The sequence below is a fragment of the Pelophylax lessonae genome (assembly GCF_965119305.1).
Source record: "Pelophylax lessonae genome assembly, chromosome: 2".
Lineage (NCBI taxonomy): Eukaryota > Metazoa > Chordata > Amphibia > Anura > Ranidae > Pelophylax > Pelophylax lessonae.
The window spans coordinates 631,406,056-631,550,234 of NC_138769.1; the positions used below are offsets into that span (position 1 = coordinate 631,406,056).

The 144,179-nt window shown below is 41.3% G+C and overlaps 1 protein-coding gene across 1 annotated transcript; it reads right to left on the bottom strand.

Moving 5' to 3' along the window:
• Nucleotides 1-16,297: 16,297 nt before the first annotated feature.
• Nucleotides 16,298-103,310, bottom strand: FLT1 (fms related receptor tyrosine kinase 1). Its single transcript, XM_082247824.1, has 13 exons — nt 102,949-103,310; nt 64,112-64,205; nt 62,154-62,374; nt 55,988-56,112; nt 49,812-49,977; nt 49,589-49,725; nt 48,042-48,216; nt 47,437-47,554; nt 37,962-38,131; nt 37,707-37,857; nt 28,964-29,081; nt 21,030-21,138; nt 16,298-17,270 (listed from the first exon to the last, which is right to left on the bottom strand). Exons 1-13 carry the CDS (start codon nt 103,007-103,009, stop codon nt 16,873-16,875), a joined length of 2,043 nt encoding a protein of 680 aa, XP_082103950.1. The 5' UTR covers nt 103,010-103,310; the 3' UTR covers nt 16,298-16,872.
• Nucleotides 103,311-144,179: the final 40,869 nt, after the last annotated feature.

Consider the following 144,179-nt stretch of genomic DNA (forward strand, 5'->3'; position numbering starts at 1 on the left):
AATGGACGGCTGCTTGCCTTTCTGGCGCATCCCATTCCCGACCCTGTTACTATTCCCATGGTGTTAGACGGTCTTGGGCACTCGTGCTCTTCTACGGAGGAGATACTTCAGGCATTTTTATCGTACTACTCTGACCTTTATACGTCTCGTGCCCACTATACTCCCCCTGAACTGTATGAATATGTGGACTCAATATCATTTCGCACTTTGACGCGGACACAAAGTGCTTCTTGGATGCACCCATCTCGGCTGAGGAGATTGTGCTTTACGATTAAGTAATTTCCTAAGCACAAGACTCCTGGCCCTGACGGTTTCCCAGTTGAGTGGTATCTCCACCATGGGGAATTGTTAGTCCAGCGCCTACTGGCATTGTACAAGGCCATTTATGACGCGGGTCGTCTACCTGATTCGCTGCGTGAAGCCCTTATTGTCCTGCTCTCAAAGCCGAATAAGGACTTGCAACTTTGTGACTCATACCGTCCGATCTCTTTAATTAACGTGGAACTCAAAATTCTTTCCAAAATTCTTGCTTTGCGGCTCAACAAGGTAGTCACTTCTTTAGTGGGGGTTGATCAGACGGGCTTTATTCCGGGCCGTTCGGCGTATACTAACATTCGTCGTTTATTTACCAATCTGCAAGTTCCCTCCTCTTCTCCCCTACCCAGGGTCGTGCTCTCGCTGGATACGCAAAAAGCGTTCGACTCGGTGGAATGGCCGTACTTGTTCTATGTGCTCGAAAAGTTCGGCTTTGGTCGGGTTTTCCTCACCTGGGTGCGGATCCTCTATGACCGACCCTTGGCGCCCGTCCGGGTGAACGGTGCGGTATCACAACCTCTACACATACACCGGGGTACGCGGCAAGGTTGTCCACTATCCCCGCTCCTTTTCGCGCTTGCTATTGAACCCTTGGCGCAGCTCCTTCGTGACTCCACGGAAATTCAGGGTATGCGTATCGGGTCCCTCGAGGAACGTGTCTCGCTCTATGCCGATGACATGTTGCTCTATTTATCAGATCCGTATTCCACGCTGATGAAGGTCCTGGGTCTTATTCAAGACTTTGGGGTCTTCTCTGGCTTCAAGGTCAACTGGTCCAAGTCTAGCTTGTTCCCGGTTGACCAGGACCTCCCCTTTTTTTTTGCCCCCGGGATGTCCCTTGCGCCTTACCATGTCCTTCCGCTATCTGGGCGTTGTGGTACAGCAGCCTCTTTCCATGTATGTTCATAATAATCTTCTCCCCTGCCTGGCTCTGTTTAAGTCTAAAATGGAGCATTGGAAGCATCTGCCGCTGACTCTGGCGGGGAGGGTGAATCTGTTCAAAATGGTCATGTTCCCCAAGTTTTTATATATCCTGGCTAATTGCCCTCTCTTTATTTCAAACTGCTTCTTTGGGGAGGTGGATTCCCTCATCTCTGCATTTCTCTGGTATCCTAAGACTCCAAGGCTTTCGCTTAGTACCCTTCAACAACCGGTTTCCTTGGGCGGCCTGGCTCTGCCGAACCTGCGCCTTTATTACTATGCAGCCCAATTGGTGTATGTCCATGGGTGGCTCTTCCCTCAGAGGGGTAACGCAGCTACGGCTACTGAGGCAGCGGTGGTTTCCTCTTTTGAGACCTTGACAAATCTTATTTATCGCCGTTCCGTTGTCCCCTTTGAGGGTACTGCCCTTTTGGAATCCTCTCTTAAAATTTATGCTAGATGTGATGCTCTGCTGCTGGACTCTGGAGAGGGGTACTCACCTAATCAGCCCCTTTGGTTCAATCCTAGTCTCCCCCACTTCGTGCAATTGGCGGATGCTACGGCTTGGGCGGGAAGGGGACTTAAATATGCTCACCAGTTGTTTTCCAACGGGGTCTTTAAAACTTTCCGGCAGTTTCAGCTGGACTTTCAGACACCTGGCTCTTGGTACTACCGCTACTTACAATTGCGACACGCGGCAGCGGCCCAGTTCGGTGCGGCCCCGGTGTCCTTGGCTAACTCTCCATTGGAAAAAGAATTATTGGGCGACGTTCATACCAAATTGACTAGTTCCTATTATAGTGCTTTGATTTGTACTGTACCGTCCAGACTGGATGCCATCAGAGCCGGGTGGGTGAGAGACATTCCGGACTTGTCGGATGATGACTGGGAAGAGCTTTTACATACCTATTTTGTGACAGCTATTTCCGTGAGAGACAGATTAATACAGCTGAGAATCTTTCATAGCACCTACTATACTCCCCGAAGATTGTTTCTCATGAAACACAGACCTACAGCAGTATGCCATAAATGCAGTAAAATGATGGGTGATTTGCTTCACATGTTGTAGGGATGCGATAAAATCAGACCTTTTTGGTCTCAAGTTACAGGTTTTCTTGCTGCTCATTTTGATCTCCCCAATGTCTGTAACCCCAAATGGTGCATTTTAGGAATCTTCGAGGAGGTGGGTTTGCGCTCTAATCAAAAACAATTTCTCAGATTGTTACTATTCTATGCCAGGAAGACGGTGGTGATGCAGTGGACCAGCACGTCCAGCGTTTCCCTGAATCTTTGGAAGAATATGGTCAACCAGGTTCTTCCCTTATACAAATTAACGTATGAGGCCAGGGGTTGCCCGGCTAAGTTTACTAAAATATGGGGAGAAATGTGTGGGCTGGAGGAGCGTGTGAGCATGGTGGACCTGTTCCTGGAGCTGTGCGCCGTCTAAAAGACCTGTGAGGTATGGTGCCTATTTTTCTCTTATTGCTTGGACCCCTGTGTCAGTGCTATTGTATGATGAGTATATCCTTATATATTTGTCTTGCTTACTTGAATCCCCTTGATTTTTTATCTCTACCCCCCCCCCCCCCCCTTCCCATTTCTGTTCTCCCTGTTACAATGTTTTATGAGATTTCTGTGACACACACCTCGCTTGTATCGCTTGTTTTGCGCCCATGTTGGGTGCAGTGATTGCATTTATATCCCCTTTGCAGAGGGTGTCATGTTCTCTTTTTGTATAACTGATGTGTTAATAAAGTCGCAGTTTTAAAAAAAAAAAATAACTCATGCTATCCTGACCCACAGTGATGGAAGTTTTAGAGGGGTTGGTCAACATGGAGGTGTGTTACATAGGTGGTGGTCCTGCCCAAAGTTAACTGCATTTTGGTACAAAACATCTGGCCTTCTCCAAACAGTGTCAGCTAATAGCAATTAGCTATATATCTGTTCCTGGCTGCAAAACAAGAGATAGCCAAAGCTTGGAAGGAGCCCACAGTCCATTTTCAAGAAGTCAAATATCAGATGAACACGATGCTTGATAATGAGAAACTATTCAATATTCTGAATGATTCACAATGTAAATTTCATAAAATACTGTATGTGGACTGTGGCTTGCTTTTGTCTTTCCATCTTCCCATTCCCTTCCCTAACCCCCCACTTTGTTATAGACCTACAGGCCTATGTAATGTTTAGACCACTGACCTATGATTTTCAGCTCATGAGAGGCCCTAAAATAAGGCATTATCTTAGGCCCTGTAAGATTACTACCATATAAATCTGCCTCTTACTGCCTGTTATCCGTATCATATGTCTTCGCCTCTGCATGGGCATAATTGCTGTTAATCTCCTCTAAAACTAATAAAAATTACTGAAACAGAAAATCTGTACTACTGTATTCAGTTCAGCTTGTATTGATGCTAGAACCCATTGGATTGAATGTACTGTTAAAGTGACACTAAACTCTGTTTAAAAGAAAAAATATATTCAATATATTTTCTTAACTTCTAAGTACCTTCTATTGCTATCAGTCTCATGCAAATCTACAAATTCATTTGTTTTTGCTGATTTGATCTGACTTCCTGCTAGGGGAGGTTATGTTTATTCTCCATGGTCCCATTGTATGTAGGAACATAGCCACCTCCTCTTGCTCACTCCATAAAAGGATGTAGACATTATGGACTATGGGATTTGTATTGTGCATACAGTAGTGCACATGGCTGCAACAGCACTGCTCATTCCAAACAAATGAAAGTGAGGGGGAAAGGAGAGATTCTGAATTTTACACAGGATATTACAAGGAGACAAAAAAAAAAAACACATTAAAAACAATTTTTTGAAAAATAGATTACAGGGTCATTGAGTCATGGATGTGTATGGATTATTGTTGAAAAATAAAGATATTGGGGTTGATTTACTAAAATTGGAGAGTGCAAAGTCTGGTGCAACTCTGCATAGAAACCAATCATTTTCCAGTTTTTTTTTTTTTGGTCAAAGTATAATTGAACAAGCTGAAGTTAGAAGCTGATTGGTTACCATGCACAGCTGCACCATATTTTGCACTCTCCAGTTTTGGTAAATCAACCCCATTGTTAAGTGTCACTTTAACCACTTTAAGACGCAGAGAAAAGACTTGCATATCTTCCTTAACCACCCTAAACTGAGTAGAATACATCTTTATTTCCATTGACATGTAAATACCTTCTGTTTTAATGCTGATCTCCAGTAATCCATAAAAAAATGAGCAGTGTGTGTTTTCTGGATAACAAAAGTTGAAGCTGAAGGTTTGAAGAGTTGCAAAACAGTGACATTTCAGTACATGGGCCACCAGAAAGGTAAGTACAGATCCTGTTCTTTAGCAAGGGTGTTTTGCATTGTACATGAGGACGTCATTGCTGGAGTGGAAGAGAAAGTAGGAGATTGCCAGTTGCCGGTGGAGTGAGGAATAAGGTAAGTATTCCTCTACTTTAAACCTCCCTGAAATTTAACAAGCTTTTAAACCTTGCTAATGAAGGAGGTAGGGGAGTAATCATGTACTGCTAATATTTTATGGGAGACTTGAGTTTAGCTTTAAAGTGGAAATGTACTTCAAAGTTGAGGATTTCTTAGTTCCCAGCAAACAATTACTTAAATGGTTGTACTATATAACTTCCTCAATATTGTTTTTATTATTTATTTTAGTGTAATTCTAATACATTGTTTGTTAGGCCAGTAGGAAATGAAAAAGAGGTGATCTAGCATTTTACAACCAATATCGACAAAGATACTGTTCATTGTCACTTGACAGCTTCTACTTTATTGATTCTTCCCCAACATATTTATCCTGCATAGAACTTGAATCCAGAGGAAATGCTATTGTTTACTTGTAACACTGACAAAGGCAATTCCCACGTGAAACCCCAGGCCAGACGTGGGACCTTGGTCTAAAAAATTAGAGGAGGAAACAGCTTTGCAGGTTCCCAACCAGAATTTGTTGTCATATTGTTGAAACTCTGTACAAATATAAATGTGTTATATTGTTACTATTTCTGTCGTCTTATTTTTTTTAAACCACCTATTGGTATCGGTCAATGGCATTGTAACCGCCTGACCCCCTCCATCACAACAAACCCATTGTATAATGAATAATAGATTATATATTCTGAAGTACAACAGGAAACCAGTCTATAACTTTTAATAATAATCATCCAAATTTAATCATTTTTTAAAAGAAAAAAAAAAGATTACAAAACCAATAAACATATCAAATCAATGGACTCGTGAAAAAATAGGAACGTTCTATGAACTGTTAATACAATTTTCAACATTAATTAAAATGCCGTCTTAAAGTATGAAAATATATACAAAATATATGTTGGACTGCAAGATAAAGACCCTGAAAAAGGTAAGTTAGACATATAACAATGTTAATGTATATATCTTAAGACCATTATTAATGTATAAATAAGTATTTTTCAAAACCTGACTTTAAATAAGTTATATATTGTCTTATGAGTTTATATAAAATGAATATTAACAGCCGTATTAATTTAATGGAACATTTCCTTCCAGTTCACAGTGTAAGCGTCACGGGTCATTAATGTTGCTGTATAAATCAAATTTGAATTTACTTTTGGCCATAATATGTTCTATACTATATAGTATACGGTACTATAAGTGCAATACACTTTTTTGCAAAGAGTTTTTAATTTACCTCTGAAAAATAAATGTTTAAAGCGTAATAGTACAAAACCTAAAAAAAAAAAAAAAAAACACATTTTAAAGCAGAATTCCACCCAAAACTATTAATATATATTTTGGAGAATGATGAAGAGGTAGAGTGTCTTTAGATATTTTGCTCTATTTGCACCCCATATGCATGCCACCATTTCTAAATGACTGCCTGTTTTTTTTGCACTAAATAAAATAGAGGCTGTCCATTTTACAAGATGAATATTAGTAAATAAAGTGAATCATAGTTCACCTTGAATTCTCAATCATGTGCAAAGAAAAAAATGCAGGGTATGTGCTAGCATATCGAAGGGTATTCAACATGAACAGAGCTTTACTTTATTTACTAACATTCACTTTGCTAAGTGAACAGCCTCTTCTTTTTATATCAACCCCTCTGCCATGCTGATTCTCTTGGCTTTAATACTTTGAATACCTGACTGGGAGAAGGTGTTAATTAGGAGTACTGACTGGGTTAGTGACTTAGAATGTTTTGAATCCTGAGATAACTAAAGAACTAACATTTTAGGAAACAGGTCTATAATAACAACCACCACATTGATCTGATGGCAGGTGTCTTTGAAAGCATCTGTAAAGCCTTAGCATTAAAAGGGCAATAATAATTTTGTCACCTTTCCTAGATATGCTACATTAGATCATTACTAAAAAAAATGCCCAAAAACACTGTTTAGTTGGGGTCATGTGACTTCTATCACCTTTCTTCTTCCTCAATAAGCTCAAAGCGATAGGAGCAGAGACTAAAAATGACACTTCGACTGGCCATACATGTTCATAGATTTACCTTAAACTATGTAGGGCAAGGGCCTGCATAATTGGATACTGAAAGTTATTTAGATACATTACATAGGCTGCCTGTAATAGTGTACAGGGCTCTGTACATTGGTGTGGCATACTGTAGACTGATCCAGGGAGTGTGTAGGACTACATGAGATCAGAAAACCAGGAAGCACCCTGCCTTTTTTTGTTGTCCTGCCTGTACAGGAATAGCAGGCTTCTGGCAGGATCAACAGCTATTTTAGCATTACTGTTGAATGTAATAGGTAAACAAAGGGCTTGCAGGGATAACTGTTATTAATATAAGGAACTATTAAAATATTGTTCAATTCATGGGTTTACAAACACTTTACGTTTCCTAACGATGCCTTCATTTCAAAAACTGTGGGGGGGATGGGGGGGATGGGCGGGATGGGGGGGATTTACTTAAGCTGGTGCACATGAAATCCAGTACAGTTCTGCATAGTAACCAATAAGCATCTCGGTTTTATTTTCAAAGCTTAACTGAACAAGCTGAAGTTAGAGGCTGATTGGATACTAGATTCCGTGTGCTCCAGTTTTAATAAATGTACCCCTGCTATCTTTCCTCAGAGGATTTGGGACATACTATTTTAAGTCTATAGAGCAGACACCTTTTCTGGATTATCCACAGCAGTTAGGAAGGAAGTTCACAAGAGGAACTTCACAAAATTAAGTAAAATTTACAAAGTCCCTGTCCATTTTGCCATTTAGTGCAAAGAAAATTATTAGTTTTGGGTTGAATTTTTCATTGTTTACATAGACCTATGTAAATTAAAATAATAAAAAAAATCACAGTTTTTAATTAGTGAAATTGCCGTTGTGAACAGATTCATTTCACAATTCTTATTTTGATATTCATCAATCCATTTCCAAAACATTTACACCACCATTTCAAAGTATTCTTTTTATCAATTAGAAGTTTAAATTACATAGGCATTATAACAGTGAAGGCGATTTATCAAACCTAGTGCACAGGAAAAAGAAAACTTTGAACAATAAAAGGATACACATTAAACTTTCATATTTATAAAAAAAAAAAATAAACAGTTTATTAATACATACAAACATCAAATGGGTAGCTTTGCGCAACATCAAATTTTCACTTCCAGGAAACCAGAAGTGTTGCCCATAGTGACCATGACCAATTAGATTCCAGTTTCAGTAGTACAATTAGAAAGGAAGGGAATGATCCTATTGGATTCTTATAGCAACTTTCCTGTTGTTCCTCTGCACTAGTTTTAATAAGTAACCTTTGCTGTCCAACATTCTATAGCACCCATCATAAAGTCACCATGGCGAAATCCTTCACATTTAGCTAATTATTATGGCAAAATAACACAGTATGTATGACAAGACACTTCAAATCCTAACGACACATTCAACTAGCTTAATCCTTCCACAATTCTATAATAGTGTGTAATCACATAAGATTCCCTTAAGTTTTACAAGAGTAATTCAAATAAATCAGGTTTGCTTTAACAATTTATTTTTGGACACAGCAAACTATTGGTACAACTTTCCAGTACCTGCACTTTGGTATGAAAGTTTGGATTGGATGAGTGCAATTGTTTGGATATCAGTGACAGTGCCTGTGTGTGCAACAGATTGGTGCACAATGACCACTGAATGATCTACTTTTAGAGGGTAGTTTGCTCGATGTAAAGCCTAGTACACATGATGAGATTATCGGACTAATGTTTGGATGCTAGTCTCCAAATAGAAAATGAATAGGTTACTAAAGTACGAAAATTCTCGTACGACGGAATAAAAATTTTGAACTGATGTAATGTATTTGCATTGTATTTTCGAATGAAAACTGTACTGTTTAAACAAAAATCCTATGATCTGATATCGTACGAGAAAAAGTTTCATGTTTGTCCCTTCAGAAAATTTCAGACGACAGCTATGTATTAATGATCAGATAATCGTACGATTGTTTCAAAAGCAGTATTTTTTGTACGATATTCTGAACGTGTGTACGGGGCTTAAGGCTCAGGGTCTAAACATGCCTATCAGCAAAGTCCGATTGTTCATGGTAAAAATGAATCCAGAAGTATTTTGATAATACTTCTGTGTGTTTGTCCAACGATTATAGTGGGCAAATGTTAAGCTCCAGTATATGTGTTTGACCTGCAACTTAAAACTGTACAACTGTTAGTCTGGTTCTTAAACAATTTCCCAGTGCATGGGTACTGTACAGAAAACTTTTTTCATACCATACAAAGAAAATACATACGTGCTACAATTCATACTTTCAGCCTTGCTACATTTTTTCCCTAAAATCTGGATGACAAACTAGTTTATTTTAATAAACTGGGAAAACATTAAGTCATTCCCCATGTCTGCAGTTTGCTGTAGAATTCCACCTTGTGTGTCTATGCTGTTTCTGTTTTCTCTCAATCCCTTTCTTCCTGTCCCCTTTCCACAAATATTCTATTTAAGGACTTGTTTATTTTGGATTACTGCCTTAACTAAATCAATCTAAAAACAAAGCTGTATATGGGATATTTATAGATTCCCAAATGATTTAGGCTGAAGAAGCCTAAATGTTGCAGTGCTGCATCATTTTGACAGTCAACTGCTTAGTTTTCTATCTCAGAAACAGTATTGAGCAGTAGTCTCCAAACTTTGGCTCGGGGGCAAGATGCAGCCCTTTTCTTGCTTTTAATCCGCCCTTGGGGCAATATTACCCTCCCACTGTCAGCAACAGTGGGGCATAGTTCCTGTCACTGACACTGACAATGGGGCACTAGTCCTCTCACTGACACCAACTATGGAGCACCATTCCTCCCACTGATGCCAATGATGGGGCACTATTCCTCCACTTATACCAATACCAGGGCACTATTTCTCCTACTGACACCAATGATGGGGCACTAATCCTCCCACTGATACCAATGATGGGGCACTATTCCTCCAACTAATACCAATGATGGGGCACTATTCCTTCCCCTAATATCAACCATGGGGCACTATTCCTCCCACTGATACCAATAATGGGGCACTATTCCGCCAACTGATACCAATGATGGGGCACTATTCCTCCACTTATACCAATACCAGAGCATTATTTCTCCCACTGACACCAATGATGGGGCACTAATTCTCCCACTGATACCAATGATGGGGCACTATTCCTCCAACTGATACCAATGATGGGGCACTATTCCTCCACTGATACCAATACTGGGGCTCTATTTCTCCCACTGACACCAATGATGAGGCACTAATCCTCCCACTGACACCAAGGATGGGGTGCTATTTCTCCTACTGACACCAACAATGGGGCACAATTTTTCCCATTGACACCAATGATGGGGTACTATTCCTCCCACTGACACCTACAATGAGGCACTATTACTTCCACTGACACCAACGATTGGGCATTTTTCCTCCCACTGACACCAATGATGGGGCAACATTTCTCCCACTGATACCAATTAAGGGGCACTATTCCTCCCACTGACACCAATGATGGGGTGCTATTTCTCCTACTGACACCAACAATGGGGCACAATTTTTCCCATTGATACCAATGATGGGGCACTATTCCTCCCACTGACACCAACAGTGGGGCACTATTACTCCCACTGACACCAATTATGGGGCATTATTCCTCCAACTGGCACCAATGATGGGGCAACATTTCTCCAATTGATGGGAAACTATTACTCCCCCTAATACCAATCATGGGGCATTGTTTAATCCCACTGATGCCAGGACATTTTCTTCTCCCATTGGCCACAGTCCAGCCCCCCCCCCCCCCCAAGTTTGAAGGACAGTATACTGCCTCTTTGTTTAGATAGTTTGGAGACCCCTGATATAGAGGAAAAATCAGAAAGGGGTATGGCTGTGGAGGTAATTATAAATGTACATTTTCTTTCATCTAATGGTTAATTTAGAGTTATGAAATCATCTGTTGTGTTTCGCTACTGATTGGCAGAGCGGTGTGAACATTCCAGGTCTTTAAATTGGCAGCTTTAGGAATGTAGATGCTTTGGTACTCTGATTGGCTATAGTATGCTTGGGTTATAATTGATTTTACTGATATAATCAGTGGTCTATTTTTGCAGTGATTGTAAACATTTTGGATAAGACCCGTCAATATTGTTGTGTGTGGAATGGCTTTTTAGATGGCCAACCATTCTAATATTTTGATTGTCTGACTACCAAAATATCTTAGTGACTTACTACTGCCCGGCAACTGTATTAGCTCTGTAAACATTCTCACATCTATGCTATTGCTAACTATTGTTGAGTTGAACATTTAGAACAATGTCAACCAGAATCTTCACCACATGCTCTAGTCATTTAATTGTCTCTAGCCATGTGTTACTGCTCGTGTTGGTATGAGAATCACGGTGTTCATTTCTATAATTAGATTCTCCATGCTGGACAACCAGCCTTGCTGGGTCATTTGAATATGCAGGTCTCAAAGGTAATAATTCCACTGAAATATGTGTAAATGGCTGTTTGAAAGAAACAAGCCCAAGGCCAATAATCTATGTTAATCAGCACTACTAGTATTGACTGACATCCCTAGCTATTTGTACTAGTTACCTCCACAGCCTACATATACAAATAAAAATGGTGAAGAGCAATGCGCTTCAAGTACAGTAATTGTGGCCATACATAACTGGATTTTTGCAAATTTTGCAGATTAACTTGATCAATGCCTGAGTATTAATGAGTGAACATAGCATTCCTTGTGGAGATTTTCTAATTCGTTGCAAAATCATTGCAAATGTTTACTGGTAGATGTTTAGTGGTAGAGGGAAAGAGTTCTTTCTCTGCTTATAAGTAGCATCTGATCATTGGCCAAGTTGAACAAAAACTCATGGTAAATCCTTGCAGTGCGTAAATCCCAATAAGCACAAGCAGATCCCTCGCTGCCCAATATTTTCAGTGAGGGATCAGCTTATGTTTATGTAGCCTTACCTATTGGAACCACAGCAATCATTTCTTATCACTGTTTTAAGATGCTTAGGGTGAAATCTGAGAGTTACTGCACTTTGCACATGATAGTTGCCTTTTCACATCATTTGTTTGAAGTGAGCTTCCTCTGAAAATATTAGTTTCCTGACTATGTCTGGCTTTAACTGTTGGGTTACATATTTGGAACAAACATGCATTAAAAGAATGTTTGAAAAGTGTCGGAATTTCTAATCCCTATATTGGTTTCAGGGCAGAGACACAAGAAAAATTAAAGCAAAAGCATCAGCATGACAGCCTGCAAATTAAGATTCTCAAAGGAGAGGTCAGCGGGTGGCGGCCGCCATACCCTTCTCATGAGAGAGTCACTTAAAAAAAAAAAACTTGACACAGAGGAAATACAGAAAATATCTACAGAGGCAGTAACCAGCAATTACACTAATGTGAATAAATGAGGCAGGAATGCCTCTAAATCCCTCTTCATAGACAGTAAACAGCACGCATAGTTTTAAGCATATACATCAGTGCATTCCTTACAATTATTTATTCTTTAATTAATCTTTATATTAACATATTACAACAAAAACTATGTACAGTTTGTTCAACACATACAAAATTATAGGTTATTATTTTATTAAATATCTGTTGTCTTTTTTACAGTACAATAATTATAATCACACAGAGTCTAAACAAACTCTGCACAGAACCAGTTTATGTACATTATAGACAAACTTACCTATCAAGGTATAGCTATAGACAAAAATCGAACTTTCTCAAACTTGCAGTCTGCATGTGTATGGGAAGAGCATGGTTACTGATATCTGGCTACTTTGATAAGGGTAAGGCAGGTGTTTATAAAACGCAAGAAAAAAAAAAATCTGCGTTGCCCTTTGCAAACAGTGCCATTCAACCTGTCAGGGCATTTTAGAAAATGGTGATAAAATGTACTTTGTAGCTAAGGACATCTTCTCATATTTCCCTCTGTTTGTGTTTTAATGATGAGCCTATTTCAGCTTTGGATATAGCTGTACAATGTCATAGCCATTGTTTCAAGGCTAGTTTTATCTGATAATTAGTGGCAAATTGAAAACTGTAAAGAACTGCAATAAGTCAGTAAAATGAAATACCTTTTCAGCTGTTTTCTATTAGCAAAAACAATTATCTATTGCCTACTTTTCATTTTAAAGCTAAGCCTACCCCAATGGTTTTTCAGGTTAGAGAGGATGGCAGCACATTATCTGACCCTCAAGCTTTGTATATGTCACAAGAATTTCAGATGTGGAAAGTCTCCCCCTGAGTTTCTCCTTCTAAAAGCCCACAAAAGGACACTATGTGGGAAAAATAGTATTGCCACAAACTCCTATGTGTTTTTAGTTATACTTATTTTAGAGGAACAATAGGAGGAACATATCTGCCTTGTTTGGCCTAGGTGGAGCACCAGAGGTCAAATGATAAAAAAGATTGGTAGGTAACAGATTCTGCCAGTGTACAACCAAAAAATTAAATTCCAGGTAGGGGTGGGCTTAACCTTTATGTGTACCTGTAGACAACACAAAACTGAGGCAGTCATATTGTGTTTATTTTAACCATCAAGAGGTTTTCCATTTTCAGACCCGATTATGAGGGACACCATCTGCACTTACAATAAATGGGCTAAAAGAAGCCTATTTTTTGCCCCCTACCTAACTAGCTCTATTTATGATTCAAGTCTACCTGTCAGTGGAAAGGTGTCTGTTTGAAAAACATTTTCAAAGTATTTTTAGGACTTTTGTCTGAAATGTACAAGATAAATTACAATTTTATATACACAGTGATATGGTAATAAGCCCAGGTAAGATTTAAAAGCATGACCACTGTATTACCATCATTACTTACCACAGAGGTGCCCAACCTTTTGAAGAGCAAGAGCCACTTAAGTGACTTGGTAAGCGGTCACAGGCCATAGTGCGCAGATCGAGCAGATGACAGGTGTGTGTCCACTGGGCATATGCAGAGCGTACACAGCCCGCTCTGCTCTATGGGCCCTCCAATCTTATCTGCCCAGATGGAAGAGGATAGATTCCCTGCTGTTTTTTTTTTTAGCAGATCGGATTGGAGGTAGACAGGTGTAAAGGGACACAAGTCTGTTTACATCTGCCATTCCATAGAGACAAATGGACAGGTGAACCCGTTCCGACCGATCATGTGAAAGGGGCCTAAGGCTGCTGTCACAATGATGTGCTGTGGTTTATCCGCACTGCATGTGCAGTGCAGTGAACCTGTGGCTCTTCTGCGGACTAGCTGAACTTTGCCATAGCCTTCTATTATATCCTGTGGTGCACTTTAAGAAAGCTTACCAAACACACAGGTAGTAACAGAAGTCTATGGCTCAGTGAAGGCAACCCGCAGGTGTACTGCACCTGTGGATCAGTTTGAAAGCAGCCCAGAGTAACCACAGCAGAGAACAAATATTCCCGTTGCTATCTGATTTTATTTAAAAACTGACCTCTGTCTTCACTTCTGGAATCCTGCAGGTATTACCGGCTGCTCCTGTCCCAGGCGGAGTGCATTTTGAATCACTCCTGTGACATGAGGCGGCACTATGCCGGAAACATTGGCTCTGCTTTCCACTGTACCACATGCTTCCTCAACTTGCAACACTGATGCTCTAGAAAAGTGATCTGGGCCTGCTGAAACACAAACACACAGCAGGGGGTCGTGGGCCACATCAGAGGGCTCTGCAGCCACATGTGGCCCATGGGCTAGAGGTTGGGCACCCCTGCTTTACCATAAGACTATCTGGTCATGAAAAGATAAAAATTAAATCTACAATAAGATTATCTAGCTAGTGTACAGTATATTTCAGCAAATAAGTAGAGAACGTATAGGGGACAGCTTGTGTAATGGGGAGATTTAACACACATAAGGAAGACAGCTGTGTTGTAACCAGAGTTGACCCAAGTAAACAAACACCTCTGACAGTGATGATGCAGATAAGGAGGAAGATAATAGAAAGTATATTTGTTCTAGTCATAGAATCACATCTATAAATAGTTATCTGAACCTGGAAAACCCCTTAAATACGGATACAACCCACTAAATCATTGCCTCCCCTGTGTCCAGACAGCAGGTACAACTCTGAAATGAACCTAATCTATCTTTTTAAAAGATAAACTGAAAAACCTTCCAGATGATGTGCGTATACACAATTATTACAAAAAAAAAAGTTTTAAACACTTGCAATATAAATATATAGGGTGAATAAGGCTTAAATAAAATGGAACTGTTACAGAAGATGACTGATATGGTAGCCACATAGTATTTCAGTTAATACATGAACTAGTTGATAGGTCCCCTGGAAAAAGGCAGGAGACAGAAAATAAAGTTAAGTGAATACATCATGAAATAATCATGGAAGACATATATTCCTGATTTCTTCTTAAGAAAATCTACAGCACCTGAAAACATTACTGAACACCTAAAAGCAACACAATTTATTAGCCAGCCTGATGAAAATCCTTAACATGAAAAAATATGTAAAATCCCTTGACCCTTGGTGCCAAGAAATATGTGTTGCTAATGCTTTTAAGAAGGTTCCCTTGCACACACAATTAAAGAACTCTGATAAATAGATATCCTGTCCCAAACCACTAATAGATATAACAAAAATCAATGTTTTATAGACTTGATAGTGCAACTACTTTCATGATACCTCAAGAGAACTTTAATATTTTAGAATTTAAAGTAATACCCACTGGAGTTGATTTACTAAAACTGGAGAGTACAAAATCTGGGGCAGCTGTGCATGAAAAACCAATCAGCTTCCAGGTCTGTTTTGTCAATGCTTAATTGAACAAGCTGAAGTTAGAATCTGATTGACTATCGTGCTCATCTGCACCAGATTTTGCACTCTCCAGTTTTAGTAAATTAACCCCAGTGTTGCTAGAATTTTCTTTAAGCCATTTATCACAAACAAAATGCTGCTTCTGCTAAGGGAGGATGCAAATATATCTTATTTACTTTACTCTTTTTTTCCAATGGGTTTTCTGAGAACCTAATTGAAAATTCTTTTCTGGTGCAATTTCATAAACATTTAAATGCATCTTCCATTTCTTAATTAATTCTCTGGCACATTTTTACCTGACACACTCACTTGCATGATATATATTTTTGCACTGACATATATGTATATATATATAGCAGCTCAGTCAATAAGGTGCATTATAGCTACCAAGCAAAATAGTGAATGGTTATTTTCTGGACACCAAAATGATTTCTTTTAAAGAATTATATCTCCTGAAAATTAAAGTGAACCTGTGCCTAGATCATGCTCATTAAAGTATTTAAATATTCTGAATAAGCAGCAAAATCACTCTCATCCATCTCAAGCTCTCATCTATCTCTGTATCCATAAGCATTCTGTGAAAATTAGTTTTCAAAGTTCACAACACTGGAACATCAGTTTTTTCTATGAAAGTAGATTTTGGCAGCCTGCCTGCCCTCTAATGAAAACACACACCAAATGTTAGAAAAACACCTAAACAGAATTCTAGTGTTTTTGTTGTGATCTTTGAGCATCTATAAGAAGGAATGGCTTCACTTTACAAGCAGCTGAGGGGTTGTTTTAAAGTGATGTTACTTCTTGTAATGAATATACAAATAATTTAATGTCCATACCCTGGGCATAGGTGCACTTTAAGCTGCATTTGCTTCATTCTTTTTACACTTTTGCACAACTTTGATCTTTAATGAATTACATACTATGTCTTACAAGTCTCCAAAGTTTTTAAATGACTTAACCTTTCATTCGTCCTTTCTTATTATAGATTGTGTATGTCTGCAGCATTGACCATTTATCTGTCCAGTGGACCTGGTTCCCTTAAATCTAGTTGCACAGAACACAACTAGATTAAAAGAATGGCATGCTCCTTAGTAATTTACTTAGATACAATATATTGAGATACAGACCAAAAATATTCAGAGAATCCTGGGTACACTTATAGCTTGAAGAATTTGAGGGGTAGTCTTTGGAGACATTATCCTCTGACTTTGGACTGGTGTATCTCAGGAAGATTGATCGCTTCCTATACAATAGAGTTGGTAGGAGAATGTAGCTGAGCAAGACATCTCAAATCCTTTCTGGAAGCATATTCAGTACCTTCATTTTTAAAATCACAATCTTTCATGAAGATGATTAGAGTCATCTTAGTGAGCTCTTCGACTTTCTGTTGCATAATGTTTTCTTCTTTGTTTTGAGGTCCGTGAAAAATGTGTTTTTCTAGCCAAATGATCTCCTGTGATAATAATCTCTTTGCTTTGTGAAACGATGTCTCCACTGTACGTGTTTGTGGCTCTACACTCATACACCCCTGAGTCAGCCTGGGTGGCATTATGGACAGTCGCTTTTAGAATGGTTGAGTATTCTGTTGTAGTAGCACTTCTTTGTTTGCTGATGCTGTGATTAATTGTACGATTCCCAAGTTGCCTGCGCAGAATCCAGGTTATGTTGGTGTACAAGTATTTGTTAACCGAGCAAGTTAATGTCATGTTTTCGCCTTCTTTTGGTACCTTGTCCAAGGTTATGTTAAATCCATTTAATACATCTGGAGAAATCATAAACAATTAAATATAGGTAAAAAAATAGGCTAAGGTCATATTTAACACAGATTGTTTAATGCAAGTTAGTAACTTCCTATTGATGCTGGCCTTCAGTCCTGACTGTCATTGACAGGCCCACTTCCCAATGATCACGTGATCACTATGTCACCTGTGACAGAGTGATGGCATGCAGGCTGGTGGCTCCATTGACAAATTAAGCCTTTAGAAATCAAATAAACACTGCCTCCTTCAGACTGCCAAGGCATCTACTAGTGTACATGTCTGACACAATTAATTAAAAAAATAAATCTGAATAAAACAAAATGGAATTTGACAACTTATAATAATAAGCGCAGAGCTTTTGCCAAAATAGTGTTTTAAATGAATTCACCTTCAGTGTCAGATACAATGACAGCTTTAAAACAGTAATAATAAATTAATGAAAATGATTTTAAAACACACAATGAAAATAGTTTTTTTTAGGTTTACCAAACTTTTTATGTCTTAAAAAATATAACAATTATTTAGGTATGCCAATTAGTCAAAGAATCATTATCGAGTCGGCTTAGAATTAGGTTTATGTTAATGTATGGACAATTCAATGAAGTTAGCCTCCTTTAATGATAAACAAAATGTACAAGAATTATCATCTGAAATACTTTCCTTAATTTTCTCTTTGACAATCATGAATAAAAAATTCTAAGAAAAAGACATAATGGGGTTGATTTATTAAAGGTAAATAGACTGCGCACTTTGCAAAGTGCAGTTGTACTCTTCAAGAGCAGTTGCACCAGAGCTTAGTAAATGACCAAAAGCTCTGCTGACGTCCATCATCCAATCATGAGCAAGCAAAAATGCATTTTTTTTTAAATTTTCCTTGCATATGATTGGGTACTTTTTGCAAGATGAAGCTTTACCTCATTTACTAAGCTCTGGAGCAACTGCACTTGAAGAGTGCAAACCACACTTTGCAAAGTGCACAGTTTATTTGCATTTAGTAAATCAACCCCAATGTATGTGACATACTATGATTTAAAATAGTAAAAGAAAAAAGGAAAAGCCTAGCTAATATGACCTTTTTCATCCAGAGGTCACTATAATACAGAACAAAAGGTTATTTTAGGTGGGATGTCATGCTTTATAACATTTCCTTGATGTCATAAGCAAGTCACACTTTGTTCTGAACAGTTGCTGAAACCGAGGAGTAACATTATTGAACTGGAGAGCATTAAAAAAAAAACCTCTGGCTTATTACACCTAAACCCAGAGATCAATGTGATGCTTTGCTGCACGGCTGCAATAATGTAAAATGGTTGTATTTACTTAAGTGATTTGAGACTTCCTGTGGAAATAGCTCCCAGGTTTCCTGATGGAAGATGCTGTTTATCTTTGCCAAGCACCACCAGGAATCTCAAAATAAAACGCTGTTTAGTGACATTGGGAAGCCAAGGAGATAAGCTTGTGCTGTTCCTGTTTCACCCTAGGTAATTGCAAACACACCCTCAGTCATGCTGTGTGCCAGCAAATGCATAAGAATGGACAGCTTACAGGTTTTTCAGTCTCATGGACTGAACTGTCATCCTATCTGAAATGTTTCTGACGGTGAACAATTCAGGCATGTTTGGAATACCTATCCCATTGTGAAAGTCAACTTCTACTACAGTTAGACAGCAACTATAAACAGGCAGTTGCATGGCCACCTACAAGGCTACGTCCTGGAGAACACACGGGGGTAAAGCAAGGCAGTCAAAACATCAATATCCAGCGGAAAGCAGCAATTTTGACTCAAAGGAGAGACCTTCAACTAGTAATGCTCACTAGAAAAACATGACAATGTAAGAGACGTGGCCCTTGCTTTATTCTATCACTTTTATTTCTTAAAGAAAAAAATAGAAAAGATTAGTACTGGAGTTGGGCAGAAACTGAAAATAGCCCAAGCAACATTTCATCTACTATAGGCATACCTCTCAAATTTCTGAGATGAAAAAGAGGGATTTTTTTTAGGTAGTGTGTGTTGGCAGAGGTTTATGAAGAATGAATGCACAAAATTGTATCCACAAATGCTTCTGTTGCTACTAGTTTTCCTTTATATTGGCTTCTCAGAACAGCAAATTCTCATATTTGGAGGTTGATGAAAAGTTTTGGTACCACTTTTATTAGGTAAATAGTGAATTTAGATATAGAAGTCTATTTATCAGACCAAAAAAGAGGAACAACTGAGGAATGATAAACAGTATATAAAAAAAAACATTTTTTAACCACTTTGCTCCCGTGCTGTAGCCGTCTTTTGGCTATAGCACAGGCGCAAAGTAGTTAAAAAAATGTCAAAGTAAGCCCACGCTATAGCCATCTTTTGGCTATAGCACAGACTTACTTTGTCAATCATATGATGTTCTCCTGTGATCACGCTGCCTGTGCACCTTCTGGGGCACGCACACAGCATGCTCTGTGATTGCTGAGTCCTTCAGACTCAGCTTATCACAGATCGGAGTAAAGGGCCAATAGCAGCGGCCCTTTACCACGCGGTCAGCTGTGTCTAATGAGAGCTGATCACAGATGTAAACACAAGCTGGTTATTGGCTTTTCTTTCCTCATGCTGACAGCATGAGGAGAGGAGAAGAGAGCCAATAACCAGCTTGTGTTAGAGGGACATATACACTGATAATCAGGGCACTGATTATTAGTGCAGTCCCAATAGTGCCCACCAGTGCTGCCAATCAGTGCCCATCAGTGCTGCCAATCAGTGCCTCCTCATCAGTGTCATCAATAAGTGCCACCTATCAGTGCCACCTATCAGTACAAATCAGTGCCGCTTATCAGTGCTACCTATCAGTGCCCTTCAGTGCCGCCTATCTGAGCCCATCAGTGCCCCCTATCAGTGCCCATCAGTACTGCCAATCAATGCAGCCTCATCAGTGCCTCCTCATCAGTACCCACCAGTGCTGCCTCATTAGTGCCCATCAGTGCCACCTCATCAGTGCCCATCAGTGTAGCCTTATCAGCGCACATCAGTGAAGACGAAAAATTACCTGTTTGCAAAATTTGATAATAAACTTATAAAAATGGCCTTGGTCCTATTTTCCATCCGTCTGGTGGATCAGATAGAATCGGATTCTGATTTCCCCATAGAGGAGAGCGGGACTGTGTCCATCTCCACTCCACTCCACACAGTTTTTTAGGCGGATTGAATCCTCCAGTCTCCTCTATGGAGCAGCAGATGTCGGGGGACACATGTTCACCGACATCTGCTGCCATCTGATCCGATCCTGCCACAAAAACCAGATGGATGGTGGTCCTATTTTCCATCCGTTTGGTGGATTAGATAGAATCGGATTTTGATTTCCCCATAGAGGAGAGCGGGACTATGTCTGTCTCCACACTGCACAGTGGGTGGACGTGGACCTGTCATCTGCCTGCTCAGTGGGGATCAGCTGAGCGATTGCCCGCTGAGCAAGCGGAATCCATAACACAGAGGCTCCTGTATGAAAGGCCCCTACTGTGTATACATATCGACGTCTGCTTTAACCCACTAACAACTTTTGTGTATTTTTGCTTTAACTTGCATACAAAATGTCATCTACAGTACGTATAGCTAAAGAAGGAAGAAGGACAGTGGAGTTAACATTTTTTTAAAAACATGGAAAGTAAAACAAAGGTTTTATTAAATATATTTAACATGGTTTTAAATCATTAATGAGAGTTGCGTGATTTTGTTTTTAATCAGATATTTATCTGGATCAGCACATCTGTTCTTAGACCCTTACCTGAAACCAAAAAACTTATATCTCTTCTCTCTGTTCCTATTTTATTGGATGCAATGCAGCTGTAAACACCAGATGTTGTAGCATCGTCTATAATCAGAATGCCTGCAGTCTGGAAAAATAAAAAAAAAGATACAATTGAGTGTTTTAGATATAAATAATAAGGCTCATGCACAGAACTGTTCCTTTTTGAAAATTTTTTAAGACATAAAGGTCATATTTATAAAAGCTGGAAATGTCATATTCACCAATTATTCACTGCACATGTATGTTTCTGGTGCATGTGTTTTCAATTAGAGTAATTGATCTATTTTTAGTGAATGTTTAGTGAATGTCACTTTCACTACTTTATAAGCAAGTACTTAAAAACAATACCCTATGTGTATAAGGAGGTTTTTTTTAGTTTACCTTTATAGGCCTTTTTTCAACCTGAATAACTATGTAGCTATAAATGCTGTTCTAAGGATTTCTTTGCTGAATGTTAACAGTACTATATGCAACATATATGAACAACATTCATTCCTAAGGCCCTGTTCACACCTGAGAGTTTTTCAGCTTGTAACACGCTCATCTCTGAAGTCTCAAATGCCCAACAAGAAAAATCCCATTTATTTCAATGGTCCCTGTTCACATATGAGCGTTTTGTCGCCTAAAGTAAAACGCCCGAGGCTCAAAAAAGTGCATGAGCTACCTTTTCGGCAGATTACAAGCATCTTTGTTAGATGTCAATGGCTGCCTCCAAACACCTGCAAAAAATACCTGAAAAAAAAAAAAAGGCCTGCAAAACGCCCAAACAAACGCCAGAGAACAATACGCTCAGGTGTGAATGGAGCCTAAGAGAAAACAGTTAAAAAACATTTGATCAGGAAAGCAATTACATTAGCAAAATTTGATGTTGGATGTTGCCCCGACAGGAACAACTTTATATATAAAACTCATGTGCAAATGCTAACTTATACAGAATGAATGAAGTTTTTAGTGTAATTTTCTTTTATAAATTAAAAAAAAAAAAAAGAAAAAATAAATTGAAGGAATGTTTTATACCAACAGTGACCATGTTTTAATAACAGCTAGAGTTATTATAGATACAAATGTACATTTGAATGGATATGTGTTCTATTCTTAAAATATTAAAATTATGCTTCAGTCATTTACACTAAGCGTTTGATTTACTAAAACTGGAGCGAGGAAAATCTGGTGCATGGTAGCCAATCAGCTTGTGCAATTAAGCTTTGACAAATAAACCACTTGCCGACCACCCTACAGCAGTTTTACTACAGGGGGGCTGTGCTGTGCAGGATCACGTTTATATACATGATCCTGCATTTCCAAGTATCCGGCACAAGCCAGAGGCTCGCTCCTGCTTTGATTCTACACAGCAGGAGCTGATCAGTGGGTCCTGTGGACCCGATGTCTGCCAGCACCGGCTAATCATTCAGGACACAGGCAGAACTGCCGTTCTGTCAGTAAGGAAGGCAATGATCCTGGTTTCCTGCAAAGCAGGGACACGGATCTATGCCTTCCCCCAGTACAAGCACATCCCCCACTACAGTAAAACACTAGCTAGGCACACTGTTAACCTTTTGATCGCCCCTGATGTTAACCCCTTCCTAGCCAGTTTCATTAGTTCAGTAATAGTGCATTTCCTTTAGCAATGATCACTGTATTAGTGTCACTGGTCCCCAAAAAAGTGTCAAAGGTGTCAGTTAGTGTCCAATTTGTCCACTGCAGTATCGCAGTCCCGCTAAAGGGTCACTGTTTGCCGCCATTACTAGTATAAAACAAACAAATAAATAAAAATTCCATAAATATATGCCATAGTTTGTAGACACTATAACTTTTGCGCAAACCAATCAATATACGCTTATTGGTGTTTTTTTTTTTTCCAAAAATATGTAACAGAATACATATTGGCCTAAACTGATGAATACATTTGATTTCTTCATTTTTTTTTATCAAATATGTTTTATAGCAGAAAGTAAAAAATATTGTTTTTTTTTTCAAAATTGTCAGCTGCTTTTTGTTTATAGCGCAAACAATAAAAAAACCGCAGAGGTGATCAAATACCACCAAAATAAAGCTCTATTTGTTGGAGAAAAAAAAGGGCAAAAAATGTATTTGGGTACAGTGTCGCATGACCCCGCAATTATCAATAAAAGTAACATACTGCCGTATAGCAATAAATGACCTGGTCAGGAAGCGGGGTAAATCTTCCGGAGCTGAAGTGGATAACCGGGAAGCTGATTGGTTTCTATGCAGAGCTGCACCAGATTTTGCACACTCCAGTTTTAGTAAATCAACCCCATTGCATTACAGCGACCACTGAAGCAGAAAGCTTTCACAGCAGCTCCGGCTTACACATAGAATTCCTGGAGGCTTTAGAATGTCCAAAAGCAGTTGGTGTGCCTATTTTATTTGTGGAGGTGCTTCATCATCACCATTCCGATTACTTAATAATTACTGGCAGTGCCCTGACAGCTGAAAGAGATGGGGGCAGAGAGTCTGTACAACAGAGTATGCTGCCAGCTATTCGTTAGCACTGTTATCATTTTTAAAGACAACGCGTGTTTTTTTTATATAAATTATATATTTGTATTTCACCCCCCCGAGTTGTGACTTCTGATCCCATTGATGGAAATCTGGAAGCTACCACCTTCAGCACTGTACACATGGAGGATGCTGATGATGGCTGATGATGGCCATGGCTTCGGAAATTGTGCATAGTAGTCAGAACTAGATGCAGTATAGGCTTCCACTACAAGAACTGACACTATTACTCATCAAACACAATTACCTGACTGTAAAATATACATTACAGCACAACCTTATAATGCAGAGGGACCAAGCATGCAACTATTCAAACATTCAAAAGGTTTGCTGTCCATTGTAGACAGAGGCTTGTGATAATCTAGAAATGGCACACATTACAACACATAATAGTGCACTCGCTTGTTTTTAAGGGCACTTTCACACTGGTTCGCTTCAAAACTGCCAGGAAAAGGCCTATGTGTTAATGGAGCACTTTTGAGGGGCTTTTGGTGGGATTGGTGAGGACATGTGACTCAAAAAACTGCACCAAAAATGCTTAGTGGGGGCGTTTTTGAGGTGTTTTAAGGCAGGCTCCCATTCATTTCAATGAAGAACGTTTTTGGTGCACATTTTTTATAGCTCCTCAAACATGCTCCAAAGATGCTGTAAAGAGGATTTTTTTTTACTGCAACAAAAGCAACCAGGCCCAGTGTGAAAACATTGATTGATTTTAAAGGGAAGCATTTTTCTTGAGATTTTCAGGTGCTTTTTATGACACAGAAGTGCTTGAAAAACACTTTAGTGTGAAAGGGCCCTTCCAAAGTCGGAGAATAAACAACATAAATCTGATTATTTAGTATGTTTTATACATGAGACATATTTAGTTCTATTAAAGGGTCACAGCAATCTGGTACAATGTATGTAAACGTTAGTAAAAGACCTAAAGGGGTTGATTTACTAAAGGCAAATAGACTCTGCAAGTGCAGCTGCTCCAGAGCTCCGTAAATGAGCAGAAGCTCTGCTGACTTCCATCATCCAATCATGTGCAAGCAATAATGCGTTTTCTCTTTTTTTTTTTCTTGCACGTGATTGGGTATTCATTGCAGAGTGCATAGTCTATATGGCTTTAGTAAATAAACCCCATAGTACCTAAACGTGGACATAAAAGATTCAGTTTGGGGATTCCAAGCATTTAACATTATCTGACTGTTCTTATGTGTGCAAAAGGAAAAGAAGCAGCAGAGATAGTTCATTAGTAAGTCGTCCACATAGCTACAAAGTACAGTGGGTCTATGTTCAGTTTTTGTCCATTCATAGGTTACTATTACACTGTAACCTACAGGACCCCATAGATTCCACAGATGTGGAAGAGAAGAAGGGAAATACATATGTCCATTACAGACAATACACTTCTTGTCACGTATTCACCATGCTATAATTAGCTGGGGTGAGAAGAGTGAGAAGATTAATCCTGATCTGCGACGTGAGAATAAAAATGTTTTGGATATGGGAAGTGAGTCATTAAAGAAAAGTGGAAGTTGATATTTTATTAGTGTGTATCAACACTTGACTCAATGATAGCACTCCATTTCTCAATGTGCCTTTGCAAAGTGCTTGGCGGAAATCTTGCTAGAACACTATAGCTGTCATAAACTGATTGACTTAGTCATAATAGGACATGCTTCCTGCACTCCACCTTAAGCCAGTTCAAGGCTTTTTTTGATACTTACACGGTAAACACTAAAAAGGTCATGTATTCAAAATACACAGCCATATATAAAGTAGTTACGTCCAACATCCACATCAATAACACTTTAGACCACAGAATTTTACTGTTAATTAATAACTAATGTGAATGTTTGAAGTGTTCACATAAGAACCTTCTTTAGTTTAGACTAAAGGCCAATTAAAGTGGATCTGTCACTTTGAAGGAGACCTAACGTCACAAAAACAAGGGTACATAATGCAGACAAGAAATGTTTCTCACTGAATTTCCATTTTGCATGAAAAATTCTCATTCGGGGGGTCTACAAAACCAACTTTTCAGCATATTAACACAATGGGGTTGAGTAGATGTTCACTTGGCTTAGTGAATAAGGGCAACCTGTGTTCATTTGAGTCATCGGCTAGGCAGAATTCTGTATTTGATTGGATATTTAAAGCACAGTTTTACTTTGTTAAATTCTTTAAGTGGACATTCTCTACTCCCTTCGTAATTCAAAGTCAGTATGTCACCACTATCAATAAAATGTAACCTTAATTTCAAAGACTACGGTAACCTATACAATTTGGACTGACAATTCATGACCTATGCCAATAGTTGTGTTACATACAGCCTTAATCAGTTATACTGTAGTTATCCCAGTGTTAAAGTCAGATTTGTGAGGGGCAGTGTTGCCAACCCCCCGGAGGGAAATTTACTGGCAGAATGTCCAAAATTTACGGACGGCACAAATTTTTTACTGGCACTGCAAAAATGTACATAAACAGGCTGTTTTCAGTGCTAAACCGTGCAAATATCAATACTTAAACTATAAACATGTAGATAGTGCTATTAGCAATGTGTTTAGGTTAAACAAAAGTCAAAAACCATATTTCTCCATTTACATGAAGATCAGATTATTATAACCCAGCCAGCACAGCGTTCCCCCATATATCAGAGTGTGCAGGATTTCCCTTACAGTGTAACTCTGACATAAAGAGGAATGCTGCAGATCTTGATTTAAGGGGGAACTCTGATTTAAGAGGGGGCTCTGGTGACCAGAAACCGCCTTATATCAGAGTCCACTGCATTCCCCTTTACATCAGAGTTCCCTTTTACATCAGAGTCCGCAGAGTTCCCCCTTTGCACTGTAAGGGGAGAATCCTGCAGACTCTGATGTAGAGAGGAATATCAGGAACTCTGATGGGGGGGGGGGACTCTGGTGACCAGAGACCACCTTCCACAGATTAATTACACTAAGGTAAGGGGGGGATTCCCTGCTATAAGGGGGAAACCTTTATATCAGTTCCCCCTTACATTATTGTATTCACCCAGCCCTTGCATCAGTGACCCCCCCTTAGCCTGGCCTGGCAGTGCTGTCACTTACCTGAGGGTGGTCAGAGGCTGCGGAAATGATACGGGAGGTGGTCAGATGCTGTGGACATCATACAGGAGGTGGTTAGAGGCTGCGAACATGATACCGGAGGAGGTCAGAGACTGCGAACGTTCTACAGGAGATGGTCAGAGGCTGCGCGGACATGGTACAGGAGGTATTTAGAGGCTGCAGACACCCCCCATTCCCCCCCCAACAGTAGTGTCCTAATATGCTCCACTTCACCCTCCACATCAGTGTCCACCTCTGCCACCTTTTACATCACCCTCCCACAGCAGAGTCCTCCTCTGCCCACCTTCATATACCCTCTACAGCACTGTCCTTCTGTGCCCCCTTCAGCCCCCATAGTACTGTCCTTCTGTGTCCCCTTCAGCCCCCATAGTACTGTCCTGTGTCCCCTTCAGCCCCCACAGTACTGTCCTTCTGTGCCCCCTTCAGACCAAATAGTACTGTCCTTCTGTGCCCCCTTCAGCCCCCATAGTACTGTCCTTCTGTGCCCCCTTCAGCCCCCATAGTACTGTCCTTCTGTGCCCTCTTCAGACCAAATAGTACTGTCCTTCTGTGTCCCCTTCAGACCCCATAGTACTGTCCTTCTGTGCCCCCTTCAGCCCCCATAGTACTGTCCTTCTGTGTCCCCTTCAGCCCCCATAGTACTGTCCTTCTGTGTCCCCTTCAGCCCCCATAGTACTGTCCTTCTGTGTCCCCTTCAGACCCCATAGTACTGTCCTTCTGTGCCCCCTTCAGACCCCATAGTACTGTCCTTCTGTGTCCCCTTCAGACCCCATAGTACTGTCCTTCTGTGCCCCCTTCAGACCCCATAGTACTGTCCTTCTGTGTCCCCTTCAGACCCCATAGTACTGTCCTTCTGTGCCCCCTTCAGACCCCATAGTACTGTCCTTCTGTGTCCCCTTCAGAATCAGCCCCCACAGCACTGTCATTCCCTGTCCCCTTCAGCCCCCATAGGCACTGTCATTCCCTGTCCCCTTCAGCCCCCACAGGCACTGTCATTCCCTGTCCCCTTCAGCCCCCACAGGCACTGTCATTCCCTGTCCCCTTTAGTCCTCACAGGCACTGTAATTCCCTGTCCCCTTTAGTCCCCACAGGCACTTTCATTCCCTGTCCCCTTTAGTCCCCACAGGCACTGTCATTCCCAATTTCCCTGTCCCCTTTAGTCCCCACAGGCACTGTCATTCCCAATTTCCCTGTCCCCTTTAGTCCCCATAGGCACTGTCATTCCCTGTCCCCTTTAGTCCCCACAGGCACTGTCATTCCCTGTCCCCTTTAGTCCCCACAGGCACTGTCATTACCAATTTCCCTGTCCCCTTTAGTCCCCACAGGCACTGTCATTCCCAATTTCCCTGTCCCCTTTAGTCCCCATAGGCACTGTCATTCCCTGTCCCCTTTAGTCCCCACAGGCACTGTCCTTCTCTGGCTCTGCCGGGTCTGCCCCCTTCTCACAAGTTCCATGAGTGTCCTCGGCTCCTGAGTCCTGACTGTGTGCTCCTCTTCTAGCCACAGCTACTCTCACCGTGGATCCGATAGGCTCAGGCTGCTGGGGGAGGTAGCGGCCGCGGCGGCAGTGGCGGGAACATTCTGGGCGGGCCATGGGCAGGGCACAGGCAGAGGCGGTCAGGCGGGGGAGGAGGAGATGATGACGAGACTCACTGACTGTTAGAGTGTCCGGCGATGGGACCGAGGCGCACGCCGCGCATGCGCAGTCAGATTGTCTCGCCGAAGCCATTGTTTTAACGGGCACTTTTCTCCTGCTACGGGCATTTACGGGCAGGAGAAAAGTGCCCCGAATTTACGGACTGTCCGTGAAAAAACGGACGGTTGGCAACACTGGTGAGGGGTATTATTAATTAATTTATTTATTCATTTTGCAAAGGCACTACAGGTGTGTGAGCTTGTAGCAATCAGCACCAAGGCTTCAAATAGACCTGTACTATGGGACAAACATTTTCATAGGTGGAAATATGCTTTATCGTACTACAATCCCAATGCAGCAGGATTACGTTACCTACTGTATGTAAGTGGGTTAGCAGATGAATCAGAACAAGTTAATTTATTCCCCTATACTGAGAGCTACAACCTCCCTGATTCTCCTGAAATGTTGTGTTCAGCAGCATACATGTCTAATTTTTTCGGTGTACATGATGTACTTCTTTAGAATAGATTGATCTAACCACATATAACTTAAAGACTGGTTGTTTAGACAGTTTTTGTCTGGAAACAAGACATGGAATTAGGCCTTCTTCCCAGTGGACTCTCTTTGCACGTTGACTTACAAATCACTAAAATGTAAAATGTTACCTTGTTTCTTCCTTGAATTGTATAGGTCCGCTCTATGATACTGAAGACCTTGTTGTCCGTACTCCTGTTATATTTCCCTACGATTACAGGGACAGCATTTTCAGTTTGGAAATCACACCTGTACAAGGGAAAAGAATACAAATATTTTCATTACACTGAAACAATTTTGTAACAGCATAAGAGTTATACATTATTCATTGTGTCATTTATTATCTAATACATTTCTAAAATTTATAACAGGACTTCATTATATTTCCTATATTTTTATATATTGCAAGGTAACATAGCATTGTCAGCTCCTTGTTTTCAACATTTTTAGCTGGGTTTGCAAACTGTAGCTTTTTGTAATATTCTTCTTGGCCTTATTTACCAAAATTTGAATGAATAAGACCCACCTATTGTCTCTTAATATTAGTATTTCAATCAGCACCAGAATACAAATGAAGAAGGAAGGAACACATTCTGATTGGTGACAATGAAGTACCATGATACATAACAAAATCTGCTGCTCATAATACAACTGAATAATCAAGGTATGATAACACTGAAAATATTACACTTAGTCTCTGTTCACATTAGGTCGCTCCGACTTAGGGGGCGACCTGTGAAGTCGCGTGCAGCGCGACTTCGGCGCGACTTGTACGGACTTCACATAATGGAAGTCAATGCAAGTCGCCTCCAGGTCGCCCCGAAGTAGTACAGGACAATTTTTATAAGTTGGAGCGACTTGTGTCACTCCTATTAGAACCGGTCCTGTACTACACTATGGGAGAGACGGTGCACGACTTGTCAGGCTGACCAAGTCGCCTGACAAGTCGTACCAGTGTGAATGGACACTAAGCATACTGAATAGTAAACAGTAAACTTTATTAAGTGTAAAGAAATTATATACAGCTCAGAGTAGTGCTGGTGGTAGCCTAGAAGCATTAGTATACATTGGCATTGGGCAACCTAGTCTTTTCCAGGAGTAATATGTAATAAAAGAGGAGGAACACTGGGGTTGATTTACTAAAACTGGAGAGTGCAAAATCTGGTGCAGCTCTGCATAGAAACCAATCAGCTTCCAGGTTTTGTTGCCAAAACTTAATTGAACAAGCTGAAATTAGAAGCTGATTGGCTACAATGCACAGCGGCACCAGATTTTGTTTGCACCAGTTTTAATAAATACCCCCAATAGTCCGCCATAGTCTCTTTTGCTCCTAAATACACAGGGAAGTAATGGACTTGGTGGAACCTATATGTACTGTAAATTCCCCTAATAATGCCATAGGGAATCAGATGGACACACACTGTGACCATGAAGGGCCGAAAAGAGTCTGGTTTTATGTATGAATGGAACGGGATGTCCTTTCCAGCACTGACATCACATCATTAGTCAGCATCTAAACAAAGTCTATTTAAGAACATGTCAGAGAGTGTCAGACACTGTTAATGAGCTTCCAACAATTATCATTTTTATATCAGATTTCATGTTACAACTCAGGCTTTTTTGTCATATATCTGATTATTTGTACATTATTGTGTTTATTCATATAATCTAGAGAATAAAATGAATATTTACAGAAGAACATTAAAAAAGTAAATTGTATGTTCTTCAGTTTATATACGACAAATATTTATATAGCACTGACAATTTATGTAGTACTTTACATATAAATTGTACATTCACCCCAGTCCTTGCCCTCAAGGAGCCTACATTCTCGAGTTCCTAACTCACACTTATGCACATACTAGAGTCAATCAACCTACTAGCATGTCTTTAGAGTGTGGGGAAATACTGGAGTAGCTGAAGGAAACCCACGCAGGCACAGAGAAAACATGCAAACTTCAAGCAGGTAGTGCCAGTGTTTGAATTCATACTGACAACCCTAGTGCTGCTTAACCACTATGCTGCTAAGCTGTGGTCACTAGGAATACCCAAATTCTTGGGGAATTAAACAAAATAAAAACAGGATTTGAACTTGCACATAACTAGGTGATTGTAGTAAAGGCAGTTTTACCTTATCCACTGACTGAATGAACATACAATTTGATAAGTAAATGTTCTCTGTTCCTTTAGTATATCAATCCCATTATCAGCTCTTAATTTTACGAGTAACACTAAAAGAGAATGCATGGCTGTAATGCCTGTATCTTCTATATGCACCTGGTGCCTTCTACTGTATGATGGGCTCACATTGGAGCAGCAATGGCGGCACCTGAACAAACTAAAACTGCAATTGCTGTGTCCAACAGTTCTTAAACCACTGCTGGTGTGCTCATGACTTTATGAGGTCATAAATAATCAAACTTAACCACATCGTCCTGCAGGAGTAATGTGAATAAAAGTGTGGAAGGCCAGTCAAGAGGTATATATGTATATATATATATATATATATATATATATATATATATATATATATATATATATATAAAAATACACCTACTGCATACACATTTACATACATATATACACACACACACATATATACATACACACACACACACGTATATATGTATATATATATATATATATATATATATATATATATATATATATATACACACATACATACACAATCCTATATATACAATCCTATACCCACAGTTGATCCAGAGGAAGGCAAAAAAAACCCCAAAAAACCCAATACTGAATTGAACATGTGGAAACATATGAACCCCTAAAGTTCTTTCACAGCTATGTGCATGCAGGAATGTGTAATTAAACCTAAGATTAAAAATATAATTATTTGCTGCTTACTAGACCTTAGATGTGGTAGCCTCATTGGTTTTCTTTTTTCCCTGGATTATTTTACTTATTTTCACCTGGTAATCCTGCCAGTAACACATTTCCTGCACTAGAGTGACAATGTTCACTCACTGTGCTGAGGAGCATCCTTGTCATCCTAGGATGGGAAAGACTACAGAACATCTCTCACTTTCCTTATGACCATAACATAATGGGGAAAGTTTTCTGTAGTTCAAAGTGGTGATCTGGGTCGGGCAAGTAAGACTTCTTTGGAATATAGTGGAGGTGCTGTGTAATCAGCCCACTACAGGAAGTTAAAAGCTTACTCATTTCTGGCAGGATCAACAGATATTCTTTATGCTTATCAATCAAATATAACAAAACACTTCTATTGGTATATTTAACAAACCCTAAAGGAACAAATTAATAAAATGTATTGTTTAGGTCTATATACAATTTATGGCATATCGGGGTTGATTTACTAAAGAAAAATAGACTTTGCTCTTTGATCCAGAGCTTAGTAAATTAGCAGATGCTCTATTGGCTTCCATCATCCAAACGCGTTCAAGCAAAAATGCTGTTTTTTTTTTCCTTACGTGTGATTGGGTACTCTTTGAAAAGTGAAGCTTTACCTCATTTGCTAAACTCTGGAGCAACTGCACATGCATAAAGTTCACATTTTTTTATATTTTTTTTACATATTTGCCTTTAGTAAATCAACCCGACTATCACCAAAGAAGTGTGTTTCAAGCTCAAGATTATAGAGTTTCCATGGCATTGATAGACTAAAAATGCACAAAACCCATAATGCATTATGGATTATTTAGAAAAAAGGATGATTAATTCAGTTCTTTGTGCAAACTGCAGCTTAAACTACTGAGCAGGGACAAAAAAATACAATTTTTTTCAATAGGCAGTATGGAGATAACATCTCAATCTGGGAAATATAAACTACAAAAAGAAAAAAAAATATTTGTAAAACATTTGATTTTTTAGTCCTAACCATATTAGAGAAAGAATATATATGTATAAAACAACTTCACATTCCCATTAAAATCACTACACTAGTTACTGCAAATCCCCATTGCACTTCACCCTGGCTTATTGCACTGAGCAGTCTAAGTTCCTGGATTCTATCCCCGTGGAAAGTTCTTTCTGGGTTAAGAGCACTTTGAAGGAGCAGGGGGGAGTAACACGTCTTGGGATTATTTATTCTTGACTTTCCTGCAGTCTGTCCTTGACCATACTTTGGTGTTTTTCTTTCTGTTTGCTATGAATAAGGAGGAATAGACTTTAACAGAAGTCATCATTTCTATTTTAATATTATAAACCAAAAAGGAGGTAAGGGGGAGGAAGAAAGCCATAAATCTGGCAGCGCACAGTAGCAGGAAGCTGAGAACCCCTGCAATTATGTTTTCAAAGATCTTAAAGCAATTCCACACTTCCACCAGGAATTCCATTGTTAACCATTTCTGGCCAAGAACATCTTTAATGCCCCTTCAATTATATCTCCTATCCAGAATATTTCAATATGAATACTTATTTAACTGATTGCACTTCACTGTATACTTCACACTATACACCACTAGCTGCAAAAAAAGGGTTATCATTTATTTGCTGAGGGTGACCTGAATCACAAAGTCTTCTACCCTGGAAACAGAAATTCCATGAACAAAGATAAAATGAGGAGTAGTATAATGTCAGCCTAAAAATCTAATTTCCCATATTCCAGAATTGAGGAGGAAATAAGAGCCAGCACAGACAAACACAAAGTCCTTTGACTAGTCTGTTTAAATTAGGTATTTATTGATTTGGCCACAGCAACCAGAAATTGACCTTAAACTTCAAAGTGGCCTATTTGAGCCCTGGTGTCTTTTCAAGTCTTATTGATCCAGATCAGTTGCTTGAGCATCTATTGATAGACCACTGGTATGATGGGATTGGGGTAAATGACCCTTTTTTCCCTTTATTAAAGTGTTTCTGTCTAATATGAAGCTCTCAGCATTTGGCCACTGCAAATGGCTGGGCTACTGATTAAACAATTTAAAGAAAGACACCTGGGGATCAACTGAAGCCTCTTTGTACATTCGGTGAAAACAGAGTTGATGGGGCAGTCAAAGTGATGTTTTTCAGGTTTGATGGAAGGCTCAAAAGACAGGAGCCTATGGGATACAAAATGCTCTGTAGCAACATCTCTAAGGAAAGTTAATTTTTCTTATATCTTAGTGGGTTTCTGATACCTGCCATCAGAGAAATATATGGACTGCCAGTGTTGACCCACTTTTGAATAATGAAACAGTCAGTAATGTCCAAATACCTAATCTGCTGTATATACCTGTTCTGAGTCAGTGACTCATAACCTACTGAACCAAGAATTATGTAGCTCTCATTTTAAAATGGACAGATATCTTTTAGTGCGTTGAACAATTTATGCACAGAAGATCCACTATATAATCACTTGAAACTGTATACTTCCAAGTTATTGCTTAAATGCATCATATCATCTCCATAGCGTATGGAGCCACATTTTCCAGCTCCTTCATGCTTGAAGGGGTTAATCGCAGGAGATGGGGGGTATAGCTGGACCCTTAAGAATACATAAAGCTTTTAAGGAAGTAAATTGTGCCATGTTTGAAGATGCAAAGATAACAGCAGTGCTGGGAACAGTCTTGTATAGGGGAGGAAGCCAAACAAGAAGAGGAAAGCAGCGTACGCTCCTGATTTCGCACAGGAAACTCGGAACACCTCCTGCCAAAGGGAGATAAGACGGCTCCCATGGCCTATTCTGGACCAGGCCACTGTTATCAACCTTTTGCTGCTAGACTGTCCTCGATCTCCTCTCTCCTCTCACTCCCTGTGTTCTTAGCCATTTTTAAAAAGCTTCTGCTGCCATTGCTGAACAGCGTGCCAAACACAATAGAGTGGTATAATTATAACTGCTGAATGAAACAAAGTTTCCGGGGCAAGCGTGTACCTCATGTCACTCATATACAGTACCCATGGGCGGTTATAAATGAGCCTTCTGATGGAACAGTGGTGAATAGTAAACAGTGGCACAGTACTGAACACACTCCGATCATTTCCTTTAATAGAACTGCCTCAGTGACAAGCCAAAGATATTTTCACTTAAAGAGAACATGTCATGAATACTAATAATTTCTATTATTTCAATCATAGCCAATGCACACATGTGCTAAGATATTCTATTTTGTAATAGTTTTATTGAGTCCCAGAATCACTGGTATTGTAATATTGCTGTAAAACAAACGTGTGAGGGCAGAAAAATGGAAGCTGCAATACCTGTCTTATTTGTAAAAGTTGCATGTGACAGGTGGCCTTTCTGATAATTTATTTACTATTTGGAAAGCCTTTAAAAAAGGGAATGTCAAGATTGCATTGTTTGCTTCAATCACCAATCAAGACAAATCTCTTTTTTTTTTTTTATTCACTTTGCACATGATTGGATATTCCATGTGATTATAGTTTAGCCTTATTCACTAAGCTAAGTGAATGTTCACATTGTAAAGCAAACATTTTCTGTCCCTATAGTAAATGACTTCAGTGACTTGGAACACACATGCAGGATGCCAATTCAGACTACTCCTTCCTTTGCAGAGGTTCCAATAAGATTTTAGTTTACTAAAGTCTGGATCACATAAACATATATTAAAGCTAGCTAAAAAAGGGTTACTGCGTTGCACAAATTGCCATTTTAAATAAGCCAGCTAGTACAATGCAAACTCAAAGCAACCAGCCACTTTGATGCAGTCAGATCAGTTTAGAGACTACTAGGGAATTACACTGGCTGTAGTTCACTTTCCTCTGCAAGTCACCATTATTTCTTTACAATAAAATATATATGCATGGTAAAATAACAGGGTCTTTTAAACCCCCCTCCGCTTGGTCACTTGGAAAGCGCAGTTTACTAAAACTGGAGAGTGCAAAATCTGGTGCAGCTGTGCATGGTAGCCAATTGGTAGCCAACCCCATACAGTCTCTGTAAATAGAAAAATAATCTGCCCAGTCAATACAGAACAGTAATTGCTTTATGCAATGGTGCGGATTTACTAAAGAAGTAGAGGCTGCTCACTTATCAAAATTCATAATTAATTAATTAATTAATTTTAAGGAGAATTTAAAAAGCATTATTTAGTTTGAAAATGATTGGATGAGCACAGCTTCATTTAATTTACTAAGCATAGGGAATACTGACTTTGCAAAGTGAACATTCACTTTTTTTACCAAGTGAACATGCTCTATTCCTTTAGTAAATAAACCCCCGTGTTTTTACTCCTCTGTTCCACATTACAAATGCAGCACATAATGACAACTTTAGAGTAGTGGTAAGCCAATCCAGCAAGCAGTCCGAGAAGGCTATGGCAGAAAACCATGGTCAAGTATCCATGCCATTTCCTGTTGTTTTCGCCTTTTACTTTTCGCTTATTTGTTTTTTTTTTTAAATCTGCAAACTATCTGAAGAATTACCAATTGAGTAATTGCCAGAGTTTTTGGCAAATGATTTTCTTATTCACATATTACACATTGAAACCAGATGGTATAGTATGTAAGAGGGATTTTATATTTCGGGGGGCCAGTTCCTGCTTGGATTTAAGGGCTTAGTATTCAATTATAAAGCTTTCTTGCATGGTACAGAATAACAAATCTTAAGCAGTTCATTGCATGAGCTGTTTTAAACTTGGGACCTCAGAAAGTTGTTCAAAATGGACTACAGGCAAAACAGATAGAACATTGTCACTCAGGATTGAGCTATTTATTTTCTTCACTAGAAGTACAACTTTAATGAAAACAATATATCGGCTGGAATTGCTTTATGAAAATGTTAATTGCCTGTCTGTTATGTGAACCCCTTGGTTTTAATACCCACAGTCTCTGACCCAGAAATTCTGCATTCATATACATGCAAATGCACATGCATTACCATGCACTATGATGACGTTAGCGTGCTTTGCATTAGGATAGCCTTTAAAATTGATGGGCTGCTAATACACCAAAACATCCCAAAATTCTGATGTGCCGTAAGCTTTTTCACACAAACAACAATGGTGTGCTGCTGTGTGTTGCAACGGGCTGCAACACATGTGCATTGCCTTAGTGCGCTGAGGTAACATTTAAAATTAATTCAACACAGCAATGCATGTCACATGCATTTCTGTGCCTTTCAGAAACATGCATTTCTGCAACACACTGATGTAAATGGGCTCAGTAAATAAAAGTCTTTTATTGTGTGTTTTATGGTAGTGATTGACTAGACATTGTATGTATTCTGGTGGAGGGGATTGAGAGAGATATGAGAGGTATGTGTTCCACCTATTGAAGGTCAATTTCACCTACATATGCAATTTTAGTTTTGGATGGACACCTATGGTTTGAGCTACCTGCTGATTTCGTATAAATCTCAGACACTCTAAAATTTAAGTAAAACCCTTTTATGACTGAATTTAAAGAAAGCCTATACAAAACTAACAAGTGTTGCCAGCAGCAGGTGCTGCACCTTGACCAACAAGACCCCTGGGCATAAATTCAGGGAATCAGGTGATCAGCATGGTAGCATACTTAGAAGGAGGTAAGCAATTACAGTCTACATATTTTTTTTTAGCACAGAATAGTCCAATTGAAGTCTCGAAAATGTATATCTCTTTATAGTCCCGGACACCATGTGTCATAATTTGTAACAGATTTTTACCGGTAAATACCTTAAAATACTTAGAGAAACAGTCACACCCCTCAGTAAAAGCTTCCTCACACAAACTTCTTTTGCAGACAAGGGGAGGAGGGCGTGTCTGACCACTTCTGTTACATTACATAGTCACCGGGTATAATTCTGGTGGATATTTGAATTTACAACTGCTGCAACAGGAAAGTGGAGATGGGGCTAGGAAAATGGAGACTGTTAGTGCAAAGACTTCATATATATTTTGTGACTTCAATTGGCGTTTAAATCTCAAATATGTACATTACTCATATAAGTGTTGCACCCATAATACTAACCTTGACCTAGAATAGTTTCTTGGACACGGATGCCAGGTCCAAGTTATGGTAGGTGGTGGAACACCATACACTGTGCATTTCAGTGTTTGCCTGCTGCCTAGGAAACGTGGATCTGGTTCTTGAATTGATGCTGATTTTTCATAAATGCGAGGCTTCACTGTAAAAAAAAAAAACAATATAAGTATAAAATAAGTGGCTCTCTCTATAATACATGTGCACATATTGAGAGATGAGAAAAAAATGAAAAGGTATATAATTTACCATTCACTTTGAGGGTCATGGTTAAGTTTTTGATCAGGTTCCATCGCTTTTGTCGCAGGACCACCGTGTAATCCCCTGCATCTTCTTCTGCTACATTTTTAATGGTTAGGCTATTGCCTTGGATAATGTACCGTGCACATTTATCTGCCGCTAATAAATTGTTCTTCCTCCTGTGATGTAGAAAAAAATAGTAGGTACATATTTACATGCAGCCAATGGAATATCCTAACCAACAACACTGGGCCCACAAAGACTGCAAGACAATGTAACTGGGCGAGCTTCTATCTATGAGTTATGAGAAATTAAAACCCAGGATTAACCATCCTTCCAGATTCCTTCTGCAAAATACATATTAAGCCCTGATAAAAAAAGGATATGTGCATAGCCCTTGAAACAGATTGTAAGTCAACTGTTGATAAACCCTTTTATTGTGGCAAACAAAGATTATATTTGGACCGATCCTTAAGATTTGGCCCTCTCATCCTATCACTCAGTATATGTTGGCTTTCCTAGGGATCCTCTTGGGGCTTCATTTGTCAGGAGAGTTCTACCACTCTATAACAATCATCTAACCCATTCAGAACCACCAGCAAACTTGGGAGTCCAGCATTCCACCATCTTAAGTCTGTGTCCAGAAATCAGGCAGTTGCTGGGTGTTGTAGTTCCTGGTTCCATCTGCTCTTCGGTACTCTGAATAATTTACTATTTATAATAGGGATCACCCATGAAAGCTATTACATTCTGCTCACTCACTGACATAACCCTATCTTTCAGTACATAAAAATAGCTTCAGTTATTTTTAGAACATGGAATTCAGAACATTTGTGGAAAATAAATCTCTTTTTTTTTCACAAATTCCCTTCCTAACCCTTATTAATATGACCTCTACATTCATTTCATGGGAAACAACTTGTAGCTATAAATACAGGAATTAAAGTTTACAAGTCTATTTTTTTTTTTGGACTCTTGTATATAAGATACAACATATTATATTCCTTGGAGAGCTCAAGAAAAATGATGTATTATTTACTAGTAACATTTTAAAAGTAAATGTTTTGAAAAAATATTCTTCATTATTTTCTTTTAAAAACCTAAAAGAATCACTGCGCTCAGTGTATAGATATATAAACAATACAGCAGCACACAAATTATCTGAATACTGGACCATAAATACATAAATTAAAAATAGATGCGCTATTTCTTTACATAATAAAATAAATCCTTACAGCTACCTCCTAAACTCAAAATGGCAATGAATGAGACATTAAACTATGTAAGTGAATTATAACATATAAATTATATCCATAGGTTAAAACAATGCATATAGTGCAAACAATTATTAGCTCATGTCCAACTTTAGGACATGAATAAAATCTTGCAATAAAAAGAACATCAAGTTTTGTGAAAGAAGTAATGTGCCCACAACAAAACAAAGTGCCAATGGCAGGCGTGATGACGTCACAAACCACGCTCCGCCCAAGGCATTTCATCCTCACACAGACTTTGTCAGGGGAAGGAGCCTTCTTCCCCTGACAATGTCTGTGTAAAAATAAAACGATTTGGTCGTTTCTTACGGATAGTTTTGATCTCATAAGAAACAGATTGAATGCATCTGGTTATTACACAGCTTTAATATCCTCAGGTTCCCTGGTGATCCTGTGCTCCACATTTGTGTCACACATCAGAGCTATGAAAAAAAATGCAACTCATATTGGAAATGAAAGAATGACAAGTACAGAGAACAGCATCATTGCGAGTCCCCTGGCAGGCATGATGACATCACAAACCAAGCCCCGGACAACAAGTTTCATTCCTGCACAAACATCAGGAGGCTCCTTTCCCTGACGATGTCCATGTAGGGACAAATATGATATTTGTTTTAATTTGCTACTATAGGTTGGATTTCGCAGCTAATCATCAGCAACTGCCATACTCCTAATTGACAAATAGTGCTTCATTACCCATTAAAGCTGGCCAAAGATGGATCAAAATCCAGCCATTTCAGCAGGGACCAGCTGAATTTCAACCCATCTATGGCCGTTCCTGTGCAAGAAGAGTCAATTTAATGATTGAACGAGACTCCTGGTATAATTTTATTCAATCAGGGCTTGCAGCCAATCAGCTGCAGCACTGATTAGTGTATTCTGACAGCTGAAGTGTTCCGCTGTCAGAATACAATAGCGGAAAATCTGCTCAGTTTCTTTTTTTATATTAAAAAACTGATCCATGACCAGCTTAAGGGGACTCTCTCTGAACATTAGAATGACTTTGGTGGGACTTAACTAGGAAATTAGATACATCACCTTCCTAGTATCAAAGTAAAGCCAGCTTTTAGCACACAAGTATAAGGCCTTGTGTACACTGGATGTTTTTCAGCTGCTACTAGGGGCAAAAAAAAGCTTGAAGAAAAGAAAAAAGCTTGAGGCGTGTAAATGTGTGTAAATGCATCTAAACGCACATTAACACTAGCCACGTTTAATGCTTAAGCATCATTTAATTTCAATGGCCGGAATCATTATTCTGACCAATTAAATAAAGTAACGCCCAAACGCTTGACATGGCTAAACATGTCTAAACACACTAAACGAGTTTACAAGCATCAAGTTTTTATTCTGCAAGGAAGAAAGGCATCTAGGGTGGTAGAGATATGTCCAGTGTGCATTCGGCTTAAATAGCCAATTATGAGGCATTGCACATGTAAGACATGTTACTGACAAAGTTGATTATCTTATTGTCCTACCCTACTAGATCATATTTGTCAGAATGATGGAGATAAGTTGCATTAGTTATCTACTGTAGTCAACAAGCTGAAAAGCCTTGATAATAAGCCACAGTGGCCCTTGGATTTCAATTATGTAAAGGACAGGAAAAACACAATTAATTGTTTAGAACAAATAACATCATGTGAACTGGAATAGCTTCTCAGCTACAGAACCTTATGGGAAATTGAGTTCATGACCTTAGGGCCAAATTAACAATTAATTGTCTTCCCTTACTATTTCAGGAACCAAGGGTATGGAGGCTATTCCCACTTACTATATTTGTTTTCCTAATTAGATTTCTCACGCAAACCTTTGTTTCAGGTATAAAACATTAGGCCATTAATGACGGTGATAAAGATCCGATTAGCTTCACAGATAGCATTGTTTATCAAACAAGTTTTGCGTCTTCTTTTTATAATTTTAGAATATTGAGGCTCAATGCCAAAAATTGACTACAATGGGTGAGCCACACAGAGAATTGGTGCACCGTTTAAAAGACAAAAGAATGGCACAATATCAAAATATATCCTAATCTGCAAATTATTGACTGAATATCAGTTTGATCTTCAAGAGAAAAAACAGCCATATTTAAAGCAGTAGTAAAGTCCACTTTGTGATTTTCACCTACAGGTAAGCCTAGAACAAGGCTTACCTGTAGGTAAATGTAATATCTTCTAAATATGCACCATTTAGGAGATATTCACCATGGATGTAGCTGGTGACGTCACCGGTGCATGCGCCCTGAAGGTCTAGCATATCGTGCCACACCTTCAGAGTACCGTGCTGTAACTGAGGGCTCCGATGCGCATCCACAGGCGTGACGTCATCGCGGCTCCTGCCCCTCACACAGCTGGAGTCCGCAAACCCAGAAGGAAGACCAGGGGAAGATAGATGCCCTTTCACTGTAACAGCACGCCGCTGGAGGGATAAGTTTTAAGGTAGGTATTGCATACTAGCACATTATGTTATTATTTTGCAGGGGAAAGTTTTTTATTTTATTTTATTGCAGTGGTTTACTAAGGGACTTTGAAGAGACTATGTCATTTTTCCTATTCAGCTAATCTTGGGTGCTTCTCCATTCCACCAACAGTTGGTAAGCCAATGCTGTGGAAGCTCCGTATTAGATGATGTCACAGTTTACACAGCATAAATCTTATGCTCTCCCATTTTCAGAAGCACCAAGTATTTACTGAAGGCTCTGGTAAAGCAATGAAGAAGTGGGAAGCATGGTGAAGATGAATTCGGGCAATGGGTGGGAGTTTATTCTTTCACGGAAGCCTGCTACTTTGACACTTCACAATTCTCTTTAAAGGAAAACTCTACTTAACTGAAAGCACAATAGGGGGCAAACATGGTAAATTAATTGATTTCCAATAATACTGTTCTTTAGTACAACAGCATGCAGTCTTCCTGTAATAGTGATGCCTGCAGGGTGGTATGGTACAGGAAGTGGTACATATAGCACATAACTCAAATTAAGAGCCTAGATTTTACTAGTAAGATACCATCATTACTAAGGAGATGAAGTCTTATATTGGGGTAAAGAATAAAGAAGTCACACGTTGAGAAAAAGTGGAGTTCTACTGCAGCCCAGAGCACTAATGCAAGCCTTCTGTCAAATAATTGAAGCTAAAGAAGCAATCTACTGGAAAATGTTTTTTTTTTTTTTTTTTTATCTTGAGAGCGCAAAATCCGGTGCAGCTCTGCATAGAAACCAATCAGTTTCCAGGATTTTTGTGCAAGCCTAATTGGAAAAGCTGAAGGTAAAAGTTGATCGACTACCATGCACCGCAGCACCAGATTTAGCGCCTTACCGTTTTAGTAAATTAACCCCTCTTTGTGGTACATTGAAGTACCATTCATTTAGAGTGGCATCTCAGCTCACAGCACAGTAGGTGCCAATGGACCCACAGATCAGAGCACTACAATGCATATACCATTTAGAGTACTGGCCAAGTGCTTGTTTCATTGCATTCTAAATGTATGGACTTCTTTAGTCATTAACACATTAACATGCAAAAATAGTACTTATTGATGAGCATGCGGTACAGCATTGCAAATTATTGCCACAGTATAAAGGGGTCTTAACATGTACTTCTGTCACTGAAGGACTCTGATGATTAACTATCCATTCTTTTGTCACCGCGTTTGTCCATCTGTCATGGCAGTTAGGAGGGGTTCCCGTTTAGATTCTATAAAGTAAACATGTTTAATGAAAAAAATATCAGGACTACCATTGCAGCTAGTTGCCTGACTGTTATGCTAACACTCTGGCTGCAAACCTTTCCCTACCGCAGGCCTATGAGTGTGTAGATCAGGAAAGTAGGATAGAGTCACGTGTTCTTATCATTACATTTGTCCTGGGTTAGTGACACAAGGTTTGGGAGCCAGAGGATCAGCATGACAAGAATAGAAACTGCAGAGTTTAGAGCAAACAATGGCAGCCTCTATGTTTCACTCAGAAAAAGTTTACTCTATATTATCTTCTAGAGATCAGAAAGAGTGGGGACATCCATGAACATCCCTGTGCAAGAAGACTAGTGTGTACAAACAAAGGCAGCAATTTCTGAAAGATAAAAGCCAGTAAATAACTCCACCCATCTAACTTTTCAAAGCTCTAAATCTTACCCAAAAGTGGAAAAATATAATACACATTTGAAAATTCTTTTTAACTAATTTGCACAATAAATTGAGTAATTGCACACTGGCTTTAATTCTTGGATGTGATTCTTTTATTACTTTTTATCATTTAAACTTTACATTTAAATGTATCCAACTTAAACGGGTAAAATGATGGGAAGAACTGTTACATAAAATAAAATATGTAAGAGGATAGATCCTAATAATTTGAAGAAACCTCAGGAGAATAAGAAGAGTAACCTCCAACCCTTAAGAGGGTTGTAAAGACAGAAGTTTTTTTTTTATCTTAATGCATTCTATTTTTTAAGATAAAATGCCTTCTGTGTGCAGCACCTACCTGAGCCCATCTCTATCCAGCGATGTCCATGAGTGCCTCAGCCATCTCGTACTCTCTCTCCTGATTTGCTGAGACACAGCAGGGCCATTGGCTCATGCTGCTGTCAATCAGGAGAGGGAGGGGCCAGGGCCAAACAGCAGTTTCGTCTTTGAATGAATACACTGAGCTGCAGCTTGGCTCGGGCGTCCCTATAGCAAGCTGTTAGCTGTGGGGGCACTCGACAGGAGGGAGGGCCCAGAATCACAAAAGAAGGACACAAGAAGAGGAGGATCAGTGCTGCTCTGTTCAAAACCAACTGCACAGAGGAGGTAAGTATAACATGTTTGTTATTTTAATAGAAAAAAAGCGAGACTTTACAATCATTTTAAGAGAAATGACAACATTGTCATATATCCTATCCTCCCCCTACAAATCAAACTGTGCAGGTGCTGAAAAATTATCCTATAACCATACCATACAGCAAATATCCTATATAAAACACAGATCGGCGCCCTTCCAAAAACAGTGCGCACTATAAATTTAAGTATAAAACAGTTATATAAACTGCTAATAGATATGGGAGCAGTCCTTCAATTTAAACCAGGAGGTAAATTCCAAGTATCCTTTAAATATCTCCCGTTGCATATGAGACAAAACCCTACCAAAACAAAATGTTGGAAATGCGTTGGTGTAAATTACTATAGGAATAGAGGCTGTTCAGTTTGTAAATGTTATGTTTACTGAGCTTAGTAAATCAGACAAAGCCATGCTCAATTTAATAAACCAAAAATGTGTTAATAAACCTCATTGGGTTTTCAAAATTAATTCCAGTTCACCTTACTTACTATCATTCATTTACTAAGTGAACAGCCAATACTCCTTTAGTTAATCAATGCAGTATAGAGGTGTCGCTCTCAGACTAATTTATTAAGCTTCCTTTATTTATCATCCAATATAATGCCTACTTAGTAGACAGTGTGATTTCCTGTGTGTAAGCCCTAAATTATAATGATGGTATGAGACTCAGATTCTGAAAATCTGAAAAGTGTGTCTTGTTTGTGAACCGAATAGCACTGTCTTTGCATAGTGACTGCAGAAAGATTGCATCAGCAGGTTGTAGGGCAATAGAGAGAAAATATGCACTGTAAATAGAGTCTGACCATATGTGTGAAAGGACGTGACTCATTATTCATTGAAAGAAAAGCCTGACATGATGTCCATTCATAAACTACACTCACTAGATGTAATAGCGAAGCATTAGCGACAGTTCACTGCAAATTTCTTGTATAAAGTTAATACCTATTTACTGCAGCATCTGCTAATCTCTGCAGAGCGCTTATTAAAAAGATCATTTTGCCCAAGACTTATATTTAAACACTTCTGCACACTTACAGTAAATCTCTGAAATAGTGAGCTATTGTTTTTTTGTTTTGGCAAGCAATGGATCACTGTTGCTGCAGAAGTGCATGGGGGGCTTAACATATATTGTGACTGGCCTTAGATGCACAGCAGTGCTGGGACAAGGTCATCTAGAGCCCAGGGCGAATATACCAAATTGCGCCACCATAGATGTATGAGCATAATTTATCAGCAAAAATCCCCCCCCCCAAAAAAAAATTGAGTGCTAATCTGCATGCCTTCGCCCTGAGCATAAATTCCCCTTCCTCCCAGTACAAATCTGCCCCCTGCTGAAATCCGCTTCCCAGCACAAATCCTTGCCCCCCTCCCCCAACCCACCAGCCCAAATGATCTCATTCCCAATATGCCCCCAGCACAAATCCACCTCCCAAAATGAATTCCCCCCACCCAGTACAAAATCCTCTACTCCCCAAATTTCACAAATCCTCTTCCCCCCCACTCCAAATTCCCCCTCCCAGGACAATTGAAAATATCCCTTCATAGCACAAATGCCCCCAATCATTCCTCTATCAAAATCCCCCCCCCCCCGCAAAAAAAATAAAATTGGCTCCCAGCTTAAATCCTATCCCCCCTACCACAGTATCTTTTCTAGCACAATCCCCTCAAAATTCCCCCTCCAAGCTCAAATCTTCTTCCCCCTCCCAACAAAAATCCCTTCAAATCAACACTCTTAGTACACCTCCCCAAATTTCCTCTCCTAGAACAATTCTTATCCCCTGCCTCCCTCAAAAACCCTCTCCCAACACAAATCCCCTCCCCCAACCTTGTGGTGCCCCCCCCCCCTACATGATACCACAGTGTCTACCACTTGTCCCGGCCCTGCTGCAAAATACTGCAAAATCAGGGGAAGGGATAAGGTCACATACTCCCCATACCTCAGTCAGGTTAGTTGTGTTGCAGCGGATTGAAAAGCATGGGAAAAGCTCAGTCTCACTTTAATTAAAAGGCCAAACAAAGTCATTTTTACTTAAAACACAACATTAAAGCTGTTTTAAACCCCAAAACAAACATTTATTATTTTGCAGCTTACTAGTTATTGGAAGTGATGGCTGCATTGGTTTTCTTTTTTTAGACTTTCTTTACTTTATTTTTATCTGGTGATAGGGCCATAAGTCATAGGGCCACTGTAAGGGTGCTTATAATGGTCAGCTTCAATTTATTTATGTAAAACCTTTATCCTAAAAAGGGACAAAACCTGTTTTGCTGTAACTGCTTACAAAGGTGTTAGCTTGAGTTGGGTTTCAATGTGTTAGTGTATCCAAATCTATTAGTACATTTAACACTCCCCTCCCACCAGACTGACAATGCTACTGTCCAAAGTTGTCTCTGTGCTTCTTCATCCAAAATGAAGGCACTCTAATACAGGAGATGTGATACTGGCCAGACCACCATGTGAACATAAAGAGGAAAAAGCCTAAAAAAAAAAGAAAACAAAAGCAGTTCCCTACATCTAATGATTCGTAAGCTGCAATATATTACATTTTTGGTTTTCAGTTTAATACTGCCTTAAAAAAGTAATAAAAAAGGAATCCCATGCAACAATTAATGCTTTTCAGTTTACAAATGTGTGCAACTAAACCCCTGTTTTTAACGCATACCGTTAGACAGGTTAATTTGGCTGGTTGCTGGCTGGTTGGTAAGTAGTGACTGCAAATCCCTTCGTTTTTGATTTTCAGATTACACAGTAGCTGCAATAAAGTCTGAAAATTCACTCAACTTCCCTTAATCCTAAACTAGCCATATACCAGTAGAATTCAGTTTGAACTTTCATATGGAAACGCACAAAAATCATTCATCAGAGTGTTATGTAGTATCATTGCTAACACAACAAATTTCATATGAAAACCCTGAAAATGTAGCTTGAGTGCCATGCCAATGATTGAATTCTATGTTTGATTTCAGGATGCACAACCTGTATAATTTACCCCAAAGAAAACCACATTAACAGTAAGATTTTCATCCATTGGAAAAAAAATTCCATCCTTCTTTGATTTTACTCGTCACTGTCGTCAAAACCAATGCTTGATTTTACGCCATTAACTATAAGAAAACAAACATTCCAAAAACAAATTCTACCGCCATATGGCTGGCTGAAGTTCTGTGTTCCTACAAAACTTCATGAGCTCCTCTGAACACCTCCCAAGCACATCCTCCCTTGAAAAAAAAAAATGAGTCTGACATTTTATAAATGCCCTGATCATGCCATTCTTCCAGTGCATCCCATTCCTAATAAACTCCACTCTCTTGTCTCTGGAGTCATAACGTGCAAATGCTTCATCACTACTTTAAACATTTTTCCAGGATCAACAGTTCCTAGATAATGGCACATCAAACTTACCATGTTATTTCAGGAGGAGGAAAAGCTCTCAATTTGACTGCAATACGAAAAGACTTCTGTCCCACTACAGCTTCTAATAAACCTGTCTTCATGGGTTTCACGTTAATAAACGCTTCAGCTGAAAAGAAACAGATAAATAAACATAAGGCTAAACTTTTCCCAATAATTAAAATAAATGTGTATATGTTTGTGTGTGATAAAAGAACCCTCCAGATAGCAAAATACAGATTTTTCAATGAGCTGCGTTTTAGGCTGGGTTCAAACTGGTGCGAATTGGATGTGGATTTCCCTGCATTCAATTGGCATGTCAGGAGACTGTGACCAGCTCTCAATGGACCCAATTCACACAGCTCCGGCCTCCAGGACAGCTGCGGAGTGGTTTACAGGAAATTTGTGTGCGTCTTCTGGTCTGTTTCAGGTCTGAATTCAGCCAAAAATGCGGACCGAATTCAGATCTAAAACGGTGAACGGGACACACTGGACCTCCTACTGCGAGCTGCTCCACAATCCAGTGGGAACCCAGCCTTATACATATATAAAACCTTGTCGAAACTGTTGCAGATGTTATGAAATGGTCATGTGCTGGAGAATGTTATATGACATACCATAAACACGAACTGTAGTGTTAATAGATTTGGTTGATGGTCCATTCCTTGCAGCACAGATGTATGTACCCTGGTCAACTGTTTCTACATTCGGAATAACCATCATGCTGTGACTTATGGCTTGGGAATCGGACAAGAATATCCGCCTCACAAAAGAAGCAAGTTTTCCATATTTCTGCAATTAAAGTATAGATATATAGACATTACAATGATGCAAATATCGACATCTGACATTTCCTATTCTGTGTATAGCAACTATTGCAGGCTTTGACTGGTTGTCAACTGGGAACAATTGGGATCTGATTGCTAGTTAGGTAAACACCTCTAACACCTTTCTTAATGTTTTGGTAGAATTCATGCTGTTAGTTTTTTTTTTAGAAAGATCAAAGGCACTGTGCAGGATGCAGTAACCCACAACAACCAATTCGATTTTAGATTATAGCTGTGAACGATGATATCTGACTACTCGCCATGTATTTTTTTACACTTTTGTCATATACCATTGCATTGCCATATATAGCATGCTTATTCAGTAAGTCAAGTTATATGAGCCAGTAACCCATAAACACCAATTCAAATGATTCTTTAAGTGATCTGACTTTAGTAAGCTCAAATCTGATTAATTGCATTTTGCACAAGAACTTTGTTGCTTAATGCCTTACACAACACACAACACACATTAACACATGAAACATGTGCACGTGCACCACAACAGAGTAAAGGGGTCCAAATTGTGTTTAAAGCTAAAACTTTTAAACTTTTGGAAAGAGTATAAAAGATTTAGTACCCCTTTAACTTTTCTTTTGCCCTCGGTGTCTTGTATGTACATTACCAATGTACATACAGTACATTTGCGTAGTTTAATGTTAGTTATTTTGTGGAATAGGATTTACTGTTTTATAGATATTTTAAAGCTAACAGCAGACACGTCTTCATGAGCACATATCACTAAAAATATGACTTTACTTTTTAAAGGAGAGGTAAACCTTGCAGTAAACAGTGGATGGATTAGGTCACTGTTGAGATATTGAATTAACTAAACAAGCTCTATGCACTGCTATGGATGACGTATTGTCTGCCAATTCTAGTTATACAGAGAGAGAAGGCTCAGTAGAAAATAGTTTTTAACAAGAGGCCTGATTTACTGAGTATCCCCTCCCCCCACAAAAATAAAATACAATTTACACTGCCAATGGAGTTTATTAAGCTATGCAAATTTAAAAAAACACCACTAAAAACTGAGCACCAGTGGAATGAATTATCTGCAGGTTCTAAGGCTAGCTATAGACATGAAACAGTGTGCAAATGGTCTCCTTCAATATCTTTGCCCCCTGAGTACCATCTAAACCTAGGTAGTTGGCTATTAATGTTTGCCATTTGCCTAGGGTAGGCAGGGCCAGCACAAGACAGGGAAATAAGTAGTACAAATCTGGCCTGGCTGAGTTGACCTTTAAAGTTTCAATTATCTGTTTGGTAGGGGAACTTATGTCCTAGCTTTAGTGGTCCATTATAACTACAGAGTGGATAGGTAACAAGTAGAACCTTACCGAAGCAGGATATGTCCATCGAATTTCAGCTCTAGAATTTAGGTCAGTAGATGCATTGCAGTTAATAGACAAAGACTCGCCACGAAGCACTTTGATGGAACTTGGTACGTTAAGTTGAACATTGTGAATTGCACTGGCTGCAAACAATCAATAACATGTTACTGGTATAAGTGCAGAGAAAATCAGGTTACAATGCAACAGTAAAATGGTATTAGTTACTCACATTGTTTGATTGCAAAATAGTTCCTTGTGTGGATGCCTCCATTTACTTGCGCCTCACAACTAAAGGGGCCAAAAATCTTGTAGTTTGGTTTTCGGATGATGAAGCCTCTTTTACTATCCCAGACAACAGACCTTGCACCAGGTTTATATTGTACATTCCCAAAGGTCTATAAATGAACAATAAGATTCTTGTAAATATTTTTTTTCTATTCATCTCGTTAACAATGTGTGTTACTAAAATTGGTCTGCCTGGCTGAAAAGGACCTCTACGATTACTTTAAAAATGGCTAAAACACAGATCAATTGTATTGTGTAAGGGCATGGTTTAAAAAATACAAACAACTTGTTGTGGTAGCTGGTAAAACAGAATAAACAATTTACAGTTTAAAAATACCCACAAACCCAACACAACTCCCATCTTGTAATAAAATAGCATCAAATAGAGTATATGGTAAATGTCATCCTCATTCTCTAAACCCCTTACAAAACAAAGTTTAACGTGTCTTGCCCGTGTTATGAATGGGCCACCCGGGCACCTGCTGTGATTCTCCCTATAAGATAGGAAGTCGTGAAGAGTGACGTGCTTTTATTCTTAGTCTAGAACAGTTTCCCATGCAGCTTGATGGTCCAGCAGACAGACAGTCCACTCTAAAGATATTCCTTAGACTTCAGAAAACTCTGAAAGGCCTAGACTTCCTATACCTATAAATATACATGTCATTTAGTGGAAACTAAAACTGGCCTGTGTCTAATCTTTACAGTCATTAGTTTTTCTACGTAATAATTTCTTGTTTGTCACCAAAGCAATAACAAGTCCTATTTTTAGATTTTTTATGTAGTTATAAATAGAATGCTCTTTTAGAGCAAGAAATGCAATGGGTTTTTAAGTATTTGACAGGGGACAGTTGTGTCATATGGACCCCATGCTAATTAATAATTGATTGTCTTTAGACGTTTAGCACTTTGATGGCAGTTGTGAGTATAATGTGGTTTAAAGGAATTCTAAAACAATGTATTTTAGAAACACAGCTCAACTCTTAAGGGCATATTTATAAAGTAATGCATGTAGATCTCACCAAACATTCACTGGTGGTAAATCAAGCAATATTATTAAAAACATATGCATATTCGTTTGCGCTGAATGTTCGGTGAATGACAGATTAACTGCTTTATAAATATGACAGTTCATATGTTTACTAAAGCTGATCTGCAGGCACAAATAGGTGGAAATTCTGTCTACAAGTCTCAATCAGATTTATTGTCTCTTTACATTCATGATTGTTAGATTTAGAAAAAAGAGAAAAATGTATTTTACATTTAATTGATCTGAAATTAATCTCAGATGCATCTGACATACATTCACACTCATTAGTGTAAACAGTTATAATCACTAGGTCATATATAGTGTCACGCCCCTGATGACGTCAAGTGTATGATGAAACCGGTCGGGTGAGTCAGACGTGACGCTACCACGCCCCCAACAGCCGGCTTCCACGATCTGCCATGCTTCAGGAGATGTTTGCTCTCTTCTAAACGTTGGCCCATTGCTTTTTTACGCCTGTGATACTCATCTGAAATGTGAGTTTGATATTTTTTAATTAAATAAACAGATTGTATTTTATGGAATAACGCTATGTCCCTGTCATCAATTTCTTTATACATGTTATATGGATACCTGATCTGAATTGTCTGGTGAGGCGACACCCTGTGGCCGTTCCTAGCATTACCATCTAAAAAGCTTATATAGGTCTACTCATTAATTTGGGTGACCCCTTTCATCTGGTAAACTGCCAATCTATTTACATTCTGTGGTGACCTGCACACTGGTGTCTTTCATCTTCAACATTTCTGTGGATGTGATATGACAACTACACTACTCACTGGGACTTGTGGCTCCTTGAATCTTTCATCCAATATATTTCACAATATTATTGAGGATTTTGTTTGGACACAGTTCTGTTTTTTTCCCATTCTTCATTGCATGAACTTTTTTGTTATACACATATTGGACACTATATATGACCTAATGAATTTCTCACTATATATTCACATATATTTTGATTGTTGCAATTGGTTTTATTAACTTATAATGTTCTTTTTGCACCAATTTCACCGTTTGTGATATCTTATTCACATTTAAATGCTTACTTGTTTAGCGCAGCACATATTACTATTAGATACCATATGGGAGTTTTTCTATGATTCCTATGTGCTGCTGCTTGTCTTTGATTTATAAGCAGAACATCATTTACTAGCGTGGAATTTTTACATACTTACCAGTTTTAATCACTGACTATTAATAATATAATATAATAAATAACGACTACGCAAATTATATTATACAAAGGTGTATGGGGGAGCTTGTGACCATAGAGAGGATGGTATTGACACAGCCCCAAATGATCCACAATTGCTCAAAAGTGATATGGTCCAGAAATATTTAGACAGAATAAAGGTGGATAAAGCACCTGGACCAGATGGCATCCACCCACGCATTCTAAACAAAATTGAGCTCTGTCATTTCAAAGCCTTTGTTTCTAATTTTCAGGGACTTGTTAAGGACTGAAATAGTACCACTGGATTGGCGTAGGGCCAATGTGGTGCCTATATTTAAAAAGGGATCAAAGTCTTTGCCAAGTAATTATAGAACTCTTAGTTTAACTTCTGTAGTTGGGAAGATACTGGAGAGTTAAATAAAAGACCACATGGATGAGCTCTTTCTGGAAAAAAATATTTTAAGCAACAGACAGCATAGATTCATGAAAGACAGAAGTTGTCAAACAAACCTGATTTCTTTTTATGTGGAGGTAAGTAAAACCTTGGACAGAGGGGTGGCTGTGGACGTAGTATAATTGAATTTTGCACAAAAGATCCGACAATTATATTTTGCACATTTGCACTTATATTGCAATTTTGCACATTTTACGTTTATATACATTTGCTCACTTTTATGTTTATATATAATACATTTTAAGCAAGCGCTGTAGATAGCCCCTATCAGGTCTATTTTTTCTTTCACTAATATTTTATAGGTAAAGTTAATCCAGGGAATATCCGATTGCCTCTTGGGGATCAGGAAGACATTTTTTCCCCTGCTGTAGCAAATTGGTTCATGCTTTGCTGGGGTTTTTAGCTTTCCTCTGGATCAACTGTGGGTATAGGATTGTGTATATGGGATTGTATGGTTGTATTTTCTTTACTGTTTTTTATTTTTTATTGGTTGAGCAGATGTCTTTTTTTCACCTTGACTAAGTATCTAAACCACTAATAATGATAATCAGCACAAAAGATAGAAACCCCTTTTTGTTACTCACATTTTTTTTTAAGATTCCAAATATATATACACTAATGTGTTTCACCAATACTTAGTCCTAATGATATTATTAAAATAAAAATTCAAAATGAAGCATTCTGTATCATTTGTGTGAAGAACATTCACCTTCTGTTTCTATGGCATTTTTGGAACATGATATCACCATGAAAAAGACCAAGTATGGTTGAAATCTCATCAGAGGGATTTCATTGTTAAAAGGTATCAGTCAGGAGAAGGGTACAAAAGATTTTCTAAGGCATTAAATATACCATGAAACACAGTGAAGACAGTCACCATCAAGTGGAGAAAATATGGCACAACAGTGACATTACCAAGAACTGGACGTCCCTTTAAAGTTGATGAAAAGGACGAGAGGAAAACTGGTCAGGGAGGCTGCCAAGAGGCCTACAGTAACATTAAAAGAGCTGCAGTAATATCTGGCAAGTACTGGCTGTATGGTACATGTGACAACAATCTCCCGTATTCTTCATATGTCTGGGCTATGAGGTAGAGTGGCTACATGGAAGCCTTTTCTTAAGAAGAAAAACATTCAGGCCCAGCTAAATTTTGCAAAAACACATCTTAAGTCTCCCAAAAGCATGTGGAAAAATGTGTTATGGTCTGATGAAACCAAGGTTGAACTTTTTGGCCCTAATTCCAAAAGACATGTTTGGCGCAAAAACTAGCACTGCACATCCCCAAAAGAACACCATACCCACAGTAAAACATGGTGGTAGCAGCATCTTGCTTTGGGACTGATTTTCTTTAGCTGAAATGGTGGCCTTAGTCAAGGTAAAGGGAATTAAGAACAATTCCAATTACCAGTGAATATTGGCACAAAAGTAAAAAAAAAGTGCGCAAATCAGTAAGTAGAAGCAGCACTAGAGAAATATAAATGAAGTGAAAGTGGATAATAATGCGCTTCAATAGTAAACCAACAATATTAATGTATAAAACAATCTTGTAGAAGCAAAAATAGTGCACAAAATTGGAGGACTTCAGAATCATGTGTAAACAAAATACAGTTCATCAATTAAAGTCCATAATCAAACATGTGCAAGTAATATGTTCAGTGGTGAGTCCACATTTAAATGGTGACTGTGTTCAAATTCCAATGTAGTGAATGGCCTCTTACCATGTGTTAGACACAGCTCCATGCTCCAGTCCCAGTAGCTGACCCCTTGTGTGGAAATGCGTCAGAAGGAGCTGGTCGCGCTGTCATTTTGTCACGTTACCATTCTGCAGGCGGCCGTGACGCTCTTCAGCTTGTTGCATCTTTTTAACTTGGATTGCTGTAAGTGTATTTGCCTTTATTAAATTTGGTTTTAAAGGATAATGCACTATTAATCCCTTTCTTTCTTTTGGGAATGCATCTTTGGGCCATTTCATCTTGAGCCGCACCAAGTGTTTTTTTCTGGATGCTGTGGGTGGATGTGATCTGGAGGATCCTCAAGGAGAGTGCTCCACCTCTTCAGTCCTGCTAACACGGGATCATCTACCTACTTTGCTTGAAGTTTTTACCTCCATCATCTCTGGTAAGAGTCCATCTTTATCACTGGGCGTTATTTGATTATTACATTGTCAAGTTTATTTGGAGGCTCTGTTTTGTCTAACACATGGTAAGAGGCCATTCACCACGATGGAATTTGAACACAGTCACACTTTAAATGTGGACTCACCACTAAACATATTATTTGCACATGTTTGATTATAGACTTTAATTGATGAACTGTATTTTGTTTACACATGATTCTGCAGTCCTCCAATTTTGTGCACTATTTTTGCACCTACAAGATTTGATTGTTTTATACATTAATATTGTCGGTTTACTATTGAAGCGCAATATTGGCACAAAGCCTTCAGGCTTCTGCTAGAAAGCTTAACATGAAGAGGAAATTCATCTTTCAGCATGATAACAACCCAAATCATACATCCAAATCAACAAAGCAATGGCTTCAACAGAAGAAGATTAACATTTTGGGATGGCTCAGACGGCCCAGACCTGAATCCGATTCAAAATCTGTGGGGTGATCTGAAGAGGGCTGTGCACAGGAGATGCCCTTGCAGTCTGATAGATTTGGAGTGTTTTTGCAAAGAAGAGTGGGCAAATCTTGCCAAGTCAAGATGTGCCATGCTGATAGACTCACACCCAAAAAGACTGAGTGCTGTAATAAAATCAAAATGTGCTACAACAAAGTATTAGTTTACGGGTGTGCACACTTATATTTTAATTCCTTTTTTTTATTCAAAGGGTCAGGTAAAATACAAACATATATATATATATATATATATATACTTACATTTTCCACACACACTTTTTTTAGGTTAAATAAATATATACTAAAATATTATGCACTCAAGATGTCAGTTTGACTTGCAGAAAAAAATAACAAAAAATTCTTATCCACTAATACATAAGTATACGAATCCTAAGGCTCTTTTTCTTAATATTTTGGGGGACATTTGAGTAATTTATTTTTGAAAAAATATAACTTATCTTTAACAAATGTAAAATCAGTTTTTTTTTCACCGAGTTTCCCCCTATACAGGGAATAAACAATAGAGTCCCCATACCTAAGCTACTGAAGTGTGAAGAGCCGTTCCTGTCAAACATTCAATCAGGGGAAAAAGAAGCCTGATTTATTTTTTAATTTGCCTGCACCTAATTAGATGTTGGAAGCGGACAAAGGCTCACTTTATTTCACTTCAGCTCACTTCACACTTTAGTAAATCAGACCTCTTGCATCTGAGGGAACCAAAAAATTAAATTTCAGCACCTTGAACAGTGAACAGTGCACTATTTCTATTTCTAAAGACCATGATAACAAGTAAAAGATTTCAGAAGTATGTATTCATTCTAGTACCTGTTTTAATGTGACTGTGATGTTGGGGGATGTAACTCGACAAGGGATAACAAACTTCTCTCCATCGTTTATGGTAATTATTTGTAATGGTTGAATTTGCATATCTACAAAAGCACTGCTTGGTTCTGCAAAAAAAAAAAAAAAAAATAGGAAAATATTCAGAATATAAAAAAAAAACATACAAACATTAAAAAAGACAACACTCAGTAAAAATAATTAAAAAAAAATTGAGGGACAGCTTAATTCTTAGGATGCCAACAAGCACTCATACATAGATTCACCTCCGGCCTATTGTTACAACTTGTATTATTGTTTTTTTTAAATATCTAAAAATCTAAATCAAACAATATAATAACTCTGTTTTGTTGTACAAAAATAGTTTAGTAAGAATATGTCAATTGAGGATGTGCATTGCAACAAGAAAAGAGGTGGGAAATTGAGGAACTGGCCTTGAGTTGGGATGACTTCACCCACTGTTGAAATGATACAGTAACATGCTAAAGTCAACGAGTTCATTCCTCTGCATGTCCTAAGAGAATGAAAGAATGTAACTACTCTCTGATTGGAGAATACAAGAGCGTGAGGCACACACACCCACACAAAATAAGAGCTGATTGGTGGAGGATATCAGCATATCTTATTCCTAGAACAAAGAAGGGAAATTGTCCTGTAATAAGAAAGAGGAAACTCCAACATAAGCTATTCTATTTTTGTGACAAGTTTGATTTTTTTGTTTTTATCAATTACAAAATCCAATCTGTTTCTTTAAGAACATATTTCTAATGAAAGCATTGCTAAAGCTAATTACAATATCTTTACTGTAAGTCTGCCATGAGAAAAATGTGTAGGTTGTCATTGCGGACCTGCTTCTGAAAAGGCTAGTTGAGTGGCCATTATGCTGACCCACTGACTTTAGTACTTTGAGTCAGTGACCTGGAACAAGTATTCTACATACCCTCATTTCTTAAGTCGGGTACACACTATTCGTCTTTTTTAATTGTTCAACCTGACAGCTCCGGTCGCATCGGCTGTACTAACCATGCAAGGTTGGCTCAGCGATCTCCCCCACTAAGCTGTTGTGTTCTGACAGGGGGAATGCCCCCCACCAGAACACTCCGATCAGCACTCTCTGCCATTGGCTGAGAGGGCTGATCAGGAATCGGTCGGATGCTGGTTTTCCATGGCCAAACAGCTAGCTTCTGTCGGACAGTCCGACATACATAAGGGCCGATCGTCGGCCGTCTTTTTTTGAACCGACCGGTGTCTCCCGACATTCGGCCTTTGTGTACCCTGCTTTACAGAATGCCAGCTTCACCTCTGTTACCATAGCTAACAGGATGCTGCACAGCTGGAGCACAGAAGAACCTGAGATCTATCTTTTTATTATAATGCGGACTGGGCATTTTTTTTCTTTTTAATAACTTAGGCCTGATTTACATATATGTATTGCAGGAACACACACATTATGACAAGGCATGTTGATTGCATTGCAGTGACATTGATTTTGAATACTCAACACACTAAGACAAAGCACATGCATTGAAACAGATGAGAATGCACCATAGTACGTTGCGGCAAAATTTTTGATGTTCAATTTTATGGACGTTTTGGGGTATCAGAAACCCAATGAGTTCAATCAGCTGCCTTAATGCAACATATGCTAACAAGTGATAGAACGCACATTAAAACACCACACAAATATAAATAGGTATTTTAATAATTGATGCACTTCAGAGCCTGCCTCAATTGTCCATCCAGTAGTGTCAATGGACAGATGGTGAGCACATGCTCTAGGGCCCTTTCTCCCTTTATTTTTATAGAAAGGTGGAATATTAAGGTATAAGTCATAAAAAAATATTCCAACATGTTGGAATGTCATAACAATTGCTACCAATTTGCTAAACCTTGAATTAGACCTGTAGGTGGTCCATGTATAACCCACTTTCAGCTAACAAATATGGTAGTTCAAAAAGTCAAGATAGGTGCTTGAGTATTCGACAGCCTGCTATTCCAGTGATTGAAGAGTAATGGGTCACTTTATAAGTATCACAGACCTGACAGGTTCACAGTTAATGGCTTAATTTCCTGGCCCTGAATTTATTCTTTAAAGGAAAATCCAGCTCAGAAATGAAAGGAAATATGTATTATGAAACTCGACCATGGCAACCTTTTCATAATACTCTAATTCATCCTATTTTTGGGAAGTTGAAGGACTTGCATAATGTAACAGGGAAACAGGGCTGTTGTTTTCCAGGACTGGTGGATGTGTGAAGAGGTCATTAGTTCTCTACTTTTAATCATTTGTAGAGCTGATTACTGCCACTCCCCAAGGGACATATTCATTCATGTCAAGGGATTAACATAACAATTCCAAACTTTGCTAGTGCTGTACAGCAATTTCCTGTATTCTATCACAGATAACACTACAAGGTGCTCAACAAGCTGCCCCGCAGACATCATGTCACCATTCGCTGTAGTCAGTTCTTTTATGGATCTTAAACACTTAACTCTATGCTTTTCTCAATGTTTACATCTTTTTGGGTAAATTCTTTGAAGTCTAATTGAACTTTCAGTTTAAATAAGTTTAATAAATTCCATATGCATCAAAAGAAAATGTATGCAAAGTTTTACAGCTTGTTTTCCTTAGAAAGTTGCCACAGCCTGAGTATAAAGCCTGTCCCCTGCTAGCATTCTGCAGAGTGGGACCCATGCTCCCTGTGTGAAAGCAGTGGTCTCTTTGCAGAAGTCTAACATGCTTCCTGCTGAATTAGAACCACATTTCTTCAATCAATGCAGCTGATTTCAAATCTATAGGTCTTACTCGGCATGTAGTATGTTAGACACCTGCAAAGAGGACACTACTTTCACAAAGAGAGCAAAAGCCCTTTTCTACAGCTGCTTGTATGGACCAGGCTTGTCCTGCCAGGCTGTGGCTGCTTTAGAAAGAAAAATAATTGTATGATATTTCACACCTTTTTTATGGGCTTGGAATGCATTTAGCTGATTTAAACATAATGTTTAATGGGGCTTTACAGGGAAGTATAGTTTATGTAATGTATTTAAGAAATGGGACTACTGTAAATACCTATGTATGCCTTAAGATCAGTCTCTTATAATTCTCTATACAGTAGCACTCTACTTGGTGGCCTGGATGGGGTAAAGCACTGGGAGCCGGATGTGCTACATGCACATGTGCTCACAAAGAACATGCTGACAGGAGGATAGAGCAGAAGAATGACTCATTGTTATTCTGCTGCTCCTTCACTGACCAATCACACTCTGGGGGTGAAGAGGTGACCTAGTTTTCTGCTTAAAGTAGCAGTAAACTCATACATATAACCAGTGAAGTGACTGACCTCAGGTGATATGCAAAGATGAAACAAATCTTCCTACAAAAGTAGTACCTGTTTATCTGCAGCCCTCTCTTCTCTATAGCCTCCTAAACCACACATGTTACACATAATTTTATAGCTCCAGATGACAGGGAGAAGGGACCTGATTTCACACAGCAGAGAACAGGAAGCCGAGTGTGATCTGAAACCTGAGTGGAAGGGAATAGATACACCTTCTCTAAACATTCGCATAGAAAAACATGCATCACTGAAACTGTCAGTCGTCTGCTGTGTGCTAGAGGGGGATGGGGCCATCTCTTGGGATTGTCTGGTGCCAGCAGAGACTGTCAGAAGTGACTCATGCAGATAGCAGAGGGAGGAGACAGCAGACAGAAGTACACACTATAGAATGATTTGTTTTATTAATTTTTTATTTCAGAGGATTAGAACAAATTTAACAGCAGTAGAACAAAAATCAGGTCATCAACCTAACCTAACCTAACCTGTTTTGTTGTTCAGGACTGGATGGTCCGAAATACAGAACCTTAGGTAGGTAAAACTGCTTTCATATAGGTCATCTATCTGTTTATATAGTGGTTTGCCTGCAGTCTGGATTTATGATATGGTTATTCATTTTACAAGCTTTTTCTTCCATAAATGTGTTTTTTGTGCTTAGATTAAAGGTGTATAGATTTAGCACTAGATGTGGGGTAGATGAACAAATGATTGGTGATCGGTTTATCTCACTGCTGTTAAGAAATTATATTAGGCACACAGGGAGTGCATTATTTTCAATGGGTTGGCCAAATTATAGGGATGCATTGGGATGCATTGTTTGAAGAACCAGCTGCAAAGTAGAAGACAAATATGTATGTAACCAGAAAACGTGGCTGTTTCCTATTTTCATGTAATACAAATTATACAAGGAAACATGATAATAAAACAACAATAACACATTGATAAAATTATTTACATCATGCTGATCTCTGTAAATACTTTTGACTAAATAAAGCTGCTAAACACACAATACATTCAGTTTAATGGTTCTCTCCACAGGAAAGTACCTGAACAAAAATACTATTCCTTCTGCCCCTAATCTGTAATTGTATGAGCTTTGCCCCAGCTCTCCAATGAATACACTGACATTAGCTATTGGTTATCGTTACCTAAATTAAACAATGACTTTAGTCAAGAAAAAATCTAAGCGTGATCACAAAAAATATAACAGGTATATTTTATTGTAATAGAGATGATCAAAGTAGTTCCAAGGTTATCTGTGTCATGAAGAAAGCATATATCACGCTAAACAACATTTCGTGTAATTAACAAGTTTATAATTTCCTTTCCACACAAACACAGCCAAAAGACCTTGGGCTACATCATTAATGCAGGAACCATTGGCGCCGTCCAGCACAAAGTGAAGGAGAATCTGCATCCTTCCACTAAAACAGCCAAATTGTCAAAAGCCAATGTTTTTTTTCCAGGAAAGTATTTTCATCCACTTTTACCTCCAGCCCATCACATTTTGGGCATGGAATTACAAGACATAAGCCATTGGGATATCATTTGACACACTTATCCTCCCCAGCTCGCAGCTTCCTGATCCAAAGACACTATCGGTGGGGATGTCTGGCCCTCAGGAAGTTTGGAGTTCCAGAGGATGAAACAGGGAGGACAAAAGTTCAGCCAAGGACTGTAATCGAGCCACCAGTAGGCAAACAAGGAAACAATAGCTAAGGATTGAAGGGAACGTGCCTTGGAGTCCCCTGTAAGGACTATTTTTTTTTAGCAAAGGTCTCGCTTTACTGAAATGAGATGAGGTCCTGAAGTAAGGTGACCAATACACATTGACCCAAGCTCACAATAATCTTTACCCCTATGCCTGAGCAGCTGTAAAAATGTTCCTATCTCCATAGATAATACGCAAAATCTTAATAAAGATACTAGTGTTATATCTTCCCACAAAAATAAATACTTACATAATTTGTAATAACATGCAATGTTGAAATATAGTTAACACTCATAAATACATCAGTCTTATACGTGAAACCAACTCCCACACCTCAAACAGTGTGTATATTAACCCATAACATAAAATCTTCCATATAACATATAACCCATAAGTCACTGTGAATAATAGGTAAAAGTCTTTAAGCCACTGTGAATCAAACATTTATTCTTTCTAATGAATTCTATCCCCATGCTCAGTGCTTGAACAGCAAAAAGGATTAGCAGATATACTGTATATGGCTTCTTATTTCTAAACAGATCATAAATCGCCTGAAAATTAAAATTGGGACTCATCCAACGCCACTCCCTTATTCTGTTTCACCTACTTGGCTCAGTTTTTTAACTTGCTCCTCTGCTCATCACATTCATTTAGAAACAAACAGCCTCCATAGCTCAATTTTGTCAGGAAATAAAGCTTTTATTAATTGCCAATAGCTTACTCACATTAAAACACTTGCACGTGCCCTTTAATTGTTCCTGCATCTGAAAGACCTGATACTTCTTGATGCCCCTAATGTCTGACCTCACATCTGCCTTAACGCGTTTTGTCAAAAGGGCTTCTTCATATTTGCTATCTCCTGAGTAAGTTCTTGTGCGTTGAGGCGGATGTGACATCAGACGCTAAGTATCAGTTCTTTCAGATGCAAAAACGATTACCTAGCAAATGAGCATATACGTATTTACTATTCCCATATCTATCTAAAACAAATTAAATAAGTTTTGGCTTGAGTTTGACATTAAGTGTTCTCCTGAAATTATTTACTGCTATTGATAACATCTGGCATTTGCATTTACATCACATAACATAGTAAATTCAGCTTTACCTGTAACGTATATGTAGATGGCAGAGGTTTTCTTGGATAAGGTGAGATGCTTGTATTGGCATCTATAGAATCCAGTGTCACTGATCTGTGCTTTGTGCACAGTTAAATTCATTTGGCACAGGGCATTAACGCCTCCATGACACACGTTCCCAATCATATGGAACCTGTTACTTTCTTTTCTTGAGGCTGCTGGGAATTTCCAGGAAAGCATTTGGTCACCACTGTGAAAAGCAGACAAAAGATAATGATGTCACTGGGGTCTCTCTGAACTTTACATTTATTATCCAATGGTAAACTAAGAGCAATAGAAGCAGGACAAGCAAAGTTTTTGAACAAGCAAAAAAGGAGAATAAAAAGATGTATTCAGTAACTCTAGGCAATCTAAAGCAACTAATAAGTATATACTTTTCAATGACCAGACAAATTTGATACCTATTGGTTTATAGGGATTACTTTGTACATAGTCATTTTTTTTTAACAGATGGCAGAATGGATATGCAACCTACTAAAATTAGCAACATAGCTTAGGCTCTTTAGGCATCAAACATTAACAGAGAACCATTTTTATTTTGTCTTTAGTGGTAGTGTTTTTTTTTTTTTATCCTTTACAGACCACAATTCAGATATGATCCTGTTAATCTGTCAATAATTTGGGTTCAGATATTTAGGATGTCTGGTCTCCCTTTGCATTTTGTGGTTCCATCTGCTAGCACACAGTGTTAACATAGTGGACGTCACAAGAAACCACAGTGCACAGCCGGGGAACAGGCAACTGACATGCTTGGAACTGTCAGATGCTGATGCTGAAGATCCCTAAGCCAAATTATAGCTCTTAAAGTGAGTAAAGATGGCACGGGAGGTGAAACAGGTAACTATTAAGTCCTTTCTTTTCAGGTAGCTTATTTTATGTATTTTAATACGATTACAGAGTTTCTTTAAATAGCAATAATCTTTATTGAGATAATTAAAAAACCTTTTTAATGCAGATCTGTCTGTGATTTTCAGCCAGCGGCTGCAAAATTGTAAATATATTACATTTGTCCTTATATGGGGGCATCTGATCAGTTTTCTTACTATCTATACATACATATTGTATCACAATCTACAATATACGTGAGGCCTATTGGTTCTGTGCTTTATAATCCTGTTATGGTCAGAGATTCCCCTTAAGCTCTAGCCAAAACATTTTTGCTGTGCAAAGAATAGGGAAATGGTTACAAATATTGATAGGTTTTGTTACTGTTTCTTTAGCCATTGAAGAGATTTTCCTTTCTGTGTGGTCACTGGGACAGGAAATTAGTAAGATATTTCAAACAGTAATACATACATTTAGCCAGGCTTTGGGTTTCAAAATGATTGTTTCAATTCAACATATAGTGGAGACACTAAGAGGTACAGAAATCCGCAGCACGTGAGAGTTCCCCCATACGCCCCAATACAGACATTGTGAAAGGGCAAAGGTTCTGCATTCCCTATTACTGTCAGGGCCATTCCCTCTTCCCCCATACATTCTCATTGGTCCATAACTATGATGGGCTGCCACACTGGCTATTTGGAATGTGTAGAAGGTGGGAGGGGATAGGCAAGTTTCAGCACTAAGTATCAGAGTGGCTTGACATTTGAGCAGAGTGGGGCACTTTGCTCAGGGTATGTGTAGGTACCTGTAGATGCCCATACTTTATAGCTGTCAACAACTTGTTTTTGTTGTTAAAGTTATAGAGTCATTTGAAGTAGTATCTTCATGTTAAACTTTGCTCAGCAGCCTCTTTAATGTCACATTTGAATTGAACCAACTATACCCATACTGAAATCCAGAAACCATAGTTATTAGATGATTACATTCCTTTTCTTGCTTTCAACAGGCAATAACAGACAGACCTTGTCTATGGACAGCTTTCAAGCACTTAAGCTTATTTTCAAGAAAACATGCAAATGCAACCATGCACAAAATGTCTTACCTGCATGAAAGGTGGATTGGCTGCCCTGCTTGTACAATCAACTCCTTTGCTTTTACATTTAACACTGTTGCAATCTTGGAACCAGAGCTGTGTCCTAGAGGATCAGAGAATAATTCATATGATTACACTAAAGACTTGAGTGGCTCATATTGTATTTAAGGGTGAACATAACAGCCAGGTGACTTCAGAAAGGGGTAAGCAATTACATCCCCGATATTTTGCTCAGGAAGTATTTTATTTTATATTGAAGATTATTAAAGTGGAACTAAACCCTCCTATCCTTTACAGCCTAGGCAAGAATTGAGGATTTGGGTGCTTGCAGGGCTGCTGATAAGGCAGTACAGCCAGCCATTCTGTATTAGGTCCAGGCCCTATCAGTTTAAAAGGGGGGCTCAGGCACCTGATGAGCAGGAGGGTAGGCTTTACTGACTTATCAGTGAAACTGGTCCCCTGTGGCTTCCCCTGCAGCACAGCCAGCTTCTCTTCCTCACCCTCCTATTGGTTTTTAGCTGGATCAGGGGGAGTCACAGAGGGATCAGTTCCCCCACTGCTCTGATCATCCTGTCACAAAAAAAGTACCCACGCCTTTTAAAAAAAACAAATTGCAAATTTGATAGAGGCAGAAGAGAGAAAATAGATGAGGCATCTTTAGGCAATATTTAGTGGATAAGGCACCTTTTAGTAAAGATCCACTTTCAAGACAAACAGTGAACATTACCAATTAAAAATGTGCAATTACTGAAACTGTATATGCCTTAAAAGTTGTCAATAAAGAATTTCCCATTTCTTTGTGAGTGTCTTTTGGGTATCAGAACCATGAAGACAGACAAACAGCTAGTCATAGAGGTCATATCAGTACAATTAAGAAGGTGGGACAGGAACTCGACTTTCACAGGAGCAAGTAAAAATTACCCCCTCCCTGACCCCCCTACCACCACCACCACCATTTTTATCAAATTTAGTAGGACAGTCCCTGGCTTTATTGGTTAATATATAGAGAGGCAACATTGAATTCTGCAAATGTTTTCAGGCATTAATCTCTTGGGAAGTAACTTCACTGTTGGAGCAGTCATTATATATTGACAAGAACACTCGTGGGCCCAGCAAAGAAAGAATATGACAAGAGTACACGTTGGCCTGGCAAAGGAAGATTTTGACAAGAGCTCATGTGGCCCTGGCAATGGAAGATTTTGACAAGGACATTCATGGGCCCAGCAAAGCAAGATTTTGACAAGAGCATGCGTAGCACCAGCAAGGAAATATTTTGACAAGAGCATGCGCGGGCCCAGTAAAAGAAGATTTTGATAAGAGCATGCATGGGCCCAACTGAAATTTTGACAAGAGCATGTGTGTTTCTGGCAATGGAAGTTTTTGACAAGAGCATTTAAGCATCAAACCTGGAAGTTTAACACGTGGCTCTGTGATATAGTGAGTGATATATCTCTGGACAGAGGACAGGTGACTAAAAGGTTGGGTGGACTACTATGCGTGGCTGCATTAAAAATTTGATCAATTTTTAATTACTTTACAAACTAAGGTTATAGCTTTAAAGCCCAAGTGTGGTTAAAATAAAAATAAAAAAGCACAAAGCACTTTACTTACCTTTAATGAAAACGGTCTCTTGTCCTTGGTGGCTTTTATCGCAGATGAAATCTGAAGCCCTGACATCAACACTTGTCAAGAAGCTAAACCAAAACTTCCATCAATGAAAAGCACTCTATGAATGGAGATGGCAGACCTTTTATTTATCTGCCTGCCCTCCAGTCATAGAGCTCTTTTTATGCTAGGATCTATAGTACAGTGTCTATGAATGGAGGAGGCAGGTGAAAATGGCAGGCATTTTTTCTTTATTTTTTTTTTTTCAAATTTGCTTATATCAGGTACGCAAACTGTATTGTTTTAACCTATAACACAAATACTACATAAAAACTTCAATGCATTTTATAACCTTCTCACGATCCTAAGACTATATTAAAGTTAAATAAATAAACTGTATCATGCAATCAGGTACGGGCAAACACACGGTGTTTGCAACCTGTGGTTGGGGTGCCTTTAACTTAATACTGACACTCGCTGCAGAACCCAACTGCAGAAAGTTTTAAGCGCACGGAACGTCGTTTTCCTGTTCCTCCTTTAGGTGTAAACTGGCCTTAAAACCCATTACATTTTTTATTTCTGTCTGTGTTCCTGTTGCAGATTTTTTCTCACTTCCTGTCTAGTAAAATGTCAGCGGGACATATGGTGAACATTTGGTGAAAATCTCTCTACCAGAGCACTGGCACTGGCAGTAAAAAAAGAAACGGGTTCTAATCCTTCCCCAGGAAAGGTTTAGGAATTACAGCTCTTAGGAATAGCTATCCCCTTTTTTCAAGGGACTGAGAGTAATTGGACAATTAAATCAAAAGCTGTTTTATGGCCAGGTTTGGGCTACTCCTTCGTTATTTCTTCATCAATTAAGCAGGCAAAGGGTCTGGAGTTGATTCTAAAGCTGGATACACACTATCCAACTTTTGTGGTTAGATTTCCTTCAGATTTATCTTTTCTATGTAGTGCATGGGCCTGCCTGATGGCATACAAATTGAAAGTGTTTAGGTTTGACCTCATATTATATGGTTTTGGTAAGTCTAAAGGAAAAAGTCTTCAGAAAATTTTATAGTGCGTATGGCCCATTAGTGTGGTATTTGCATTTGGAATCTATTGCTGTGAATCTACATCATCCGTTCAAAGGAGAGGTCCATGCAAGTGAAACAAGCCATTGTAAGGCTTCAAAAAATGAAACAAATCCATCTAAGAGATAGCAGCAACATTAGGAGTGGCCAAATCAACAATTTGGTACATTCTAAGGAAAGAAGAATGCACTGGTGAGCTCAGCAACATAAAAAGGCCTAGATGTTCACGGAAGACAACAGTGGTGGTTGATCACAGAATCCTCTATATGGTAAACAAAAACCCATTCACAACATTCAGACAAGTGAAGGACACTCTCCAGGAGGTGAGCATATCATTTTCAAAGTTTACAAATAAGAGAGACTTCATGAGAGCAAATACAGGGTTCACCACAAGGTGCAAACCATTCATAAGTCTCATAAATAGAGAAGCCAGATTAGAATTAGCCGAAAAGCATCTAAAAAATCCAGACTAGTTCTGGAAAAGCATTCTTTGGACGGATGAAACTAAGATTATTCTGTACCAGAATGACGGGAAAAAAAAGCGTGGAGTAGGCTTGGAATAGCTCATGATCCAAAGCACACAACCTCATCTGTAAAAAATGGTAGAGGCAGTGTGATGGCATTAGCATGCATGGCTTCCAGTGGCACTGGGTGATTGGTGTTTATTGATGATGTGACAGAAGACAGAAGCAGCCGGATGAATTCTGCAATGTTTAGAGATATACTGTCAGCCTAGATTCAGCCGAATGCAGCAAAGTTGATTGGGCGGCGCTTCACAGTACAGATGGATAATAATCCAAAACAAACTGCAAAAGCAACCCAGGAGCTTTTGAAGGGAAAAAAAGGGAAGAAAAACTCCCAGAGGTGGTGTTCCCCCCTCCCCCACCTTGCCAGGACATTGCTAAGAAGCTCCAAGCTCTTATGCGGGGGAGAGAGAGTGCATATGCGCAGGGGTTTGATTAGAGAGAAAGCTGGCTTCAGTGATGGTGGAGGCAAGCAGCAACTTCTGTGAGCTTCTTAGCAACATCCTAGCAACAAGGCAGGATGGGGGGGACACCATCTCCTTGAGTTTTTGCCTAGATTTAAGGAGGTATGTAAACAACCTATACATAGAGCAAGAGAATTATTCAGTCTTAGTCCTACATAGGCAGTTTTTTAGTAAAGATGAGCTAACCCTTTAAAGTAGAAATAAACGTAAGTATTAAAAACTGTGATCAGAAAATTCTATATTGCAGAAAAGAAACGGAAAGTCTCTTCTGCAATAACAAACACTTTCCTGTCTGCTCGAAATCCTCTTATGAATGCAAACTGAGGAGCACACGCGCAGCTTAGCGTGCTTTCCTAACACAATCTGGCTATGCAAGAACGATCGACACATGTGCATGTGCAGGATGAAGTCATTCCACCTCCAGCCAATCAAGAGGCCAAAAACCCAGCATCCGTAAATAACTAGAGAGAAGATGACAGCGACTTTCGAGGGATGTCACTGCCACATTACTGGAAGGTGGAGGTGAGTATTTTTGGGAGTTTGGTTCCGCTTTAAAAAAACAAAGATATTTTGGGATTATCCTCACTTTTTCATAATGGTATTGTAGATTTATTATACTCAGTGAAGCTTATTTTTAGGCCTCATGCAAACTGGACATTTTTTTCTGCTGCTCCAAGGGGCGTTTTGTGTTTTTTTTTTACTGTCTCTAAATGCCCCTGCATGTTAGCGTGCCCATGCACCCATAGGCATTTAGAGGAGTTTAGAGGCAGAGGTGTTCAGAGGGATAAACCAAAACCCACAGCCAGTGTGTCCAGGAGTAGCAGGGTTTTGGCAGAAATAAACGCTTGATGCCCTTGACGTATGTCAAGCACCTAAGCGCTAGGCGCGGTTAGTGCTTGAGCGTTAATTTATTTCAATAACCAGAAAAAATTATTTTTCTGCCCAATGAAATGAATTAAGGCCCAGGTGTTTGACATGCCTATATGCACCGAAATGGGTTACATGAGTTTACACGCTTCAAGTGTTTTTTGTTGCCAAAACTCTGATGCCAGGAGGAAAAGAGTCTAATAGAGTTAGCAAAATGCCCAGTGTGCATGAAGCCTTAGTCTTCTGCAATTTAGAAAACAGAAGCTTAAAGAGGAGGCTTAGTCTGGGCAAAAAAAGCAATTAAAATTCAGCAGCTACAAATCCTAACACTTACCTGTCCAGGGATCCAGTGCCATCCTCACCTGGGTTAGTTCTTCAGTTCTAGTCTTTGGGTTCCTGATGCCAGCATCCTAACTGTGGGAAGCCAGCTATGCAGCTTTAGGCTTCACAGCTGGCTGTCCAATGCGCATGCACGAGCCACGCTGTACTTTGTGAACTGTCCCGCAGTCTTCTGGGACCTGTGATAGGTCCCAGAAGACTGTGGGGAGGGAGGGGAGGAGAACTCCTGCTTGGATCGTCTCTGCTATCCCAGCTGTAGTGGGAGTGGGTACCTGTCAAAGTGGGGTACCTTTTCCCCCTAAAAAAAATAACATGTCAAATAGAAGAGTGGAGGCGGGGAGGGGGCGCACTTATAGCGGCACCTTCCTTTTTGGGTGGAGTTCTGCTATAATGAACATCTTTCTCCAACAAAAAAATGTGTCTGTCATGTAGCTGTTTAATTTTCGAAGCAACATGTTTCTGTTAGTTCAGCCAGTGAAGAGGTTACAATGTGATACGTTTACTTTTGGCTATGCTCAATATGGGGTGGATTTACTATATTTGAATAGACTCTGCACTTTTGCAGTTGCCCCAGGGCTTAGTAAATGAGGTAAATCTTCATTAGCAAAGAATACCCAATCATGTGCAAATGTATTTATTTTTTTCAAAAAACAGCATTTTGCTTGCACATGATTGGATTATAGAAGTCCACACAGCTTCTGCTCATTTATTAAAGAGGAGTTCCAGTCACCTCTGAAAAAAATAAAAGTCAGCAGCTACAAAAACTGTAGCTGTTGAATTTTTAAAAAAACAGCCATTCACCTGTTCCATGATCAAGCGGTGCACTCAGCCCAGCCGTCTTCACTCTCTGTCCTCCCCCGGCGGCACCAAAATCTTCACTATGGACACCTGGCTGTAACAGCTTGTGGTTTCCCAGCCGGGTGCCCACTGTGCATGCACGAGTCTCGCTTCACATCGTGGATGGTGGAGGCAGTCTTCTGGGACCTGTCACTGTCCCAGAGGACTACAGGGGAATAGGGAGGGAGGGAGAAGAACTTCAGTTTTCAAGGAGCTCAGAATGGAAGTGGGTAGCAGGTACCTGTCAAAATACAGTACCTGCCCGCTCTTCAAAAGTGCCAATTGTGTAAGAGGAGCAGGGGAAGAGTCCTTAAAGCGGAACTTCCCCTTTTGGGTGGAGCTCCACTTTAAGCTCAGAAGCAACAGCACTTGCAGAGTTCAACTGCACTTTGCAAAGTGCGCAGTCTATTTGCCTTTAGTAAATCAACCCTTATGTATCTATGGTGTCTGGGTGCAGAACAGTGCCTTAAATGTACATGTCTCTTGTCAGAAATAAAAAAAAGAGGCACCACATGTGCCTATTTTCCGCTGCTAAATTACTTCACAATGACAATCTGAATTAAAAACATAAAACAATTCCCCTTTTGTCTTAGTTTGCCCTACAGTGCTCTTTCTTGACATATGACCGGTTCCACTCAAATCCGATCGGTTACTCTCTTTTTCTCACAAATATCTAATTGGTTGCCATGACCAATAATCCAAATTTTCAGTTTTATAAACAAGTGCAGTAGAATAGTCCAGTGGGTCCGTTCAGATGACTCATACAGCGTGTAGTGATGCAGCACAATACAAATGCACATAATTGTTCATTAGAAGAGAGATTAGCAGGGAACTTTGTTCACCTGTTATGTAGCCTTGTCAAGATCAAAGCACCCACAAAGCCTAATACTCACTAAATGAAAACAACATGAGTGGATTTGCTGAGCGGCATGGAACAATGCTCACATGAATGCAATGTGCTCAGAACATCTGGAACACTGGAGTGTGCTGAGCTAGAAACACGTGCCACCGAACACCCACAACACACCAGCAGTCACACGGTGCTGGCACATCGGATCCTTTCTGCTTTACAAAAAAAGAATCTTGTACTGAAGAAAAATCTCAGGACCACCTCCATGTTCAGAAATGCCTCCCGAAAAACATGACTTTTATTTATTCTTATGTAACAAATTCAGGCAACAAGTACACTCAGTGAGTGAATTGTAGTACAGCATGGTATCCAGTGTCTTCTATTCCTGGCTTTTTTCATCCTGCACCTATATGGCCACTGAAATACCTGGGATAATGCATTCAAAATGCTTTAACCAGTTCTGGACCGGAAGGATCTACCCCCTTAGTGACCAGGCCATTTTTTGCAATTCGGCACTGCGTTACTTTAATGGAAAATTGCACGATCGTGCGACACTGTACCGAAATAAAATTGGTGTATTTTTTCCCCCACAAATGGAGCTTTCTTTTGGTGGTATTTGATCACCTGCACAATTTTTATTTTTTTGCGCTATAAACAAAAAAAGAAAGACAATTCTGAAAAAAAAAAAATATTCTGCTATATAATTTCCACCCCCAAAAAATTTAAAATTCAAAATTTTTAATTCTTTTAGGCCAATTTGTATTCTGCTACATATTTTTGGTAAATAAGCATATTTTGATTGGTTTGGGCAAAAGATATTGAGTCTACAAATTAGGGGAAAGATTTATGTCATTTTTATTTCTTTATTTATTTATTTTTACTAGTAATGATGGCGACCTGCGATTTTTAGCGGGACTGCAACTTTGCGGTGGACAGATCGGACCCCTAACTGACTTTTTTGACACTTTTGGGGGGACGAATGACATTACTACAGTAATCTGTGCTAAAAATATGCACTGTTACTGTAATAATGACACTGGGGAAGGGGTTACCCTAGGGGTGATCAAAGGGTTAATTGTGAGCCTAGGGGAGTGTTTTCTAATTGTGGGGGGAGGGACTTGTGAAATGATCATAGAGACCTGGGATCCTATATATGTAGAAGAATCACAGGCTCTCTGTGATCATTTCAGAGAGAAGAATGGTCAGCTGTGCTTACAACAGCTGACCATCCTTCTCTCTCAGCTCGGGTGGCCGGCAGGAATCGCGGCCACCGGTCCCATGGATCAGCATCCCCGCTGCATAATGGGAGTGGGAGCGCGCCTGTGGCGGCACGTGCCCGCCCCCCAGCACCACTCCCGCGACCAATGTACCCATATGTCGTTTCGCGCAGCTGAGCCAGCCTGCAGCACTAAATCTGCGGCAGGTGGTCCGCAAGTGGTTAAAATAGAATTGGAATTTGGACAAATATCCAGCGGCCCTACATGGTGTGATTGTGGCTTCGGGGAGATAACACTCCTTTGAAAGCCTGGAGAGCATTGAAATAAAGGTCAGCACATTGTGTGTATATTTGTTTTCAATGGAAAGTGATTTTTATACACATATATTTTGTATCTCTGGATGTATTTCTTGACATACTTGTTTCTAAAATGAACTTGATCTATGTTGCTGAAATGGATATAATATCCCTGAGGAAGAATTTATTGATGTTTAATTTGAAACGCGTTGGATACATGATTCGTGATATATCATTATAGGTCGTTTTTCTTGGCATATACAATATGATGTACAGTATAAATAGTTAACAATTTTTCTATTTTTGTGAATAATAAAAAGATACATTTATATATATATACATATATATAATTGCCTTAAAAATCCCATCCAAAGAGGAGATACCTCTATACATACAAAAAAAAAATGCATTCAGAATGCTGCCTCCAAGGCTGAGTCACCCAGTGTAGTGCCTGTCAAATGCTAGGTACACCTATTTGGTTTAATGCACCCCTTCTAGCCCAATGGTTAAGGGCAATTGATAAGTGTTGAAAGGCGGGGGGACCCCAGAAGAGGAGGTAATACCATTGCAAAGAGCAGGTAAGTATGACATGTTTATTATTTTAAGAAAAAAAGATTATGCCTCTACAACTGCTTTAAATGGTATACTGTATATAACCGACCAAAAGAGAACAAATGAGTTGAGTGTTTGGCTTTAAGCCTCATACACACTGTAAGGTTAAAGACATTTTTTCTCCTACAGGAGTTTACAGCATCAAAAACGCGATAAAAAGTTGGGGTTTTGCATGCGTTCATGCGCCTGGCACTAATATATTCTATTGTCCAGAATTCTGGCCATTAGAAACATTAACACGGGAACACACGTTAACATGATTATCGTTCATGCGCATTAACCACTTGAAGACTGCCCCACGCAGATATACTGCAGCTGTACGTGATTTCGTGCACAGGGTCTGAGGCGCCCACGCGTGCCACCGGTGACCCCCCTCCCTCTGTGATTGGACACAGCGGGAGCCAGTCAGCGGGTCCGGCAGAAGCGGTGTCCGCGGAACCCGCCAATCGTTCACAGAAGAGACAGAATGGCAGTCTGCCTTGTTTATATACTTCTGTCAGAGAGGAAGATGGAGATCTTGTGTTCCTGCTAAGCAGGAATGCGGATCTCTGTCTTCCTCCAGTTAGGCCGTCCCCCACACAGTTATAAAGCACTCCCTAGGAGCACACTTAACTCTTTGATCATCCTTGATGTTAACCCCTTCCCTGCCAGTGTCATTAGTACAGTGAAAGTGCATTTTTTTTAGCACTGATCACTGTATCAGTGTCACTGGTCCCCAAAAAGTGTCACTTAGCGTTAGATTTGTCCGCTGCAATGTGGCAGTCCCGCTAAAAATCGCTGATTGCCGCCATTACTAGCAAAAAAATAACTAAATAAAAATCCCATGAAAATATCCCATAGTTTGTAGGCGCTATAACTTTTGCATAAACCAATCAATATACGGTTATTGGGATTTTTTTTTACCAAAAATATGTAGCAGAATACATAGTGGCCTAAATTGATGAATAAATTTGTTTTTTTTTTTTACATTTTTTTATTGGATATGTTCTATAGCAGAAAGTAAAAAATATTTTTTTTTTTTTCAAAATTGTCAGTTTTTTTTTTTGTTTATAGCGCAAGAAATAAAAAACGCAGAGGTGATTGAAATACCACAAAAAGAAAGCTCTATTTGTGGAAAAAAAAAGGTCATCAATCTTATTTGGGTACAGTGTCACCATGCCGTATTGCAAAACTGGCCTGGTCATGAAGGGTGGTAAACCTTCTGGGGCTGAAGTGGTTAATGTGTGTATGTTAAGGCACTTTTGGGAGTTTTTATGCTCAAAAGCTCCTCACCTGAAGGTGCAAATGATTAATTCTTTTTTCTGCCTGTAAACTTCTGTACTGCCTATAGTGTGCATAGACACATAAGCTAACATGGAGGGAGGGGAGGGGAGACAGAGAAAAAAAAAAATCAAATGCCTGCAGAAGCAGCTTTTTTGAGCTGCAGTGTGTATGAGGCCTAAGCCAGAATACATGGAACATTTTTATATCCAGGTTTGACTGAAGCATAATTTAAAAGCTAGTGAGGCAGCTCAGCTTGCAGCACTGGAGTCATGTGTTCAATTCTGAGCAGGACACTGTGTAATTTGCATGTTCTCCCTGTGCTTCTGGAAGGTTAATTGACTCCTGTCTAAATTGGCCCTAGTATGTGAGATTGAGACATTAGGAGGCCATAGAAGGTTCGAATTAGTCAAGAATCGAACCATGTGTGGGCAGGCTAAATGTACCAAGTTGATCGATCAATCAATCAATGAACTTGGGTACAACCAGCCTCCTGGATTCACTTGTGATTATCGCCAGCTGCTGATATAGCCGCTAGTTCTAATCACTGTCTTCTCCTGGCGCAGGATGCTTCCCCCACCCACCCAGGCCCCCCCGCCCCCCGGAGAAGACAATTGTTCAGCAGAAGGGATTCCTCTGTCAGCACTGTCTGTGTTGATGGGGGGAATCGTGCCAATTTCTTTCCTTCAACCATGGGAAATTTGCACTGTCTATGGCCTGCCTTAGAATGTAAGCTCCTTGAGGGCAGGAACTAGTGTGAATGCACAGTAATGAATTTCAACAAATCCATAATAAATAACACCGAAAAAAACAGCAAGTTCATTAGTATTCAGTTGTTTCATTTGGATGACATGATGTGATAGTTTGGACCTTTTATTAATGTTTAACCACTTGCCAACCTCCCTATAGCCAAATGACTGCCAGTTCTGGGAGGGTGTTATACGACGTCCTCCCGTGATCACGCCTGCTGTGTGCCCGCTGCAGTGTGTAGGCGGCTTGCTCGGTGATTGCTGTGTCTATAGGACACAGCTAATCACAGATCAGGGTAAAGGGCCAATCACAGCGGCCTTTTACCACGTGATCAGCTACCATGTGTCCAATCACAGCAGATTGCGATGTAAACACAAGCCAGTTATCAGCATTTCTGTTCTCACATTGACAGCGCAAGGAAAGGAGAGCTGATAACCGGCTTGTATGAAAGGGACATCTACACTAATAATTAGGGCACTGATTATCAGAGTCCTGTTAATCAGTACAGTCCCAACAGTGCCCACCAGTGCTGCCTATCAGTGCCCACCAATGCTGCCACTCAATGCCCACCAGTGCTGCCAGTCAGTGCCCATCACTGCATCCTCATCAGTGTCACCTATCAATGCTGCCAATCAATGCCCATCAGTACTTCCTATAAGTGCCCTTCAGTACTGCCTATCAGTGCCACCTATCAGTGCCCATCAGTGCCACCTATCAGTGCCCACCAGTGCTGCCTATCAGTGCCCACCAACGCTGCCAATTAGCACCCACCAGTGCTGCCAGTCAGTGCCCATCAGTGCTTCCTCATCAGTGTCACCTATAAGTGCTGCCTATCAGTGCCCATCAGTTCTTCCTATCAGTGCCCTTCAGTACCGCCTATCAGTGCCCATCAGTGCCTTCTATTAGTGCCCATCAGTGCCACCTATCAGTGCCCATCAGTTCTGCATATCAGTGCCCATCAGTGCCACCTAACAGTGCAGCCTCAACAGTGGCTCCTCATTTGTGCCCTCCAGTGCCACTTGATGAGTGGCCATAAGTGCAGCCTATCATGCCCATGAGTGCCGCCTAATCAGTGCCCATCAATGTCCATCAGTGCTGCCTCATCAGCGCACATCAGTGAAGCAGAAAAATGACCTGTTTGCAAAATGTTATAACAAACTATGAAAAACTTTCTTTTTCAAGATTTTCTGTCTTTTTTTGTTTAATTAGAAAAAAATAAAAACCCCAGAGTTGATTAAATACCACCAAAAGAAAGCTCTAATTATGTGGAAAAAAATGATACAAATTTCATATGGTTGCAGTGTTTCATGACCGCACAATTGTCATCCAAAGTGTGACAGCACTAAAAGGTGAAAAGTGGCCTGGGGAGGAAGAGGGTAAAAGTGCCCAGTAGGCAAGTGGTTAAAGCATCCAAAAAACAATGATATAACGAATGATCTAAATGGATTCCTTTGGTATTGGGGTTGAACTTGAGAGACCATTTGTTTAATGTGAAATAAATGATTCCTGCTTATTGTGTTTGGGTTGGATGGAGGTGGATCCATCAAAATCTCAGAATCATAGAATAACGAGTGAATTCAAAATTAATTTTATTACTTTTGAATGCATACGGCTCTAATTGATATTGTCCAATCAGGTCATTCGATTTATCTTTGTGGGTTGGACTAGCAGGGATGACTCAGAGTGCATACATTATCTCCCGAAATAACGAATTAACACGTTAAAACGAATATAACTAATGTTCCGAATTATCTTCCGAAATACGAATCGATTCAGAACAACAAATATATAAAACAAATCTGAATATATGAAGATAATTAAAAAAATGTATTCATTCTAAATTAATGAATTTACATAACAAATGAATTTGAAACAAAACAAATTTTTCAGTTGTGCACATCTTTACATGGGAGTTAGTGATCCTGGCGCTCTGCCAGAAATGTAATCTGAACTGCAAATGAGCAGCTTAGTGAGTCGGTGTACATTGTGGAGAGGACTGTAAGCAGGCAAGTAGGTTTATTTTATTTCGGAAGAGACATGCTATAATAGCTTGCCTGTTCGTAAAATTTTTAAATTGGACTTTAGTTCCTCTTTAATTATATCAACCAATCAGATTTCAGTTCCCTGATTCTTGGACTTCTGATTGGTTGCCGAGAGTTATTGCACTTTGTGCATCATCAGTGCTTTGTGCACTGCCTTACTGAAAAATCCCAAAAGCTGCACAAACATTGTAACACAGCACATTCCAGATTGTTGGAAACTTTCCCAAACTATTGTAAAAAAATATGTTGTCCGTAACAAGAGTATGAGAAAGTTCACAGGAATCTTTGTCAGTAAGAAATAAAAAAAGCCACATAGCCGCCTACACACAAACTTAACAATGAGAATTCCAAAAATAGCAGTGGAAGTCTAGAAAACTAGAAAAGTAGCTTGTATAAAAACCTCGAGAGGGACAAGGACTGAATGGACAGCACCGACTATTGCTTTACAGCAGATCGAGATCTACTCCTTTCTATTGTTTAATCTACTCTATGGTAGGAGAAGGATTCTGACTGGCTGTATTAACGCAGAATGTTAGAGCTCACCTACATTATTAGTGCCCTCTGAAGAGAGATCCTCAATAAATTGCTTTTCAGATGACATTTGTCAGGTGGTGGGAAGTGAATGGTTATGTTGCTTCCTTACCACCTCATTTGACCCACAAAAGCCCACACCACTGTGCTGCAGGCTGGTTGCAGCGCAGAACCTTTCATTTGCTTAAACTGCCCACTGAACATGGCAGGGGGTATAACTCTTGCCACAGTGCAAAGCAAAGCATAGCAGCCGCTACACGTATGCAACCCTCTCTGGCTGCCTTTGCAGCTTAAGGGGGGGGGGGACAACTGAGGGGCAGTAAAAACATGACTCAACCTCCTGTTTTTACTGCTTTTGACCAAAACTGTAAACTTAGCCTTATTGTCTTGTATTTTTCTACAGGCTTTTTGCAGCATCTTGCTGAAGGTTTTGCTAATGATAACCAAACCTATCCCTTGCTTCTTTTCCATGCAGAATAAAAGATGAATCTTGGGAGCTGTTAGTAACAGCGTCATATATAGTCCTTATTTCAATCAATGATTCATCCTAGGGCCCGTTTTTTCTTATTTATGACCATTATCACTGTCAGTCTTGATTATTATGGGAAACACTCATAGGCAAGCATATTGCAGGGCAAGGAGGTAACTTGTACATTAAATGCCCCTAAGCCTAATGAATATATTTTTTTCTGAACCTCCAATCTGCCATTACTGGAACTTATAGCTGTACTCCAGGCAAACAGCTAAATACAAGGGTCACACATAAGTGTTTCTACCCTTACACAGCTTTGCCACATTGCAGAGCTCTATCTGGTAGGGCAGGAGACCTGATTTTCCTCTGCTGCAGTTAAATGACCCTTTGAAGTCTTGTCCATTTCCATTTCCATTTCTGTGACTGGACAATGGATAGAGAAGCAGCACACTGCTAAGCTCCTCTCTCTCTCTCTCTCTGCTTTTTTTTTCTTTTCTATCAGGATGCTCATTGAACTGCAGTATAGCCGGCTGCCCCCTTTGTGCTACTTCTTCCTCTCCCAGTCTGATCTGTGCTGTACAGTGGACTGCAACAGGCTGATATCATGTTGGATTTACATTGTTTGTATTTAGGATTTTACATGCCTCCCAACTTTTTGAGAAGGGAACAAGAGACACCTATAAGTAAAAGTATATAGGCATGGGATACACTCCCTGCCACGCCCTCTTAAATCATAATTATACAAAACAAATGATTCATTAAACCCACAAGTGCTTTTTTTACCACTTTTACTCCTGGCTTTTGAAGTTTACAAATGCAGCAATTTTGGATAAATGGTTTAGTCCCTACCACTTATAACACAGAAAAAGCCGCTCAGGCAAGGCAAAGGCACCCAGGTGCTGGTCGGATCCGCCGTCCAGTGATCAGATATCCAAATAGAAAGAGTGACCGCACTCAAAGGTAGATAAACTTGAGGTGTTTATTCCCATTCGTAGAAAACAACGGTGCATCGAATAGACATGGACACGGTTAACGTGTTTCACGACTCTATGAGTAAGCGACCCATAGAGTCGTGAAATGCGTTAACCGTGTTCATGTCTGTTCGATGCACTGTTGTTGTTTTCTACGAATGGGAATAAACACTTCAAGTTTATCTACCTTTGAGTGCGGTCACTCTTTCTCTTTGGATACCCTACCACTTATACTCTGGGCACCAGTCCCCCCCCCCCCCAACAAAAAAACTGTCCAGAGCCGCCCCTGCCTGGGGGCAACTCTACATTTTTGGATTTTCCCTTGCTTTATTTTTTTTTGGTAAGAATGGTCACAAATGCAAATAAGAGGGCTAAATCTCCTCACTGGGTACATAGACAGCAATAAAAACATGACAGAGGTTCTATCTCCTTCCCACTCTATTCAAAACAAAAAAAAATTTTCTTTGTTTTTTTTTTTATCTAGCTCTGCTGTGTGAAAAAAATATGAGTAAATACCAGGATTGGAAGAAATAAGAACTATTTTAACAAGCATATTTACAGCATAAAAGATTTTCTCTTATTTTCTTTTTTTCTAAATAGTTGGGGAACTTTAGATTTGCAGAACTGTCTACTATACAATTTATTCCAGTACACTATGAGGAAGAAATGTCCTTCATTGAGCCCAATACTATCACTTTGCAGGTGTATGGGAGGGTTGGGTCATTTTCAATGCAGGAAATCACATGTGGTATCTGTATTTCCATGCAATCCTCCTGGACCACAGCCAAGGACTGCTTTAGTTGATATACACTTTCAGCACATATGCAATATTTTGCAGATTTTCAATTTTGTGCTAAATTTGTATTGTGATGATGTCACGTGCTTTCAACCTCTTCCCACACCCCTTTATCACATGTCATAGTGCAAAAGAAAGGTTACTCTTCCATGACAAACATATACGGCATGTGTATGAGCTGTCATTTCCTGGCACCAACATGGCGGCATGCTACCACATGTATACTGCCATGGATTGGCACCAGGAAAGTAAAATTACAGTAAGTATTTGCGACAATTTTCTGTTTTATAACTCCTGTTGGTAGGATGACAGAACATACATTTTACCCAATTAGTATTTTAGGTCATTTTTAAAAAAAACACCTCATTCATCCCCTTTAAATGGCATAGGGCCATGGCTACTGTCTTATTTTAATTGTACTACATTACTGCCACACAGGGCTTTTTTTTTCTCAGAAAATAGGTGCAGGAACTCAACCACAACCCCCCCCCCCACAACCCCCTCCCAGCGACACATACACCTTCCAAACTGCATCAAATAGTCTGTATGGTCAAATTTCAATAACAGTGGAAGGGTCTTAAAGTGGCATTAAATACCAGGAGTGCAGGTTAACTTAGTTATGGAGGCAGAGAGGAGAGTGTTAACCGCGCAGGGCCTACAGACACGATTCAAGGACACATGGACGGGGTGGATGTTCTACTCAGAGGAGATCCCTGATAATTAAGCCGCATGGCTTGGACCCCTGAGACAGGTGCCCCAGGTTGTCTATGAGATTGTTCCCCCTTTACAATGTGTTGTTCACATCCCATCTTTATCTCCTCCAGGATAATTTAATTTTCCTCCTTTCCTTTCTTTGTTTTTCTTGGCAACCTCGTTGGGAGCCACCCTTTCCTTACCCCCTTTTTTTTTACTTCTCTTTTTTTATTCTTAGGCTTCTTTTTTACCCATATGATATGGCTGGCAAAACAGCTGCTTGATGTTGGTCACAATCCTGCTTGGCTGCTCTGGGGGACCTTCCCCTGGAGTATGTGCTAAACGGTTGAGACAAGTATATTGTGAGTATATCCTCTGTTTGGCCGATAGGCACCCTCCTCATATTGCCAGATCTGTCCACCTTGATTGTGCCTTTGCTTGCTTTTCATAGCCAGTAATGTAATGCCATGTTAGTTGTATTTCGTATGTTACAGCTTTGCTAACATGTTGTTTGTACTTTCTCTTTTTGTTGCTTTTTGTATACTTGAAAATAAAGATTATTTAAAAAAAAAATACCAGGAGTGAATTATGTATAGAGTGCAGAGTTTGGTGGGGTTATACACAGAGTGCAGAGTTTAGGGGTGCTCCATGTGCAGAGTTCGGGAGTGCACAACACACAGAGTGCAGAGTTTAGGGGTGTGCTGCACATAGAGTACAGAGCTCAGCCTTCTTCCACAGCTGCTTACCTCTGCATCCCCCATCCACATCTCATTTTCACCCCTCTTCTTCTCTAGTACCTCTCCGCACACTGTGGGTTGCTCTGCCTCTCTCGCTTCCAGGGAGATCATCCAGTAGGAGTGTCAGCATTCCCACTGCACCCCAGGCACCTGCATCTCTCTTGTCTTCATTGTGCACTCAGTGGGAGCTGCTCAGGAGATCAGATCTATGGAAGCCATTGCGAGACAAGCTGTCACATGTAAATACAGAAGCCAGACCTCTGTGTTTACAAATGATAGTGGTGAGCAGGGAGCGAGGGCATGAGCCAGAGGTGGTGGAACTGAGTTCCACCAAGTTCCATCTGAAAGAAAGCCCAGCTGCAAGATAGAAACACTTTATAAAGTGTACAGTATATTGCATGAAATTACAATCAATTTCCACAGGCCATCCATTGTCTTAACATTCCGTGCCAAGTTCATTTTACAAATAAATACGTTCTTGCTTTAAACATCCAATCAGATTAAGACAAAAGGTCTTCTTGAATCATATGCCGTAACTAAACCAGTGGCTCACTGGCATATCATTGGACCTCTTGTTATGCAGAAATAGTATCATTCCCATATTACTTGCAACTAGAAAGAAACTGAAAAGCCAAAAGTCCAAAGCAATATCCAAGATTATCAGATATTGTTGAGAATTTCTACTATACTGTATGTTTATTAAATTGCTATGTAATATTCAGGCTAAGCTATGCAGTATTCACCAAAAACAAAGCATAAGTTCCCACAATATAATCAGTATTTGTATGTGAAATATAGTAAATGACCACACTCATAAATGCTCTGGGGTTGACTTACTAAAACTGGAGAGTGCAAAATCCAATGAAGCTCTGCACAGAAACCAATCAGCTTCCAGGGTTTTTTTTTGTGGAAGCTTAAAGTATAACTAAAGACAAAACTTTTTTTTAGTTTTGGATAGAGGGGAGATGGAATAGAACCCCTATTAGTTGTTATTGCTGACTGTGCCCCCGTTATGGAGACCCCTGGTAGTTTTTTCCTTTCCTTCTCTCAATTATATTGGGGTGTGCAGCCTCTCCATAATATGTGTTGTTTTTTCCAGTTATGGATATTCCCTCCCTCTATTTGTCCTGTTTACCATTGATATTGAAAGTGAAAGTAAAAGAAAATCCCAAAATTTTGGATTGTCCCAAAAAAAGTAATAGAGGGGAAATCTTCCAATGGGGACACTAATTCTGGTGACCTGGGGGTCCCCAAGAAATTCCCTTAATTTGCAGGGATTTCCTCTCACTTCCTGTTTGGCTATGGGAGAGGAAGTGAAGGGAAAGCTCCACAATGGGATATAGATGGCTAAGAAAAAAAAAATCTAATAGGGGTTATAACCCTCCCATAATCTATCCAGAATGAAAAAAAAAGTTTTGATCATAGTTCTATTTTAATTGAACAAAGAAGCTGAAGTTAGAAGCTGATTGGCTACCATGCACAGCTGCACCAGATTTTGCACATTCCAGTTTTAGTAAATCAACCCTGCGATTAATTAAAAAGGACATACAGTTGTTTTTTTTTTTTGTTTTTTTTTTTAAATTCTACTTGTGTTAGATAGACAGCTAGCATAACAAACATAGTGACGGAAATCAATAGTAGCTATGAGGCGCCAAATTTGCCTCTTTCCCAGTACCTCCAAATTCTATCAGGTGCACACATTAGGCTGATCACTTTCGTAATATAAAGTAATAACAGCTTCAGTTGATAATACCAGGGTAGATATAAAATTCTTGCCTATGCGAGAAAGCAGGAAGTGGTGTCTTGCATCATAAAAAATACACCATACTTTACCAATAATAATAAAATGTGTCTCAGTTTTATAAAAGAGAGGGAAAGCAAATGAAAACCAGTTCATGCAATGGGTCAAGGGTTGCTTTAAGAAGTCTGTTCTCGCTATTCTCTGGTACATATCTGAACAGTCAACTGAAGCATCAATGAAAGGAAAAGGAAAGTCCCAAAAACTGCACATTTGTATGGATTCAACTAAAGCAGACCATTATAATCAGATGGTGCTACAGGACAGAAAGGACTATTCCAATAATATCAAAATGAGAAAGCCTCCTAAAGCAACATTATATGGCCTCCAGCTGTTCAGGAACTACTATTCCCATCATGCCTAGTCATGTCTGTGAATGTCAGAGTTTTACAATGCCTCATGGGATGTGTAGATCCACAACAGCTGGAGGGCCGTAGTTTGAGGATCCCTGCATATAGGGATAGGAATTAAGGATCGACCGATAATCGACAAAGCCAATATATCGAGGGCCGATCTGCACTTTCCCCCGATATATCGGAATCGGCCACCAAGGTGACCGATATTGCCGATATTTCGGAAAGTGCTTGTACCGGAGTGATGCCTGCAGCTAGAGGTATCATCCCGGTACTGGCGTCCATAGCTGACGGTCGGCTGTCTTGTAATGACAACTGATGCGGCTGAGAAGCCGCTCGGCTGTCATTACAAGGAACGGGATGGGGCGTCCCCCCCTCCCGCCACCTTCCGCGGCTCGCCCGGGTCTCCCTTCCCACCGTGAGACTCGGGCAACCAGCCTGCACGGCCGCCGAAGACCCGATCAAAGCTGCATTCCTCTCTGATCGGGTCTCTATGCAAAAACCCGGAAGTGATGTCATGACATCACTTCCGGGTACTGGCACCAGATTAAAAAAATGACTGCATTCAAAGCAGCCAAACTTGGCATTTTGAATGCTTTTAAGTGCAGAGGAGGGGTTTGGGGTCTTTTAGACCCCCAGATCCCTTCACAAGTGTACCTGTCAAAGAAAAAAAAAATGTTTTTTAAATGTACGAAAATATCTGCCAATATCGGCAGATACTGATATGCATTGACCAAAATATCGGTATCGGCAACGAAAAACAGATATCAGTTGATCACTAATAGGAATGTATAGAGAGGTACACACCTCTGCCATGCTCTACAGCCAAAAAGATCATTAGACAGGTTTCTTGCTCACTGACCAATAATTAGTATTAATATTCCCTGCCAATGAATATGAGGTTGGAAGCAGACAGTTGACTAAGGCTGGCCATATATGTTCAATTTTCTTGTACAATTTTCTGTTAGATTTACCACAAACCACATAATATGAGGTCAAAGCTAAACAAAGCTTTCACTTGTATCCAATTAGGCATGCCTTTGTACTACATAGTTGAAGGTAAATTTCAAGAAAATTGTATAGCGAATGGCCAGCCTTATTCTACATTCACACAGGCAGCCAGGGATACAAGTTTGCTGCATTCAGAAACAGAAGAACGCCACCTCTGGACACAGTTACTCTCCATAATATGGCTGCATACAAACTGGTCGACTAGCTGCAGCCAGTTTGTATGCAGCCAGAACAGAAATGCTGACCATGAATGTACACTGGCTGCATCCAGGCTCATTCAGTGGTTCTATTCTCCCTAACTTCTAATCACTCATATGCGTGGTTACATGCAAACAAGAGTGGCATTGGCCAGTGACTAACTGAGTACTAATATGACAGCTGCTGCTATTTGCACACACTCAGCACATTTGCAACTGCTGCCAAGAATCTACAGAATGTTGCCATAGGAAGTTGTAATGACATATAAAGAAAAAGTGTGTCACCTGCCTGGCCATGCAGTGTGGCAGAGTTATGGGAATCACAAGGCTGGCTAAACAGTATTACAAATCTTCTGGCAGGTAAAACTGTAACCATATACATATCTCAACTGTGTTTTTGCTGTTTGCATAGAGGTTTTTCTCTTGTCTGCTAAGGCAAAGAGTGGGTAAAATACATAGTGGACATTGAAACCCTGGGTAGGCTTAGTGTGACTGTTTATCTGTGGCAGTCATAGCAGTGACAGTGACATGGTGCCATTCACTAGATGACTCACATGGTTTTACGTGAGTAATACTAATAGTTCTTGTCACTAAGTCATGAATCACGCAATGCTTGAAAGTAAATTTTAGCAATAAGCGAGGAATCAGTGTTCGGCCAGCTAATAGCATCATGGTTGTCTCCTAACCCTTGTGTCTAAAAATCTGCAGTCTATTTTTTTTATTATTTTCCAAATTTAATTTAAAAAAAGGAATTATTAAAATAATAATATAATATAAAACAGGAGAAAAAGACTGACCACCAGTAATGATTAAAAACAGCTGTAATAACTAAGGCTATAAGGGAAAAAAAAGAAAATGCAGAAACAACATTTGAAGAGAAAAATAAAAAATGAAGGAAAAAAAACTGTGGTTTGAGCACAACCAAAGGTAACAAGTTATTAGAAGATTCACGGTCAGATCCTATGTCCATCTAAAGAGGATACAAAGGGCAATCATGAAGATCACTTCTTTAGTCACTTCTCCATCATGGTTTAATGTTTATCTCTAGTCTCATAAGCAGAAACCCATTAATGAGGTACAGACTTCTTTAGCTGCAGGACGATGCTCAGGAAGCCACTGCCTCCTCCTGGCTAGCAATAAAACCATGTCAGATAACAGGGATTACTACACAACTGTTGAGGTTTAAACCAGAAATTTAAGGGTTATTCCCAAAAAATAGCAAAAGGAAGATAACGCTGACCTAGAGCTTGTTTGAAGAAACAGGAGGTATCAGTTCAATATTATTCCAAATGTAATACTGGACAAAATCTATGCTGGAATTGTATAATATATGGATTGCAATTAGAACAGAAATTCTCCAGCTCCCTCCGCAAATTTATTGAAACAAATATAAGCATACTGTGTGATCATTAGGAATTGTTATCATAATTGAAGAACATAGATGGGCTAGAACTAGAATCTCATCAATTCAGATAAGAGAAAGAATGCATAAAGCCTCGTACACACGCGTCAAAAATTGGCAGGGAATTTTCGTCCGACGGCCGATCTGCCGATTTTCGGCTTGTTAGTATGATGCTTCCGACAACCGACTCCGACTTTTCGGCCGAAAAAAATCTGGTGTACAGGCTATAAAATTTTTGTCCGCCGTCAAAACACGGCCAATTTTCGTGCAGTCAGTACAGATTTCGACAGGGAAAAATCTAATGAACAAGACTGGGCATGCTCAGAGAAGAAAGAACACAAAGAAAGCAAATCAACACATGACATCACTTCTGAAGTAGAATTTTGTCGGGCGAGAAAATTTGTGTGCAGTCTAGGCACATTCCAACCAACAAAACACCACTCTGGACAAAAGACGGACGATCGGTCGGCCAATAATCGTTGCGTGTGTACTAGGCTTTAGGCCCACCACACATTACAAGGGACTGCCTAATTAGGTACAAATTGAATGGCTAGCTTATGTAGGTCCTTATTATGTAGGGTATGTAGGTCCTCATATTATATAGTTTCGGTAAATCTAAAGTTGATTGTACAAAGATTGTACAGTCAGATAGTAACGTGTATGGTGCTCCCAAGAGCCTGTGTTGACGGGCTTTTGTTTGCATCAGAATTGCTTCTTTCCCCATATATGTCAACAATAATAGGAAAACAGATTAAAGTAGCTTAATTCAGCTTTTAAGGAAGTTAAAACGCAACTAAACTCTGGAAAATGCTCAACTCCACCCCCTAGCGAGTCAGACGATACATTCCTCATTGGCTGCTGTCATCGTCTCTCCTGGCTCCTCAGTGCTGGGTCTCCAGCCTTTTGATTGGCCAGTAGGGGATGAAGTTGTGTGCTAAACAAGCCTATCCATGTACCCTGAATGATCTGAAAAGCATCTCAAACTTATGTAAAATGCAAGAATGCACCTGAAAGAACACTGAATTTGCCCATCAACACAAGCCCTTAATTGGTTGACAAGCCTCAGTTCACCATTTAGCCAATTCCAGCCATGTATTTTATCTAAACCACCAAACACAGAATTTCTGAGATAATAGAACTGTTTTAAAAAAGTTTAACAAAGTGCATCGACATAGGACATTACTAAAGGGTCAAAGGGGGGACAGAAGAAAGCAGCTCTGCCTATTGTCTGGTTGTTCTGCAGCCACAAATACTTTGAGGTGTCAAAAAGGTTACACCAGAGCGAAATCTTCCACAAAGCAAAGGAGCCTAGGATCCAGCAGATGCTACATCATTCATGTTTCTGCATTAAACCAAGGGATCAACACAACTGATCAAAGCTTTACAGCTGCCAGTCAAGGGAGAATATACTTGCAGGCAGTGGATGTCTAGTGGGGCCATAACAGTACAGACAATGCAAATAGGGTGGCTTCCCTGTACCCATTGCAGTGCTTATCATTGTTAGTAGAAGGGATTGAGGGGCCAAAACAGCCATCTTGTCTATTGCCCCATTCTACCATAATGCGTCTCTTTTCAAAAACTTTACTGTTTCTTTTCACACTACAGGTTGGTTGATTCCTTGAAAACAATGCATTACCTATATGGCTGATATTCTAACAGTTATTATAGTAGATATGAAACCCAATCATTTTTTTTAGATTCTGATTAAATAGGGAAGGATTAGAATGTGTCAGTATTTTTTTCTGCGGGATTCACCCTTGTTATTCTTCCTGGTGCTCTATGAGACACTGTGGTAAGTCACTGAGATGGAGAGTGACAAATAGAATGTAGAAATGTTCCAATGGGGACAACTGTTCCTTTGAAAACTGTCTATGGTGGCAGTTTTCCCCACTTTTTAGATTTCATATTGCATCTCCAGGACAGGTGGTGTGAGGAAATCTTCTCAACAGGACACAGACAACAAAAAATAAACTGATAAGGGCTTTAACCCTTCTCTAAAATATGCAAAAATAAAAATGTTTAGGCTATACATAAACTTTAAGCAAAGAGGTTGAATTAGTCCAAAACAGAGCTTCCTTTAGGGGAGACACGTCAAATGAGTTGTAAAATCTTTACATTTGCTACAACATAAAAAAGAGCATTTGTGCACAAAAGTAAAAACTATAAAAAAATGTATTCATACATATATACAGTTACACTGTACTTTCCCTTTGATGACAGCTGGCATAGTGCTTTTTATTTCATTATCTAAATAAATTCCACTCCTGTGTACAGAAGCATGCAACCAAATAAAGGTTTCCATTTAGTTACATGCAACACAAATGGTAAGATAAGACCCCATAAATAAGATAGCTATACTAGTAGCAGTATAGAATTAAATTTAGAAGATTATTTAAGCAACTACAAAATAGTCTTGCAATGATATTCATAAAATGATAACACATCTGTAATGGGCCATAAGACTCCCACTCACTCCAGTTGTAAATGATAAATCACATCAGGTGCAGCATCTAAAGACTGCATGCCTTGTTTTTTTACTATACTTTTAATGTCAAAAGATTCTCTTTCATGCAAATTGATTTTTTATATGAGCCATTTGGTAATATAGAGATAAAAAGCTGGGGGGGGGGGTGGCGGGGAGCTGTCATAGGAGTTGCAATGTAAAATTATTCTTGGTGCAGCTAACAGGAGTATGCCCCTGTGGCCTATATATCCAATCAGATGACAGCTTTCATGTGCACTTTCATAGAGCTTTGCATTGTTTTCTAGATTATACTCTTTATTGTAGCCTAATTTTTGATTTCTCTGATCAGATACAAAATGCTGTTGTTAATAAATCTTAAAGTACTGCATGACCTTCTCACTGCTTGGAAACTAAAATTTGCTTCTTTCATTAGACTAAACAAATCTTTTTTTTTTTTTCTCAATGAAAAAACATTGCATGTGCTGCAGTTTATTTATCTAGATTAAAACACATTCAGATTGACCATCTCATCTGTTCTAAGTGTGTCCAGTATTGTGTTACCCAAAAAATGACACAGTTGATTCCTATAGTGCACAAGAAGAAAGGGAAATTACAATATTATGATTGTAGCATAGAGTAAAGGTTTCATATCTTCACTGTACTTTCTAAAAACCAACCGGTCATGCAATGATATCACTGAGTCGTTACGACCCATTAGTCGTTATGGCCCATGTAAAAAATAAGGTAGGGCGTCATGTATTCATCCATTTAAAGAGAACCTATTACCATGAGGAGATTAAGGGGGGATATGATCAACATGTATAAATACATAAGGGGTCCATATAGTGAACTTGGTGTTGAGTTATTCACTTTAAGGTCAACACAGAGGACAAGGGAGCACCTTTACATCTAGAGAAAAACAGATTAAGTCTCTTAATACGGAAAGGCTTCTTCAACGTAAGAGCTGTGAAAATGTGGAATTGACTCCCTCCAGAGCTGGTATAGTAAAAAGTGATCCAGGGAATATCCGATTGCCTCTCAGGGGATCAGGAAGGATTTTTTTCCCCTGCTGTAGCAAATTGGATCATGCTTTGCTGGGGTTTTTCGCCTTCCTCTGGATCAACTGTGGGTATAGGATTGTGTATATGGGATTGTATGGTTGGGTTTTCTTTACTGTTTTTTGTTTTTTATTGGTTAAGCCAGGTGGACTTGAGGATTCAAAAGACTTGCAAGCACAACATTTTTAAGCTCTTCTCAAAACATATATCAATCAAAGCTCTTTGGCTTGACAGACCATCATTTGAAAGTTGGAGGGTGTTGTGTGCCATGACACTGAGGTCTGACATATCCTCAAGCCTCATTCCTTTCTGCATGTTTGCTCCACTGTCTTGAAGTAGCGCAAGCATCACTCGGTCTTTGTTGATTCCCCAGTCTTTTTTTCAACCTGACTAACTATGTAGCCATAAAATAGTGCTGGACATGCAGTTGTGCAAACACTGATTGGGAAAAAACATTCCTCCCACACAAGGTTGTTAAATAAAAGGTATTAAAAAATAATCTCTACTGCTGGATAACATGCAATGGGATCCTAAATAGTAAAAGAAAAAGTAGATTTTGAAGTGTCTCAGTTGATTTTCCATCACTGTGGCCTTGCACAGAACAAGTTGCAACACGCATGGGAATTTTCAGGCAATTTCTGCTACTTTCATACAGCTTTTAGTTGCAAAAACAACAAAACACTGTGAAAGGATCCAAAGTGTTTGTGATAGATCGCCTTGATCATTTGTTGTTTTTGGGATTGAAAGTTGGTTGGTGGTAAAAATTGCCTCGTGTGTGGTCAATATAATCCTTTATAAAGCAAAAAATTTGATCAGACACATTTGCAGAAAGTATTTTCAACATTTAGTAAACATCTCTGTAGTCTAAATTATGCTGCATAATTAGTTTTTTATCATTTAAAACAGAATGACATAAGACATTGTTTGTAATGAAGCATATCTATTTTTTAGTTATTACTGGAACACTTCAGTGTTTCTAATCCAAAAAAGCAAAAAATGTAGCCATAAGCATTTGAATTTCAACAGAGATAGCTTCAGTTAAGAATTCAAGCTCTATGTTCAGTCATCCTAGGTTCCGAATCATGTAACTAATTGCTGATAGAAACAAACAGAAACAGTGGAAGACTGGTATCCCAAGTTGTTAATAGCACCTGATCAGGTCATTGCTCTAACATGCATTCACTTGGGATAGCCAACGGGAACAGCAACAATATCCCAGATGGAAAACATTTTAGATAAGCCTCACAATCATGGAAGTTCACCCAAGGGACTTCTATACTTACATTCTTCCTTAAAAAAAGGTTATTCAGAAGCTCATCCAGACCAAAAGGGGTTCAAATCTTAGGAAGGCACACTTATCCTAATATTACCTATGAGGCTGGTGTGTTGTAATATAAAAAAAAAAAAAAAGGAACAGCATAGCACAGTTTTTTATCTGGTTATTTAACTTGTCTCACCCGTGTGATCACAAAGTAGATTGTCCAGTCAGTTAGACTATTTTCTTGTAATCTTCTTTTCCACTATACAAATACTCTATGGCAACAGATCACAACTCACAAGCCTCATCAGTAGCTCTGATTCCTGGCTATCAAGTGAAAATGCCAGATTGAAGCTCATCCACACTCACCACAGTAAAGTCCACATAATCAAAAACACTGAATAATCCAGTGCTCAAAAAAATGTAATTCTTCTAAATACATGAATAACGAAGCCCCGCATGGAACTTCCATCACTATGATTAAGCCCATCTTTGGGTTAAATGCTTCAGTGAGCAAGATCACAGGATGGGCTTCCTTTTTAATGTCTCTGGAATAATAATGTTTTCTTGATTGCTTGACAATTTGGTAGGGTAAAATACAGCTGTAATGACATTTAATGCCAAGTGAGAAATTTCTTTCCACCTCACGCATGTGACCATAAGTACAAAGGTTCTCCATGTAGCATGATTGCATAATCTAGGTTTCACATTGGAACCCAATCTCCATCATTGTCTTGTTAGGAAAATGCGAAATGTAATAAAATCTGTGGGACATCAGTCTGGATTTGGGGATTTTATGCCAATTTCCAGAGAACTAATCTAGCACATATATTATATTAAATGAACCCTATACGTGTATCAACATGTAATGACTACATTGTGATGTGGTTTTACCATTAGTATTTTGTTCTGCTTTTGTCTTCCTTTTTTACCCCAAATTTCTTAGTATTGTGGTGTCGTAAGCTGTAATCACTCCTACACCTTATGAGGAATTTAAAGCAACGTGCTGAATTTAACTTCAGCCTTTCCCAGTAATTCAAGAAACTTAAATTGTCAATGCTGCCCACGTTAAGACATCTGCTGCTCATATCCCCTATGGAATTCATAACCTGGCAATCTACTGTATCTATGTTCGGAAGAGAAAAAAGATGTTTGGAAAAAACATGCCTATGCCTTATAGGGCATAGGCCAGAAGGTCTCAACCATTTCATTTGGAATTCCAGGTATTGGTGTTCCATTGCTTTCTACTTCCAGGCATAACCGCCCAATGTGCAAAATATGTATTAATAATACTTGTGATGAATTAGGAAGGATAGGGCCATGTATGGCTTGCACAGGGGTTACTAATAATGCATAGGATAACCCACGTGTTTAAAAAATGCACAAAAATACTTTTAGTGTATGCAACGCTAATACCTAGAGCAGGGGTCTCCAAACTATGGCCCTCCAGTTGTTCAGGAACTACACTTCCCATCATGCCTAGTCACGTCTGAGAATGTCATAGTTTTACAATGCCTCATGGAATGTGTAGTTCCACAACAACTGGAGGGCTGTAGTTTAGAGATCCCTGCCCTAGAGGCTAAAATGTGTTAGAGCATAAGCAAACATTTCACCACCCATTGTTCCCCGTAAGACATATTTCAATAAATGACCAGGCCTTTTGCTAAAAACAAAGGATTCTTACTAAGTATTAGATACACAATTTTATGCAAATAGCAATGAGATGTGGTATTTTTTTAGGATTGTAGGAGAACACTGAAACATTTAAGAAATACACAAAAACACAGGAGAACATACAAACTCTACATATAGAGAGCGCTTTTGTGGAAGACAGGATGCTGCCCACCCAGAACAATCAAAAAGACACATAATGGTGCATATTAATAAAGCATTAATTCACCAGCAAGAGGTAAAAAGTAGACAATGGCACACAAGACTATCTGCTCTTTGCTTTATGTCTGTATAGTAACTACAGCTGCATTAGATGGTTTGGCTCCAGATGGTGCTGAATTCTAAAAATAGTGATATTCTACAATCTAAAAAAAAGCATTATACCTTAGAAGGAATCCTTGTTAGGATTGAATAAAGAACTTCAAAGCCCTGAGGTGATAGTGGTGACCCAGTGAGCCACAGCATTGCCAATTAACGTGTCTGAAGTCCATACACACTTTGTATAAAGTGTAACTCCAAATTATGTTTAGATTACTTACCGTATTTATTCGAGTATAACGCGCACACGTGTATAACGCGCACCCCTAATTTTCGATTAAAAATCGGTATAAAATTTTGTTTCACACCAAGCATCGTAATTGACAAAAAAACGTTGTTGAACACGTGCGGCCATGATAAAAATCATTTATTGACAACGTAAACTGGTATAAACACAATACCAAAATAAAATTACTGGGTACATGGCTTGTCTCCCTCGTTGTGCTTTTTTTGTTTTATTCATATCTTTCAGGACGACTTTCTGTTTTCTCCATTCTCTAACATTCGTCTCTGGTACAGTGAATTCTCGGCTAGCTGCTCGATTTCCGTGAATTTCAGCATGATCAACAACTTTGAGCTTGAATGAAGCATCATATGCAGAACGTTTTCTCTTGATACCCTGAGTTGCCATCTAACGGGCACCAGTATATCAATTAAAATATGAAGAACACTGAATTACGGTATGCAAAACACTGAATTGTACAAAAGCAATGCTTACCGTAACGTGTGGGCAAGGCGAGGAAATGAAGCGGCGACCATACAGCGGATAATAAGAATTCTCACCCCCAGTTCGGGCCGCCCACTGTACGCGACGAGAGGATGTTTTTTTTTTCTTCGCCCTCGTGTACAGTGAGCGGCTGTAGCCCGGAAAAGGCGCAGTGCGAACTCACAATTCGCCTGCGCCCTCAATGGACCAGCCGCCATTGCCACCCCACCCCAGCCCTCGTTTATAACGCGCACCCAAACTTTGATTACTTTTTTTGGTAGAAAATTTTGCGCGTTATACTCGAATAAATACGGTATTCAGGAAATTCACCCATAATATAGTTACTGAGCTTTAGCTTTTCCAGCGATGCAAGCAACATTTCATTGAAATATGAGCAAATCATTGTGGAATGCATTAAAATACAACTGGTATTGAAGTTTGTGGGCACAAGCTGGGCTTCAATAGTTAGGCTCCTTTGTACCATGGGCTATTGTAACAATTATGTAGCTCCACAATGGTTATTGGGCACAACAATCACTGTTCATTTTATTTTGAAACAACACATAAAAAACAAAATTATAAAAAAATGCCCTCCATACTGAAAAAATAAGATGTGAAATCTTATAAAGTGAGCTATGTTCTTCGCTCAAGCAGCCTTCTGGCGCTTTCAAGATGATCAGTGGTGAAATACTTAGACAGAGCCATATGTTAAATTTAAATAACTAAATCTGATGGAAAACCATGATGTCATCCATCCTTTTAAAATGTATTAGGATTTACAATGGTGCTTACAAATACTCAACTTACAAACTTGTAAGCTATGTACTTTTTGCATTATTATATTGCAAAGTATGCTTAATTGTCTTAATTTTCCCTGCAATTAAAGAGGTTTATTAAGTACCCCCAAATTCCTGCAGTTTGTGTAATGTGTGGGTAAATATTGTATACCTTTCAGGTCTCTAATTTCAAATCAACAACAGTCTAAATGACTGGAAATTGGCCCGCCGCAAACTTCACAATCTAGGACTATCTATTTCTTGTAATGACTTCATAAGAAAACATAGTTTTTACAGAATACTGCTTTAGTTTAAAAATGAAAAGTCAAATATTCATGTACATGAACTAGAGTTCCCTTAAAGTGTTGGCTTGATAAAGGCTTGGGAAGTTTGACTTCCTGGCTGACACTTCTAGGAAGGTGAGTCTTAGTCACCTAGATAAAAGAAGACAAGGCTGGGTATCATGGAGTGTTACAGGAAATTAAAGTGGAAACAAAGAGGGAGCAAGGAGACATGCACTCAGGTAAAAGGAAGTCAATTGGTCTATTTATAGGTGATAGCTGGGAACTGGGAAGAACACAGCGTAGGATATGGGAAAGTCATTTCCTTTGATATCAGGAAAAAGTCTATTTAAGGTAATTAGGAAAAACAGGGATGTCCACTTGCGTAGTAGAGACAGGAACAGAGAAATAGCTGGGACAGACTGTGACATTAGAGGGCTATACAGACAGGAATTAGAGATGGAGATGTGGCACTTACATGTTTACTGTGAGTCACTGATGAGAAATGAGTGTAAAGATGGACCAGATCAAGTGTAACATTTACAACATCTTATGATACAAATCATCTTACAAATGCAAATCTGGAGTCAGAGGAAACTTAGAAGTCTGCTTACTTGTTCTGGGTCACAAATTTAAAAGTTTTAAAGCTAAGGGGTCAGCATGAAAGACATGTAACAAATATTTTCATAAGGTGAGTTTGGCAAAGATAGTCTCTGTGGTTGATTTATGAAAGGCAAATAGACTGTACACTCTGCATGCGCAGTTGCTCCAGAGCTTAGTAAATGAGGGGAAGCTCTGCTGACTTCCATCATCCAATCATGTCCAAGCTGAAATGCTGTTTTTTTTCCCATTTTCCTTGCATGTTATTCGGATTCTTTTATTTTATTTATTTATTTCAGGTACTTATATAGCGCTGTCAATTTACGCAGCGCTTTACATATACATTGCACATTCACATCAGTCCCTGCCCTCAAGGAGTGTACAATCTAAGGTCCCTAACTCACATTCATACATACACATAGTAAGGCCAATTTTATACAGGATCCAATTAACCTACCAGCATGTCTTTGGAGTGTGGGAGAAAACCGGAGTACCCGGAGGAAACCCACGCAGGCACAGGGAGAACATGCAAACTCCAGGCAGGTAGTTTCGTGGTAGGGATTTGAACCAGCAACCCTCTTGCTGCTAGGTGAAAGTGCTAACCACTACACCTCTGTGCCGCCCTTTGAAAAGTGTAGCTTCATCTCATTTACTAATCTCTAGAGCAGGGGTCTCCAAACTTTTCAAAAGAAGGTCCAGTTTATTGTCCTTCAGACTTCAGGAGGGCCGGATTTTGGCCAATGGGGGCAGAAAATGTCCCGGGCCCAGCATCAGTGAGAATAAATATGGCCTCAAGGCTGGTGGTCAGTAGGAGGAGGAGGAGTAGTGCCCCTATTAGTAGGAGGAATAGTATCCCATCATTGGTATCGGTGGAAGGAAATAATGCCCCCTTGTTGGTGTCAGTGGGAAGGATAGTGCATCATACCAGTTGGAGAAATAGTGCCCTTAGGGCCAGATAAAGGCAAGCAAAGGGCCACATCTGGCCCCCGGGCCTCAGTTTGGAGACCCCTGCTCTAGAGCAACTACACTTGCAAAGTGAATAAAAGAAGGGTGTGAGGTAGATGCTTCTCTGATATATCTGATACAGAGAAGCACCTACCTCACACCCTTCTTTTATTCATTTTAATATTTCCATTGGAAATATAGGAGGTGGCAGCACACTCCAACACATTGGTTATCACACATACCTATACAATTTCCAGAGCGCGGGATAGTCCCAGACCTTTTCTTACACTTGCAAAGTGTACAGTATATTTTCGTTTAGTAAATAAACCCCAATATGTCCTTATACCATTTTTTTTTTTATAGTTGGGAATTTAATGTTTTGCAAATGGCAATGATTTGTTACAAGATGGTTAAGGTCAATCATGTGAGCATTAATAGATTTCCCTATGCAGAAGCACCCAAATGAGATTTAAATTTGTATCTGTCACAATATTTTTCTTGCAGTTAATTCTTTAATATTTAGGAATGACTTTATTGGCAATTATAGATAATTACTGAATTGCACATTTTTCAAAACAAAAAACTGAAGTTAAAAATGCTATTTATTTATGTTTTTTTTTTTTTTTTTTTTGTAAACCCTTGATATGGTAGTAATGTACAGTAGATTAAATAGCTATCAGGCTGAACATGTTCAAGTTTCAACTGAAACAATACCAGATCACAAAATAGGCACTCTCACATGCTTACTTGGGACTGGTGTGCTTCTTGCGCTGTAGGAAACAAAGTACCAGCACAGGATGATCTAATGGGCTAGACAAAAATACATCTTACAGCTCATTGAACTGTATGAACTAATGCAATGGAATGAGCCGCAATGTTCCCTCTGACTGAGCAGACTAACACATCTATGGCTGTGGGGCTGCCTCTAGCATCTCCTACGAAAAAACACCAGCCGGGAGCTTTGGGCAGTCTGTGTACCCAGAGAGGTCAATTTCTCCAGGTCTCTGTACAAACACATGGATATCACAGCATGCCAGAAACACTAATTCGATTCTGTTCGGGAGATTGCCCCACAACAGAGTAATGACTAGAAACATACACCCTATTAGAGTTCTATAGGGTGGGATGCTTGAGGTGGAAAGCACTGAGGCAAGAGACTGCTACTGTGCAGCCATTTCTAAATCCAACATTTCCCTAGAATCTGTACAACTGTCCACCTGGCAAAGTTGAAGAAGATGAAGTGTAAGGCATCTTGCTGATCTGGATGAAATTAGGATTCATACAGCTAATAGAATTAAGCAAAAAGAAACAAAGAAAGGGCGCATCGACCTAGCGCATTATCCTCAATAATAGGCTTTATTTATGCAACATATAAAATAGCTACTCACAAACACAGGTGTAAAAATGATCATAACAAGCTCAGTTGCTCCACTGTCAGGAATAGTCCATATGAAAGTCCATAGTCCGATGAGATGACGGCTGGCGCGTTTCGAGGCTCAGCCTCTTCCTCAGGGCTCTGAGCCATTTTATATGTTGCATAAATAAAGCCTATTATTGAGGATAATGCGCTAGGTCGATGCGCCCTTTCTTTGTTTCTTTTTGCCTGTAGTACCGTTGGACTACCCCAGTCCTTTTTGGGCTGTAAGACCTAGCCATCCAAGACGCCAGCTATAAGTCCCGTGGTGTGTGGTCGGGGAGCTTGGATTCTAAGCGCAGGAGAAGGGTGGTATCACCATATTGTTTTGGAATAGAATTAAGCGCCTGAGACCCTCCCATGTAAAATGTCTTACACTTTTATCTATTTTGAGTGGGTGGCTTCTTGGGACCATTTCACCCTGACACCGTAATATCTACCTGGGTGCTGTGTCATTAGAAAAAACTTCACCATAATGGGCATAATATTGGGGATTTCCAGCAATGACGATTCATTTTCCAACAATTCAACACACAAAAATGACCACTGTTTACTCAACATACACATAAATAAAGTATTGCATAGGCTATAAAGTGCAATGGCAGCTGATACCACAATACTCCCGATACAGAACAACGAGGAAGTTGATGAATATTCTCTATTCATCTATCTACCTTGTTTTTTCTGGCATCCAAAAATTTTCAGTTTGAATTTTGTAAGCTGCCTGTGTGCCATTCCAGTGTGCCAAAGTGCTCATGCTGCATAGTGACCCTCAGTGTAGGTTGTATTTCCACTACCTGACCAGGTTTAGAGAAATGAAAAGACAAGATCAATTTTACTAGCGCAGTGGATATTTTGAATCACAATTCAAAGATAGAATTTTAGTAATGATCCTTTTCCAAATAATAACTCCAAATTGAGAATCAGCCATCTGTTAACGCAAAGCAAAAAGCCATGACCTTCATTTAAAAAAGTTCTTTAAAGAGGAAGTAAACCCTCCTCTGTAACTTGTACCTATAGGTAAGCCTATATTAAGGCTTACCTATAGGTACTGTAAATATCTCCTAAACATGCACCGTTTAGGAGATATTTACCCTACATGCAGCCAGTGACTGTCGGCTCCCGTGCCGTGACTGTCGGCTCCCGCGCGCGTGCGCGGGAGTGATGTCACCGCGGCTCCGGCCAATCAGATGGCCGGATGCCGCGATCCCGGAAGACGGGTGACTGAACATGTCGCCCGTCATACAGGTGAGTGAGCGGCACGGCGGGGGCTCGTTGTAAGGTAAGTATTTCATAATGAGCTAGTATGCAATGCATACTAGCTCATTATGTGTTTGTCTTTCGGGTTGTATAAAAACAAAAAAAAAGTTAAACGAGTTTACAACCTCTTTAAACATGCTTATTATACTAATACAGACCGGCAGGGAATGATATGCCATAATTTATAACAATTTACAGATTATACTACTATAAATAAAGTCAAATCTATCATGCAGTACTGGTACATTGGCATGTATCTGAATGTGATTTGATATAGAAAAAATGATAGCATGTAAAAAGCACTCATTGCTTATAGACACTGCATTGGTAGTAATACATGAATATTTAGTTATGGATATTTATGGTGATGTATATTACAAAACATCTTTTCAATATTACTTAGCTACTGATATACAGTATCTCACAAAAGTGAGTACACCCCTCACATTTTTGTAAATATTTTATTATACCTTTTCATGTGACAACACTGAAGAAATGACACTTTGCTACAATGTAAAGCAGTGAGTGTACAGCTTGTATAACAGTGTAAATTTGCTGTCCCCTCAAAATAACTCAACACACAGCTATTAGTGTCTAAACCGCTGACAACAGAAGTGAGTACACCCCTAAGTTAAAATGTCCAAATTGGGCGAAAAGTTTCAATATTTTGTGTGGCCACTGTCATTTTCCAGCACTGCCTTAACCCTCTTGGGCATGGAGCTCACCAGAGCTTCACAGGTTGCCACTGGAGTCAACTTCCACTCCTCCATGACGACATCACGGAGCTGGTGGATGTTAGAGACCTTGCGCTCCTCCACCTTCCGTTGGAGGATGCCCCACAGATGTTTAATAGGGTTTAGATCTGGAGAAATGCTTGGCCAGTCCATCACCTTTACCCTCAGCTTCTTTAGCAAGGCAGTGGTCATCTTGGAGGTGTGTTTGGGGTCATTATCTTGTTATCATACTGCCCTACTGCCCAGTCTCCGAAGGGAGAGGATCATGCTCTGTTTCAGTATGTTACAGTACATGTTGGCATTCATGGTTCCCTCAATGAACTGTAGCTCCCCAGTGCCGGCAGCACTCATGCAGCCCCAGACCATGACATTACCACCACCATGCTTAACTGTAGGCAAGACACACTTGTCTTTGTACTCTTCACCTGGTTGGTGCCACACACACATGACACCATCTGAACCAAATAAGTTTATTTTGGTCTCATCAGACCACAGGACATGGTTCCAGTTATCCATGTCCTCAGTCTGCTTGCCTTTTGTGAGATACTGTACATACATTGTAATGCTCAGTAAAATAGTAATTACCAACTATAGCGTAAACTATGGTTCTTTCAACCTATGATGGTTTGAACTGAATAAGAATGTGGAGCTTTCCAGTCACCAAAAGATGCAAGGGTCAGTGATCAAAGAGTCTCCTGTATGTTTTCATATCATTCCAGAAAAGGTGTAGGATAACAAAATCAAAACTAATAAGCTTCAATGAACTGACTAAAGTTATCTGCAAATTTTATGGAGGTATCTGCTGTAGGATCTCAACATTTCAAACTCAATTGTGTAAAATAATGAACAACAGAGTGATCTAGTATTGCACTTTACTATGAATAGTGTCATTGTTAGCTTAAGCACTGTCTCATATATCTTCTCCAAGATGACCAGCAAATAATACCCAGGGATCTCTTTGCCAGTTCATCCATTGGCTTTTAATTACAGTATTAGAAATTAGTTTCAGATGCACAGTAAACTCTATCTGCCAACCACTTCAATGCTTACAAAACTGCTCCCAATCATACTCCATTGGCTGGCCATGCATGCAATACAATTACTTTAGATTTAAATAAGCCCTATTTGTACTACCAGTTACAATGATATTTCCTGCTACACAACCACAAATGGCACTTTTCATACACATGCTGGAATGTGTCTGATAAAAATAAAATATGCAATTCTATAATGAAAGCAAATATTTCCTCAATCTCAGAGATTTTTGGCATTCATTCTGTGAATTTATTTATTTGTGTCGTTTTGTGGCCAACTGAACTTCTACTGGCTCTTCTACACTATGGTATGTGCATCTCTGTTGTTCAGGACTGTTGGAAATCTCTACCATCTTCATTATCTATCATCCCCTGTCTCTCAGCCTCTTCAATTCTACCCCTAATCTTGTAATTTTGTCTTACTTTTAAAGAACCCGCCCACCCAAATTAGATATTGTACGTTTTTGAGTATTTTGTTGGCCTATATCATCTTATACCTCTTTAGGACTGCAGGGCTGGGAAACCCCTGCTGTTGGCACAACACCCTCCTGCTCATCCTACTGCCACAAGGTGAGTCTCCCACTGTCTGCCACCGTCTCAAAAACTTAAAGTAAATGAAACTTCCAGAGGAACACCTTTGATAGACATTGGAGTGTGGACTGCCTTAGGAACTTCAGACATTTCACCAATGGGATACTTAAGAGATACAATAGGCTGGAAAACCCTTTCAGTGAATGACCTTAAAACTAACATGATTAACCCAGACTTTCTCTGACAAACATTTACATGTCACAATAAAAAAATCAATCTATATCACACAGCATTAACTAGTCAGAGAATGCTTCAGTGATGATGAAACTCGTCTCCATCTTGCAGGTGCCAGCTGTCTTACTAAAGGAATCCCCTTATTTCCAGCCGATGTTCACAAAGGTATATTTAGGGGAATTTAACAAATAGCAATTTCCTTTGCATTATATTAAGAAATTGAAGTAAACAATGTTAAGGAGTGAAAAGTACTCCTTTAAAAAAATCAGTTTGAATCTTGATAATACCTATGAGCCCTTTGCTAGAGCGCAATACATTTGCTCAATCATGACACACTATGACAATCAATATTTCCAAAACATAATATCCAATTTAGATTCTTTTACACCTAAATAATAATTGATGTAAACTCTAGTTCCAGCTATCCTTCCAAGTGGTAACAGCAGCATCCATAAAGCACCGACATATCTCCAGAATTGTTATTTTATAAAAAAAATAAAATAACAATTCCCCCAGCTTACATGGAGCTACTACATACTATAAACTCAAAAACTAACTCTCTTTTTGGCACTTTTAAACAGCTCATAGACTCCTATTCAGACCTTTATCACAAATTAATTCCTGATGGCTGACACGATTTTTCAAAATTGAACAACTATGTAAAAAATATTACCTGCAAATGCTATTAAAAATTTCAAATTTTTGACTGTAATCAAAAACAATCTTTTGATAACAATGATATGATAAGCTGAAATGGCATTATATGGAAACAACACATGATGCTTTATAACGTCTAATTTGAGAATACTTTAAGTTTTAAAGCAGACATAGGGTTTGATTTACTAAAGGAAAATAGACTATGCACTTTGCAAGTGCAGTTGCACCCTTCAAAGTGCAGTTGCTCCGGAGCTTAGTAAATGAAGTGAAGCATACTCAATTACATGCAAGAAAATAAAAATGAAAACAGCATTATTGCTTGCACAGAGCTTGCATCAGAGCTTCCCCTCTTTTACTAATTTCTAAGCATCCGCACGTTGTAGAGTGCAACTGCACTTGCACAGTGCACAGTCTATTTGCCTTTACTAAATCAACCTCATAGTCAACCTGTAAGTTCCTAAACTTTACAGAACTGCTAGTTTTGGACTGCCTATAAGCCAGAGTAACTTGAAAGCTGGATATACAGTAGGTAGTTCAAGGATTAGCAAGCTTTTTAAACCAAAAAAAGCTTACTTATTCATAGTAATTTTTTTATGTTGATGGTAAGCTTGGATTGGTAGGCTTGCAGTGGCTTGCACAACCATACACAAAATACATCTACTATCTTAAACCTCTTTCTTCTACATCACCCAGTTTTAGGGTTTTCAGAAAAAAAATCTGCCTATTTGGCAATTGCTTTTGATATGAAATGTATAAATGTTCGCATTTTCAATACTTATGGTAATAACAGAAAGCAATCTGATGGATCTGTGCAACACTAGTGATGATTGGACCATGTAGGCATTGTAAGTCTCCTATTATGACCTCCAGATCTCTTGCTCAGCTGGATGGTAGAAGGTCCTTGTTAGGTCCTTTTGGTTAGAAAATTCAAGTGAGTGTGGTCAGATCTTTCCCATCGTTCTTGGTGGTGCATTTACACCCACCCCAGCCAACTTTAGCCAACAAAGGATGGCAAGTTATGGTGGATTAGAGCCTGTTTCAGGTCACCCCAATCTATACACTGGTTCTGCACTTGAAGTGCAATTCTGAAAGTTCAATTGCGCCTATTTGTTTCATATCATTCTTTAACAGTCATTCACCAAGAAGAAGCAATGGAGTTGAAATCTAGAAAAAGGTGACAGGTGAAATGGAGAGAACATTGCACCTACCTGTTAGCATTAAGCATCCAAACAGCAGACACAGCATGGCCACCGTGACACAGCTTAGCATGTCTGAGCAATCCTAGTTCTGCCCCAGATCCCACAACTGTCGGGTAAGTAGCTGCTAAAAACACCAGCAACAATAAATAAAGTGTTGTGCGTTTCCAGTCGTTAATGCAGCACCTCCTCTGTGGTCCTCAGACTGATGTGAGCGTATCCTGTACTAGAGCAACTTTCCAGCAGCAGCACTATGTACGGTCCTGTCTCTTCACCAGATTCCTGCTGAATGCCTACAACACAGCAGTGTGTCCTTAGCTGCAGAGTGGGATGGAATATCCTGAAGGATAGGGACACAGTGCTGAAACCCCTGGGACATATCCATTCATTGTGCAAAGGCAAATTCTCACACCCCTGATATAACCACATGTAACTGATGGCATGTGTGGCCACCTCCCTGGCTGTGACATCACTAGTATAAAAGGACAGTTCGCCCTCTGTATCACCCAGCACATACAGACCAAACTGGTCACAGCTGCTAGTCTAGCATCAGTCATCCCTACAGATGTGGTTTAGATGTACCGGTCCTGTGTAGCTCCGTACTGAACAGAACTTTCCTGATTTCATCTATGAAGTGTCCCTGAAGGCACACATTTCTCGGTGTTTATATACAACTGCACTGTACCTATGTGTTATCATCCTACTATTATAATTGCTTGTGATGGGCAATATAACACAGATGTTGGTTTTGGCAGAAACAATGTAAACCATGCTATATAAAGAAAACACGATTAATCTAAAATCAAATTAAAATGTTTAGGAGTTGTATGCATAAACAAGAATGCCTTCGTGCAAAAATAACATATAGGGCTCATTCACATGAACATATGTATATTTTCTGTATATAGCACAGGTTCTTGCTTGCATGGCTAGCAGAAGATCCTGCATAAAAAATGCACATAATGTCCTTGCATATAGATAGATGCATTTTGATGTGTACAGAATTTAGACTCATACAATTCTTCTAGTGACTTTACACATGTATGCGTATATTTTTTATTTTTTTATTTATTTCAGGTACTTATATAGCGCTGTCAATTTACACAGCGCTTTTACATATACATTGCACATTCACATCAGTCCCTGCCCTCAAGGAGCTTACAATCTAAGTTCCCTAACTCACATACATACATACACGGTAGAGCCAGTTTTTTTTTTTATACAGGATCCAATTAACCTACCAGCATGTCTTTGGAGTGTGGGAGGAAACCGGAGTACCCGGAGGAAACCCACGCAGGCACAGGGAGAACATGCAAACTCCAGGCAGGTAGTGTCGTGGTTGGGATTCGAACAAGCAGCCCTCTTGCTGCTAGGTGAAAGTGCTAACCATTACACCACTGTGCATGTGTTTAAATGCAAATACAAGTACTACAAATCTGAAGATATGTACGGCCCCGGATGCATCTGTGTCTTAGTTTTTTTTTTTTATGCTGCTAAACGCAGTGGAAATCTTCATTTGTAGATGTGGCCTCATTGATTCCAATAGTGCTGCATTTAGATGAGTACCAAACTATACGCCGTACACATCTAAACATGGAGTTTTAGATGCCGCGTGAATGAGCCCATGCAGGTTTCTACAGGGCAATGTGTTATTAAATTCAGCAATACAATATAAAAACTGCCTTTTTTTTACTGCCGTGATTTAAATAAATATTATATTTGTAGATTTATAGTAAAATTAATGCATATTTTCACCTACCATGAAATAAATGTACTGTAGTTTTTTAATTGAGCATCATTTTATAAAACAAGAATTATATGTTACTTAAAGTGGTTGTTAACCCACTACAGTATAACCATACCATCCCCTCTGTAAAATAACATTATGTGTCCCAGTGTCTGTGTTATATAAAAAAGATGGCTATTTTTACCCTATATCAGAGCGTCTCCCGGCGCTCACTTGAGTCCTTGGCTCTCTCTTCTCCCCGGCTGACAGCTATAGCAGGAGGGGCCGAGAACTCCCACTGACATCAGCCAGGGATGGGGGGGAGAGAGGAGAGAGAGCTGAGTGGTCACATGAGCGCAGAGAGACGCTCTGATATAAGGTAGAAATTGGCATCTTTTTTATATAACACAGACACTGGGACACATAATGTTTTTTAACAGAGGGGATTGTATGGTTATACTGTAGTTATGATAGCAGCAGAAGGGGAGGGCTGGGAAGTGGACAGAACTGACAGGCAGGGAGGGGAGGGGGAGAGGACAGGGGACAGTAGAGAGCAGAGCTGCAGATGATGGAAGTACGTAAACTGACCACAGTGTCAGGGCTCAGCAGCCATGATAAACCATGGTCAGTTTACCAAGCAGGATCAGCCAGGTTTTTTAGGGTATACAAGGGGCCAAATTACACAGCACAAGCAGTGAGCTGTTATTCATGCTTTAAGGGAACGGGATCTTTTATTATTATTATTATTTTTATTTCTTTTAGGGTAACAAATGCTTTAAATAATATTTTACCCCAACATTTCATATTTCTGATATGTGCCTGCTTTACCATGTACTTGTATGAGAAAGTATCCTGTTCTCTTTGTATTGTTCCTTTATGTGGAATCCCTGGTATTCCTGCCAGTCCCTCTGCTTTCCAATTAAAAACTGATCACATTAAGCAGGAGAACACAACATGGTCAGTTCTCTAGCTGGCCTGCTCTCCTCCAATGATCAGACTTGTCCTGACACGCCCAATCCCTGCACAGCCTGTCACTGGGAAGATCAGTGTGCCATAGCTTCTCCTCCCCTGAGCTCGTATGCAGCTGAGAACAGAGAGAATGTGATTCACTTAAACTGAATGGTTTGTTTTACAAGGTAAAGGTTTGCATACCCTTTAAAGCTGAACTCTGGAGAAACAAACAATCCTCCTGCACGAGAACTGCCAGGGTTAAATGATCAATTATATCTAGGGGACTGGGAAAAGCAGTTTTACTTACCTGATCTCCTGCAGGCTCCTCCACACTGCAAGACTGGTCACTGTAGCTTCTTCTTCCCTATGCTCCAGCAGTTAGATGTCCTCACATTATCAAGATTAATGCAGTTCCCACTGCTGGGGTATAGGGGAGCGTTTTCTGCCATCGGAGCGGTAGGTCAGGCAAGTAAAACTGCTTACCTGACCCCCTGGTCCTAAACAAGCATTTAACCCTTCCGGTGGAGGATTTTTATTTTTCCGGGAGTTGGGCTTTAAACTCACAGATTGATGTAATACTGCATTGTGCTGAGATCTGCTCATATTATTTATCTATTATTAAAATACTAATATAACAATAAAACCAGATCAATTTATGCCTGTGTAAAACGGTATTTTTTATTGTATCCGCACACACAAAAGAGTGTCTGTAGGAATTCCCCAAAGTCAAAAATACCTTTACATTATATATATATATATATATATATATATATATATATAGTGAGATATGAAGGCTGTGGAAGTTACATGTAAATCTCAGACTTTCATATACAGTTGAGCATGGATCTACCTCTCTCTCCTCCCTAGTGAAATTTCATTGTGATTGGTCCTTACTGCTCCTTCAGTAGGAAGACTCAGAAAGTAAGAGGGGGCGGGGCAAAGCTTGACTTTTTATGAATGGTCAGGATATTCTCCTGAATCTAGCTCTGGATCTTCGTTCAATATGCAGTCTACATTGTTTAGGTTTGTGCAGTACTACATTTTTGAGTTTAACTGTTACAATGTGAAAGAAAATCCCAACTAATAGTGTCAGATATTTTAATAACTAACACAGGACAAAGTGCATGAGTGTTAACTTTGCTGCAACTTCTATGCAGCTTCCTACAAAGCCATTTGATATGTAAAAAAGCCACAGATTTTCCACTACAATTACTTGTTCAATTATAAATAAAAGTAATTCCACATAGAATAGATTTAGGGACATAAATTACAAAAATCTTCATAGTAATTATATATCATAATTTAGCATTCTTGTTTGTCTGTTTGTGCAAATTCGAACTCCATCCACAACATCTAAAGAATCAAATTACTTGTGCGCTAACCAATGGCAATAGCTACTACGATACAGGACCAAGGAAGCTGCCAACACTAAAATGTGTCCCACACCTGATGATGAATAAAATAAAAATAAATTATCTTATTCATCCACAACATACTTTATTTCACATATTAGGGAGAAACAGAACCCTGGAAGTTGTGCCCAAAGAAGGGCAAGCAAAGAACTAGTAACCGCCGGCAGTGCTGGGACAAGGTCATTTAGAGCACAGGGTGAACATGCTAAACTGTGACATTCTCTCTCCTCCTAGTAGAAATTCACCCCCTGCTGAAATCCCCCCTCCCAGCACAAATTTTTGCCCCCCATCTTCTAAATCCCCCCAACACAAATCCCCCCCCCACCAAAAAAAAAAATGAATCACCCCTCCTAGCACACCTCAAATTTTCCCTCCAAATACACATCGTACTCTAAATCTCCCCTCCAAAAACAAATTCCAGCCCCCCACATTTCCCCTCCGCAGTGCTGTATCTTGGCCTAGGCCAACAAGGCCCAGGCCTAGGGCGGCACTTTGCAGGGGGGGCAGCAAAAAGCTGAACCCTGCACGAAAAAAAAAAAAAACAGCCTCCTCCCGGCACGAAAAGGGTCCCCGCCAGCTTGCGCTACACTTTTTGTATAGTGCCAGTCTTATGTGGTGAATTGGGCCGGAGGGCAGGGTCCAGGAAGCAAATCAGTCTGGTACCCCCATAAAGCGGTCACACTGCTACCTACCAGTATGATAATACCAGCCAATCAGGACATTCGGACAGACCAAAGGCTGACGACCACACTTAATACAACAACAGGGTGGGTCATAAACAGGAAGGGGTGTGGCCTTTACAGGAAGGGGTGGGTCATATTTAAATTGGGGGTGCACAGGTTTAGTCAGGCCTAGGGCAGCACAAAACCTAAATACGCCACTGCCCCTCCGTGCACAAATATCCCCCATTCATGCCTACTAGCACAAATACCTCCCACCAAAAAAAAAAAATGGTTTTCTCCTAGAACAATTCCCCTCCCCCACTACCATCTCACCTCCTCTACAACATACCCCCACCCCCCCCCCCATATTCTCCCTCCTAGCACAAATTCTCTTCCCCCACCCCATCCTAAAACAAACAATTCTTACCCCCTGCCATCCCCTAAATTCACCCCACCAATCTTTTTGCAGCACCCACCCCCACCTTACATGATACCTCAGTGCCCAGGGCAGCGGCTCAACCTGCCCACCCCTTGTCCTGACCCTGGTAACCAGGATTGCCTGAGGTCTCCCTGCAACTGATCTTTCCCCATTACTGACTTACCATGCTCTGCTCTGCACTGTGTCTGTGTGGAGGCGGCCATCCTGATACAGACAGGGCTTTAATTCCTCATGTCAGGATGTCCAGCAAGGAGAACAGTAAGGAGAAAAAATCACAGCCAAATCTCACTTGAAATCTCTGTAGACTAGCAGTCATAGGCCACAGTGTCTTAGCTATCCATCTGAGGCTGTGGGAATAGGGGTGCGTAGGCACACTTACTCACACTATCATTAAGAAGGACTTGCAGAGAAAAGGTGCACTTTTCAGATTAATATAAACAGAAATGGTGCCGTGCTCCTTAGTGAACAAAAATCAGTGTTATTGTCTTTAGACTATAGAGCTAACTTAACATTATATAATGTAAGTTATATCTCAAATGATAATTAACCGAAAAAACATGATATAAACAAGGATTATATAGTCCTTTAAATGTCCTTTGGAGTATATTTAAATATTTACACCTCCACCTTGAAAAAAATAACAAAGAATTGTTGATATGTCCAATCATGCATCCGCATTAAAAGTGTCCACCTCTATGTGCTCTAACATACAGCATGCAATGGTGCTTATCCCCTCACCCGATGTGCCCTCCCCTGGGGGATGAGACCAAGAAATGGCCTATATGTATGTAGCACTACTCCCTTGGGAGCTGCTGGTTACAGGTTCCCTGGGTTACCCTTAGCAACGACATGACAGTTCAGCATTTTTAAAGTGCTTTGGCTCAGTCAGGAATTTTGTTTTTTGTAGTTTTATTGAGAACTTGGATAGGAGAAGGGAATGAGTGGGATACTCCAACTTGTATAAACTATGCACAGTTTGCTGGGATGACTACATATTGCTGATTGCGGCAAGGCCGCTGCTTTACCTTGTCACTAGGGATGAAGAAGTAATTATTGAACCGCTTTAGATAAGCTGTACTGTACTGCAGAACACTCTTCAGGGCCCTTCCTGGCACCCCCTTTGTTCCTATTCTTCAGGGATTTCTACATGGCACCCCCTTTACTGTAACACTCTCTGTGTGAGCAAGCTCCTTGATCCCCTGACTTCACTGGAGTGGTCCCCCTTCCTGGGCAGAGCCTTAGGCAAATCTCCTGGTACTTACGGACACTGTTTTTCCCGAGAGACTCTGCCAGCAGCTCCACTGGATCTTCTGCAGCTCAGCTCCACAAATGGTTCACTGGGCCGACCACCTAAGATCAACTTCCTCACACACTGCAGTAGGAGGGACAGTAGTCCACCTCCTCCTCCTGGGACTCTGCGTCCCGCCAAAGATGCCCTGTCACATGTCCCCTCAGTATCTATGGTCAATCCCAGGATGCATTTCAAGAATGGCCTCCAACTGGGACTGCCATAAAACCTACACTGTCCAACACGCTCCCTCACTGGATTCAGTGGGGACACTCCCTAAGACCCAGTGAATCACACCTGGAGACATGCAACAGGCAACCTAACAGATCAGGCTCCCCTGATAAGCAGAAGGAGCAAATAGATGTGTTTTCCTAGCACCTACCTAGGAGGGTGCTACATCCACCCCCCACCAAAAATGAGCCACGTCCAGTTGGCTCTGGGGCAGCTGCCCCCTACAAAATTCCTATAAAAAAAACCCTAGGAGTATCCCACAAACCTGGAAAGGGGGAAAAGGGAAAATGAACAAATGTACATTAATAAATTAAGTGAAAAAATATAAGTATCTCACTGTACACTATAATACATTTTAGGTGCATTTGTAGCAATGCACCCCCCACCAAGCAAAGCCTGCTCTGGTGAGTAACTGAATTAGCCTGACCGAATATCTCTGAATCTTGTGTTACCTGCAAAGAAAGAAGAAAGGGTTGAACATGTCACAAGTACACAATGGTTCTCACTATCTGAACCTCACAATGATGAGAAGACCCTTCCCACGGGGGTGATCTTCTCATCCTATTTTCCTGTCGTCTTTGACACGTAGATCAGTCCACTCCTTCAAGGTGGTCCTGAACCTGTCACTAACTACTTATTTGAGTCCATTGCAGTCCTCTTTACAGGGGTTCGGTCACTGGAGTCTGAATGACCAAAGCCATTCCATGGATGGAAGAAGAGTCTGTTCAGGGGTCCCTAACGATACCAGGGCACCCCCCCACCAAAACTCTTGGCATGCTGCCTGCCTCTTCTTGGGCAACAACTTAACACAATTCCAGGTCTGGCCCATTGCCCCAAGCAGTTAATCTGGAGGTAGAATCTTGAGATTAGACTTTTATTCTCAGTTTTGTTTTTGTAATCTAGAACCCCAGCCCAATGGCCCAAAGGGTCTGCAGAACAGCAATAAGGACCTGTTCCTAACAAAAACTCTGGAGAGGGACGGCCTTCTAATTTAAGTCCATGTGCTGGTGTCTCTTTGTTCCCCAACCTCTTCTGCAAGGATAGAAGGGGAAGGGGTAGTGGAAAAGGGACTTATGCCCCAGCAGCAACACAATTTTGAAACTTGCTGAAGTAGTCCTGAACTTAGGCTAGCCAGCCATCTGTAATTCTCTTCTCTTAAAGTCCTCTTTAGATGCAGTAATCAGGATGGGGAATCCTTACTATTTTACCATTCTCATCTCTGATGCGGACCAACCTGGCCTGGCCCGATCTATCTGGGTGGTGAACCTCCACTCAGTCCAGATGAATGGACCGCCCATAGTTCCATTGGGTCTTGACTGACAAGAAATTCTTCCAGAGATCCATCCTGGTGGAATTTCGGTGTGGCTTAGGGACAAACAGGAAGTCCCATATGGCTTCATTACACCAGGAGTCTCTGTTCCTCGATCTCCAACATAACCTCCCATAAGGGTAATCATACCCCTATCCCATGGCAACTTTTCTTTGCAGCCACTGCTGCATTCTTGAGAACCTGGGAAGGGTTTTTTTCCGATTCCCTCTCCCAGCTGGAGAAAACGGGGTCTCCTCACGCCTGATTAGAGAGCTGTAGGCCTCATTTTGATCCCGAGCCTGGGCATAGTTTCTGGGTGGGGCTAAATCTGGGACCCAACTAGCATAGGCCTCACAGAACCCCAGACTCTTGGTAAGCTCTCCCCGCACCACAGAGTCCCTAGTCTCTTCATCTAGTGTTTCTACTGCATCAGGACAAGGTGGACTGTTCCGTTCCTCAGATCCCCAGTCCCACTCAGTCTCATCCTTCTGATTTCCAGACATCGATTGCCTTTTCTATGGACCAAGCCGATACCTACCTAGGAGGGTGCTACATCTGCTATTTTCCCACTCTGGGGATCTGAAATTATGTTCCTCTCCTTTATGGGTACTTCTGGGTCTAGGTCCTTCTTTCCTTGGAGTTATCGCCACTCATCCACATTACAAAAAGAAAAAGCTAGACATAGTGCTTATCCTTTTAAAATTAACCGGTTTTTATTACTAATTACTTTTATAGTAAAAAAAACACTCACATTTAACTGGTGTGATTGCAACAGACTGGAAACAGCATAAAATCCTCACATTGGGGGTATCTATATGCCAAAAAATATGTTTTACTGGAATCCTCGTGTAGTGCACGCCGTGGCGTGAAGTCAGACTGGCCCCTCCCTTACGCGTTGTGCTACAGGGACTCATTTCTTTCTTGGCGGGATTTTCTGATTACTGCTTAGGCACAATTTACATTTCCCGATGTGCATGTGGTTTTGAGTTTAGGTCCACTTTATTGTAAAATTGGCTGCTAGCACAATACAAAACGGACCTTCAGCGTTTTGTCTTTTTATTAACCACTTGCCGACCCGCCTCAGAGGCCGGGCGGCTCGTACAGGCACCGTAACATGTCTGTACCTCACAGCTCACTTCCAGGTTCTGGGTGTATGCGTGCCCTCGCCTGCCGGCTCTGCTGTTATTGAACACAGAGAGACTTAGTCAGCACGTCCCAGCCAATGAACTGCTGATCTGCTGATCATCTGAGTCCAGTCACAGCCCAGAGACCTGTGTTGACAATCATCACTGGGCTCTGTACAGAGGGAACAATCTCTCTGTTTCTTATCCCTGCAAAGCAGGGATAGGAAACAAAGAGAAGAGATATTTAGTAAAAAGCAGCACACGTTACATACATCACACATTGTTAGGCACACACAGGGCTCTGTACTGAGGGAACAATCCCTCTGTTTCTCATCCATGCAAATCAGGGATAAGAAACAAAGGAAAGAGATATTTAGTAAAAAAATGAGCACACATTGCACATTGTTAGGCACACATTTAACCCCTAATCACTGAATTGTTAACCCCTTCCCAGCCAGTGTTGTTAGTACAGTGACAGGGTATATTATTAGCACTGATCACTGTATTAGTGTTACTGGTGATGTCAGTAGCAGTTCCCACTCAGTGTCGGTTAGTGTCAGATTGTTCGCTGCACTACATATAAGCCATTGATCAGCGCCATAACTAGTATAAAACAAAAATAATAATAAAAATTCCAGTATATAAACCATCATTTGTAGATGCTATAACTTTCGTGCAAACCAAAATACACTTATTGGGATTTTTTATAAACAAAGACATGAAGCAAGAAGAAGTTTTGTTTTTTTCATCTTTTTTTGTTTAAATAATAATAATAATGATGATAATAACAGCAGTGATCAAAAATCACCAATAGAATGCTCTATTTGTGTAAAAAAAAAAAATGATATAAATTGCCAGTTAAAATAGCGCAGTGGTAAATAGAAAAAAAATGCCCTGGTCATGAAGGGGGTAAAATCTTCCAGAGCTCAAGTGGTTAACACAGACATGAATATCAAACAATGCTGCGCCAGAAAAAAGTGTGGTTAACATAGACGACTGACATCTCTGTGCTGCTTCTTGGTAGCATTTAAAGTGTATGTATAGCCCAAACTTTTTGTTTGCTAGTTTTGGATAGAATGGCAAAGGGTTGTATTTTTGCTGTCTGTGTCCAGTTCAGGAGATTTCCCTTCACTTCCTGTGCTGAAGAGACAAAAGGAAGTGAGAGGAAATCTTTACAAGTGAGGGGATTACCTAAACAGTTTTCACCAGAACAAGTATGCCCACTAGACAACTGTAAAAATTTTGATTTCCCATCAATTTCAGTCTTAATACCTGTGGTCAACAGGACAAACAGAGGCTGAATCTCCCTAATTATAGACATACACTTTCAACAAAGGTTTGGTTTAAAGGATCACCCTTTCATGTAATTTAATCTGAATGTGAAGCTTATGTTTTCTAAAAACACATAGTTTTCCAAATTACAGTTTGCCATCAGGATTAGGTAACAAAAAGACTTCTTCTGTCAACATACCCCAGACTCAGGAGATTCATTCAAGATAGGACCCCTACCTGATCCAATCAAATGCATCCATTTCATCTAAACCAGGGGTGGACTTTCATGTCTATAATTAGCAGAAGCCACAACTGACCAATTGTTCTTAAGGGAAAAAAAGGAGAACGCCAGCTGAGTGCATTACTGCTGTTTCACCAAAGATATGTTTAGAGTCTACCTTTGTAGTTTTAAAAAAAAATAAAATATATATATATATATATATATATATATATATATATATATATATATATATATATATATGTATTCATACCCCTTGAAATTTTCCACATTTTACCATGTAACAACAAAAAGCGTAAATGTATTTAATTGGGATCCTATGTGATAGACCAACACAAAGTGGCACATAATTGTGAAGTGGAAAAAAAAATGAAATGGTTTTCAAAATGTCTCACAAATAATTATCTGAAAAGTGTGGCATGCATTTGTATTCAGCTCCTTTACTCTGATACCTCTAACTAAAATCTAGTGGAACCGATTGCCCTCAGAAGTCAACTAACTAATAAATAGAGTCCACCTGTGCATAGTTTAATCTCAGTATAAATACAGCTGTTCTGTGAAGCCCTCAGAGGGTTGTTAGAGACCAAGGAACACACCAGACAAGTCAGGGATAAAGTTGTGGAGAAGTTTAAAGCAGCGTTAGGTTATAAAAAAATATCCCAAGCTTTGAACATCTCACGGAGCACTGTTCAATCCATCATCTGAAAATGGAAAGAGTATGGCACAACTGCAATTTACCAAGACATGGCTGTCCACCTAAACTGACAGGCCGGGCAAGGAGAGCATTAATCAGAGAAGCAGCCAAGAGGCCTATGGTAACTCTGGAGGAGCTGCACAGATCCACAGCTCAGGTGGGAGAATCTGTACACAGGACAACTATTAGTCATGCACTCCACAAATCTGGCCTTTATGGAAGAGGGGCAAGACGAAAGCCAATGTTGAAAGAAAGTCATGAGCAGTCCCATTTGCAGTTTGCGAGAAACCACATGAAACTTGTGGAAGAAGGTGCTCTGGTCAGATGAGACCAAAATTGTACTTTTTGTCCTAAAAGCAAAACGCTATGTGTGGCGGAAAACTAACACTGCACATCACCCTGAACACACCATCCCCACTGTGAAACATGGTGGTTGCAGCATCATGTTGTGGGAATGCTTTTCTTCAGCAGGGACAGAGAAGCTGGATGGAGCCAAACGACCCTAAATATACAGCCAGAGCTACTATCGAATGGTTTTGATCAAAGCATATTCATGTGTTAGAATGGCCCAGTCGAAGTCCAGACATAAATCCAGTTGAGAAATTTTGGCAAGACTTGAAAATTTCTGTTCACAAATGCTCTCCATCCAATCTGACAGAGATTTAGCTATTTTGCAAGGAAGAATGGGCCAAACGGGTAACTATAGGCCGGTTAGCCTAACATCAGTAGTCTGCAAGATTTTGGAGGGGATGTTAAGGGACCACATACAAGACTTTAGTAATGAAAATTAGTAGTAATCAGCATGGATTCATGAAAAATCGTTCTTGCCAAACCAATCTATTAACCTCCTACGATGAAGTGAGCTGCCACCTTGATAAAGGAGAGCCTGTGGATGTGGTGTATCTGGACTTTGCAAAGGCCTTTGACACCGTTCCCCACAAACGCTTACTGTACAAACTAAGGAAGGTAGGTATGGACCATGGTACCTGGATAGAGAACCGGCTCCAGGGGAGAGTCCAGAGGGTGGTGATAAATGGGGAGTACTCGGATTGGGCGGGTGTGGAAAGTGGGGTCCCCCAAGGTTCTGTCCTGGGGCCAATCCTGTTTAATTTATTCATAAATGATCTAGAGGAGGGGATATCTAGTACAATCTCAGTATTTGTGGATGATACTAAACTAAGCATGCCAATATCTTCTATGCAGGATGTGGAAACCTTACAAGCGGACCTGAACAAAATAACGGGGTGGGCAACTACATGGCAGATGAGGTTTAATGTTGAAAAATGTAAAGTAATGCACTTGGGTGTCAGAAACACGAAAGCAAGCTACTCACTAGGGGGGGAACCTCTGGGTGAGTCTAGGATGAAAAAGGACCTGGGGGTACTGGTAGACAACAGGCTTGGCAGTGGCATGCAATGCCAAGCCGCTGCAAGCAAAGCCAATGGAATACTAGCATGTATAAAAAAGGGGATTCACTCCAGAAATAAAGAGATTATTCTCCCACTCTACAAGACTCTGGTCCGGCCACATATGGAGTATGCTGTCCAGTTCTGGGCACCGGTCCTCAGGAAGGATGTGCTGGAACTGGAAAGAGTCCAGAGAAGGGCAACAAAAATAATTAGGGGAATGGAGGACGAGGAAAGACTACAAGCACTGAATTTATTCTCTCTGGAGAAGAGACGATTGAGGGGGGATATGATATCAATGTACAAATACTGTACTGGCGACCCGGGCATAAGGAACAAACTATTCAGAGAAAGGGAATACAATAAGACACGTGGCCACACACTAAAACTAGAGGAAAAACGGTTTAACCTTAAAATACGTAAGGGGTTCTTCAGTGTCAGAGCAGTAAGGATGTGGAATTCTCTTCCGCAAACAGTCGTATCAGCAGGGAGCATCGATAGTTTCAAAAAACTATTAGATGGGTACCTTAAAGACCACAACATACAGGGGTATACAATGTACGGTTAAAAGCAAACGCACACACACATCATAGGTTGAAGTGGATGGACTGATGTCTTTTTTCAACCTCACAAACTATGTAACTATGTAACTATGTAAACTTTCACTAGATGTTTAAAGCTGGTAGAGACATACCCAAAAGGACTTGCAGCTGTAATTGCAGTGAAAGGTGGTTCTACAAAGTATTGAATCAGGGGGGCTGAATACAAATGCACACCACACTTTTCACATATTTATTTGTAAAAAAATGGGAAAAACATTTATCATTTTCCTTCCACTTTACAATTATGTGCCACTTTGTGTCGGTCTATCACATAAAATCCAAATAAAATACATTTATGTTTTTTATTGTAACATGACAAAACGTGGAAAAGTTCAAGGGGTATGAATACTTTTTCAAGGCACTCTGTACACTATTACAAAAAGTATTACAAAAAGTATTGGGGCGCCTGCCTTTACACACACACAGTCTCCAATCTAATTCATTCCAAAGTTTTTCTTTCAGGTTGCAGGCCAGTCAAGTTCCTCCACCCCACTGGTGCGCAGTCATGTTGGAACAGGAAGAGGCCGTCCCCAAACTGTTCCCACAAAGTTGGGAGCATGAAGTTGTCTAAAATATCTTAGTATGCTGATGCCTCAAGAGTTCCCTTCACTGAAACTAAGGGGCCAAGCCCAAACCCTGAAAAACAACCCCACACCATAATCTCCCCTCCACCAAATGATTTGGACCAGTGCACACAGCAAGTCCTGACCTCAACCCAATAGAACACATTTGGGATGAATTAGAGCAGAGACTGCGAGCCAGGCCTATTTCTTCCATATCAGTGCCTGACCTCACAAATGCGCTTTTGGAAGAGTGATCAAACATTCCCATAGACACATTCCTAAACCTTGTGGACAGCCTTCCCAGAAGAATTGAAGCTGTTATAGCTGCAAAGGGTGGGCCATCTCAATATGGAACCCTACGGACTAAGACTGGGATGCCATTAAAGTTCATGTGTAAAGTCAGGCACCCCAATACTTTTGGTAATATAGTATATATACTGTATACCCCTCACATTTTTGTAAATATTTTATTATATCTTTTTTATGTGACAACACTGAAGAAATGACACTTTGCTACAATGTAAAGTAGTGAGTGTACAGTATATTTCTATATCACTTACAACCAGTTATTTTATTTATTTAGTAAAACTAGTTATAATAAGTTTAAAGACCCCAGCATACACTGCCTCTTGCCTGAGGTTTAGGTTAGTAGACTATGTATGCCTGACAATCAGGTTAGGGTAATTCCAGCGTTCATTTTGTCTATGGACATAGGAGCTTGTTGCGTCCACAGATCACCCTGTACTAAAAGTAAAATTTCAATAATTGGGCAAGGCCACATCAACAATAGTGGGAGGGGAGGAAAGAAAGGTTAAGTGTAATGGTGATACTGCAGAATACACAGCCATCGAATGTCTTTGGCTAATGTTTGAATTACGATGCACATTAACACCTATTAGTCAGTATGTATCATACAGAAGCAATGAGGCATGAATGACCTGGGTGACCTCGCCTTGCAGTGCCCTGCATCCTACTCATGTGCCTGCCAAGACTCTTATCAGGAAAAGGGTTAATGACATAGGAACTGAGAGTCAGCATCCAATTTCCATTCATTGCTTGGTCACCATAGGAGTAGGACAATAGCTAATAAATGTACATATATAGCCCAGAGCCCCACCAAACTTTCTGCAGCCATTTATTTTTAGAGCCTGCTAATGGCTGCTTTTACTACCCCACAGGGCCCCGGGCAATAGTCACTTCTGAAGGTCTTAAAGTCTCGGTTTCCCGGTGTGTATTAGTAATAAAACGGGAAGAGCACGATCCAAGTTAATTTCTAGCTCAGAAAGGAAACGCTGTTTCCTGTATTGTACAAATCTGGTGCCAACAAGACGGACACAGAGATCCATTGTCCTGCTAACAATTCCATGGTGGGGAGAGAGCCTTGAGAAAATCCACCTTCCTTCAGCTCAGGCTTTTGATGTTCAGATAGAGGGTGACATGTATGATACCTTCTGTGTGACACGAAATATGCCAGCACCAGCAATAGGAGGAGGAGAGACCCCAAGGGCTCAACTAAGTCTTATCGGCTTAACATATGAGACTATTCATACACAATGCAGGGGGTAAGAGGATAACCCTTCCTGTGCCGAGTTCATTCATCTAAAATTCCACCCCTCTAGTTGTCTCTGGTTCATCTCTATTCAGGTCAGGTCTTTGACATGGAAGTCATGTGACTTCCAACTTTTTGCAGCAAGCGCATAATTATGAAAATAACGCAATGAAAAGTGAAAGCACTGTCAATAGCAACCAATCAGATTCCAGCTGTGATTTGTTCTCTGCAGGGGATAGCCAGCCTTCACCAGTGAACATTATGCAACAAAAGGCTTAAACCTAAACCCAAGCACTTAAAGGGTAACTCCACTTTCGTGGGAAAAAAAAATTGCAAATAAAAAAAATAATATAGCATATACAATTGGGACACAAGTCATATTGTAATTGAATGTTATTAAAAAATACCTTTCCATTTCAATCTGCAGCTGCTGTAATTTTCTGTAAAATGCAATGCAATATGGCTACCTGGAGTTATTCTGTACACAGAATGTGTACTGACCACACCCCAGAAACATCATTTCCTGCTTGTGTGATTGGTTCCCTGATTTTTCCCAGAAGTCTGCACTAAGACACAAGTCAGATTTCAGGCAAATGTTATTTGGTGAGATACTCACAGTAGGAAAACACGTCTAAGGGCTCTTTCACGCAGGCGGACCGTTCAGATCCGCCTGTCAGTTTTTTTTGGCGGATCTGAACGGTCCCCCCATGCATCTCTATGGGGGATCAGATGTCAGCGGAGACATGTCCGCTGACATCCGATCTGATCCGATCCGTCGAATCTGGACGGATGGAAACCCTATTTTCCATCCGTCCAGCGGATCGGATCGGATAGGATGAGAACAGACCGACGGTCCGTTCCCATCCGATTTCCCCATAGAGATGTATGGGGAACTGACAGTTGTGTCTCCGCACACAGCGCAGAGAACAGCTGTCATCCTTCTGCTCAACGGGGGATTGGCGGATCGATCCCCCGCTGAGATAAACAGAGCCTGCCCGATGGACAGACAGTGTGAAAGGGGCCTAAAGGGATGCAGGTCCCTTCATTAGAACCCTGCAGGTGCAGCAGCCAAATTATTAAATTTTAGTCTCATCTGACCACCTTAACTGTTTGCCAACCGGCCGCCGTAGTTTTACGGCGGCAGGTCAGCCCTGCCCCGCGACACAACGTACCTGTAGGTCGCTTTGCAGGACTGCTAGTGGGGGCGCGCACACGTGCCGATTGGCCACAGGGGGAGCAAATCAGTGGGTCCAGCGGCCGCGATGTCCGCCGTGCACCCGTGATCCCTCCCTGTGGAGACAGAACGGCAGTCTTCCATTGTAAACACAGCAGACCGCCGTTCTGTCAGTGAGGAACACAGGGATCCTGTGCTCCTCCTATTTAGAAACACAGGTCTCTGTATTCATTTAGCAAGCCCATCCCCCACACAACTAGAAAGCACCCCCTAGGGACACATTTAACCCTTTGATCGCCCCTGGTATTAACCCCTTCCCTGCCAGTGTCATTAGTACAGTAACAGTGCATATTTTTAGCACCGATTACTGTAGTAATGTCACTGGTCCCCCCTAAAGTGTCAAAAATGTCAGTTAGGGGTCCGATCTGTATGCCGCATAGCCGCAGTCCCGCTAAAAATCGCTGATCGCGGCCATTACTGGTAAAAAAAATTAAATAAATAAAAATGACATACATTTTTCCCCCCCAGTTTGTAGACGTGATAACTTTTTGCGCAAACCAATCAATATACACCTATTGGGATTTTTTTTTAACCAAAATTATGTGGCAGAATACATATTGGCCTAAAATGATGAAAAAAAATAGATTTTTAAATTTGGGAATGTTATATAGCAGAAAGTAAAAAATATTGTTTTTTGTCAGAATTGTTGCTATTTTTCTGTTTATAGCGCAAAACATAAAAATCACACAGGTGATCAACTACCACCAAAAGAACGCTCTATTTGTGGGAAAAAAAAGGACATCAATTTTATTACAGTGTTGCAAGACCGCGGAATTGTCAGTTAAATTATTGCAGTGCCGTATCGCAAAAAAATGGCCTGGTTATTAAGAGGGTAAAATCTTCCCTTCCAGAAGTGGGTAAACACACCTTGAAGATTCTGAGAATGTCATAAGTTGCACTCGTATTTGCAGCTGGATAAAACAAACACTGTGTCTGTCTTCATTTTAGGCTGCAAAGCAACAAAATGTGATTATTTTAAAGTAGGTAATTCTTTTCTAAACCCACTGTATACATTACACATTCATATCAGTCTCTGCCCTCAATGAGCTTACAATCTAAGGTTCCCTAACTTACACTCATACATAAAGGGCCGATTTAGACAGGATCCATCCAATTATCCTACCAGCGTGTCTTTGGAGTGTGGGAGAAAACCAGAGTACCCGGAGGAAACCCACGCAGGCACAGGGAGAACATGCAAACTTACCTCTTCCCCCCAAAAAAAAAAAAATAACTCTAGCTTTAAAGCAACACCAAACAATTTCTGGTCATTTTAAAAAGAAAAACATGTCAAATGTTCATCATATACGGTGCTTTACAAAACCTAAGCCAACCATACACAGTGCAAATTTCTTTCCTGCCACCATGGTGCTGACAGGAGAATTCCTCCTGCTGAGTCATTGTATTCTCCCAGTATGGGGGGGGGGGGGGGGGAGATGTCCCCGCTGGGAGAAGACAGCAATTATTGCTAGCGGCTTTACAAGCCGCTAGCGATAGATAATCACATGTAAGATCCACTAGGCTAGTTGTACCCAAGCTGATCGATCAATCAACTTGTGTACATTCAGCCTGCCCATACACGTTTGAATCTCGGGCAGTTCCTACTGAACCGGCCAAGATTCAAACAATCTATGGCCCGCCTAAGGCTGGCCATACACTATACAATTTTCTTGTTCAACTTTCCTTTAGATTTACCAAAACCATGTAATATAGGGTCAAACCTAAACACTTTCAATTTGTATGCAGTCAGGCAGGCCCTTGCACTACATAGTTTAAGGTAAATCTAAAGGAAATTGAATAAGAAAATTGTATAGTGTATGGCCAGCCTAAGACTGTATTCACACATAGTTAGTCAGGTTGAAAAAAGACACAAGTCCATCTGGCTCAACCAATACAAAACAAAAAACAGTTATGAAAACCCAACCATACAATCCCATATACACAATCCTATACCCGCAGTTGATCCAGATGGCACATAGTGCCATGACAGGTGGTTTAACCACCTACCGCAAACCGACGTAACTGTACATCGGCTTGAAGAAGTGGTCTTCTGGGAGACCCGAGAACCAGCCGGCACGTTCTGCAGCTGTAAGGGTAATATAACCCATGGTCCACACTATCTGCCATCTCCTATCTCAGATGCCAGGTTATCTTATGCATTTATGACCATTATAATTTATAGTTCCACATTATCTGGTAAGAGGTGTATTCTAAGTGTTTGTGTTTGGTGGCGGGTTTCACCAATCAACTTTGTCTATACACTTTATGGACATTTTCAAAAAAGCCTTTTTGTGTATATTTATCACAGGATTTCACACATTGTCTTTATTTTTTCACTGTGTGCACAATTGTTCACATATGATGTTCAGATGATATTTACTTTATTGAATATATCCTGATTTTGCATGACTTGTTATGTTTTTGATTTACTATTTGGACACTATTAGGACACTTTCTTATTTAGCGCCGCTTTTTATTTGTACATGTAATAATTGTCACTCAATACAAAGTGTAAAATGAAAATACAAATAACTTTATTAGTACAATAAAGCTCTGAAATGGTTAAAATCAAAATCAAAACCATATCCTGAATACACAATCCAAGTAGAGAGCTTTGTGGATAAACGTGTCTCGCATAGATAAAGGGCTTCATCAGGATCCATGTGCCCTTATTTCAGATGGATATGGAAAATAACACATATTCTACCAGGTAATAAAAATATACACTGGATTTTTTTTTTAAATATAAACATGTGTAGGAGTCGGGCTAAAATCCATTAGAGAAGGAATGCTCACTTATACTTCAACGTTCCTGAAGTATTTGGCTTTGCCGTAATTCTTGTTGTTGTTGAACCATGTACCACCAGCCTTAACCCACAGAGGGCCTGACTGTTGCAAATGGTGCCCAGTTTAGCCTGCATTACATTACTGCAAATCTTAGGTCATGTTTGGCTGGTTTTAGAGCGGTCAGACGAATGATATATGAATTGTGAGGGAATAATAAACTAGGATTGTTGCTCTTTACTGTATTAACCACTTACCCTCCAGAAGATTTACGACCCTTCATGACCAGGCCATTTTTTTTACCATTTTTTACCATACGGCACTGCGTTACTTTACCTGACAATTGCGCGGTCATGCAACGCTGTACCCAAACAAAATGTCCCTTTTTCCCCACAAATAGAGCTTTCTTTTGGAGGTATTTGATCACCTCTGCAGTTTTATTTTTTGTGTTATATACATAAAAGCCTGACAGCTTTAAAAAAAACAATATTTTTTATTTTCTGCTATAAAACATATCCAATAAAAAAAAAAAAGGAAAAAATCAAATTTCTTCATCAATTTAGGCCAATATGCATTCTGCTACATATTTTAGGTAAAAAAAAATCCCAATAAGCGTATATTGGTTGCACAAAAGTTATAGCGTCAACAAACTATGGGATATTATTTTTTTTTACTAGTAATGGTGGCGATCAGCGACTTTATTGCAGCGACAGGACTGCAATATTGCGGCATACAGTCAGGACACTAGCTGACAATTTTGACACTTTTTGGGAACCAGTGACACTAACACAGTGATCATTCCCAAAAATATGTCCTTCCACTGTACTAATGACACTGGCTTGGAAAGGGTAAACATCAGGGGCGATCAAAGGGTTAACTGTGAGCCTAGCTACTGATTTCTAATTGTGGGGGAGGTGCTTTTACTAGGGGAAGGCATGGATCCATGTTCCTGCTTTGCAGAAACACAGGACCCATGCCTTCCCTACTGACAGAACAGTGATCTGCCTTGTTTACATAGACTGCTGTTCTGCCTCTGTCCTAAATGATCGGTGGGTGCCGGCGGACATCGAGTCTGCAGGACCGGGCTAATCAGCTCTCACTGTTTAGAATACAGCGGGAGCAAACTCACGCCCAATACCCAGCAGTGCAGGATCATGAATATATACGTGATCCTGCACAGCCTGGCCGCCCTGTAGCAGTAAAACTGCTATAGGGTGGTCGGCAAGTGGTTAAAGTGGAACTCCAGCCCACACTGTCTTGGAGTTGGGAAGGCTCAGATCCTCTGTCTAATTATCCTCCACTCTATCCAAAAGCTAATAAAAGGTCTTGGCTAGAGCTCCACTTTAAACACACATATATGTGACACCATACACAGAGCTGGTGTTACATAACAGTATGTGGAATGGATTTTCCTGCTGGCCGCCCCCCTCTCTGTCTCCTACATCCCTCTTATCCTCCATCCTTCCCTTTCCCATAAAGTCTTACAAACATAAAAACAAAGAAGAACACGCAAACTTCAAAGTGTTCTCCAAGTGTAATACACAGGTCTTGTGACCCCGAGATACAGGAAAAAGTCTTGATTAAAACCCACAAATTTAGGCGTCACACCCTATACCTTACATTAGGACCAAACGGATATCAAACTTAAATAATAACAGGAAAAACAAGTGCGATTGTGACTCATCTTTAACTGCTGTAATCTAAATTCAAATTGGTTTCCACGAATGACTGCACTTTGCGCATAAACACTGAATTTCCGTAACGTGACACTAAACAGTATACTTATTGTCCAAAAATAATCTTTACACGTCATCTACTTAACTGATCTGCAATCCATTACCGATCAGTTCTATTCTTTGGGTCCTTTCACACGAGCGATCCGATCAGATCCGCCTGTCAGTTTTCTAGGCAGATCTGATCGGATGCCCCATGCATCCCTATGGGGCAGCAGATGTCAGCGGAGACATGTCCACTGACACCCGCTGCCATCCGCATCCGATCCTGTCCATGAAATCTGGACGGATGGAAACCCTATTTTCCATCCGTCCAGGGGATCGGATCGGATCGGATGAGAGCGGACAGGCGGTCCGCTCTCATCCGATTCCCCCATAGAGATGCATGGGGCTCTGACACCTCCCTCTCCGCACACAGAGTATCGATCAAAAAAAAAAACGAAGAGATTTCCAGTCACAACTTACCAACCAGCCAGCGACCAACCGAATTAACCTGTCTAACAGTATGCGTTAAAAACAGGGGTTTGGTTGCACACATTTGCAAATACATGCGTAAGCTGCAGGCCCCGGCAAGGCACCCTGTAATCTGCAGTCCCTAAAGGCCCGATTGTTGGCCGTAAATTTTCGGCCAACGTCCGATCGGCCGATTATCGGCTTGTTAGTATGATGCTTCCGACAACCGACTGCGACTTTTCGGCCGAACAAAATCTGGTGTGCAGGCTATAAAATTTTTGTTGGCCAACAACAGAACGGCCAATTGTTCGTCAGTCAGTACAGATTTCGGCCGACAAAAATGTGATGATCAAGACTGGGCATGCTCAGTGAAGAAAAAACACACGAAAAGTAAACCAGAACATGACATCACTTCTGCAGTTGGTTGTTGTTGGACCGACAAAATTCGTGTGCAGTCTAGGCACATTCCAACCAACACAACAACACTGGACAAAAGACGGCCGATCGGTCGGCCAACAATCGGTGCGCGTGTACGGGGCTTTACTCTACAATTTAACTAGTCTCTACAGTGAGAGCACATGCATTCTGATGAGATAGATGGAGGACAGGTGACTGGAGGGAGCTTACCCTTCCTTAAAGGCACAGGGTCACACTGAACAACCAGCACATCGCACAATGGCGGCAAAGGTGTCAGTGCGTTGCCTGGCTCAATATAGATATCAACGATGATGCAAAAACTGGTCCCCTCCTCCACCTATAACTGGTCTTAAGGGTAAGGAGCACTGGAAGGGCGGACGCAGATCAAAAAAAACCGAAGAGATTTCCAGTCACAACTTACCAACCAGCCAGCGACCAACCGAATTGACCTGTCTAACAGTATGCGTTAAAAACAGGGGTTTGGTTGCACACATTTGCAAATACATGCGTAAGCTGCAGTGTATCGATCCCCCGCTGAGTAGCATGGATCCGCCTACAGAGGCGGACCGTGTGAAAGAAGACTTACTGTGGTTTTTCTGCACCCTTGTAATGTCTTCTGCAATCTACCAAATGTCTCCTTTTCCCTCTCACTTCCATTTGTTTGGAACGAGCGGTGCACATTGGTTGTGGTCAGTCACTACAAATCCCATAATCCCATAGTCCATCTCAGGAGCGAGCAAGAGAGTCTGGCTATGTTCCTACATACAGCGGGTCCATGGAACATGAAGGTAGCCACCTCCTAACAGGAAGTCTGGTCACAGCAGCAACAAAAATGAATTTGCAATTTGGAGAAGCCTGGGAGTAAAAGAAGGCACTTTTTAACCACTTCCCGCCCCCTGCCCTATAGCAGAATGACGGCGGGAATGTGGTTGTGTTATCCTGACCGGACGTCATATGACGGCGGCAGGATAACACAGCTCTGGGCGCCCCCCGGGTGATGTGAGGTGTCAGCCTGACACCCTGCATCTCCGATCTCGGTAAAGAGACTACTGACGTAGCTCTTTACCATGTGATCAGCCGTGTCCAATCACGGCTGGTCACATAGTAAATAGGAACAGCCGTTGATCGCCTTTCCTTAGTTCGTGCCTGACAGGCACGAGTAAAGGAGCGCCGATCGGCGGCTCCCCTGACAGGGGGGGGGGTCGGCACTGGTAATCAGATCATTGATTACCAGTGCAGACCCTCGGGGGGGGGGGGATTCCACTAGATCCACCAGGGATGCCCACTATGACCCCAGGGATGCCCACTATGACCCCAGGGATGCCCACTATGGCCACCAGGGATGGCAATCAGGGCTCAGGGAGCCCCCCGTTGCCCTCCCCATCAGTGCAGTCCACCAGTGCCCTCCCTATCAGTGCTGCCCACAAGTTCCCATCATTGCCATCCTTTAGTGTCGCCCACCAGTGCCCATTATTGCCCACCGGTGCCGCCTATCAGTGCCCATTAGTGCCCATCAGTGCTGCCCGTCAGTGCCGATCAGTGCCGCCCATCAGTGCCCACCAGTGCCGCCTATCAGTGCCCATTAGTGCCCGTCAGTGCCACCTATCAGTGCCCGTCAGTGCCACCTATCAGTGTGCATCAATGCCGCCTATCAGTGCCCAGCAGTGCCGCCTATCAGTGCCCACCAATGCTGCATATCTGTGCTACCTATCAGTGCCACATATCAGTGCCGCCTATCAGTGCCGCCCCATCAGTGCCACCCCATCAGTGCCACCCCATCAGTGCCTCCTTATCAGTGCCTGTCAGTGCAGTCTCATCAGTGCTCATCAGTGCAGGAAAAAACTTATTTATTTACAAAATTGTATAACATAAACAAAAAAACTTTTTTTTTTTTTCAAACTTTTCGGTCTTTTTTTATTTGTTTAGCAAAAAGGAAAAAACCCAGAGGTGATCAAATACCACCAAAAGAAAGCTCTATTTGTGGGGGGGGGGAAATGACACAAATTTGGTGTAGGTACAGTGTTGCATGCCTGCGCAATTGTCATTCAAAATGCAACAGCGCTAAAAGGGGAAAATTGGCCTGGGAGGGAAGTGCACTGTATTAAAGTGGTTAAAATGAAACTGGTTCTAACAGTAGCACCTCCTAGATAGGTGCTAGGTAATAGCTTAGTTTTTGGCTCTGCCTGCTCATCAGGAGAGTCTGATTGTTAGTTCTGCCTGTTACATGTGTCCAGGGTGTGATTCATTTGGTCTGAGGGAGTTTCCCCACTGTATCCAATAGGGGAGCCTGTTGGACAGTGGAGGAAACACAGCCAATGACACACTGGCTTTTGTGGCAGTCCCAGTGGGATAGCACAACCACAGTGCATCCTGGGATTGATCATAAAAGCCGGGGGTACAGTGACAGGGCGTCTTTAGGCGGGAAGCCAGGTGCCAGGAGGAGGGTGACGGTTGTCTCTCCTCCAGTCAGCAAGGAAGGTGGTCACAGCCTGGCATAGTGAGTCAGAATGTGGTGCTGAGCCAGGAGGTCCAGGATACTGACGGTGGAGTTGAAGGCAGAGTGACCAGAGAAAAAACAGTATCCGTGAGTACCGGGAGCTTGGCAGGGGACTGCCCAGGAAGGTGGACAGAAGCTAGCACACACATCAAGTGAGAAAGGGAGTGTCAAGTTAGACCCTGAAGGGTAACCTAAGGAATAGTTCACCTTTCAAATCTTCACTTCAGTGGCAAGGTGAAGCAGAGGCCTTGCCACACTAAATCCAGTTAGAATATTTGTGCATAGTTGTCAAGTTGGAGTATCCCACCTCCCATCCCAAATCCTAAATAAAACACAAAAAACCAAATCCCCTGTACTGTTTATTAACTGAGATTTTACAGACTGTTGCTATGGGTAACCCAGGGGATTCCACCCTCAGCAGCTCCCAAGGGGGCAGCGCTAGATAAATTTAAAAGGTTTTTTTTTACCTTAAACTGTTACTAAACCCACAACAGTAAAATCAGATTGTACATGTAGTAAAGCATACTTTATACTCACTGTGGAACCAAAGGGATTAATCCTCAGCATTGTGCAAAAAGGCTGTGTGATCCTGTCTTCTCTGATCCTTCCCTTCTTCCACTGTCCCCAATCCATCTCCTAATAGAAAAGAGCCTTTGGAGTCACTCTGCACATGCTCAGTTGGGTGTGTATTGCTAAAGAGTTTTTTTTTTTTTTGGGAGGGTGCATGCGATCAGCACAGGGCCAATCAGCACTGTCCAGACAGAGGGTCAGGGGTCATGCAGCCTCAAAGGACAATCAGAGGAAAATGAAAAATTCTCCTACAAGCTTTAACCAGACACTGCTAGAAGTCACAAGACTGCTATATACTGATGATGAGGAAAGGTATTTAGTAGCTTATATTTACTAAGATAATTGCATTCCCATGTTCTATGTACTGTGGGAGACCATATATAGTGAATGCAGGGTCCTGGGTTTACTAACACTTTAATGGATTCTCTACATTAAGGTAAAAAACCTTAATGCAAAACCATGGTGGAATTCTAAAATTACACAACAGGACCAAAAAAAAAGAAAAACAGTGAGGACTTGCATCTATTATAGAGACAACTTAGCCAAAAGCAAAATGATTCCAGTGCAGCTGAGTGTACTTAGTGTACTGAGTGTGCCGTACGTTAAGCCTGTTGAATAAAAAAATTGCGAATTCACGTTGTATGAGGTGTTCCTGGAAGTTTACAAATTTGTATGGTGAGATCAGAATGTTTGAGAACTAATTCATAGCATCCTTAACCCCAAGGCCTGATTCAGCAGACTTTAAGCTTCCCAGAATTCCATTCATTCAGAAGAGATGAATCACCATGGACTGAACCAAATGTGCCTTTTTTCCTAACAAAGATCTTCTACATGAATCCTGCTGTGTGCAGCACCCAATATTCACCCTTAGGGCCTGTTCACATGGGTGGCAGTAAAAACAGGTGGCTGGGCTGATAGGATGCAGTTGCTGTTCAGCTGATAATTTTACAAAAGGTTGAATAGAGTTTCAGGACTATTGCACACAGATGCCAAAATATTTTTAGGCATTCCAGTATTATTTCTTTTTACTGATCTAAATGCAGTGCGTTGTCTGTAGGCTACATACACATGTCCATAACATAGCCCTAATAGTGCACGTGCCGATAGGCCACAGGGAGAGCCAATCAGCATCTCCCATGGAGATAGAATGTTGTAAACACAACAGACCGCTGTTCTGTCAGTAATGAACACAGGGATCCTGTGCTCCTCCTACTTTCGAAAACAGGTCTCTGTGTTCATCCAGCAAGCCCACCCCCCCCAACAGTTAGAAAGCACCCCCTAGGCTCACATTTAACCCTTTGATCGCCAATGGTGTTAACCCCTTCCCTGCCAGTGTCATAAGTACAGTAACAGTGCATATTTGTAGCACCGATTACTGTAGTAATGTGACTAGTCCCTCAAAAAGTTTTAAAAATGTCAGTTAGGTGTCCAATCTGTCCGCCGCAATGTTGCAGTCCCGCTAAAATTCGCTGATCGCCGCCACTACTAGTAAAAAAAAAAAAAGAAAAGAAATAAAAATTACATAAATCTTTTCCCTAGTTTGTAGACGTGATAACCTTTGCGCAAACCAATCAATATACACTTATTGGTATTTTTTTTACGAATAATATGAGCCGGAATACATATTGGCCTAAAATGATGAAAAAATTTGATTTTTAATCTTTTTTTTTATTGGTAAGGTTATATAGCAGAAAATAAAAAATATTGTTTGTTTTTTCTTTCAGAAATGTCGCTCTTTTTTTGATTATAGCCCAAGAAATAAAAATTGCAGATTTGAATAAATACCACCAAAAGAAAGCTCTATTTGTGGGGAAAAAGGACATCAATTTTATTTGTGTACAGCATCGCACAATCGCGCAATTGTGAGGTAAAGTAACGCAGTGCCGTATGGTAAAAAATGGCCTAGTCATGTAGGGGGTAAAACCTTTTGGTCCAGAAGTGGTTAAGCAAGAAGTAAAACAGATCCACACACCTTCCATACACCTTGCCCTGTCATTCTCTTATAAAAATCACTTTAAGGGTCCTTTCACACGAACGATTAGATCAGATCCTCCTGTCAGTTTTTTAGGGGGATCTGATGGGATGATCCACCATGCATCCCTATGGGGCAGCGGATGTCAGCGGAGACATGTCCGCTGACACCCGCTGCCATCCGCATCCGATCCTGTCCTTGAAATCCGGACAGCTGGAAAGCCTATTTTCCATCTGTCCAGGGGATCAGATCGGATGGGATCGGATGAGATCAGACAGGCGGTCCGCTCTCATCCGATGACCCATAGAGAGCAGCGGGGCTCTGACACCCCCCTCTCCGCACAGAGTGCGGAGACGGAGCTGTCATCCGCCGGCTCAGCAGGGATCGGCGGATCGATCCCCTGCTGAGCAGAGAACGATCCGTAGCGGAATGTGGACCCTGTGAAAGGAGCCTAAGGGTTGATGAATTATAAGGAGATTCCTGTTCCCTCTCAACCATCAGGATAATGTATCGGAAGAATACTAACTCGTGTTTAGAATCCTACCTGAACAAATGTAATGTGAGTTCCTGCAGAGGAATACATTTTTTCATATCCTAAACTAAACCTTATCAGGGGGGAATGAATTCAGTCTGTGGACTCCTGATCATCTGTTGTACACTCCGAATCTCTCCACTAGAGTTGAGCGGACACCTGGATGTCCGTGTTCGACGGGTTCGCCCGAACTTTAAAAAAAAGTCCGGGTCCGTGTCCCGGACTTTTGCCGAACTTTTCCCGGACACCGAACCCCATTGAAGTCAATGGGGACCCGAACTTTCAGGCACTAAAATGGCTCTAAAACACCAAAGGAAAGGGCTAGAGTGCTGCAAATGGCAGCAAAACGTAATTAAGAGCATGGCAAGTGCTCTGCAAACAAATGTGGATAGGGAAATAACTTAAAACAACAAAAAGAAAAACAGAAAAATAAAACAATGTTCTTCATCTCTGAAGGATGAGGCCCATATGGAGTAGGAGGGAGGTTGAGGTGGTGGTGGATGTGGCGGTGTCATAGGCGTGCGCACAGGGTGTGCCGGGTGTGCCTGGGCACACCCTAATCACCTAGGGCACATAGCATTATCACTCTGTTTGCCAGTGAGGAGATGGGAAAGATCTCCCTCGGACCTGCTCTGCTCTATTTCTCTTTGCCAGCAGGGAGAGTAATGTATCGGGGCCATGTACATGTAGGTAAACACATGCATGTGTATTTAAACTTTGGGGTGCACACCCTAATGCAATAGGCTGCGCACACCTATGGGCGGTGTAGGTGGAAGCGGCGGTGGAGGAGGACCAGGGCCGGATTAAGAGCATCATGGGCTTGGTGCTGAGGATTTTGAAGGGCCTTAAGGGCCGTGCCTTGGCATGCACCCAGAGGAGGAAGGGTGCAGCCATGCATGCCTAATTCAACATGGGATGCTGTCTCTGAAGCCCATAAACACATCCATGCATCGGCAACTGTCCCTCCTTGTCCGGCCTTCGCGCTGTGTGGGGAGGTTCTGAGGGTGCTGCCTGGGGAAGCGAGCATAGAAGCCAGACTTCTGTGTTTACAAGTGACAGAAGAGCGGTAACAGTGAATATGGCCAACCCGGAGCCTATATAAAAGGTAGGGGCCTGGAGCTGCAGCTCCAATAGCCCCTACGTTAATCTGGCCCTGAGGAGGACGAGGTAGCCAACACTGCTTCTTTTCACAAAATTTAAATGAGGGTACACCCCAAAAGAGTGAGAAAGAGCAAAAATGGAACAATGGGTGGGTAAGGTCGGTATCCATTGCTATTCTGCACAAGGTACGGAAAAGTCCCGTGGGATCCATGCTTGGTTCATTTTAATGAACGTGAGCTTGTCCACATTGTCTCTGGACAGGCGGCTGCGCTTGTCTGTTATAACGCCCCCAGCCGTGCTAAATACCCGTTCAGATAATACACTGGCTGCAGGGCACGCCAGCACCTCCAAGGCGTAAAGGGCAAGCTCAGGCCATGTGCCCAATTTGGAGACCCAGAAGTTGAAGGGGGCAGACCCGTCATTCACTACATGTAGGCGTGTGCACACATACTGCTCCACCATGTTGGTAAAATGCTGCCTCCTGCTAAGACGTTCCATCTGAGCTGCTGGTGCTGCTGTTTGTTGTGGCGTGCTGACAAAGCTTTTCCACATTTCGGCCATGCTAACCCTGCCTTCTGAGGTGCTGGCGGTGCCCTGGTTGCGTTGGCGACCTCCTCCTCCTCCTCTGCCTTGTGCTTCCACTGTGGCCCCGCTGTCAGATGGGAATGCCAGCAGCATCGCGTCTACCAGCGTGCGCTTGTACTTGCGATCGCGCTCCAGTGAGTGAATTAAGGACGGTACGTTGTCCTTGTAACGGGGATCCAGCAGCGTGGCCACCCAGTAATCAGCACAAGTTAGAATGTGGGCAACTCGGCGGTCGTTGTGGAGACACTGCAGCATGTAATCGCTCATGTGTGCCAGGCTGCCCAGAGGCAACGAAAGGCTGTCCTCTGTGGGAGGTGTATCGTCCGTGTCCTCTGTATCCCCCCAGCCACGCACCAGTGATGGCCATGAGCTGGCCTGGGTGCCACCCTGCTGTGAACATGGTTCCATCTCCTCCTCCAGCTCCTCCTCATCCTCCTCATCCTCCAGAACTGTGCCCCTGCTGGACAATTGTGTCCCTGGCGTTTGTGTGTGCAGAAACCCACCCTCGGAGCCCCTTGCGAAGGACTGCCCTGAAAGCCTTGGAAATGTTACCTCTTCATCCTCCTCCTCCTCCTCATCCTGTGCCACATCCTCTTCCATCATCGCCCGAATTGTTTTTTCAAGGAGGCATAGAAGTGGGATAGTTAAGCTGAGAACGGCATCATCGCCACTGGCCATGTTGGTGGAGTACTCAAAACAGCGCAACAAGGCACACAGGTCTCACATGGAGGCCCAGTTATTGGTGGTGAAGTGGTGCTGTTCCGCAGAGCGACTCACGCGTGCGTGCTGCAGCTGAAACTCCACTATGGCCTGCTGCTGCTCGCACAGTCTTTGCAGCATGTGCAAGGTGGAGTTCCACCTTGTGGGCACGTCACATATGAGGCGGTGAGCGGGAAGGCCGAAGTTACGTTGCAGCGCTGACAGGCGAGCAGCAGCAGGGTGAGAACGCCGAAAGTGCGCACAGACGGCCCGCACTTTCTGCAGCAGCTCTGACATATCGGGGTCGTTTTTAAGGAACCTCTGCACCACCAAATTCAGCACATGCGCCAGGCAAGGGATGTGCGTCAAACCGGCTAGGCCCAGAGCTGCTATGAGATTTCGCCCGTTATCGCACACCACCAGGCCGGGCTTGAGGCTCGCTGGCAGCAACCACTCATTTGTCTGCTGTTCCATGCTCCTCCACAACTCCTGCGCGGTGTGTGGTTTGTCCTCCAAACAGGCAAGTTGTAAAACTGCCTGCTGTCGTTTACCCCTGGCCGTGCTGAAGTTGGTGGTGAAGGTGTTACGCTGTCCGGATGAGGAGGCGGTAGAGGATGAGGAAGCGGAGTAGGAGGAGTTAGGAACAGGAGGCAAACTGAAGCGCCCTGCAATCCTCGGTGGTGGAAGGACATGCGCCAAATTGCTATCCGCCTCAGGCCCATCCGCCACTGCATTTACCCAGTGTGCCGTTAGGGAGATATAACGCCCCTGACCGTGCTTACTGGTCCACGTATCGGTAGTTAGGTGGACCTTGGCACAGATGGCGTTGCGCAGTGCACACCTGATTTTTTCCCCCACTTGGTTGTGCAGGGAAGGGATGGCTTGCCTGGAAAAGTAGTGGCGGCTGGGCACGACGTACTGTGGGACAGCCACCGACATAAGGTTTTTAAAACTGTGCGTCTCCACCAGACGGAATGACAGCATTTCAAAGGCCAATAATTTTGAAATGCTGGCATTCAGGGCCAGGGATCGCGGGTGGGTGTTTGGGAGATGGAAAGCTGAACGCTTCCACGGGACATTGTGGAGATGGTTGTTGGTGACCCAGGTGGTGGTGTTGCTGACAGATCATCTGTTTGCGGGGTGGCAGGTGCCGGTATCACTACAGATGTGGCTGGAGCGGCCGAGACTGCAGCAGAAGAGGAAGCAGGATGAGCCAGAGACGTTTCTTGGTTTTGAAGGTGTGTACTCCACTGCAGCTCGTGCTTTGCACTTAGATGCCTGATCATGCAGGTTGTGCTCAGGTTGAGAAGGTTTATGCCTCGCTTCAGGCTCTGATTGCACAGGGTGCAAACCACTCGTGTCCTGTCATCAGCACATTTTCTAAAGAACTTCCACGCTAGAGAACTCCTTTGAGCTGACTTTGGTGCGCTCGTTCCCTTGCTGCGTTGGGCAGTAGCAGGCGTAGTGTCTAGGGCACGGCCGCTCCGCTTCTGCACCCTGCTCCCTCTTCTGCTGTGCTGGTGGCTCTGTGCGACCACCGCCTCTTCCTCCAAACTACTCAGGTCACCTGCATGACGTTCATTCCATGTGGGGTCGAGGACCTCATCGTCCTCCACATCATCTTCCACCCAGTCTTCACCCCTGCCCTCCTTGTCGGTCTCCACAATGCTGAACGCCGCAGCAGTTGGCACCTGCGTTTCGTCATCATCGGAGACGTGCTGCGATGGTCCTTGCATGTACTCATCTTGAGAAATAAGTGGTTGGGCATCGCTGCACTCAATCTCTTCCACTTATGGGGCAGGGCTAGGTGGATGGCCCTGGGAAACCCTGCTGACAGAGTCATTAAAAAGAAGAAGAGACTGCTGTATGGCTTGGGGCTCAGACTGCTTGCCCGATTTACAGGTGGGTGAGGTGAAAGACGGTTGGACATCGGCTGCAGGTGCCAACTCTGACCTTTCTGCAGTAGACTGGGTGTGAGACAATGTGAAGGAACTGGAGGCACTGTCAGCAGCAAACCAATCTACTATCGCCTCTCTGTGTTCTGGCCTCATCACTTCTAGAGGCGTATGATTCCCTACCAAATACTGATGCAGGTTCTGCCACCTACTCACACTTGAGGAAGGTGTTTCACTTGTGCGTGTAGCTGGCACAGATCGACCACGTCCTCTCCTTGCAACAGGAGCTCTACCAGCAGCACCACGACCCAGGCCACGGCCCTTATTTGACAGTCTCCTCATATTTCTGTAATTTAAGATCTTGCCCTAGAAAGGTGTTTATTGAATAGCGGAACAAAACAACAACAGTATCGCACGGGTGTATCTCACAGTCAAATATGCAAACTATGCCGCAATTTTATGTTTTTTACACCAAAAGGGTGTATATTGAATAGCGGAATAGGATAAAAAACTGTGTATCTCACACGTACAAACACAGACTAGGCCCGATTAAATTTTTTTCTACCCTAAAGGGAGGATGAGGAAGAGGAGTAGGAGGAGTTGGGAACAGGAGGCAAACTGAAGCGCCCTGCAATCCTTGGCGGGGGAAGGAGATGCGCCAAACTAATTTAAAAGGTGTATCTCAGAGGGCGTGGCCGGGATGTAGACGGCGCCGGACGTGTTCTAGCAGAGCTCTTCACCATCCTGAACTTATCCGGCTCCATCCACGGCCCCTGTGCCTCGGATCGCGGCGGTTTTGCCCTCCTCCGCATCGGGCACAGGTGGGGCACGGATGCCGGGGAGAAAATCCCGGGTTTCAGCACCGACCCCGCGGCCTAAACAAGCAGTCCCACCGCGAGGCGCGAAAGCGGCCGCCGCCATCTTGCAGGTCCAGGCCTCATCTTCTTCCTCTGAAGCCACAGGCGCCCAGGCCTTCTTGAATTCGGGAAAGATGTCTGCGGGGGCCGGGAACCCTCCTCTGGCACAGCCTATGGACTCAGGTACCGAGGGGTCACTACTGGGGACCGCTGGACAGACTGGGGGGTCACCTGGAGGGGGGGATATTACTGCTCCCATACTGGCTGCTATAGACGCCTCATAAACTGCCCTGATGCTCCGGATTGACCACCTGGCCTCTGAATGTACCCTGATCCTCCATGATTTGGATAAAATCAGGGGGCGCCTGACTGAGACTGAGGGCAGGGTGTCTGAGGTGGAGGATGTCACCGCTTCCCATTCGGCACAAATCATTGCCATGCAGGCCCAGGTGAATGCTTTGGCGGACAAGATGGAGGATGCTGAGAACCGACAGCGTCGCAACAATATCAGGGTGGTCGGCTTGCCAGAGAAGGCTGAGGGATCTAATTCTACATTGTTTGCTGAGAAGTTCTTCTGTGATCTACTCAAATTGCCTCCCCCTCCCCCGACATATGTGGTGGAAAGGGCCCATAGGGTTCCCACGGGACCTCGGCCACCCGGGGCCCCCCCGCGCCCGTTTCTGGTCCGTTTTTTGAACTTCCGTGACAGGGATCGTGTCCTCTCTGAGGCCAGGAAACAGGAGGAATTGCAGTTTGAGAACAGCAAGATAATGTTATTTCCTGACTTCTCTGTGGAAACGCAGAAAAAAAGCAGATCCTTTACTGAAGTGCGCAAACTCCTGAGAACCAAGGGCCTGAAATATGGCATGATGTACCCGAGCCGCCTGCGTGTGGATTACAAGGGATCTGTCCTTTTCTTCAATTCGGCGGGGGAGGCTGCAGACTGGTTGGAATCCATTTAATTTCCTCTGATGCACCTGCTCTCATGGATGGTATGGGGCTCTTGGGGCCCTGCTGCACTGTACTCCCTATTTGCAGCTCCTGTCTACGCACGGTCTGCCTCCTCAATTGCTGATGGGGGGACATCTATGGTTCCTGTATTGCTGATCCTGCCCTGAAGTTTCCTGGGTTGCCCTGGGCTGGATCCATGCTTCTATCCCTGGGGCTGTGGAGTGGTCTACAGATCATTGGAGCTCTGTGTGCTACACGTTGTTGAACTAACGATTTTTTTTCTTTCTTGTTTTGACTCTATTTTTCCTCCCTTTAGTTTTTTTTTTTTTTCTCCTTTTTTGAGGACTGACTATCTAACAGCCCCCCCCTTTTTTGTGGCTGCCTTTGGTGGACACGAGTAACGCCGGCTGCGTTTTTTATGTTGCAGCCATGCCTTTAAAATTTTTGCTGGGTTTTGGGATTAGGCTGGGTACCCTGTTGCACTTTTTTTTGTTCCAGGTTTGGGTATCACAGCAGGGATGTTTTTTTGTTCTTGGCTCCAGGCTCCATCCGGTGGTCACTGTTCTTTTTTACTTATGTGTCTGTATTGCTGAATGTCTGGATGGAGTTGGGGGATCGGGTTGGTCCTCGGGCTGTGCTTGGTCCTCCGGCTCCCTCCTGCTATGTGCCCCTCTGCTGTTCTATGGCTGAGCTACTTAAAATCATGTCATGGAATGTGCGGGGTCTCAATGACAAGGTGAAACGCACAGCCATTTTTAGGTATATTAAATCTGTTCAACCGCATGTTATCCTCCTCCAGGAGACGCATTTGGATGGGAGCAGGGTGCTTGCCTTGAAGAGGCCTTGGATTCAGAGGATCTTCAACGCCACATACTCCACGTATGCCCGTGGGGTGTCTATTTTGCTGGGTAGAAATGCACCCTGCTCGATTCAAAAGGTAATTACGGATCCTGGCGGACGGTATGTTATTGTTCTCCTGGAGATTTTTCACCGGCAGGTGGTACTGGTGAGTGTCTACTTACCTCCCCCGTTCCACTCCCAGATTCTGGTGGATCTCCTGGTGACCTTGGCCCCTTATATGCACCTTCCTCTAATCATGGCGGGGGATTTCAATGCTGTTCTGTACGGCGGGCTGGACTCCTCTAACCCGGGTAGACTGTCGTCTCCTGAACTGGTGTCCTGGTCTTCCGCGGCTCAGCTTACGGAGCTGTGGCGCTGGAAAAATCCTGGGGTACGTGGCTACTCCTGTTGGTCTGGGGTGCACAGAACGGCGTCCAGGATAGATCTGGCTTTTGCTAATGGGCCTTGTCTTGCTTTGGTCCAGGATGCTACATATTTGGCGGGTGGCCTCTCCGATCACAACCCACTGCTGCTGACTCTGCGGGTGGGAGCGGGTGGAACTAGGGGTGCATGGCGCCTTTCGCCGGGTTGGCTGCAGACTGAAAAGGTGATGCAGCAGGTGGAGCCTCAGATGCCTGCATATTGGGAAGATCATGCCTCGTCCACGGCAGGGGTAGTCCTGTGGGATGCTTTCAAAGCGGTTATGCGGGGTCATTACATCTCTGCGATTAAGACATCCCGTAGGGAGGCTAATGCTGACAGAGAAGCTGTTCTGCTGGAGGTCCGTAGGTTGGAGGATGAATACTCAGCCGCTCCGGGACCGGCGGCCTATGCGGCCCTGGAGGAGGCCAGGAGGCGTTTGGCTTTGTTGGATACTGATTTTGCGCATGCCAACCTTAAACATAGAGCGGAGTCACTTTTTGAGAAGGGAGACAAGAATGGTAAGCTATTGGCCTTTTTGGTGGCAGATCAGAGGGCTTCGGTAAGTGTTCCGTGCATCAAGTCTAGTTCAGGGGAACTGGTTAGGGACCCGGGGGAGATCTCCCGGGTCTTTATGGATTACTACTCTGACACCTATTCCCCCCTGCCTGCATATGACCTGGAGGAGTTGGAGCGCCTTTTGTCTGGCTTGCCGGTTCCGGTCTTGGAGGGTGAGGACAGTGCGTGGCTGGACAATGACATCACGCTGAAGGAAATAGAGAGAGCCATCTCATCCTTTCCCTCCAATAAATCGCCGGGCCCTGATGGGTTCCCGGTGGAGTGGTATCGGCAGTACTCAGACTCCTTGGCTCCCAGGCTCCAGGCATTGTATGCTGCGTGTTTCGATCAGGGGGCCCTGCCGGGTTCCATGCTCGAGGCGTATGTTGTTCTCCTGCCCAAGCCGGGGAAGGATCACACCCTGTGTTCCTCCTACCGCCCCATTGCCTTGCTCAATGTGGATCTCAAGATACTCACGAAGGTCTTGGCTACTAGACTGGCAGTGGTCTTGCCTTCCCTGGTGGACATTGATCAGACCGGGTTTATGCCAGGCAAGTCCACGGACACCAACCTTCGACGTCTGTTTACTCATTTGCAGGTGTCCCATGCCTCTGTTGGCACTAGGGTGGTGGTGTCCTTGGACATTGCCAAGGCCTTCGACACGGTGGATTGGGGGTACATGTGGGTGGTGCTGAGGCGCATGGGGTTTGGTCCTAAATTTTGCAAGTGGATTTCCCTCTTGTACTCCTCCCCGCGTATGGCGTTGAAGATTGGATCCTCCCTGTCTCCCTTTTTTGCAGTGGGTAGGGGGACTAGGCAGGGTTGCCCTCTTTCACCCTTTTTGTTCTCCCTGATGATTGAACCCTTGGCTATTGCATTGCGTGCATCTCCGGAGGTGGGGGCGCTGGAAGTGGGCTCCATTAAGGAGTGCCTGGCACTTTATGCGGATGATATTTTATTTTTGAAGGATCCCAATGCTTCCCTGCGGGCGGTATTCAATATCCTGGACACTTTTGCAAAGTTTTCCGGCCTAAGGGTAAATTGGGATAAATCCACTATGCTCCCTATTGATCCTGGTGCCATTGCTGCAGCTGATGGGGCGCTGCCATTGAAATGGGTGACTGAGTTCACCTACCTGGGAGTCAGGGTATCGGCGAGGGTGGCGGACTATCTTAATCTGAATCTTCACCCATTGCTGGAGGTCTTCAAACGCAGGGCGGAGGTGTGGCGCGACTTACCTTTGTCGGTTCTGGGGCGCATTAACTTGGTGAAAATGAAACTTCTCCCTGTCTTTCTGTATTTCCTTAGAAATTCCCCGGTGTGGGTCCCGCGTTCTTTCTTCCGCCGCGTTCATGGCCTGATAGGTTCCTTTATTTGGGGTACCTCTCCTCCTAGAATTGGTATGCAGGTGTTGCAGGAGCCCTGGGGTCAGGGGGGATTGGCTTTACCTGATCTTTATAAATATTTCCTGGCTGGGCAGGGAGTGGTGGCGCGACGCTGGCTTGCGGGGGACGATGGGGACTCTGCCACGGTGCTGGAGGCGGCTGTTTTGGGCTCCTACGAGAGTCTTCGCCTTTTACTGCATCGGGGGTCCAGGGCTAAATTTGAGCTGATGGGAACGATGCGTTCTACAATCAAAGCCTGGGAACAGATGCAGGTGCTGGTGGAGCCAGGAGCCACTGGTGTTTCCCCGGCCTCCCCATTGTGGTGGAACCCCAAGTTTCCTCATTTTGCCTCGATCCCTGACCCTGCCATCTGGGCCGTTACGGGGGTGAAGTTGCTGGGGGATATTGTCTCTGGTGGGGAGCTGTGCACCTTTGATGCCCTGAAGGCGCGTTATGATCTTCCAAATGGGTATTTTTTTCGCTATCTTCAACTTCGCCATGCGTTTGTGGCACAGTTCGGTTCCTCTCGTGTTGTGATTAAAGCTTCAGCTCTTGAAACGGCGATACAAGCGGCGGATATGCGGAAGCCTCTCTCGGAATTGTACAGGGAATTGTTCGCTATCACTCCACCTGCTGTACGTAGGTGTCGGGAACGCTGGGTGGAGGAGGTGCCTGACCTGGATGGTGATGACTGGGATGATATGTGGAGTTCACCCTTCGCCTACCTGGTCTCTGCGAGGGACTGTCTGATTCACTTTAAATTTCTGCATCGGATTTATTACACGCAGGCGGGGCTGGCACGTATTTATCGGACGGCCTCGGCGGAGTGTTGGCGTTGTTCACATTCACCGGCGGACTTCAGTCACGTCTTCTGGGGGTGCCCGGTGGTCAAGGACTATTGGGCATCCGTCTTAGCTTGTATTGTGGAGGTGGTTAAGATTCCGGTCCCCAGCTCCGTGGAGGTTTGCCTCTTGGGGTTGGTGGATGGCTTGGCCCCTGCGAGGGCCGTTCGTACTTTGGTCAGTTTGCTACTTTTCTATGCTCGCAAGGCTCTGCTCTTACACTGGAGGAGTCCCTTGGCTCCCACGATCCTTTTTTGGAAGGGCTTGGTTAATAAAGTGACTCCGCTCTATAAGGCCGCGTATCTCAGTAGGGGATGCCCCCGCAAGTTTGATAAAGTGTGGAAAACATGGATAGACTCTCCGGCCTCGACCTCCGTTGATCAGCTTTAGTGTTCTGTGTGCTACTGTTCGGGATTGTCTGGGGGGGGGGGGGTGGACATGCCGGTCGGTGATATTTTCATGTTCATTGTGTTCTTACTACATGTATAGAAGTCTCTCTATTTTTTGACTAAGCCATGGGGTTGCTGATTGTGGGCTCTGTGCTGAACTAATCTATATGTTCTATGACCTTACTACTGGATAACTGGAGCAGACTTGAGGGGTATCTTTATTACTGATGGAAGCTTTGTTTTTGCACTGGACGTGCTGGATGGAGCCTGGAGTGGGGGGGGGGGGGTGGGTGGGGGGTGGTATGGGGGGGGTTTGACCTGTTGTCACTGTTTGTGTTTGTTGCCCTGCGTGGCAGTGTCTTGTCTGTTTTCTTGTGCAAAAATTCAATAAAAACAAATTTTCAAAAAAAAATAAAAGGTGTATCTCACACGTACCGATACAGACTATGCCGTAATTTAATTTTTTACACTCCAAAAGGGTGTATATTGAATAGCGGAATAGGAAAAAAATTATAATACGGTGTATCTCACACGTACAAACACAGACTAGGCCCCGATTACAATTTTTTGTACCCTAAAGGCAGGATGAGGAAGAGGAGTAGGAGGAGTTGGGAACAGGAGGCAAACTGAAGCGCCCTGCAATCCTTGGCGGGGGAAGGAGATGCGCCAAACAAATTTAAAAGGTGTATCTCACACGTACCGATACAGACTATGCCGTAATTTAATTTTTTACACTCCAAAAGGGTGTCTATTGAATAGCGGAATAGGAAAAATTTTATAATACGGTGTATCTCACACGTACAAACACAGACTAGGCCCCGTCGATTACAATTTTTTGTACCCTAAAGGCAGGATGAGAAAGAGGAGTAGGAGGAGCAGGCAGGAGGCAGACTGAAGCACCCTCAAAACCTCGGCAGTATGAGATGCGCCCCAAAAATTGGAAAGGTGTATCTCACACGTACCGACACAGACTATCACGCAATTTAATTGTTTATACCCAAAGGTTTTGATTAAATAGCGGATTAGAAAATATGATAAAAAAAAAGTGTATGTATATCACACGTACAGAAGCACACTAGGCCCCAATTACTACTGTTTGTACCCCTAAAGGCAGGATGAGGAGTAGGAGGAGTATGGAACAGGCAGCACCCTCAAATTTTCAGAAGTATGAGATGAACCTCAAAAACTTGGAAAGGTGGATCTCACACGTACCGACACAGACTATCCCGCAATTTAATTGATCCCCAAGGGTTTTTTTTGAATAGCGGATTAGGAAATATGATCAAAAAAAGTGTATGTATCTCACACGTACACAACCACACTAGGCCCCAATTACTATTGTTTGTACCCCTAAAAGGATGGATGAGGAGTCGGAGTATGGAACAGGCAGCACCCTCAAATCTTCAGAAGTATGAGATGAACCTCAAAAACTTGGAAAGGTTGATCTCACACGTACCGACACAGACTATCCTGCAATTTAATTGATCCCCAAAGGTTTTTATTGAATAGCGGAATAGGAAATATGATCAAAAAAAGTGTATGTATCTCACACGTACACAACCACACTAGGCCTCAATTACTATTGTTTGTACCCCTAAAAGGATGGATGAGGAGTAGGAGTATGGAACAGGCAGCACCCTCAAATCTTCAGAAGTATGAGATGAACCTCAAAAACTTGGAAAGGTTGATCTCACACGTACCGACACAGACTATCCCGCAATTTAATTGATCCCCAAAGGTTTTTATTGAATAGCGGAATAGGAAATATGATCAAAAAAAGTGTATGTATCTCACACGTACACAACCACACTAGGCCCCAATTACTATTGTTTGTACCCCTAAAAGGATGGATGAGGAGTAGGAGTATGGAACAGGCAGCACCCTCAAATCTTCGGAAGTATGAGATTGTGTTCACTGTACCCCACAAAGATTGTGTTCACTGCACCCCACAAAGATTGTGTTCACTGCACCCCAAAAGGATTGTGTTCACTGCACCCCACAAAGATTGTGTTCACTGCACCCCACAAAGATTGTGTTCACTGCACCCCAAAAGGATTTTGTTCACTGCACCCCACAAAGATTGTGTTCACTGCACCCCAAAAGGATTTTGTTCACTGCACCCCACAAAGATTGTGTTCACTGCACCCCACAAAGATTGTGTTCACTGCACCCCAAAAGGATTTTGTTCACTGCAACCCAAAAAGATTGTGTTCACTGCACCCCACAAAGATTGTGTTCACTGCACCCCACAAAGATTGTGTTCACTGCACCCCAAAAGGATTGTGTTCACTGCACCCCAAAAGGATTGTGTTCACTGCACCCCACAAAGATTGTGTTCACTGCACCCCACAAAGATTGTGTTCACTGCACCCCAAAAGGATTTTGTTCACTGCACCCCACAAGGATTGTGTTCACTGCACCCCAAAAGGATTTTGTTCACTGCACCCCAAAAAGATTGTGTTCACTGCACCCCACAAAGATTGTGTTCACTGCACCCCAAAAGAATTTTGTTCACTGCACCCCAAAAAGATTGTGTTCACTGCACCCCACAAAGATTGTGTTCACTGCACCCCAAACGGATTTCGTTCACTGCACACCAAAAAGATTGTGTTCACTGCACCCCACAAAGATTGTGTTCACTGCACCCCAAAAGGATTTTGTTTACTGCACCCCACAAAGATTGTGTTCACTGCACCCCACAAAGATTGTGTTCACTGCACCCCAAAAGGATTTTGTTCACTGCACCCCAAAAAGATTGTGTTCACTGCACCCCACAAAGATTGTGTTCACTGTACCCCAAAAGGATTTTGTTCACTGCACCCCAAAAAGATTGTGTTCACTGCACCCCACAAAGATTGTGTTCACTGCACCCCAAAAGGATTTCGTTCACTGCACACCAAAAAGATTGTGTTCACTGCACCAAGATTGTGTTCACTGCACCCCACAAAGATTGTGTTCACTGCACCCCAAAAAGATTGTGTTCACTATACCCCAAAAAGATTGTGTTCACTGCACCCCAAAAAGATTGTGTTCACTGCAGCCCACACACAGCAAAATGGATGTGGA

Bases quoted from the DNA above. Each gene is read 5' to 3' on its own strand.
- FLT1 (XM_082247824.1), bottom strand. From the start codon at position 103,009: ATGCTAAGCTGTGTCACGGTGGCCATGCTGTGTCTGCTGTTTGGATGC. The intron at 64,206-102,948 runs GTAGGTGCAATG...CTGATCCTCTAG, and splicing joins TGGATGCTTAATGCTAACAG to GACACAGCTCTGGTTCCAAG. The intron at 29,082-37,706 runs GTCAAGGTTAGT...TCCCTTGTACAG, and splicing joins TGTCCAAGAAACTATTCTAG to GTGTGATTTCCAAACTGAAA.